General features: G+C 47.3%; 2 protein-coding genes and 1 long non-coding RNA gene across 8 annotated transcripts; 1 reads left to right on the top strand and 2 right to left on the bottom strand.

Annotated features, from left to right (window-relative positions):
- Window positions 1-12,093: 12,093 nt before the first annotated feature.
- Window positions 12,094-15,527, bottom strand: LOC138917800 (uncharacterized). Its single transcript, XR_011426232.1, has 3 exons — window positions 15,381-15,527; window positions 15,132-15,279; window positions 12,094-12,612 (listed from the first exon to the last, which is right to left on the bottom strand). It is a non-coding gene; the product is annotated as an uncharacterized lncRNA (long non-coding RNA).
- A 7,958-nt stretch (window positions 15,528-23,485) lies between these two features.
- Window positions 23,486-33,272, top strand: ECRG4 (ECRG4 augurin precursor). Its single transcript, NM_001242543.1, is given in 4 exon segments — window positions 23,486-23,614; window positions 27,706-27,753; window positions 29,704-29,861; window positions 32,894-33,272. Coding segments are annotated over 4 exon segments (444 nt in total). The 5' UTR covers window positions 23,486-23,535; the 3' UTR covers window positions 33,053-33,272.
- Window positions 33,273-47,050: 13,778 nt separating this feature from the next.
- UXS1 (UDP-glucuronate decarboxylase 1) lies at window positions 47,051-143,754 on the bottom strand. 6 transcript variants are annotated; one of them, XM_023618483.2, is made up of 15 exons: window positions 143,522-143,754; window positions 116,795-116,822; window positions 115,468-115,516; window positions 114,067-114,110; window positions 107,944-108,004; window positions 96,946-97,126; window positions 81,126-81,230; window positions 78,024-78,083; window positions 75,194-75,315; window positions 66,518-66,637; window positions 59,674-59,717; window positions 55,525-55,585; window positions 53,091-53,148; window positions 51,011-51,114; window positions 47,051-47,882 (listed from the first exon to the last, which is right to left on the bottom strand). In XM_023618483.2, the coding sequence occupies exons 1-15, from the start codon at window positions 143,613-143,615 to the stop codon at window positions 47,751-47,753; spliced, it is 1,263 nt and encodes a 420-aa protein (XP_023474251.1). In that variant the 5' UTR covers window positions 143,616-143,754; the 3' UTR covers window positions 47,051-47,750. The 6 variants fall into 6 exon arrangements, with proteins under 6 accessions (XP_023474251.1, XP_023474250.1, XP_070092087.1 ...); XM_023618482.2 differs by having other exon boundaries at window positions 115,468-115,531; window positions 143,522-143,718; XM_070235986.1 differs by lacking the exon at window positions 143,522-143,754 and adding an exon at window positions 142,591-142,769.
- Window positions 143,755-144,179: the final 425 nt, after the last annotated feature.

Genomic DNA, 144,179 nt, shown 5'->3' with positions numbered 1-144,179 from the left:
AGACTTGTCCAGCCCCAGGTGAGGGAGGCTTGTGGTTTCCAGAGGTGCCCATGACCGGGTGGGTAAGTTCCACTCAGGGGGTTAGTATTAGCAAGCCCATCGATGACCACATCTACACTCCTTCTCCAACCTAGCCTTGATCTATAGTGACAGCGATATTTTGATCTCCATGTGTCTCACTTCTGTGTCTCTCTCTCATTTGGTCCCATAACCAGACAAGGAAAAGGGCATTTTTTATTGGTTTCTCACAAATTCCAATGCCTTTTTTTTTTTAACCACGTCAAAGGCTTAAAAATATTAAGCTAAATCTTTGAATTAGCAAACATTGAATGATCATAACCTCAGGAAAGCACATTCTCTGGTATCTGTCTAGACCATTGGTGAACTCCTTTGGACAGCAGTTAGGGAATTAGTTTTCATATGAATATGAGGACAGTTTAAGAACAAGGTAGATTTGGTGAAAGGAGAGCAAAGACACAGCCTCCGGAGTCAGGAGGGGACAAGGACTATCCCCATCCTTGAGAACAAGGCACGTGACACCTGTATACACAGAGGAAGCCACGTGGAGGAGCTGAAATGCAAGTTCTCTGTTAGCTAGCATTCAGTCCTACCTTCTTGACTCGGACAGACTACCTGTCTTCCTTTTAAAATCCTAGACTGAAAAACTTCCTTCCCCGACCCCCTGTGAGGGTCGTCTCGTGTGTCCTTTTTTCTTTTTTTAATTTGTGATTCCTGAGACCACAGCAGCCACAGAAGCTGGAGAGGTGAGGCCCAGCCATCCAAACTTGGTCCAAGATGCTGACCTCAAGATAGCCTGTCCCTTGGATGCAGAGATAGAGGACAGATTCATGAATATTGGGCACTTTAAAAGCATGAACATTGTAAAATCAGCAGGTTGTCACTCAAGGTTAAAAAGGAAGAGCAAGAACAGAGGGTGTCCAGGGCAAGCCCTGTTGTACAAGCCAAGAGAGGAGGAAATGAGGAGATGACAGTAGTCATAGCAACGATAGTCACAACTACGTATTAGAGGTATGAACAGGAATCCCACTCTGCACCGTGAAATCTTATTTGTGGTTACCATTCAGGGGCCTCTGAATTAGGGGCGCTCATTTGTGAACTTCCTGCAGCTTGCACTCTGTCCTGACTCTCACTGATTTCCCAGAAGCCCTTGGTCAAGTTTCTTGTCATTGGCTGTCAAATTACAAAGAGCAAATGCAGCTGGAGGCGGGGTTCGGCACAAACTGCTACAGAAAGCTGGGACGTTTGAGAGGCGCAGGCCGGCTCCCCAGCAGTCTCAGGTGTCCTCCCCGCAAAGGTCCAGGCGAGAGTTACGGCAGGGGCAGGCATGTGCTGACACTTTCCTCGCACTGAATGGCAGAGCCACCGCGAGCTGACCTTTACGATGACCAAGCTCTGCCTGAGGAAGGCAGCCTCCTGGGACTCCACAGAGACGGGAATACAATTTATTATTGTGTGGAAAGTCATGTGTGCTGAGTAATAATTTATTAATCTCTCTCCATCTACACTCTCCTCCTCCTGTACAATTTCCTCCCAGGCTTCAGAGAGGTATTAAAAAGGTTTAATGTAATTCAGACTAGGTTCAAAAATATTTTAAAGTTTGGATGGAACTCTTTGAAAGCACAATTCTTTATGCAACAGTGGGAAAACGTGGGCTCAACATTGAAGACCTGACGGTAATCTACACGCGTCCACCTACTGCGGGGCTCCGCGCCTCAGGCCCGGCCTCGGTCAAACAGGGGTAATTGCCCACCGTCCGTACTCGCTGTAGAGGCAGTATTAAGAACATATTTTAAAATGCCTTGTACCGGGTGGGCACATAGACGATTTTCACTTCTTTTATTCTGCCTCTCTATTTTGTTCTTCTCTCTCCTCTGCCTTCTCCTTCTTTCTCGATTCTTCTTTTTCTAACCCTCCTCCTGTCTTCTTGCTGGTGATCAAAGGAATTATATAGCCAGACCACACTGACCTTGAATTTAGTCAAACAAATAGTTGGTATATGTGCTTTACCGGAAGAGTAGTAATAGCCATAACCGATATTTATATCGTGCTGCGTACTGTAGAATGTGCCTTCAAGTACATTATCTAATATTGGGAATTTTGTCAAAACTAAACAAGCTAAATCTTAGTGCCACCACATGTCAGACCCCATCTTGGGAACTCAGTCATGTACAGTGAAGCTGTGTCAGGAGAAGCCTACAGTTCTTTCCCCCTGTGTCTTTCCTTTACTTTTATGCAGGACACTTGAAACACTTCTGACACCAGATATATGGGGGTTTTCCCCACACCGAAGAATTCCCCATGACACTAGCTGGTGGTCCTCAATTCTGACACTGTCAACGTGGAAAGAGTGTCAGACCCCACAGGTGAAGGGCTCAGTCCCACAAGACTGGCCCCACTTCAGATGACAATCACAAGTAGCAGCTCCCCGGGTTACCCACAACTTCTGTCCGACTCAGCTACAAACCGGATGTTCCCATGACCTCCTCCCCTAGGATCCGATTATTTGGTAGGCCAGCTTAGAGAACCCAGGGAAATACTTACATTTGCCAACTTATTAAAAGATATGATAAAGGATGCAGGTGAAGAGATGCATAGGGTGAGGTCCTGAGCACAGGAGCTTCTGTCCTCATGGAGGTGGGGTGCGTCACCTCCTGGTCCGTGGATGTGTTCACCAACCTGGAAAGTCCTGAACCCCATACAATCGGGCTTCTATGACACTTCCTCATGTGGGCATGATCACTCATTAACTCCATTTCCAGTCACTCTCCTCCCTCTGGAGGATGGCGCTGGGACAGGGATGAAAGTTCCAAGCTTCTAATCGTGGCTTGGTGTTTCTGGTGACCAGCTCCCATCTAGGAGACATCCAGGGGCCCACAGAGTTCCTTCAACAGAACAAAAGATGCTCCCAGTGCTCTTATCTCTTACAAGGTTTTACAGGAATTTACAAGGATTTTAAGAGCCCTTTGTCAGGAACCAACATACACATTTCTTTTTATTTCTCAGAAGCCATCCCTACTTCTTGCCAGATCATCTTGTCAACATTTACTTAGGCAGTGTGAATGCTAAATATGCTAATAAATGAAGAGTGTGGCTTATCAGATAGTTAATTCACTTAACAACATGCTCTTTTCTTGGTACGATGTTGAATCCTAATTGCTGACTCTGGACAGAACAGTGGCATGGTTGAATTTGTCTCTGGTGTCCTCTCCATTCCACTCTTTCATTGATCTCTCTCTATTTAAATAATTAAGGCATTCACGCTTTTTCCTCTCAGGAAAAGAAACAGTTGGTACACTGTTTTATACTGAAGAGTTAGTAATTTAATGATCCGTTTTGGTTTTTTGGTTTTTGGGGGTTTTGGTGAAGAAGATTGGCTGTGAGCTAACATCTGTTGCCAATCTTCCTTTTTTTGCTTGAGGAAGAGTGTCCCTGAGCTAATGTCTATACCAGTCTTCCTCTATTTTGTATGTGGGATGCTGCCACAGCATGGCTTGATGAGTGGTGTGAGATGAATGTAGGTTTGGGTCCAGGATCCAAATCCACAAACCCAGGGCCGCTGAAGTGGCGCATGTGAACCCAACCACTATGCAACCAGGCTGACCCAAATGATTTGTCTTTTTCTAGGAGTATATAAATTTTTGAAAGGAACCAAATAGTCTCCATCTCCATCTCATTTCTAGGTTTCTTTTTGGAAATTTCCTTAAATGTAGGTTTTCCTCTAGGCTCTGTTCTAGGCACTCAACTTCTCGCTTGGTACCATCTCCCTGGGTGAATATCTCAGCTTCTGGAGAGTCAGAGATCCTATGCACCGACAGTTCCCCGAATCATCTGTAGCCCAGTCTCTCCCCTGACCTCCGCATCTACCAGTAGATAGCCGACGTCCGTGGAGCATTTCCACTAGAGCATGTCACCGGTCTTGCAAATTCAACATGTTCAAATCTTAGGTCATCTTCTCGGTCACATCTAGCTCTGCGTCTCTATCCCCCCTCTCTGTGAATGTGGCACCATTCACCCAGATGCTAAAGCCAAAAACCTAGAAACCATCTTGTTCCTCCCTCTATCTCTCCACAACCAATCACCAAGTCTTGTCCATTCTATGTCCTAAATGTCCTTTGAATTCTGTTCACATCTCTCTGTTCCTACTAACACCACCCTAGTCAACCTTCCTTCATCTCTCACCTGGAATATCACAGGGCCTCCCAATTAGACTCCTGCTTTCCTATTAGGCAATTCAGAACACTATAGCTAAAGTGATTTTTAAAAGTCACTTTCTTTTTCTTTATCCCTTTGTATGACATTTTGAGAGAATTCCTCAGCCTAATCATCTAGCTCATGAATTCTCTATGCAGCAATTTATTTCCAATATATCTAATCAGCTCTTGTTTGAAACCTTCTGCTATTACTCTGAGAATATAAATTATATTTATTTTAAAGCTATGTTCTATTTGTTCTATTAACTCAGTTTCCTAAGTCAGTTTTTTCTGTTAAGTGTATTATCTCTCATAGTGTTAATTCCTTTCAAATTTCTAGTAAATCTTGGCCGTAGGCTCAACTTTGCACTTGGGAATCCCTGCTGGATGGTTTATCACCTCCTTTCCTAGTAGGGAGGGGGCGGAATAATCTGCTAAAGTTGATGCTCTAGATTGTTTTCTGTGTAAGCAGAAGAAGCCCAGGCCAGGTCATTGGGCTGGGGTGACCCTTTCCTTGAAGGCCTTGCCAGATACTAGAGGATTGCCCTGTCTCTCTGATCCAGTCACTGCTAGACGTGGTAAAAGACACTCTTTTTGCTAAGGCCTAGCCTATGGCAGGTCTGTGCTATAAAGGAGTGGACCAAACCAGCAGGCAGAAAATCAGTAAGGACACCATTGAACTCAACAACACCATCAGTCAACTGAATATAACTGACATATGTAGACCACTTCATCCAATAATAGCAGAATACCCGTTCTTCTCAAACTCACATGGAACATTCACCAAGATAGAGCACTTTCTGGGCCATAAAATGTACCTTAGCAAATTTAAAAGAATAAAAATCATACAATGTCTACTCTCAGAACACAATGGAATTAAACTAGAAATCAAGAATACAAAGATAACTGGAGAATCCCAAAATATGTGATTAAACAACACGCTTCTATATAACACATGAGTCAAAGAAGAAAACTCAAGAGAAATTTAAAAATATTTTGAACTAAATGCAAATGCAAATGCAACTTATCAAAATTTGTGAGATGCAGTGAAAGCAATGCTTAGAGGGAAATTTGTAACGCTAAATACAAATATTAGAAAAGAAAAAAGATCTAAAATCAATAATCTAAATTTTCACCTTAGGAAACTAGAAAAATGAAAGCAAATAAAATCCAAAGTAAGCAGAAGAAAAGAAATAAGAAGAATTAGAGCAGAAATCAATAGAGAAAATCAACAAAACCAATGCTAGTTATTTTAAAAAATCAATAACATTAATAAGCTTCTAGCCAGGCTAACTAAGACAGAAAGAGAGAGGAGACAAATTACTATTATCAAAAATGAAAGAGGAGACATCACTACAGATCCCGTGGATGTTAAAAGGATAGTAAAGGAATACTGTGAACAACTCTATGCCCACAAATTCAACAGCCTACATGAATTGGACCAATTCCTTGAAAGACACAATCTGCCAAATCTCACACAAGAAGAAACAGACAATCTGAATAGGCCTATATTTCTTAAAAACATTGAATCAATAATTAGTAACCTTCCAAAACTAAAAGCACCAGGCCTAGATGGGTTCACTGATGAATTCTAGCAAACATTTAAGGAAGAAATTATACCAATTCTCTACACTCTCTTTCAGAGAAAGGAAGCAAAAGGAATACTTCCAAAGTCATTCTATGAGGCATTGTCTTAATACCAAAACCAGACAAAGACATTACAAGAAAACTATAGACCACTTATATCTCTCATGAACATAGATGAAAAATCCTCAACAAAATATTAGCAAACGATTCCAATAATGTATAAATAGAATTATACACTACAACCAAGTGAGATTTATCTGAGGTATGCAAGACTGGTTCAACATTTGAAAATCAATTAATATAATCCCTTACATCACAGGCTAAAAAAAGGGGTTGGACTGACCTGGCTATTAAGGCTGCAGCACCCCACCTAATCTCCCTGGGACCTCTTCCTTGCTTCTACCCCTCTGATGCTGGGGCACCATTGGTGTTGCTGTCATCTGTTGTGTTTGTGTTCTCCTGTGGTCTCCTGTCCTACACAGCCAGTTCTTTCTTTAATCCAACCTCCTTTGCTCCTAACTTTTGGCCTTTTACATCATCTTAATATCTTTTGAAGAACAGAAGTTTTTTATCTTGATAGAATCCACTTATTTTTTATAGTTAATGCTTTTTGTCCCCTGTCTACGAAGTCTTTTCTCTACCCAAAGGTCCTAAAAGTCTTCTCCTACTTTTTTTTCTAAAAATTTCACATTTTTTACTTTTCTTTTAGGACTGTTATCCATTTTTAGATAATTTTCTGTTGATTTTTCTTTCTATGTATAACTGATAATCATTGAACAATTTTTCAAGAAACTTATTCTTTCCCCCATTGAATTATCTTGGCGTCTTGGTCCGTGAATGTGTTCACCAACCTGGAAGTTCCCTGAACCCCATGTCCCTGAAAATCAACCAATATATGTTGTTGTTTTCCTATACACTCATTCTGTTCCATTGGTCTGTATGTCTTTCTTTACACCAATACCACGCTGACCTATCTACACAGCTTTGTACTACATCCTGAACTCAGATAATATAAGTCATCTAACTTCCTTCTTCCTTTTGAAAATTGTATTGGTTATTCTGGATCAGTTGCATTAGTTTATAAATTTTAGAATCAGCTTGTCAGTTTCCACATAAAAGTCCTCTGAGATTTTGATTGGGATGCCGTTGACTCTATGGATCACCCCCTTCACAAGGAGGGTGAGGACTTTTCAACAAGACACTTGCATTTTCCTCTCCCACTGTTTGGGACATGGTTGTCAAATATTTTACTTCTACATATGCTGTAAGCTCCGCAATATTGTTACTTTCATGTTAAACTGTCAATTTTCTTATGAGGAAATTTTTAAAAGAGAGGAAAATACTCTCTTCTGTTTATTCAAATATTTTACTGTTTCTAATCCTCTCCATTCTTTTTTAATGACCTGAGTTTCCCTCTGGTATCATTTCTGTGTAAATCTGAAGAACTTCTTTTAATATTTCTTAAAGTATAGGTCTACTGGCAATTAATTACCTCAGCTTTTTTCCTTTGTCTGAAGAAGTCCCGTTCTCCTCCATTTTTGAAAGACTTTTCTCTGGATAGAATCTAGGTTGACAGGTTGCTGTCTTTCTTTCTTCCAGCATTGTAAAGATCCCACTGTGTTTTGACTTGCATCAAAATATTTGGAGTCTTAGCCTGTGAAAAGCACTACAATAGGCCCATGGGACATTAAATACTTGTGGATTAGTTTTGATGTGCACAACTGAACACAAAAATGTGCAAAATAATTTCTCTGATACTTTCAATTGCTTTAAGCTCCTTAAAACACTTATGGGATGAGCATCTCTGTAACAGGGAGAGTCCGCTTCCCAACTCTCTCCTGTAGTTTTAATTTCCATCACATAAGAACTTCTCTCACTAAGGATTTTGTTGTTGTTGTTGCTGTTATGGGTGTGTGTGTGTGTTCTTTTGTAACAGAACTTTATTTGTGTGGCAGTGCACTGCAGTTTCTACACTCACTCCCTATTCTAACAAGCATTTGGCTGAAGCCTGCCATCCACCCTCACCACATTTGGGCTTTTGCCCACAGCAGCGAAGTTACAGTATTTGCAGGACTGTTTTGGCTCACTCCATAACAGGTTTTGACGACATGTATCTTGCCACCCAATGTTTATCTACTGATTATATTCCTGTCCCACATTTTCTTCTCCTTGAGTTTCTGCTTTGCTTATTTTTTCTTTTTTAGATGGTTGGTGTTTTGGTTTGTCTTCAGCTCCCAATGTTACTTCGTCCTGTTGTGCTTTCTCTAGTTTAAGTTGACAAGGTTTGGGGTCGGCTATATTTATTTATTCATTGACCTTCATTACGGGTCCTTTGGGCCCAGCGCCATCTCACCTAAGCTGGTCACGGAGAAAAGAGAAGAGTGTGTGGTGCCCTCCCATCCACATATTAAAGCTTTTCTCCTCACGTGACATTCTTGTTTCTTGACCCTCCGGATACCAGAAACAGCTCCCCAGTTCAACCCTGGGTTCACCCTCCCAACAGAGCTCCTCCCTGGGCCTGGCAATGTCCTTTCTTCACCACCTTTCCCATCTCCTCACCAGCACAGCTGAACTATTCTCCAGACCAGTTATTCCAAGCTGTGATCTCACCTCAGAAAGCCAGACTGATCGTACAGACAGACAGTGGCTTTTATGCATGGCCTCCCAGCAGACCTAGGGACTTAGGACAGGAGCAAAACCCCAAGGAAATGACTCCCGGTCAGCATTTCCGGCACAAGGGGACGTTAAAGGAATCATTGTGGAGACAGCTCTTCACGGGACCTTCTCTATTCGCTCCTTCATCCGTGCCTCTTTCATCTGATCCCAAATTCAGAGAACAACCAAACCTACAGTTTACCAGAAGACAAGTAGGTTCTATGAATGAGTGTAGTAACTAACAGTACGTTTGAAAGCCCAAAACAGTACTCTTGGACGTGACTATTTTACCATTCCAAAGATTTTGCCATTCTTGTTTGATATGAAGTTGGTTATATCAGTTAACAAGCTCTAAATTCCCCACAGACAGGGGGATGGGGTGAGGGGTTGATCTGGAAAGCATTGCCTGGATAACTTTAACGGTTGACGTTTAAATAACCTCCAAAGTGTTTGACTGTCCAGCGCATTCGGGGAAATTCCCAGGCTTTGTCTTGTTGGCAGGAATAATGGGATGGGCAGCCACAGAATACGAATGACTAAAGTCTTCTCTAGTGGGCTCTTTCCATTTTTGCCATCACCAGGAATTTTGATGAAAAAACAAAAGCTGATCCAGAAAAAAATAATTTGCATCTAACTAATTATTAGTTTCACTTAAATCCATTGTCAGTGGTATTTAATGAGTCTTTTTCATCAAGATGTTTGACAATCAATCTTGGGCCAACTAAACATTCAGTTGATTTAGATATTAAACTTCCATGGCATTGAAGCAGATTCTTCTTAAACAGAGCACATTTTGGCCAATGTATTTTTCTCTGAAATTCCACCAGAGATATATATTTTAACTCTCCCTCAATACCAGAGGCAGGAGTGACTAAGCTGGTTGGGGTTGTAAGGAAGCATTTATTTTCTGGAATTTTAAAAAATTCTTACAGAGTATCTGAATGCTTATAGCCCCTTTCATGCTGTGCAAAATATGACTTGCTCCATATAAAAAACAACTAGTACAAGAGACCAGAATGCTTGGTGCAATCAACACGAGCTGCTTATATGTGGGATCTTAGAAGACAGAACTGCTGGTTGGATTCAAGTCTGATCTTGAGCTTACGGCGCGGGTCCGGGTGTACGTGAGGTGAGGAGGGCGGTTGGTGGAAAGACTCCGCCTGACGTGTACAAAGGGCATTAATGTCAAAGTTATACAAAGGCCCCGGCCATTCGACGAGGAGCCTTGTTGCTTCTTGTTCATGGAAATGCATTCTCTTAGTTTTCCCCGTCAGATTCCAGCAGTGCTAGCTGTACGCTATTCAGAGGATCTGAACCCTCCCAGATGCCAGCCTCTGCGGGTGCAAGACAGGAAGTGCAAAGTGGTTTTGGCCCAAGTACAAAAATGTGAACTATGACAGAGCGTGCTCTGTGGGAAGGCCTCTATGATCTTTACACTCTTTCAGGCTCGGTGTGGAGTCATGAGTAGCCTATCTCTGCAGAAAGTTTGGTGCAGCTGGTCACTTTTGGTCTTAAGTGACAAAGTCCTATTGAACGAATTAAAGCAAGGACATGGATTTATGGGAAAGGTTGTGGCACATCTCACAGGCTCAGGAAGGTCGAGGACTCGGCAAGATCCACCCGACAAGATCTGTAGGACGCCTGCCTCTCCCCTCTGCTCTTTCTCATGACTCCACTCCTCTCCCTGCCTGCAGATAGATGCTTTCTCCGCATCACGGCTGACACAGCTATCAGCAGTCTCTGGACTTCTCCTGGCACAGCTTCGGCCACATTGAGCTATGCTGTCCCTGACACAAGTCCAAGGGTCCCAGGGAAGGGATTTGGATCAGCTATCCAACTCCGGGGTCAACCAAGTGAGGCCTGAGAGCAGATCACCTAAGAAGGGGACACACATGTTTGGAACAGGGGAAGGGCATTCTTGTTAGAAGCAGGTAGAAAGGGGATACCAGTAGGAGAGTGCTGTGCGGTTAAGACCACTCCTCACCACCCGGGCAAGAGGAGCATCTGTCCTAGACCGGTCCGTGAATCCAAATCTGGTTCGTCAAAGACTTTCTATGGTTTTCTACCCAATATCATTCTGATATGGTCATCATTTAATTGGTTTAAAACAAAACAACAGCAAGCAATGTTCTAACCCATCTACAGCTTTCTCCAGTCATGGAAAGAGAAACAGTGTTTTGTGGTCTTGGTTGTGTGGTTTCCCACCACCTTCCAAAGCAAAGAAGTGGCAAAACGCATAATGAAATTAGACAGCATGTCTGTTGAGGGCAGGGAGCGTGTCCTGTTCATCTTGGATGCCCTGATGTGTGGGAGAGCAGTGCCTTGCACACAGGTACTCTATAAGTGCTTGCTAAATTAAAGTTTTGGAAAAAAATGTTCTACCAAGATGGAGGGCAAGAGATAATAAACAGCCGCAACAGACCCAGTGTCGATGGTAGAAATGTGAACAAGTGGTTAAACACTGGAATAAAGATGTTCTTAATGAAGTACCACCATAGAGTAAAGGTCTGGAGTTCACTCCGCTGAGAGACCAGAGCGCCTCAGACAGGAGGGGCCTGTTAGCATCTCTGTGGGGTCTGGTCACTGAGAGACCAGTGGGCTGGGCGTCAGCAGGAGGCGGAATGAGTTTGTGGTTGACTTGCTGTGTGACTCTTGGAATTTTATTGCATTCCTTTGGTTTGGAGTTCTCACGGCTTTATATTAAACTGCATGTTGTCACAAAAAATAACTTTAAAATACACCAAGATTGCTACAGAGGTAAGATGTTACTCATGCCAAAATTTACCGTGTCCTGGAAACGACCCGTGCCTGTTGTGTGTGCTGTACAGTTTCACACGTGTGAGACATACCTCATCGTACTGAGCCGTGGAGTCTGCGCGTCCCTGAGTCAGACCTGGAGGTCCTCCCAGCACGTCCACCCCCCCGCCCTGTGGCCCCCCACAACCCGCGCAGGCCCCAGTCCTTCATTCGTTCCTCGAACACTTTTCCCTCTGCTGCTTTCTTTCCTCCTGGGTTTATTACTCCCTCTTTTCTCCACAGGTCTTCTTGAGCTTTCTCCTGCCTCTTTTCCCTGCTCCTCTTCTGTGTGTCTGCCCGTGGGACTCTGCCTCACGGGTGTCCCTCGGGCCCTGAGCTGAGGCACCGTTGAGCTCTGGGGTGATGCTCAGATCAGAAAAGGGTACTCTTTGGGCTAGACTGCCACATAACAAACCATCCAGACTCGGTGGTGCCAACGATGACGACGCCCAGTTACTTCTCACAACTCCGGCAAGCGGGCGCTAGGGCCCCCCGGCCTCGGCCACCGGGCCACACTCCATTGTGCCTGCCCTGGCCGCAGCGCCCACTCTGCCTCAAGCCACAGGAGCCCCCCGGCAGGGCAGCCAGACTTCTTCCACAGCAGCTGGCTTCCAAGAGAGGAGAGAGGGAAACCGCCGGTTCTCTTAAGGCCTGGGCGGAGAGGTCCCCAAACATCACCTCCACTATGTTCTTAGTGACAGGGGTGGGCAGACTTTTTCTGTAATGGACCGGCTAGTAAGCATTTTAGCCTTGAGGGCCAGACGTCTCTGTCACTACTCAAACCTTGCCACTGTAGCATGAAAGGAGCTGTAGATAGTACTGTAGATAAGTGAAGGAACTTGGCTGTGTTCCAGCAAAACTTTATTTACAGAAACAGGCAGGGGGCCGGACTTGACCTGCCAGAGCTTCTTGATCCAAGCTACTGGTCACAACAGTCCCAATGCCGGCCCAGATTTAAGGGGAGGAATGGCATGTGCATACAGGAAGGAGAGGACCCGATGGTGGCCGTCTGCGAGACCAGCCAGCATAATGCCAGGCCCAGGGTCTCATGGGCAAGTTGGTGAAGGGCAGAGAGGTCAGCGGAGCCCATCCTGATGCTGAAGGGCAAGCACACGCTCAGAAACTTGCCGCGCTCCTGAAGACAGTGCTGGGACGGAGGGAGGGAGGGCTGGCTTTTCGGCCTCTTGGTAGCTTAGCTCTGAGTATGGGAAAGGCACCCCACAGAGCAAACATCTGCAGGGGCAGCATCTGCCAGCGAGGCAGGGTCTGTGGGCTTCCCCCACTCACCCCACTCTTGAACCTCCAAGGAACGCCTCCACCTGCCCACGGTGTTCTGCTGGGGATGGTGCCGCTCTTTGTTTTCCTAAAGAAAGCGAAACCAAGAAGACTGAAATGCAAGTGTTCTCCTCTGATGTATTCGTTTATGAGTTTATATCAATATTGCTAATATTAGAGCCAGTCATACTGAAGGAGAAGGTGGAGGAAGGGGGGAGACAAAGAGGGAAGGCAAAAGGCAACCTTCGGTGGCTGCTCTGGGCCAGGAGCAGGGGTGCGTGGAAAGCTTGTAGTTGGGGGGCAAGGAAGATGGTGAGTCCTTGAAATACAGAATACGTTATGCCTGTCTCTCTGTCCAAGGCATGCAGTAAAGTAGACAGTAGTGAAGAAGTAAGGGTTGGCTCTATAAACTGTCATTAACAACTAAAGCACAGGGTTACTGGTTGGTGACGGAACAGTCATAGAGGGTGGGGACGGCCGCTCACCAGGGGACACAGGCACTCCATTAACAGGGTATCAGTTCAGCCTGACGACAAACCTGGAGTGAAATCAGGACCCTCCTGGGGCCAAGCCCAATAATCCTCAGAGGAAAATACCAGGAGGTAAGCTGGGAACGCCACAGAGAAGGGGAAGAGAGGAAGCCATCCTGAAAGGGTAGCCTCATATGGCCTCAGTGGTATCAGCCAGACTGGGACATGGCAAAGGAGAAGCTGGCTGACACAAATGAGAGCTGAGAAGGGTCTCTTAGGCTCAAGGGCTGTGGGAGAGGTGAGGCTGACCAAGAAAGCCCTGAGAGATAAGAGAAAATGGGCAGCAGCACAACAGGGAAGAACTTTCTAACGATTCCAAGACGGGAATGGCTTCTCCCTGGAGTGGTGAGTCCCCAAATCAGAAGATTCCCGCAGAGGCGTGGAGGGATTCCTGCTCTCAGCAGGCTTAGCGACAGGACTTACCAGAGCCCACTAAGCTCACTCACTTTCCTTCCAGGGGTTGAAGCTCTTTCCTGGGAAATGGCCCCCGTGGAGCTGTGGACCCCGTGAAGGCAGGGACTTCCTGGCTTTTGTGTTCCCTGTGCCCCTACACTTTTCACTATTCACTACACACCATTCACACTTGGTGAATGAACAGATGGCCTCACACACCCTTATCACCACTGTGGAGGTGACAACATGTAGCTAAAACACACTGCCATACGGCCCACCATTGCCCACCAGGGATTTACCAAAGAGAAACGAAAACACGTCCACACAAAGATGTGTATGCAAACGTTCACAGCAACTGTGTTTGTAATGGCCAAAACATGGAAACAACACAAATACACACCAACTGGTGACTAGATACATACCTATATTATGTTATATCCATACAAACATCAATAAAACTCATCAATAAAAAGGAACAGACTACTGATAACACACAACAGCATGGCTGAATAAAAAAACTTCATGCTAAGAGCAAGAAGCTGGACGCGCAAGAATGTGCACTGTATAACTCCATTTACATAAAATTCCAGAAAAGGCAAAGCTATAGTGGTAGAAAGCAGGTCAGTGGTTGCCAGGGTCCAGAGGGCGGGGGGGGGGGGGGGGGGAGACTGCAAAGGGGAGGAGGGAGCCTTTGGGTGGAAATACTGTGTCATGAGTGTGTGCTGGTTACACAGCTGCACGTATTTGTCAAACTCTTTGAATTACATATTTTAAATACGTGCAGTTTATTGTACTTCAGTTACACTTCAATAAAGTCAATAGAGAATATACATGTTTTAGACTCGTTTTCAGGCTCGTGACAGTTGGGAAAAGTTGGAAAAAGTTCTAGTTAAGTAACTCAGCAGATTGCACGACAGGGAGCGGGGCTCCAATAAATCCTTTACAGCTTGGGTCCCGGGGCTGTGTTTCCAGTGACGGTGCCCGGAGCCCGTCTGGACAGAGGAAAGAGGGCTAATGTGCTCACCCACCGTGGTCACAGGTGGCCATCATGTGGCTGTGCCCTGTGACCGCTGTTGCCCGGCCTGGGGCAGGAGCTCCCCTGGTCTCAGGACCCTCAAAGTAGAAGCACGACTAATGGAAAGGGCCACTGGGAGCAACCTCTGTGACAAATCCTCCACCGCCAGGCCTGGAGCCGCTCCAGCACTCAGGGCTGCTCCAGCCCTTCCCACCTCTCCAGGCAGTTCTCCAGGAGCGGTCACTGGGGAGGCTGTAAACAACGACTCAGGAGCCCGGGGGGTCTGACAAATGCCATACAAAAAATACACGCCATCCTCACCCCCTGCAACACACACACACAGGGGAGAAAACACAGGGCGAAGACGGAATCTCCCAGGAAAAACCAAACTGTTTCAAACTGATACGCCAGATGATGGGAACAGCATTGTAACCACCAAAGGGGAAAGGAAATTTCCTACCTAAATATCTTGAGTGAGACAAGATTCTTGAGCAGAATCTTAAGATGAAGAGCCGGGTTTTGGCAGAGGAATGACCTCACCCCTGAACCACGAGCCTGAAATAATGAGCTGTACGTGAACTTTACAAACCATCAATCAGGTACATGAACCTTCATCACGCTTGTTCTGACAGCTGCGAAATCTAATTGCAGTCTTCAGCGCCTTCTCACCTCAGTGCTTTTGTGCGGCCTCCACAGCCAGCCGGAGACACCCCGAGGACCAGAGCCGGGCTGCAACTTCCCCGTGGACGGCATCCAGCAGCGTCTTGTCTCTGGGGAGCCAAGGACGGAAGGCCCAGAGGAACGCGAGAGCACCGGCCTGAGTCGGAAAACAGAAGCTGGTGAAAACCGCCGAGTGGCAAGCACAGCCTCTGACCCCAGGTTCTTGGTCTGGAAAATGGAGGTTCTGTTCCTGCTCACCCTGCAGGACCCGGGAGGGTCAGACTGGAAATGGTCAAGCGCAGGTGAAGCGACAGGCTTTCCCTGACCTGGGCAGCCCTTTGTACCCAGCAGGCGCCCGTACCACTGGGGGGCGGTGGGAAGCTCGTGGGTGATGCCGCCGTTTTCCCCGCAGGAAACGAGGCTATTTTACCGTTGTTACCTTATCAAAATATTTTTATTTAAACAGAGCGTTTTGGAAGGCATGAGTCTCTGATGCAGGCGTGGGGGCGGAGGGGAGCTAGGTGGAACTACATTTCACTCTGTACTTACATGGCTGGCTTAAAATTCCATGCTCGGTAATGAACAGTGTAAACAAAAGGAAACAACACTAATAAAAGGAAATTAACAGCAACAGTCTGGGGGGCTCTGGATTGTGTGGGTGTCGGATGTACTTAACTGCTGACGCTCTAATTATTTGGCCCCAAATAGAACTCCGTCGGGCTCTGTCAATGATGCTCCAAGATGCAGAGAAACAACGCGGCCGCAGGACCGCTGCCCCGCCTCTTCGGGACCCGGATGCCTGTCAAAGCGGAAGGACTGTCCGAGTCATTCACAAAGCGAGAAATCAGTAGTGCCGCCGGCGCCCGTTAGCTTCTTCGGCCTCCCCTGCCGCATCTGTGCTGGCCGTAGCTTGGCCTGGCCCGGTCCTGGCTGATGAGAGTGCGGCCTGGTGTACCCCAGAACTGCCCGGACAGCGGGCCCCTGGTGCTGGTACCATCGCCGCAGGTCTGGAGCCGCAGGTCCCCACTAGAAAGCCATATTCTGTGTCCCGGTGGTTGAGCTGCTGGTCTGGGTTTTATGTTAAGAACCCACCGTGGTCCTCTGCCCCATGGGGCAAAGGAATTCAGGAAATGTGCGTGCGGAGTTGTTCTAACGTGGTGAGCTGTGTGGTCCTGCACCAGTGACAGTCCGGTCTGTCCTTGGGGGTCTTCTCAGCTTGCAGGATCTTTTTGGTTAAAATGCTGCAAATTGAAGGTATAAAAAGACCAGAAACTGTTCTCATTCAAGGTCTTAATCTGTTTTAGTAACATCATTATTTTACCAGAGGTCCCTTAGGGACACAAAGACCATTTCTTCAAAACTCTGGCAGTCTCCAGACCCCCTAGCTGGAGATTTATGCCCACCCCCAGTAAGGGCCACGTGTGTCTGCAGAGTCCTGGGAACTCCCACTAAAGGTCACGTCTGTCTGTGGATCCTGGGCACCTGCACTAAGGGCCACATCTGTCTGTGCATCCTGGGCACCTGCACTAAGGGTCACGTCTGTCTGTGCTTCCTGGGCACCTGCACTAAGGGTCACATCTGTCTCTGCATCCTGGGCACCTGCACTAAGGGTCACGTCTGTCTGTGGATCCTGGGCACCTGCACTAAGGGTCACGTCTGTCTGTGGATCCTGGGCATCTTCACTAAGGGTCACATCTGTGCATCCTGGGCACCTGCACTAAAGGTCTCGTGTCTGCAGAGCCCTGGGCACCTCTTGGGAGCCCTGCTCACAGAGCCTGTCAGGGAGCCAGAGCTGTGCATAATAAAGACTTTGTGCCTCTCAATGTTTTTTAGACCGAAAGGAAACTTTGCTGCTTTCTCCTCCTTTGGCTTCAGTGAGTTATTTGAAATGGCAAACGTTATTAAAATTCCAACATGGAAATATGCTTAATAAACAGGAAAGGAGCTTTGAGGACCCACCACTGAGCATGGAAATTAACCCAGTGGTTGCCAGTCCTGAGGTGCAGAGCATTTCTCTGGCTGGCATTTGGCAGGGCTCTCTGTGCAGCGTTCTTTCCTTATTCCTGTGACCGGGCTGCTGCTGGTCATTCGTCGTGTGTAACAGTATAGCTTTCTACTATCAAAGTTGAAATGAAAGACATGCAAAATAATCTCATTCATACAAGCCCTCTGTAACCACAGATTCACTTTAGATGGCAACGTTTATTCATTCATCAAATATTTACTGAGTATTCAGTTCTACGGGGTAATGACAAAAAGAGACCAAACAAATTGAGGAGCTCAAAAGCTTAAAATCCAATGGAGAAAAGAGAAATAAGTACACAAAAATTCAAGGCAAAATGGGGACACTTTCAGGGAGAACATAAGGGTGGCGGAATTTCAAAACAAAGTGCGCTCCTGACCCCAAAGGGGGAAGCGGGACAAGCCTTCCAGGGGAGGTGGTATCTGGTCCTGGCCTTGAAAGGTGCGTGTGGTGGGTTAGAGATGGTCACGAACTCTTTGACGTCCTCCCATTGAGAAGTGGGCTCTTTGTCCTTCCCCCTGACTGTGGTGGATTCTGGGACTGCATCGGTCAACAGAATATAGTGGTATCGATTTGTGTCCGTTTCTAGGGCAAGATTTAAGGTACTGGCAGCTTCCTCTCTTGTCTTTTGGAACAGCTGCTCTTGGAATCCTTTCTGGCAGCCTGAGCCCCCCTGTAGGCCCCACCCTGAGACCCGCATGCTGAAGAGGCCACATGTGGCTCTCCAGGGGACAGTCTCAGCTGAGCCCCGCCTTCCCAGCTCAGCCCACCAAGGCGACTGAGCAGACCCCTGTGGGCTGTTCAGCGCAGCACGTCTGCCAGCGCAGCACTGTTGAGTGAGCTCCGGAACGTCAGGTGAGCAGCACGACGCCCAGCGGAGCCCTGCGCTGATAGGCGCCTGGAAAAGCAGGGTCTGGTTAGCAAGGAGGAGCGCCCGCCGGCACCCCAGCGAGGGGCAATGGGGTGGGCAAAGCCGTGAAGCGCAGAGGAGATACTCAAGAATTGAGTTTTGAGGGAATTGGGGAGCCTACAGGATGTATATTTAAAGGCTAGAGAGTCTGAAGGTCATGGGTATGTTATATACTCTATGGTTGATAGAGCGCCACTAAGATTCTATATTTCTTTTAGCTTTTCCTTATGGAAATTTGTAAATATACACAGAGAAGAGTGTTATATCCTCTGACACGTCTCAGTTGGGGCTCAAGCAGTGTCTAGCAAAAGAATTATCAATATGTGCGAGTCTTTTTTCCTGAAATATTTTAAGGCAAATCCCCAACATCATATCATTTTACCCATAAATATTCCCGTATGCAGCTCTAACAGACGAGGCCTTAAAAAAGGAACTGTAAAACTATTTTTACTCCTAAAAAAAGAACAATCTTAATGTGGAACCAGTCCATGATCGGATTTCTCTCTTTGTTGTCTTATTCCTGGTTCGTCTGAGGCAGAGTCGAGCTGGGTCCAACACTGCATTCGGTCGGTGTGTCTCCAAGGCCTCTGGAATCAGTGGCCGTTCCGAGTCAGGCCCTGCGCTCTTTCTCACACTATTTGTGCCTTCGGCTCAGGGCACCCTCGCCGGGTCTGTCACTTCGTATGCTCTTCTAGCGCTGTATTTCCCGTGAACTACAAGTGAGAGAGAGGGCCACTTGGATCTGCAGTGTTTTGAGGTGGGGGCACCATGTCAGGGCTGTTGGGGAAGGTCCATCTGATAATGTATGATAGTGACGTGTGGGGTGGACCGGGACCCATCCAAAATGAAGGTTCCCAAGCACCTGACCTTGGCTGGAGGGTGAGGAGAGGGGAAGGCGCGTGAAGGCATCACACAGGTCAGAGCACTGTGAACGGAGGGAGTTTTGGTAACGATCACCACTCCTAACATTTGCTGGGTGCTTACTGCATCACTGGCTCTGTACATCCTGGGGTTCTTATCTCAACTTGCTGGATAATATCACCTCCATTTCACAGACCGGGCCTGGGCAGGACACGTGCCTGACTCACACGCTAGCACGTAACACAGAGAGAACTGGAAGCTGCAGTCTGCGTTCTGAGTTACTGTGCCACATCACAGAGGCAAAGTCCCTAGGCTGCCACGGTAAACGGGGAGCAAATGTACACTGCTGGGTGAGCAAGGCCAGGCGGAGGCCAAGGGAAGCCGGCGAGTTTGTTAGAGAGCTGAGGGCGCTGGTGGTCTCGGGGTGCAATCAGCTCAGCATCTCCTAGAAACCTCTTTGTTTAAAAATGCAGACTCCTGGGCCCCACACAATCAGAATCAGACTAGATCAGAATTCCAGGGAGTGTGGCCCAGGAATGCGCATTCCCAAGCACTTCAAGATTTTTAGACTAAGTTTAAGAAACTCTGGAATAAAGAGTGTGACCAGCTTTGGCAGAGGGAGAAAGAACAGCCATGTACTTGAGGGGATGATGGATTTCGGTAAACAGGACTTTCACAGCACCTCATGTGTCGTTAGTGTTTTATAAGGAAACACTGTTGAACAAATGGAAAGGAACTTCGACACCAAGGACTGACAGTGCCTGCAACTGGAGCATCTGAGTTTAGCAGCCCCTGTGAAGGCAGAGTGAGTGGCCCTTGCCACCTCCCACTCATTGGTTACTGCCTTGTGGGAACATGGGCTTGCATCACACCTTCAAACCTCTTACTGAAAGAAGTGGCAGGCCCATGGGGGCCTGATCAAAGCAGCCTTTCCTCCCCGGCCTCCTCCACAATGGGACCCTTCCATGTTTGGGTGGAGAGAAAGACACTATGGAAAACAGTATGGAGATTTCTAGGAAAATTAAAAATAGAAATACCATACGATCCAGCTATTCCACTTGTGGGTATTTATCCAAAGAACGTGACAACACTAATTCAAAAAGATACATGCACCCCTATGTTCATTGCAGCATAATTCACAACAGCCAAGACTTGGATGCGACCCAAGTGCCCATTGACTAATGACTGGATAAAGAACATGTGGTGCATATGTATATATAACGGAACACTACTCAGCCATAAAAAAGACAAAATTGTGCCATTTGTGACAACGTGGATGGACTTTGAGAGCGTTATGTTAAGTGAAATAACTCAGAGAAAGACAAACAGCATATGATTTCTCTCAAATGTGGAAGACAAACACATGAATAAAGAGAACAGATTAGTGGTCACCAGAGGGGAAGGAGGTGGGGGGCAGGCAAAGGGTAAAGGGGCACATATGTATGGTGATGGATAAAAACCAGAGTACTGGTGGGGCTGGCCCCATGGCATAGTGGTTAGTTTTGGCACGCTCTGCTTTGGTGGCCTGGGTTCACGGGTTTGGATCCCAGGCACAGACCTACACCACTCATCAGCCATGCTGTGGCAGTGACCCACATATAAAGTAGAGGAAGATTGGTACAGATGTTAGCTCAGAGCTAATCTTCCTCAGCATAAAGAAAAAAACACGAAAAACTAGACTGCTGGTGGTAAACATGATGCAGTCTATACAGCAGCTGAAATATAATGACGTACCCCTGAAATTACACAACGTTATAAACCAATGTGACCTCAATAAAATAATTTTTAAATAATCCCTGCTGAGTAAAAATCTGAGTAAGCCTAGACTCGGCATGGCGGGCAGTGGATGAAAGCGAGACGGGTGGATGAGCCTGTCTGTGCCGGTCTGTTAGTGCTGAGAAAGTATGACTCACAAGACGTGAGGCAGACAGGACCCCCAAGCCGACGGCATTTCAATACTGTCCAGGAGAGAATATCCAGTGAGCATTTTGAGAAACAGATATTGATACAGAATTGAACTGAACTGAACTGGATTGACATGGTCATGAATCTTACGCTTTTAACACTTCTTTTTATTAATCAGTGTTCCTATTGGTAACCATAAGTCTTTATGTTGTGAGGGTTTTTTTCTTTTTAAGAAAATGAAAATCAAGGACAAATGAAATGTTTTTAAAAGAAGCTTTCTTCAAACTAAACTATTATGTTCCATGACACATGGCAGGGAGGGACAGGGCCCCTGGAGTGATGCTAATGTGGTTTCTTCATCATTATGTTGCATATTGGATCTCCGCACTTTTCTGTATGATGTTATATCTTAATAAAAATTTTACGTGAAGAGGCCATCTCTATTAATGGCGGAGATGGCGCATTCCATCATTATTTACATTGTGTGATGTGCCACGCATCTGGGAACTGTAAATCTCCTGAAACCACTCTTGTTTGTAAAGCGGGTAAACATTCCAGCGAACATCGAAGCTGTGCAGCTACCAGACCGGTCCTTTCAGCAGACGGCGGCCACTTCCATCTTCTTGGTTAGAAAGTGCAGACTTCGCTTCAAAGAGAAGACTCGCCCTCAGGACACTCTTCCGGCCACGTCTTCTCATCTTCTCCGTCTTCTCCTCGCTGTCCCTCCTGTGGAGGGTGCTGCTGCTCCCCGACCCGGTGTGGACAGAGCAGTGCGGAGGCGGCAGGTGAGTGAGCTCACCTCCGACCCTTCCCTGGGGACAGGAAGCAGGGCCGAATCCTCAGGAAATGTTTTCTCACCGTATTGGCGATTATTTTAAAACAATTTTCTGTAGGACACTTGATTTGTCTTACCAATTCTACGTCAAAACAGTAATCAGGATTTTAAAAAAATAGAGGCTCATAGAAAATTAGGATTCAATATTTACTTTGTTTTCAAATCCTACAGCTGTATGAGCTGATTAAAGCAGACATTTTTCCCCTTGGGATCTTTGAATTAACAAAGTAGAATCGCCACTCTGCCTTTTCAGCTGCAAAGGGGAGGGCTGGGTGGGAGGGCGTGAAATGTCGGCCTCCTTCCAAAGGAAAGAGAAGGAAATGAGCCAGGGAGGGGCTCCCGCAGCCTCTCTCCGACCAGACCTGAGTGAGCAGAGGGAATGTAAGCGCACATTAAAAGCAAGCACTGTTGGAGATGCGGAGGGAGGGGACCATCCGCAAGAATAAAGGAGAGATTACCGTGAAGATCTTCAGGCTGTGTTCTAACCCATCCAAACAGAACACTGGTTTTCTACGTGCTTTGGTTTTCTTCCAAATAGTAAATTTCTCATCCTTGGGCAAAAGTAAATACATCGCTTTTCTTAGTTGCTTTTTTCCATCCTGCTCCCTATTCCACAGTTTCCTCAAGGTCCCTAATCATTTCCCCGCAACCACTGATGTGTAACCTCGTGTTTCAGCCTCTCTGTGTCTCCTGGGACCCTGTGCAGCTGGAGTCCTCGCGACTCTCTCAGATTCACGTCACATCGTTTCTTTAGCTGCCATCGTCTGCCTTTGCTTGCTAAGTAGAAACATACTTGTTCCATTGTCTGCCGGAGAAATCCAACTACATTTACTCGGGGAACTAATTATACGGTCAGACGCTAAGCATTTACCCCTGGAAGGTATAAAAAGTGAGAGATCAGAGGAAGAAAAGGTAATCAGCTGAGTTCAGAGCAGATCGGACAAGGAAGGGTCCCTACAGGCAACTTCAATCGCTCCGCCCTGTCCTAGACCACTGGGAGAGATGAATCAGGTGACCGGCTCAAGGTCAGTTGGGACAAGCCCGCCTCAATTTTCCTTCACCATACCACACGGCCCTTCATGAGTCCTCTAACTTGAATAGGCCTGGTACTGGGATGGGACCTGCGCGTTCTCACTGGGCCTCACTTTAGTGTCGCTGAAGCGGGCGCGGATAACATAGCGCAGCCTGCGACGCGTTTGTTCCGCGAACACTTACGGAGCTCACGGACCCCTGACATGAAAGGCTTTCCTGTTGGAGTAGTTTGGGGTGAGAGGTTTTCCTGGACTACAGCTCTGAACCCAGACTGTGGAGTCTTTCAAAATACCACAAAACACAGAGCTGCCAAGGGCATCTTTAAGCTCAGCCTTGGAAGCAAGGAAATTCCAGAGGCCACGTTATAACCCAAGGCAGGAGCAAGGCCCTGCGCCAGGAGTGGCGCGCTGCGGAGGAAGGGGAGGATTGAGAACAGCGGGGCAGTGGGCCAGCGGGGAGCGGGGCGGGGGAGAGGCGGCGAGACCCGATCTGGCACCGGGCGGTCCATCCCCATCTCTTCCCGGGGCCGGAAGGCCTTTTCTCTCCTGGTGCCTCCAGCCCCTCGGGACGGCCAGAACCCCGCTTGTCCCCGCCGGTCACCCTGCGCCCCGCCCCCGGCGGTCCTCGGTGGCCCCAGCAGCGCGAGCATCCCTGGCTTTGGAAGTTCGGAGCCCCGCTCAGCGCGGCCCCTTGGCCCGCGGCCCGTTGGCTCGGCGCCCGCCCGGCGGGTCCCGCCCAGGCAGGGATGCTGGGAGCTCCCTCCCGCAGGCCCCTCTCTCCCGCGCCTAGTCCTCCTGCGCAGCGGCTCACGGTGCGCGCGTTTCCCTCCTGCCCGCTGGGTGCAGCCATGGCCTCCTCCTCCGCGCGGCCCGCCGTCCTGGCCATGACCGCGCTGGCGCTGCTCCTGCTGCTGTGCCTGGGCCCAGGTAAGTGGGGAGATGCCAGGGGGCTGGGGAGGGAGATCGGTCACAGGGTGGGGACGTAGGGACTCATCCTGAGCCCGGGCAAGGGCCAAGGGGTGATAGGGGTCTTGGATTTTGCACTTGCACGAGCGGGCAGTAGCGCGCTTGGGCAGGCAGAGTACCCGGGTCAAGGGCAGGGTCTTAGAGGTGCGTGATAACCCAGGGAAAGAATGAGGGCTGAAGGTCCGCAGGGGGGGGAGAAGTGTTCCTGGACCAACGGAAGGGGCCCTGGGCTACTGGGAGCTTTACGCGGCGGCGCCCTCCGGGACTGAGGGAGCCAAAAGGCGGCATCGCCGAGATTCCCTTCGGGCGCTGCTCTTCCAGGCGCTTCCCAGCTGGGTCAAGTTCCAGGTCTGCAAAGCTGGAGCAGGCCTCACATCCCAGGTGGGGGAACACTCTTAAAGGAGAACCGCTCAGCCTCCTCTACTTCGTGGAGCCCTCAGTGAGTCCATTGGCAATCCCGGGTTTGTTCCCTATAAAATGTGCGCGTTCACACACCCGCCCCAAATGAAGCGGTTTGGTGAGTGTACAGACAGCTGAACCCCGACATTCGGCGGACCCGCCCTGAGAAGGGCCATCTGAAGGAGCTGTTTTGTTTTGTCCTGGCTGCCTCCTGCTTGCTCGGTCCTTGCTGGTTCCCTCGCGGCCTGCTGCACACATGAGCCCTCTGAGGCTCCCAGCTCTGAGAGGCAGGTGTGGGGACCCCAGATCCGCTGCTCAGAGCTCTGGGGTCGGAAGGCACGAGGTCACTTGCCCAAGTCCCTGAGACGGTGCTCTGCCTACTACAAAGGTGGACAGAGCCCAGCTGGGCGCTGTCTAACGCAGAGGGAGGACTCCCTCGCCGCCTCAGCATCTGTATTCTGCTTATTCAAACAGGTTGGACGACCTAGCTGTGGAGGGTAGGGGGGAGGCTGCAGCGGGAGCCCTGGGGTTGGAGCCCGGTGCCAGAACAGCAGGGGACCTGGTCCCTGAGGAGGATTACTGTTGTCCTAAATTACCACCACAGGGGCAGCTGATGAATACTTTCCCCTTAAACGATTTATCTGCCTCTCCCCTTCGTTCCTCCCATTCTAAGAAGCACATCCGAACAAAGCAAGTGAGCATTGGCTATAAGCCGTTCCTTTAAAGTAGACGACTTGTATTTTATTTCGTTCATACCAAGAATGTGGGGATAAGAGTCAGTTAAAATATTATTATCATTGAGCTGGAATGTGAAAGTCCTTATGATGTAAAAAAAAATCTTTATGTCTATAGAAAGTCCCAAAGGTGGTTCTTTATGGCACTCAAACACATTTAATGGAGAAAATGATCATTGCCCCCTCTTGATCAATTTATTACTAGTTAGCACCTTCAAAGGGGCCTCCTGCAATTCTGAGTCTGCTGGGAGATCTAATGTCAGGTAACTAGATTTGATAAATTCAGGAGTGCCTATTATTGCAGCTCAGAAATAGTGACTGATGATGTTGGGGTCAAAAAATCCATATTACAGGAAAAAATCTCAGCTATTCATTTGTCCTTTATTCCTTTCTTCAAACAAATTTAGCCTGGTGTCTGATTATGTGTATTAACATTTATAGTTCAATGTGTAGTAGTTGGCACAGTGGCAACATTAATAATTCATAATTGAGGACTTGTCCATACTTTTCAGTTGTATAGCTGAGTTTGGCGAGGTTTTCCTTTCTGGAGTCGCAGTGACATAGATTTGCTACAAGAAATTGCAGCTTCATCGCAAATGCCTAAACTCGATGTCTATTTCAACATCAGGCCACGTTTCACTTATTAATTATTAAGTGGTTTTCAGAAGGCACACAGATGGAGGAACAATACTTAATTCCGTAAGTGGGACCCTGTGAGTTATTGGAGATCGACAAATGTGAAGACATTAACGAATGCTAATGTTAGTGCCAAGGAAAGTATCCTTCCGCGTATCCTTCCGCTTTGGCAAACGTCGTAGATTTCCTCACTGACTCTTGAGGTTGGAACGGAAGTATAGCCTTCAAGAGTAGCCCCCCACCCCCATCTAATTAATACTCCCCTCCACTGCAGCCTCATCAGGAGCTTACCTCTGCTGACTCTGGCTCAGCTGCCTCCAGCAGCTGTTGATGTGGAACCCCTTGGAGCGACTTATTCCATCTTTGGGTGGTGGCCCAGGTGTTGGAAACCCTGATCTATGGCCCAGTGGCCCCTTAGAACCATAGCTCTCCTCCCAGAAGCTTCGTTTCTCTAGATTAAACGTCTAAATTCCCTTAATTTTTTCTCATATGACACATATTTGGGCCCTTTGCTCCCTGGACTTTTTCTCTGACCACAACTCCAGTTTTCTGTGACCTTCCGAAAGCGAGATGTGGTCTGCACCAAATAGTAGAGGGGTGGTCTGATCACAGGAATGACAGACAGGGACGAGACAATTAATTTCTTTCTGCAAGATGCTAGCCTTTTATTAATGCAGCCTAAAATTGCAATTGTTTTCTAAACAGCCGCATCGCTGTAGCCCTACATGAGCATAGACAGCGAGAACTGCTCACTCTCCCAAAGGCCGCTGCGCTGTGCTAATGCTGTAGCCCACTCTCCTGCAGACGCCCGGCCCTCCTGTGGAGGACGGGAGAGCAGCACTGCTTGTGCCCACCCCCAGCCCCCCACCCCCCACCCCCACCCCCCCACCCCCGTCCTTCAGGGCGGTCCCTAGCGATTCTTCTCAAACCAAGTTCCCTGGCTGGCACACCTGTTCTAAAGGCAGTTGCACTCCAATTCAAATGCCTATAGGGGGCCACTAGGTAAAGTGGCTGTTTGTGCACCATGGGGTGTGCTGAGTGGCTTGGCCCAGAGGCATTCAAACTCATGAATTGGGCATACTGATAAAATGCACTTGCAGGTAAAGTTCAGCTGTGGGCAACCAATTTGTGACCTTCACCTATGAATGTGGGTTTTTTTCTCCAACCGCGTAGTAAATTCTTTAAGCAGGGGTTTTTAGTCTTATTTGGGTCCCAGACACTTTTGAAAGTCTGCCAAAAGCCATGGCCCCTATTCCCAGAAAACTATCTTTGCAGATGTAGACACAGGCCTTGGGCCTGTCAGTGGATGGCGAGGTTAAGGCTCTGCCCGGGAAGGTGGGCACCACCACCACGTGAGCATCTCCATCCTGGGGCCAGCCTCCGGCTCCTTACACCTGAGGATGCTCTGCTCACTAGTTCTGAGGCTGGGCTTTTTCCCGGGGGCTTGGTTCTCCCTTCAGGGACAAGCCCACGTGTGGTACTTAAGCATCGGAGGCTTCGATGGGTCCTCAGACCAGCTCACCAGGCAGAGGCGTGTCCTTTCAGGCCAGTCATGTTATTTTCTATTAAAACAATGGGGCTGATTAGAAACACTTTTAGACCTGAATAAAAATAACAGCAAATGGTACTAATAATGCCTGCTTGTAAGGTGATCGGAGCAAGCTATAAAACTGGGCTGGGCTCACGTTTTAGAGGTATGTTCCTTGGCTGTGGCAGCATAGCTCTCATTTCTGCCTGCCTCTGTGCTCACGTGGCTGCCTTCTCTGCATCCTCTCCTCTTCTAATATGGACACCAATCACTGGATTTAGAGCCCACCCTAAATCCAGTATGATTATTACCTCGAGATCCTTAACTAGTTGTGTCTGTAGAGACCCTATTTCCAGCTATGTTCCCATTCAGAGTTTCCGGTGGATGTGAATTTTGAGGGGGCACTCTTCAATCCGCTATACCGTGAAAAGTGACAATCTGCAGGAAGGTGCTGATGGCAGATGGTGGACCCTCACACACAAGGGCTGAAAGAACTATGTCACTTTTCCTAGAGAATAGCTCAAATGGTATTGTCCTTGGTCAGCCGTGGTCATTGTCACCATTTTTGGCCAGGGACAGCCTGAATTCTTTTTGCTGCACAGCAGAGAATGCAAAGCATTAAACCCTGAAATACTACCAAGCTGCCAAATCAAGATGTGGGCATTCAGGGAGCCTTTCCAACTCTGATTTTTGCATTTGAGAAAGTAACGGGCACAGTGCAACTCTGAAACAGATTTCTGTTTTCATTCCTTTAGGTGGCATAAGTGGAAATAAACTCAAGCTGATGCTTCAAAAACGGGAAGGTAAATAAACCCCAACTGGATAAGGGTTGCATTCGTAACTGGGTTGAATGAAATGGCAGTGTTGACTCTGCTCACTGGAGGCTTGCATTTGGGAAATCAGAAGTATTTACTCCTTAAAAGGTAGCAGATCTGAAGAGCTTATTCTGTGGGTATGCGGTGTGCTATTTTATGAGATAAATATTATCGCCAGTAAATATCTGAAGGTTGTTTTTCTGAACGCTGCCAGTGTGGACTCAGACATAACAGAACAGTGCCACAGTGTGAATTGAACGCTGAGTCGTTCAGCAGGCAGTGCCCTTTGGAGCATGGGTCTACACTGAGAGCACATCCTTTAGGGCACAGACTTCACTTGGTGGGGTGCACACAGTATTGCTGGGGTGCTCTATACCCAGTTAACTACTGAGGGGAGGTTACACAGAACAACCTTTTTGTTACTGACACCTGTTGTGAAAAATAGTCCTAAGATAGCGTGGTGGACAGCAGCAAAACGTCATAGAAAGGGAACAGTGTGGGAGCCACACGGTGTGAGTTCTGGGCCCACTGCAGTCGGACCGGGGCACCAATTGTGTGGTCTTGTGAATGCCACTTTCCCTCTGGGAACATTCTCTTCACCTGGAAAATTAAGAAGTTACCTATCCCTTACGAGGAATTGTGGCCACGTTTCTGATGTGAACCTTTAACCACTTGTTCTTGCCCCTTGTTGGCGGGGTTCCAGAAGCCTCAAGTCTGCTCCCCGACATGCGCCCTCTGGCGCTTGCTCGCACACCTCCCAGTTGGCCCTCAGAAATCCCCCACAGCCGCTGAGCACCCAGAGCACCTCGAGGGGAATGGGGCTCCCGGGGGAGCTCCCAGCACCTTTCCAGCACGCCTGGCCTGGTCCATCCCTGAGCCCTGACGTGCCTCAGGGCCACCAGGGGCGACGGAAGCCTTCTCGGGGCCAACCTGTCAGAGGTGAGGGCAGAGAGCAAACCGCCGAGAAGATCTCAACTCCTGGGTATACGTCCTCAGCTTTTGCTCAAGTCAGGCCAAGAAACACATATTGAGTACCTACTGTGTACAAAACAGTGCTAACAGGCCCTGAGGGAAATACGCATGATCAAAAGTGAAAAAACAAATGCGGTGATATTTACCCATGCGACCAGCGCACACACAGGCACTTTCCTTCCATTATCCCATGCAGCCTCCCTAATGGCACTGAGCCAGGGTCTGTCAGTCCAGTGTTACAGATGAGGGGCAGAGGCTCAAAGCCAGACACCAGGGCCAAACGCAGTGGCACAACCGCTTCTCTGAGCACATCCTGCAAAGGTAGTGCCTTTTAAACAGTGGGGGCCACGTCCGAGGGAGCCGTGCTAAAGCAAGGGTAGGACCGGTCAAGACTCAGTCATATCTCCCGTGAGCAGACGGTGAGGCCCAGAGGTGGTGGCCCACGGTGGCACTGTGTGTTCCAGCAACCTGATGTGGGAACTGGCCAGAGTGCTAGGCTGGGCCTGGTCTCAGCCCACTCAGGCTGGTCATTCCAGTTCCTTTGTCTTCCTAGTTTGCAAAGCAAGCACAGCGCTCTCTGGTTTGCATATATAGTGAATACACACCAGCGTGGCACTAGACATCCCGTTGTTTGCTGAACGCAGAGCCCAAGCCCCTAGCGCCTGCACGAGGCCTGGCGTCTGGGCATGTGGCATGGCTGCAGAGGTTGAGCTGAGCCTCGTCTCTACCCTGCACCCTAGAAGTTGAAGGTGAGCCCAGGCCCCTTTACGTGGCTCTAACCAAACAGGAGAGCTTCCTGACAGGGAGCGTGGAGACTGATGATCACAGGCCATGCAAGGATGACCTTGAGAGTCAAAACCATCCTATGCATGGGGCGACTGGGGGAGTGGGATATCTAATAATGATTCACCCCAGGAGGAAACGAAATCATTCTTTGTACTTTGGGTGGGGAATTCATCATTTCAGCACCTGCTCCAACCAAGACTCCAGTGGCTGTGGATGAGAGCAAAGCCAAAGAATTCTTGCGCAGCCTGAAGCGCCAGCGGCGGCAGCTGTGGGACCGGAGCCGGCCGGAGGTGCAGCAGTGGTACCAGCAGTTTCTCTACATGGGCTTCGACGAGGCGGTGGGTGTGCGCTCCCGCTGACACCTGGCTCCGCGGGGCAGTGCGCTGGGGACGGAGGCGCGGCCGGGGACAGAGGGCTCCAGGAGTGTAGGTCCCCATTCCATGTCCAGTGCTACCCAGGCGCTGGATTACATTACCACTGGGATAAGGACACCAGCTGGAATTTTCTGTCACACTGCAGTCAAACGAGAGTCTCCCCCAACTTGTTTGGGAACCAGAATTCCAGAGAAGTCCCTGCCCCAGATGGCTGGGACTGAGAGCCATCGAGGATCTGATTTTCCTGGGAAGTCTTTTAGCTTATCTGTACAGTTTTGCCTGGGTGTCCTTAAAATAGCTCTCAACTTCCCAAAAACATTTTCAGCTTTACCTCAAAAAATGTCAGAAACAACAAGGTGGATGCAAAGACCCATGGGGATAATGGAAAGAGATGAAAAGTGACTGTTAAAGAGACATGAGTCTTTGCAGATGTTTTTGGGAAAATTTGTCAATGGATTTGCAGGAAATGTGGTTCCGTCACGTGTCCGGGTGGCGTGGGTGGACGCGTTCACTGTGTAAGGAAGGAGAATGTTCCCAATCACAGACATCCCACTGAGGAACAGGTGCAGGTGGGGCAGCCGCAGAGCTCGGGCGCTGAGTAAGTCTGCAGGGTGACGGCAGGGCTGGGACAGGTGCCGGATGCGAGCCTGGCCATTCGGACACTCAGCCTGCCACCCCAGCCAGGAGCAGGTGAACGGAGCATCTCCAAATGGGCAGCTGGGAGTGTTTTTCCAAGCAGGCCCTTGATTCATCCTGTGAGTAGAGGGGGTACACAGAGTACTGTACAGGTGAAAAAAAATGAAACTCTTCAGAGACATCATTTTTAACGGCTGCATAAAATGCAGTCAGGTCGCTGGATTATCATTTTCTTCCCATTCCAAACATTGGACTTATGGGTGGTTCCCTAATTATCTTTTTGCTACTCAAATATAATTTTTTTGCTGTGCAAATAGCTAAACACAGCCAAACTCTGTGCCAGGATGGTTCTAGTACTTACAGGAATTAACTTACTTAACACTCACAACAACCCAAAAGGCAGGGACGTACTATTATTTGCATCTTTGTGTGTGGTTTGTTCCTTACTTAATATTACATTCTGCCCAGTGGAATTACTGGGGCAAAAGGTAGAATCACATTTGAGGGTCTTTAAGTTTCGTCAAATTGCATATTCCCATAAGCCATGTATGAGAGCATCAATTTTCTCACATCTTCAGCAGCATCTGATATTCTCAATGAAAACTTTAAAAAAATAAGTTTACTTATTTGATAGATGAAAATGCGGTACCATCTTTTAGTAAGTTGCGTTTCTCTGATTACCAGTATTTGCAGTTCATGAAAATGGGGTATTAAGAGTTTAACATGGGGAAATGGCTAAAATAATGACTGATGACAGAACCAGAATAAAGGTGAGGATCAAATAAGATTATGATAACTAAATATGCATGGAAAAGACCAGAAGGAAATACATCACAATGTCATAGTGGTTGTCTTTGGCAATGGAAATATGATCCCCCCTTTTTTTTGTCTCCCACATACATAAATTTTTAAAATATGAGTGTGCTTTATTTCTGTAGTCATAAAACATTTAAAAAGATTATTTAAAAAATATATTTTAACCCAAAACCTCAAACAAGATTATAAAATGGGAAAAACCAAGGAACGAGATGACTTCATTATGAGAAGAATTGTTGTGCCCTCTTTTCCAAGGCAAGGCTGAGGGAGGGCTCAGAAGATGCGGAGGTGAGGCGTGGAGTTGTGCTCCTCAGCGTGGCACACTCGGGCCCCTGCTCACCCAGCGTGCAAGGCCACGGAGAAGACCACTGCGGGCGGGCCACGGCCTCTAGCCTCACGCAGGGCTCAGAACTCAGTGTCCCCTGGCAGTCGTGTTAAAATAAACATAGAGTCCTGAGACCCGACCACCAGAAAATTCGATCCAGGAGGCATGACGTGCCTGAGGGTCTGCATTTTACAGCATCCCTAGAGATTGGGGTGCAGGGGGGCACTGGCCACACTTTGAGGAAAATTGGTCCTCAAGCCCAAAGTTTTGGACATGCCGCCTCCCCAGGCCATCGTTCTCTGCTCCTGCCCTTTCGCCTTCACACAAATCTCTCACTAAGTCCTGAGCATCGACCCATGTGGGTCCCAATCAAATTCATCCTGCATCTTCACCACCACCAGTGCAAAGTTAGTCTCTCCTTTAAAAAATGGTAGCAAAGGCCAGTTGCCCAGGCTGTAAACTCGAATGTCTTTCTACGTTTCTCACTCACCTTCAGTGCTTCTCCCTCCCTTTGAGTTTTATTAACTGCAGTGTCTGTTTTCAGGTGTCTCAGGAGCTCTAGGCTTCTGGAGGGCAGGGACTCTGTCTTACTTGTTGTGGGTGGCCCTCCAGTGCCCAGCACAAGCCCGACATGTTATGCCCATTTAATAAGCGTTTGTGGAATGAATAAGTGCTCCTGGGCGTGCTGTCACCAACACCACAGGGATAAAGGAGTCACCGCCAGGAGGATCCAAAATGCCCTGCCCCGTGGCGGGAAGACACCAGCGCAGAGGCTGATTTAACTCAGCCAACATTTGTTAAGGATTGCTGTGTGCACCCGAGTGGGCCAGGCACAGGAATGGGATGGAAGACGAGGCTGTGTCTGCCTCAATAAGACATGTACGGTGCCTGGGGGTCAAGCCAAGTTGTGACTGAATTTGGCAGATTCTGTTTTATTTACCAAAACAGAGGAAAATTGTTTAAGTCTGGGGTGTATTTGGAACTCACATGACAGAAGTTTTCATGGGTATGCGTGTGTACTCCTGTGGGGAAAATCATTATATCGGTATTCGTTAGCTGGCTGTGTGACCCCTGAGCGCAGGAGTACCCTAACACGGAGTTATTCTTAGTGTCGGGGTGGTTAATCATTGAAGAACCACCCCAGAGAGAAGCCAGAGGTAAAATGTGGCCTGGGGGCTGTCCTTAAGTCCAGTCTCTCTTGTTTTCTCTTTTCCTTCAGAAATTTGAGGATGACATCACTTATTGGCTGAACAGAGATCGGAATGGACATGACTACGACGATTACCACCAGCGTCACTATGATGAGGATGCTGCAATCGGTCCCCGGAGCCCCGACAGCTTCAGGCACGGGGCCAGCGTCAACTACGACGACTATTAGCTGCCTGGCCGCCCGGCCCAGGGCCCAGAGGCCGGGCGAGCCTCTTTGCGGCCATGCCCCGTTTGGTTTCTGCTGCGCTTTATTTCAGCAGTTCTTTTCTACCCGCTTTCTGTGACCAGAAAGGAAGTTAAAACAAAGGATAAATGCCTTTTGATATTTCATGCGAGTGCCTTACACTGCATTTCATTTAAGAATAGAAATAAAAGCATTTTGTTAAAAAGAAAAGTCTCCGAGTTCACTAGGATGAAAATTAATCTGGTGGCAGTTTTCATTCCCTGGATGAAGCCTGAAGTCTGAGGCTGAAGCCTCATCTGGGAGGCACCTCTGCATTCTCAGCCCACGTGGGACCTTCTGGCAATCCTTGCCACCACTCCAGGCAGACCCTGGGCCTCAGCCAGGGGTCTTCAGTGGGTTAAAATCCAGCCCACACTAGATGCAAGATACAAAACCAGCAAGAAAATTTAGTTGAAAATTATTTAAGTTTACAGAACTAGGCTTTCTGGGTTCCAGGCCCAGAAGTGGGGCTGGACCTGTCTAATATTGCCATCCAGAAAATGAAGGATAATAGAGAAAACTATGACGTTTGGTAGATTTCAAGCCTCACTTATCTTAAAAAATTAAATCCTGTCCAATGAATTCCAGAAAGATTTAAGAATATACTTCACATCATATTTAACCCATCTGAGAGAACCAATGAAAGAGAAGAGCGGTGTTGGGGTGGGAGAGGGGGGAAGAGGACGGGAAGCAGATGGGGGGTGGTGAAGGATCCAGCTGCACTGACAGGAGGGGGTCTCAGCCTGGCGATGCTTGACTGCTACTGGGCTGTGTTAAAAATGCGGAGGGGGGGGCGGGGGGGAGGGTGGCGGAGAGGACATCTTAGCCTCATTCCTAACCTTAAAGGGAGTGCTTTCCATGTTTCTCCATAGACTGTTTGCTGGATTTTTTTTGGAGATGTCTGTTATCAAGTTAAGGAAATTTCTTTCCTTTCGAAAATATGCTAAGAATTTTTTTTAATGTCATATATGGATGTTGAATTCTATGTTCTTTTTCTGTTGAGATAATAGAACTTTTCCTTTTTAATCTGTTAACTAATGTGGTGAATTCTATCAAGAAAATTCTAATATTAATCAACTGAATGCCTGGAGTAAACCTAACTTGATCATGATTTTTTTACTCATTGTTTCTAGTTGGGTGATATTTTTCAGAAGTTTTGCATTCATGTTGATGACTGTTTTCTTTCCCATTCTCTGTGTAAGAATGGAGTTGTCTGTTTCCTGAATGTTCAGTTGCATTCAGAGAAAGCCCCGTGGGGGTGGTGTTTTCCTCGTGGTAACATGTTTGATTGTTGACTGCGCTTCTCTTACAGCTCAAGGATTATTCTGACTTTGCGTTTCTCCTTCATCTGTTTGGCTAAGTTCTGTCTTCCTGTGTAGTCATCCATTATTTCAATGTTTTGAAGTATGTTGCGGGTTGTTCTTAATATCCTCTTATCTGTTTTTCTCTCTAGCACCTGTGGTTATGTTCTTTTTTTCATTCATTTTATTTGTACCTTTAAAAAAAGTGAATCTTGTCTTTTCAAACATGCAGTTTTTGCTATGCTGGTCTCTTCTTTTGTATGTTTCTCTATTTCATGAATTTCTGTCCTTTTAATTTCCATCCTTCTGCATCTGTGGGTCTTTGATTTATATTAGATCTCAGCTCCATTTTGAGGCTTCTTATTTTTTTAAAAGCAAACACTAAATACTGTTTCCTTCCAAGTGTCATATCCCATGAGTTTGATGTGAAAAGTTGCATGATGAAATCTTCTAATTTCAATTATAATTTCTCCTTTGACCCATGAGTTGATTATGTATTGTTAAATTTCCAAGTGAATGGACTTTTCTAATTATCTTATTGACTTTGTTTTCTTACTTAATTGCATTGTGGTAAAAAAAAAAATGTGGTCTGTCAGATCACGATCCTTTGAAGTGTACTGAGGCCAGCTTTATGGCCAAGTGTGTCAGCCTCGGCAAGTGTTCCACACGTGCTTGAAAGGAATGACATTGGACGCAGTCAAGTCCATTAGGCTCAAGTTCCATAGTTATACTGTTCACATTTTCTATTTTCTTACTTTTTCGGGGGTCTATTTGATCTACTGATTACTGGTAAGTGTGTTAAAATCTATTATGATGGATTTGACAAACTGTTCCTTTAATTCTGCCGGTCTGGCTTTATGGGAGTCTGTACGCAAATTCACACGGCACATGCGACTTTAGAATCGACACATCCTCCCAGTGAATGGAATCATTTATCATTATGCAGCAAATTTTCTTATTTCTGGTAACGCTTTCTGCCTGAATTCTCCTCTGATATTAATGACCATCCTTGCCTCCTTCTGGTCACTGTTTGCCTGGGCTCTCTTTCCCATGGTTTGCCCTTTTATCTTCATGTGGCTTTAGCTGTGTCTTGTGAAGAGTACACAGCTGAAACTTGTTTTAAAATCTGGTATAACTGTGACGGCCTTAATGGGAGAAGTTAGCCCACTTACGCTCACCGTGATTAGTGATTAGGTTTTCTTTTAACACTACATTTTGAACCTTTGAGTTGTCCCATTTCACTGTCCCCTTCTCCTCCTCTTGGGCCATTTTGTTTTCCTTTGCTTATTGGTTCTTTTCCCTTTCCTTCCTTTGCAGTTGCACACTGGGCCTATTTTATTAGTGTTTGCCCCATTTAATACATATTTAACAACAGTTACCTGTAATCAATAGCCACAGCTTCTCCTGGACAATACAGGGACCTCGCAGTACTTCATTCTCTAATCTCTTCTCCCAATTTATAAGTTATCGTAACTTGGCATCTTAAATCTAGCATGCTCTGTTTTCCCCACAGATGATCTTCGTTGCATATACAGTCATTGGTTTGCTTAGATTGTCACATATTTATCCCGGCTCACTATTTCTCCTGCAAGTCAGACCATGCGTCAGAGGTCATTTTCCTTTGGTTTGAATCTCCTCCTTCAGAATACACTTAGTGAGGGTCACTTGGTGGTAAACTCTCAAGTTTGGCACTTTCCCTTGTTTTACTTGGTACAGAATTTTCGGTTGAGTTATTTAATCAGCACTTTGAAGATACTGTCATCTGGTCTTATGGATTCCACCGTCGATGTTAAGAATTTCATCATTCTTCGGTCATTCCTCTGTGGATGATATTGTCCTCTGCAACTGTCTCTTATAAACTACTCATCTTTGTTATCCCTACCCACATCCACATCAATATATATTTATACTGCTGGGGGTTGGTTGGGCTTCTCAATTTGAGGGTCAGTGTTTTTCACTAATTTGGAGAATTCTCACCATTACTTCTTTGAATGTTGCTTATTCTCCATTCTATTATTTCCTTCTGGAACTTTATTCAAAAGTAGAAATTTCATTCATATTTTCTCTTTTTCAAATATGCTTAGTTAAGTCTCATGTTATCTGCTCAGATTTTCGTTTTTCCTTTGTTTCTTTAAATGTACTAAACTTCTTTTATATTTGTTATTTCCAGTGTGTGAGGATGTCTTTGCAGATCTATTTCTGGCTGCCATCCATTGTTTCTCACTCATGGTGTCTTGTCTCCTTGATTTCATGTAATTTCTGACTGTTACCTGCGCATTTTCTTTGGAACTTTGCGTTGTTAAGATCTATTGAAGATTGAGTTAAGTTGAATTCTTCCAGGTGGCATTTGCATTTCCTTTTGCTGCTGGTCTCGGATGGAGGAGCGGGAGGGAGAGTTACCAAGCTGGAACCACTGGAGGTTAAATTCTCCACTGGGGGACTTACAGATCACACAGGGACACCTTGTGGTTCCTACTCTCATGGGTGCCATCTCCCCAGCCACCCATCTGCTACTACCCAACTCTTTGAAAGAAAGCGTCCTTTCTGCCCACTTCAGTGTGATGGGTTTGCTTGTCACTGGCCCCTCCGTGTGGTGCAGGGCAGTCTGCCCTGGGCTTTATCTCCTGTCCAAAGCCCTGGGCAGCCTTCAGAGAAGCTCAAGCTGGATGGATTCTACAGATGCCTTCCGGCAACAGTCGGCTTTCCCTTCATTTTGGGTTTGTGCAGATTCTTTACTTTTGTATCACCTAAGAGATGCATCTAAAAAGATATTTTAATATCATATGCAGCATTTCATTTGCTCTCATTGGGAGATTTACTCAGGTTATCTAATCTGCCATACTATTATTTGATCATTTATTTCAAATCAGATGTTATTCACCTTTTTTGTGCATCTAGGAATCTAAGAATAATGCTTTTAAACACATAAAATAAAATACGTAGGATTACAAATGAAACCAATTATATTGAACAAGTTACCAACATTTTAAAAGACAAATCTATGATATACTAATCAATGTGCCCTTCAAGCTATGAAAACCAAGATCTGGTGACAGGCCTACAATCACTGTAATTCCCAAGTAGTGAGAGTTAGTATTTTGATTGACAACAACTGTAATGTGATGACATACTGGGTTTGTACGCATGACAAAGTCCCAGATGAGACCTCATACTATTGCAGTTTGTTGTCCATACTTATAATTGAAAAGGCTCAATTTGATTTAAGGGTTAGTAAAAGCAAATAACATAATATTTTTTCCCCATTCAAGGTCTGGAACTCCTTATTTAAAGGGCTTTCCAGTTCAATTCCTGAACACATCCGGAGTGAAAGTTTCCATTATTCTCGGGATAAAGGTGAAGAGACGGGAAGAGTCTAGGAGGTCTGGCCCTGCCTGCTCTTCAGCCTCCACTTGTCCTCACTCCCCGTTGCTTTGTGCTTCAGCCACTGCAGCCTTTCAATCCCTTCAGCACGCCATTCTACTCCCTCCTTCTGGAAGATTCTCTCTCCCTTTTGCCTAGTTAACTCCCAGACTTCCTTCAGCGCCCAGTGTCCTCACTCCCCCTCCCCACTTCTAGGTCAGCTTCCTCTCATAGGCTCTGACATAGCACTGCGATATAGCACCTTCCTTGAGAAAAATTATGACATGGGTGATTATCTGACAAACATCTTTCTCTCGACTAGGCTGTAAACCCCCCAACAGGGATCCCAACTGTCTTTGCTCACTATTAAATCCTCAGAGCCTGGCACAGGGCCTGGCAGAGTAAGTGCTCTTTAACACATGCTGCACGGAGCCTGACCGCATACAGGAAGGGATCATTGACCCAGTCTACGTTCACATGGGAGGAACAGCCAGACAGGTTCAACGACAGACTTCTCCTGGGCTAGAAAGTGAGTAAGAACAAAACAGGAATTATAACTCAGATTTGGGGGTCCTTCCTGCACCACTTATTTGTCTCCCCCCTTCCCAGGACAAGAACCACCCTATGTGAGCTTATCTGCACCTGCCACACCACAATAGCAGAGTCCACCTTCTCCCTCCAAAGTATGCCTCATGGGCCTATAGTTTCCTGAGCCCGTGCTCAGCCTGGAAACAGCAAACTAACATTTTCTCCCATGTGACCACTGTACTGGCAGCTAGCTGCCTCTGAGCAGCTCACCATGACCAAGGGTGAGGATTCGAGGCCACGTCAGGTGGGAAGCTTGGTCAAGCTTGGTCAGAGGCCCTTGGCCAAGAGCTTTCCAAATGATATCACCTGATTCTCTGAGCGTCCCTTTTTAAAATTAAGATCCTCTGTGGATCAGAATTACTCTCTAGGATTTTACAAGCCAACCATTTTCATAGGTGATTCTTCAACAAAGGACAAAAAATCCCACTGTAAAGAGATCCTGACCAAGAGCTAAAGATTGCAAATGGGAGAGCCCAGACATTGCACCCCCCTCCTGCCCCTCAATCTTTTTAAAGATAAGACTGAGTCGAGGGCATCTGGGGGAGGGTAAGTAGGTCATCCAGGGGAGCCCAGGCTGGGGATGTCACGCCTGGAGTGACCTGATTGCTCAGCTTCAAACATCAGAAGGGCTGTCAAGAGAAAGAAGTCTTTGTCTCGCTCTTGGAGAGCCCCAAGGGCACAAGCAGAACCCGTGAGTGGCTGCTCAGTGAAGCTGAATTTGCTCAAAATTCTAGAAATGGAATGGGCTGCTTCACAAAGATAAGTGCTTCCAGCAGTGTGAGTGAACATTTGTCAAGATTGTTTATAGAAATTTCTGCATTTGAACATTAAAGTTTCTTAAATTTTGAGGTCACGAATACCCAGTGGTGATTTTCAGGTACAACAGCGACTCCCTTCTCCACCGCCGTGGAGCCTTTGTGAAGGGATCTAGCACAGGATTCCGCCGAAAGTTTGGCTAAACTTTTCTCTCTGATAAAACTCATAGTGTATTTATAGAAGGAGGGCAGGTGAGGCTAGATTCTGGAAGAAATGTTAGAGCCAAAAGGGATTCACCTCCTTACAATACAACCAATAAGCTGAAGTCAAGGAAGGCTTGGTTACGACCAGGCCAATACTTTCCTGTAGTTTAGTGTTTTACTCTGCTTCTCAAGTCACACTGTAGCCATCAGGGAAAAACAGGTAAGCACACCCAGGGAATTGGGATTTATACAGAGCTGTGTCTTTCCACTGGAAGTACATTTACTCTCTTGAAAACAGATGCCTAACACACCAAACGTAAGACAGCCTGGGGAGAGGGCAGAGAAAAACATCACATGATGCCACTGCTGACACTACCCGGGTTAAAACGAAACTGAGAAGCAGGCTGTGTAAGAGCCAGATGTAGTAGCTAGGAGAAAAGTGTGGAATAGACTCCATCACAAATGGCGTGGCGTACATCTGAGGTAATTCAGGGCTGTTTTTTTGGTGGGGTTGTTAATTGAGCTCTCTCCTATTCTTTTCTGATTTCCAAAATGTTTTGCTGAGAAATTTCGTGAAGATAAACCAGGAAATGTGAAATGGAACTTGGTAAGCGTTCGTTTTTGAAGAAGCCCGAGTGCCGATAGGAACACTGCTGCGCAGGTCCTGACCGCACTGATGACAGATGAACTCTACCTCCAGCTGTTTGATCGGTGAAGCTAGGAATGAAGACTCTGATTAATCGTCCATCCATGCATGGCCTTCCAGTTGGCCAGCTGAGTCAGACATGGTTCTGTTCTGGGAAGTGATAAAGAAACACCATCCTCATAGTTTCCTCCTCACATCTGTGAATCACATCACTGCAACCTCACTCTCACCTTTCAAAGTAGGAAAAACAGATGTCAGCACCTTTACTCATATCTCTTTTTTTCGTATTTTCAATGTTTTTATTTCATTAATATTTAATTAATGAAACTCCATCTTTAGTGATATTATAGATTCCTATTTAATCCTTTTCAAAGCCTAGTAAATTTTCCTCACTCTATTTAAAAATATCTTTCAAATTCAGGTTTTGTCAAAAAGATAGCATAGGGCATTAAGCACACACCATGACAAAGCTAGAATATTTAACATGATTTGATTTTTCAGCATCATTTGATATAATCATGAGGGTTTTTTAAAAACAGATTTCCTTTTTTCTTGCTGGAAAAGATTCACTCTGAGCTAACATCTGTTGCCAATCTTCCTTCTTTTTCATCCCCCAAACCCCAGTACATAGTTGTATATTCTAGTTGTAAGTCCTTCTAGTTCTTCTACGTGAGCTGCTGCCACAGCATGGCTACTGACAGACGAGCGGTGTGGTTTTGCACCCGGGAACTGAACTCAGGCCACCGAAGCAGTGAGTGCCAAACTTTAACCACTAGGCCATCAGGGCTGGCTTGAGGGGTTTTTTCTTTAGGTTGTTAAAATGGTGGATTATATTGACTAAGATTTTCAAATTCTGAACCAGCCTTGTAACCCCTGGAATAAACTCCACTTTATCATGGTATATAGTTCTTATAGTGTTGATTTCAATTTGCTAAAAATTTTATTTAAAAAATTTGCACATATATTCATGAGGGATATTGGTATGTAGTTCTTTTTTATACTGTTTTTGTGCGGTTTTGATGTCACAGTAATGTTGGCTTCATAAAATGAATTAGAAAGTGTTCCTTCCTCTTTCAGTTTCTGGAAGAGATTGTGTAGAACTCACGTGAATTCTTCTTTAAGTGTTTGGTAGAATTCTCCAGTGAATCCTTCTGGACCTGGAGATTTCTTTTTCTACAGGTTTTAAACTATAAATTCAATTTTTTTTTCTCCCCAAATCCCCCCAGTATATAGTTGTATATTTTAGTTGTGGGTCCTTCTAGTTGTGGCATGTTAAACTCAATTTCTTATACAGCTATTCAAATTATAGATTTCATATTGGGTAAATTGTGGTAGTTTCTACTTTTCCAGGAATTGGTCTGTTTCATCTAAATTGTCAAATTTATGTACAGAGTTGTACATAACATTCCCTTATAATCCTTTTCATGTCTGTAAGTGATATTCTTGGGTCATTCCTAATGTTATTTGCCTTCTCTGTTTTGTCAGTCTTGCTAGAAGCTTGTGAATTTTATTGATATTTTCAAAGTCTTGTAGACAGCAAATAGTTGGGCCATTAAAAAAAAGGCTACCCTGTCAATCTCTGTCTCTTAATTGGTATCATTAGACCATTTACATTTAATGTAATTATTATGTTAAGGCTTACATCTACCATTTTACTTTTTGTTTTCTGCTTGTTTTTTTCCCCCATGCTTTCCTATGGGTTAAATTCTTTTTTAGAATTCTATTTATGCATTTGAGTATATCTCTTTACATACCTTTTTTTAGTGGTTGCTCTAGGTATTACATTATATATACACATAACATATAAAAATCTACTAGTGTCAACTTCTACCAGTTTGAGTGAACAGTGGAAACCTTACCTCCTCTACCCTCCAACATTTATAATATGGTTGCCTTATTCATTTCCTTTACAAACATTGAAAACGACAAGTGTTCTAATTTTTGCCTCAACTATTAAATATAATTTAGAAAACTTAAGAGGAGAAAGAAAACCTATTACATTTACCCATATTTTTGCTTGTTTCATGTTTGTCCTTCCTTCCTAATGTCCCAAGTTTCCATCTTTTATTGTTTCCTTTTTGTTTAGAGAAATTTAATTTAGTCGTTCTTTTAGGGTAGGTCTGCTGGTGAAAACTTCTCATTGTTTCCCTTTATACGAGAATGTCTTGATTTCCCCTCCATTTCTGAACATTTTCACTGGATACAGAATTCTGCATTGACAGTTCTTTTCTTTCAGCACTCAAACGATGTTCCACCTATTTCTGACCTCCATGGTGTCTGATGAGAAACCTGCTGCCATTCTAATCATTTTGTCCCTGGAGGCAATGTGTCACATCCCCTGGCTGCTTTGTCCCTGGAGACAATGTGTCATGTCCCCTGGCTGCTTTGGAGACTTTTTCCTTTGGCTCTAGTCTTCAGTCCAACTGTGACGTGTCTTAGGCTTGGATTTCTTTGGGTTTATTCTATTTGGTGTTCACTCAGCATTTTGAATCTGTTGGTTTAGGTTGTCTTGCCAAATCTAGAAAACTGTCAACCCTTTTTTCTTGGAATAATTCTTCAGCCTCAACCTCTTTCTCCTTTCTTGGAACTTCAACGACATGACAGAGTTTTTCTTATACTTCCACATATCTCCAAAGCTCTGTTCATTTTATTTTTCAGTCTATTTTTCCTCTGTTGTTCAGACTGGGTGATTTCTATGATTTTATCTTCAAGTGCATGGGTTCTTTCCTTTGTCCTCCCCGCTTTATTGTTGAATTCATTCTGAGCCTTTTATTTCGGTTACTTTACTTTCCAGTTCTAAAAGTTCCATTCAGTTCTCTATATCTCTTCTTCTTTGCAGAGATCTTCTACTTTTTCATGTTTCAACAATGATTATAATTGCTCACTGAAGTATTTTTAGGATGCCTGCCTTAAAATATTTGTCAGATAATTCTAACATCTGTCATCTCAGTGTTGGCAGCTGTTGTCTTTTCTCTTTCAGTTTGAGATCTTCGTGGTTCTAGGTGTGATGAGTGACTTGTGATTGCAACCTGGTTGTTTGGAGTGTTCTACCACAGAACTCCGGGTCTTATTTAAATCTTGTGCTTTAGCAGGCCTCCCCTGACACCACTCCAGTGAGTGAAAGGAGGGGCACCGCCTCTTTACTGCAGGTGCAGGTGGAAGTCTAGGCTCTCCACATGGTCTCTTGATACCAGGAAGAGTGGGTCACTACTACCCACTGGAGATGCAAGTCCCAGCTCAGGCCTTCTAGTCCCTAGCTGCCACTAGGCCTTCTCTGATACCACAGGAGAGGGCTGGGAAAGAGGTCAAGGTGTTTCGTTACAGCCAGGCAAGGATGGAACTCCAGGCCCCACGTGATCTTTGCTGGTGGCAATGAGGGTGAGGCTGCAGCTTTTTCATGTGGTATTTGGCGGGAGTAGAGCCATTACTGTAAAAGTTGTGTTTTACTAGGCCGTCTCTTTCCTGGTATGTTGGCTACAGTGAACAGGTTTTTGTTGGGGCTTCTTATGACTGCCATTGGCATTTCTGGATTGCTGGCTTCTCCAGCTCCACGTGTCTAAGACAAAAAGAAAACCCAGGGAACTCACAGCTTGTATCAGTTTGCTAGGGCTGCCATAACGAAATACTAGAGACTGGGAGGTTTCAACAGAAACTTATTTCTCATAAGAGACGTTCTGGAGACGGGAAGTCCAAGGTCAATGTGCGGCAGGTTTGGTTTCTCCTGAGGCCCCTTCTCCTTGGCTTGCAGAAGACCACCTATTTGCCGCGTCCTCACGTGGGCTTTTCTCTGCACATGCACATCTATGTTGTCTAAATTTCCTCCTTATAAAAACACCAATCAGATTGGATAGGGCCCACCCTAACCACCTCATTTTTAACTTAATAACCTCTTTTAAAGACTTCATCTCCCAATATGGTTACATTCTGAGTGCTGGGGGTTACAAGTTCCAACATGTAAATTTTCGGGGGACAGAGTTCAGCCTATATCTTCAGGCCCTGAGGTCCCTAGTTGGTCTGCCTTTATCCACTTTTGGAGTCTTCTGTTTATTTTACATAATGTCTAGAACTGTAAATTGTACTTAGCAGGAAGAACAGGAAAGCATCTTTGCTTCATCTTCTTGGAAATGAAAGTCTCTTCTTGGCATTTTTTGCAAAAACTAACCTCTCATGGTTGGCAAATGGTAAAGCCAGCTATTTTGACTCCTGCATCCTGGGTATTTATACTACATCACATTAACTTTATTTCAAATAAAATGTATAAAAAAAATACAGAAACACAAAATTCAAAATGCACTAAAATACTAAGACTTTTGAAAAACATTAAGATTCTTGAACAAACCCTTTAACTGACATGCAAGGACCTTGGATGTCACCACTCTGCCCCAACTAAAAAGCAGAAGAAACCGAAAAATCAACAACTCTTCCTAGATCCATCAGACAAGTGAGGTCACAGGGCAAACTGCTGTCCCCCAATGGGAGAGGTTGATAGGCGAGTACAGAGAATCACAACTTACCAGGGCAGCAAGCTCCTGGAGAACAAGTGGGCAGGTGGGAAAGGTGGGAAAATCTGAAGTATAAATGATGAATTGCTGGAGGCTCAGTGTGGACAAATTTGAGTTAACAAATCCAGGAGGAGCCAGTCATGGGGAAGGGGGCCCACAATTTTGCGAGGTTTTTTTTTTTTGCTGGGGAAGATTCAACCCAAACTAACATCTGTGCCAATCTTCTTCTATTTTGTATGTGGGTCACCACCACAGTGTGGCCACTGACAAGTGATGTAGGTCCATGCCCAGAACCACACCCAGGCCACAGAAGCAGAGTGCACTGAACTTAATCACTAGGCCATGGGGTCAGCCCACAATTTTGTGAGTTTTATCTCCAGGAGCTCAACCTGGTTCTCATAGTGAAGAGCAGAGAAAAATCTTGTGCTTCTGGCATCAGGAGGGGAAAAGGAACCGTTCGGAAATGTGTCAGAACATTCTGTTGCTCCTCACAAGGCCTGTCCTCTGGAGAAACTAGTTAACCAGTCTAACCTGCTGGGTTACATCAGCGCCTAACCAACCTGGGAAGGGAACAATGCCAGCCCCCCTGGACACTGCCCCACCTAGAGGGAGATAAAAGAAATTAAGATTCTTGATAATAAGATGCCCCCTTTTTTCCCTCTCATAGCACAGCTGTCAATAGGAACGACTCTTGTTCCTCAGTGTGGCTAAGCTGAAGGTAAGGGACACAACAAAGAATTTCTAATACGGGGAAACCAGAGGTTCGCCTGGGTCATCAGAACCACAGAGGCCAGCTAAGGCCTTGGAAGCGCTGTGTGTCCCTACCCAGGGCACCAAGGCAACAGTTCTCAGGGCTGTGCAATTTTTCAATTCCCTATCAAAGGTAACAATCAACCACAGAAAAGTCTTAGGTAGGGCACACAAATCATTTTAATATGCAAATTGAAACATTAAAACTCACAGCTTCTCTGCCCCAGGAAATCCCTGAGGACTTGCCGGATTTCCCAGTCTCTCTTATGAGACCAAACTATAACTCACTGTCATGAACAGACCAGCATTTCAGGCAACACAACGTCAAGGTTGAGAATCAAGTCAAGTTCACACATAACTGAGAACCGTTAACAGAGTGGTAGCCTGTCCAGCACCAGGGCTGTGATCAAAGACTCCACCCAGGCTCGTGGAGTGGCCACGATACTCTGAGCTTCTACCTGGGGCCAGTGGACTGGGCTCAGCATCCAAGAGGGCATGGCTGCAATCCAGCCCATCCTGATTCTGTAACTTGCACCTTGCTGGAGCTCACTGTCACTGAAGGAAGAGAAGTCGTACCTATCTTATCCCTGCCAGCAGGAGCAGTGATGCCTGGGTCAGGAGCCAATGCCCAATGCAGGGGTGCTATCACCTAGCCACCCATCCACCCACCCCCAAGTTCCCTCAGCACTGCCATCCTCTCTCTGGGACATGCATATGCCTAACACAAGGCTCATGTTATTTTCCTGGACGTGTTGTATGTTTCCTTAGGGTGAATTAGACATAATCCCTCTTCCCCTTCTTCCTTGTTTCCTGAAAATATTTTATGAAAATCACGGGGAAGAAAGTCAAAAGAATGAATCCCACAGAAGAATTCCAGATATCTGCAAGTCACAAAGTAAGAGTTCTGGACCCTGGGGCTTTGGGGATCCCAAACTGCAATGTACAGCTAGCTCCACAAAACCCCCATGTCTATGCTCTTTCTTCACGTCTGCAGTCACCATTAGTAGTTCCCAAATGAGCTTCTCAGCTCTGTTCATCCCTGCTCAGTAAATGGTGCATGAGTTAGTTTTGGCCAAAATAACAACAACTAAAAATAAGAAACCATCCTGGAGTCTTCTCTCTCGCTCGCATCGCATCCAATCTAACACGACCCTTGGTTCCAGAATCTCTTGGAGAATTTAGCAGGATACATGAAACAAGACCACAGCTTCCTGGGCCTGGCCCAGAGACTCTGATTGGAACACCACGTCCAGTTAAAAAAATCCCAAGGTGACTTTGAAGGACAGGCAAGTCTACTTTACCCTGGTTAGCCGTGGAAGCAAGCATTTTGCCCAACTGCCTGATGGTTTACCCCCTTGGTGCTGGTTCAGGTTTGTCGCTATCAGGCAGAGCCAACTGACTTGGAAAATGTGTGGCTTGATTTTACTGCATTGTTCTTCCATTTGCTATAAAAGCAGTAAAAAACTCCTACCACTAAACCTGGAAAGAATTCTTAACAAAAGAGAAAGCTCTTAAAGCTTTCACTCAATGAGTCTAGTTGATAGATCATTATGACAAATGGCGCTTCTTTTTCTCCATTTGGTCTGTGCTGCCAGAGGAGACACAATGACTCCAACCCTGGGCAAGATCTGAAAATCTCTCCACATGGCAGTTAATACTATGTGCACTGATTCAGCTCAAGTAGCAGATAAATGTTTTCAACATCCACTCACCAAATTACGTATTATAATGACCTGGATGTTTTCAGAATTTTCTTTTAAATTAAGTTCTCCAACATTTTTCTTAGTAATCGAACAACGAACCATGCAAAGCAGAAAGCCAACATTTAACACTGAAAGTGAGTTTCAATATTTTATTAAAATAGCATATTTAACCACTGTTAACCAAGAATACGTTAACTTTGTCTCCCTCCCAACCCAGAATACGCAGCACAACACAGTAGTGATTTCAAATATCCTTGATCATGATAACCAACAGAAATACTTCAAAGTCAAGTTTGCAACTAAAAACTAGACCTTGGAAAAATTCTGAATTAAAAGAAACATAAAGCTCTCAAACAGAATTCTTTTATCCGCCCAAAGGATAAATGCCGGCACCCCACCCACCTGACAATCCTGCTGGGTTCTGTTTTGCTGTTTTCCTTTATGCATAGTATAACGTCTCCTTTATACGTACCCACTTTTATAAATAAAATCGGCATTTTTCACCCCATTTAATGTTCCTTTTCAGCTTCACAAAGAAACCAGTAAATAAAACTGTCAACGACAGTCACGACGTATGCTCTCACAGCAAGATAAAAAACTCGAAAATATGCAGAGATGCATCTATGCTATTTTACATAAAAAGACAGATTTAAAAAGTGCAAGGCAAAATCTGCAGTTTTTTGAGGGGAGTTTTTAGGCACATCCATTTCTTTAAAGCAAGCTTCAGAATGAAATTCCAGTTTGTTCTTCATGACACCTGTTTAAGTCTTTCTTTAAAAAAAAAGAAGAAAGAAAAAAAAATACATCCCATCAAGTGTGAACAGGAGGTGAGGTCTCAGTTATGGCGCGTCCGTCCTTTCTTTATTCTCGCGGGCTTTGGTTTGGGGATGTACTGATTGTTCGCCTGGTACTCGAGTTCTTTCCGGAAGTAGTGAATTGCTTTGTTTAGACCTTCTTCCAGCGGGACCTGTTGGAAGAGAGTGAGAATGAGAGACGGGGCCACTGCTGAGAAACAGCAGACTGTCCCAGGCTGCGTGGGAAGGAAGTGCGGACCTGTGGTCAGGGCTCTCTGGAGGGCCTCACAGCCCCACATGCGGGTCACTATGGCAACTCTGCCAACCTGGAGCCAGAGGTCCTTCCAAAGCTGCCTTCAAAACGCACTGTGCAATTTGACAAATTTCACCCCTAACTGACATAAAATGAGCTCTAACTCCCCAAGACCCCAAACCACCTCTGGCTGGTTTGGTGTCTGCTCCAGTCTGAATCAGTTGCTAAGACCACTTTAGAAACAACGCACACATGCACCTTCCTCTCAGAAGAAGTCCACCGTCGGGGGAAGGTGATTTGGGAGGCACCCGTGTCTGATCTAGAAGCTTCACTCACCCGTGAGACATCTGCCCTTTGCACTCTCACCCACAGTGACCCAAGAGGCTGAGTCTGAGAGGGATCCATACACCACAGAAGCAATCTCAATTTGGAGCTGCCCTGCGGCAAACAGGAAACAGATCAAACCAGCTGCCCGTGAGAAGAGGAGGAGGGTGGAGGAGGAACGGCCAAGGGCCCTGAGACCCCTGAGACCCCAGGAGAGACGGCTGTGCCTAGTGTCTTGACTGTGGCCACTACTTCACAGGTGTAAAAATAGATCAAAGCTTATCAAATGGTACATTTTACCCAGAGGCAGTTTGCTGGATGCCAACTGTACCTCAACAAAGCTGTTAAAAACACACACGCAGGAAAATGAAGATGTAAATAAAAGCTTTTTTGGACAAAATCCCTCAAAAACTTCTTAGGAATTAAAACTACTAGCAGAAAGATAAACTAGTGGTAGATGCCTCATATTCTAAAAATGTTAGAATATTCCACTTTTCTTTTTAAAACCATAATTAGGCACACACCTGTGCCAAATGCTCACCTTTGTTTTTTTGTTTTTTTTTCCTTTTTTGCTTTCTGGTGAGGAAGATTGGCCCTGGGATAAACATCTGTTGCCAATCTTTCTCTTTGTTCTCCCTCCTCAAAGCCCCAGCACATAGTTGTATATCCTGGTTGTAAGTCATTCTGAGTTCCTCTATGTGGGACACCACCACAACACAGCTTGATGAGCGGTAGTAGGTCCACACCCAGGATCCGAACTGGCAAACCCCAGGCCACGGAAGTGGAGTGTGTGAACCCAACCACTCAGCCATGGGGCTGGCCCTGAATATTATACATTTAAACTGCAGACAAATATTAATGCCCACTGTAGACACACCTCACCTAATGTAGAAGCAGGAGTTATTATGTGGTGAACACGTATTTAACTTTGTTCAAAACGCTTCACTTAAACCATAGGTTCTATTTACAAAGAGACCATGGCACGTGCCTTCTAAACATGAAGGCCTCTGCTTGCTGCAACCTGTTCTGCGCAGCTGGGATGATGACAAAAGTAGATTTCGTCACCTAATGATCGTGTTTCTATTTCATTCAACAACTTTCTGTGGCCCTCAGCAGCTAGCTTCGACCTGCAGATCACAGGATAGAAGAAGCCTTTTATCTTTAGACTGGAACCCTCATCCTCTAAGCATCGCCATTCTTGGTTTCCACTGACTCAGCTCTCGGAAGGGAGCAGTCGGGCACGCAACCACCATAGGCCGCTTTTGTTTACTGATTATCCTGAGTTGCAGGCACTTGACAAACAGCCAACACAGGGAGAGGCTCACCCTAAACTGTCCTCATCCACCCAAAGACAGATCCTCCAAAAGGAATCAGCCATCATCTCTCCCCTCCCAGAAGTGCCATCAACCAGGGGCACGACTGTCACCACAGAGGAGACTAGTTGACGCCACATAAAGCCTGTCACAAACCATCACAGCTCCGTCTTTTCTTCTAAGGGCCCATTCACCTTTCCCAATATCACCTCCTCCTCTCTCAGAGGCTCACGTGCCCCCTTTCCCTGTGCAGATGGTATTTGAGCCTGAGTTCTAAGCCACCGCTTTGAGGTACTTATTTTCCCTTGGGAAATTCCCATGTATACAAGAGGTACATGTTAATAACCTTCTGTTCACTCTTCTCTTGATCTGTTTTTTGTCACACAGGGGTCTCAGCTAAGAACTCAGAAGGGTAGAGGGAACATTACTTTTCCTCCCCACACTCAGTACTACACACATTTTTAAAAGGTGAACAGCTTGTGGCTGCGCCCTGCCTCTCTGTGCCTGTGACCCGACAGGGAGGCAGCCACAGCCCACGAAGGCACACCTGGGACGGCCCTACGTCTATCGAGCACCGACAGTGCGCCAGGCTCTGCGGCAGCCGCAGGGGCACTGCACACAAGCCCAACATGCCGCTGCCCTCAGGGAGGGCACATTCTGGCAGGGCCCCGGGGGAGCGGAGGAGCAAAGAGGGAAGGCGGAGGCGCTACAGAAGGTAAATGGGGTGAACTTGTGCCCACAGGTATGGCTGCCTAGGAAGGCCTCTCTAAACAGATGGCCTCTGAACTGAGGCCTGAAGGACAGAAGGCAGCAGCCACGCACAGCCCCAGCCACAGGCGGCCCTGGAACCTGGGCAGCTTGGAGGACACAGGACCTGAGAGACAAGCACTCCAGGCCAGGGGAGGAGAACATTCTTGCAGTCACAGCAAGGGCCTGACAGTCTGCGAGCAAAGGAAATGCATGGAGATCCCCTTGTTTCCTCGCCTGCAGCCTCTGTCTCTCCAACCTGGTGTCCTGCCTGCACCAGAGCCGGTGGACTAGCTCACCCCAGTTCACACGGCAGCCTCGCCCAACCCTGCACGTGCCAAGACGGGCTTGACTGAGCAGAGACAGGCAGGTCCACACAGGCCCAGAGCACATAGGGCCATCCCCCTCAATGCTGCTTCCACGTGAGTTTATGAAGGCAGAGCCCCCAGCAGGCCAAGCCACTTGCCCCATAACAGAGAATGAGACACATGACACAAGAAGCTACGTGATGACCTGGAAAAAACCCTCCCCTCCAGTCTGCCCAGATGCCTGAGCCCACCTCGCTCCACTGGGGGCTACCCAGCAATAGCTGGTGCCCACGAGGACACGGACGTGGCCTGTGGAGACCTTTTTCCGTGAGGCCACGTCACTCCCCGACACTTACCACAGGTTCCCAGCCCAGCATCAGCTTCGCTTTTTTGATGTCTGGTTTTCTTTTCTGTGGATCATCCTGAGCTTCGGAGAGAAACTGAATTTCACTTCCACTACCTGAGTTGTTAAAAAAAGGAAAAGGTAAGACAGAATCACAAACCAGTAGACCTCTGACTTCTACTGTACATGTCACAATAAAATCCCATCTGGGCAGACAAGGGCGCAGGCTGCACAACACCCCATCACAGAGTCGCCTTGCCGTGGGAGGGACTGTCCTTCTGGCCTCTCCAGAGCTCGGGGAGGAGCAGCTCCTCTGCCTCTACAGCCTGAGCTACCCCAAACGAAACAGGAGGGTGTGCCTCACACTGCCGGCTCCAAGGCAGACCACCTGCCACCAGCTGACACAGCAGGCATGCCCACCAAGACGACTCCAAAGTAAGTAAATACAGCAAATGTGGTGTGTGGTGGTCTGTGACACTGATGTCCCCAGTGAGCCACACCTGGGGTGTTCACGCCTTGGAGTAATCAGCAAGCTTCAACTTGTTTAACTAGTAGAGTAGGGGGAATGACCACAGGCCAGTAAGGGGCCGACGCCTTACAGAAACCTGGCCACTTATATGTGCCTGCAGCATCGAGTCCTGAGCCAACACCTAAAATGGCCAGTCATCCTGGAGAGACCATGTGCAGAAGGACAGAGAAGCCTGACTTGTCCAGCATCCTAGCTGCGTCCAGAGCCTGCTGACCAGTAGAATGAAGCCATGCCCGTGACCATCAGCCAGACGTGCAGAAGAAACTCCAAGGGGAGGCCAGCCCTGATGGAAAAATCTCGAGCAGATGAAACGGTGGTTGCTTCCAGCCACTGTGGTGTGGGGGTGGTGTCTGCACAGCCACTCACAGAAACACGTGGTTATACCGCAGCCCACTCAGGTTTTAGACTAATGCTTCTCAAACATCAAAGTGCACACACAATCACCTAGGATCTTGTCAAAATGCAGACTCTGGTCCAGGAGACGTGAGCAGGCTGTGCGATTTTGCATTTCTAACGAGTGCCTGGATGATGCTGAGGATGCTGTCCTCTGGGCCCCACTCTGGGCAGCGAGGTTTTCGATGGCCCAGGTGCCACATTAGCTGTTATCTGAGCATGCTCCTTCCTTACTTGGGTAGGGACAGACAGATTCAGAACAGAAAAGCTGGGGAATGGATCTGAATGGAGGCTGCTGGAGCCACGAGATGCTTCTGTTCCCATCTCCAGAAGAGCATCCCCTCTCCTGTCCAACTGTCCAGACTTGATGAGAACAATGCTGGTGGACGACAGCTCAACGCCAGGAAGGACAAGCCTGAAGAATCAATCCAGCCAAGAGTAGGGTCTGGAGAGCCAGTCCAGAACATCCTATATGACGTTCACCCTTAGTCCAGCCAACCACACTCCATCCAGGTTGTGTCTTCACTCAAATTTCTCAATCAATCCCATAAAACAGACACCCCCAAGCGCCAGACTCCCCAGAGCTCCATAAGCCTGATGATGTGACAGAGGGCTCACCCAATACGTCTGCAACCCAAGGGCTGGCTGGAAGTACACAAACTTCTTGTGGCTTAAGAGCAGACCCTTGACAGGGGCTACTCCCCGTGTCTACACTGCCCACAACGTTTCACAGCCAGGTTGGCCAGAACTGTAAACAGAACATAAAACTCGCCAACAGGTTCCATCAGAAACGCACAAGCTGGTGTCACTCTCCCTGCTCCCTGCAACTCCATGCTCCTCACTGCCAGGTCTGGAAACCAAACAACGGCCAGTGTGCAGAAGGACCCAACGCAAGCCCGTCCCGAGCACTGGGAACAATCTTCTTCCCACTCCACAGACCCGCAATTCCAACTGTGAACAACACCGGCCTCCTTCCCTATCCCCTTCGTCTATATCTTTCCACTACTTAATTAAGAATCAGAAAACAATTAAGTGTTCCTGATAAAGTTCTGCTTTTTATCTACCTGATTCAATTACCCTGCATTCATTACCCATTTCCTAGTCAAGGTGTGATTAACTGATAGGGTAAGTGCAGCCGGTTTTCCTTCAGGAAGGTGTTTGTCCTACTTACCAACAAGGGTTTTAATTAACTGAGCAAATTCTAGGATGGTGTGCTCTTCTGGGTTCCCCTGAGGAAGAAACGGTTTCTGGTTATGAGTATAATTGAGGCAGCGGCCCCTCCCCCCAAACCACACGCAGTCTTCAAGGACGTTCTGGGCACCTCAGGAATCTCCAGGCTCCTGCCTCTTGTCTCATGTCTCAAGATGCCGACTCCTCAACTTGGCCAAGCGCTACACTTACCTGTCTTCACCTCTGTCCTCTGGACTCACGGTTCACAAGGACACCCTCTAGCCCAGCTGAGAGTATCTAACGTGGGCACATGCGCTGGCCGAGTCACCAGGACAGACAACTGTTGTATCTAACGTCACTGCAAGTGCAGTGTCACTTTGTATAAGTTTGTTGTGCAAAATTAGCTCTCCTAAGACAACGTAGTTCCTTCTCGGTGTACTATGTCAACAACTTAAGTAATTAGGGACTTGCAAACTCACACACGAAAGCCCTAACAGGAATGAAATGACTCACGGAGGGAAAGACTCAATGTGGCTGACAAAGTATACTCAGCTTTTGGGGGGCTTTAAGAGAAACCATTTTCTCCTTTTTTCCCTCCCACCACACACCGCAGCAGCCACTGCCCCGTCCCTTCCCAATCCTGCTACTCCTACTTGCCACCCTACTCCCGATCCTAAGAGACCACCAGCAAGTTTGGCAATTTCATATCTTAAAGACACTTCATCCCCAATTTCCTAGTCTGCTCTGAAGCTAGAAGGTAAGCGAGGCAGGCAGGGACCCTGGCCCTCAATATGGGCACAAAAAAAGGTACAGCTAGCAATGTGGAGTGGTGGGAATCTGGGAGAAGGTGGCCCAGTTTTTATCAGGGCTACTGGCAGACACACTCTTCAGACTTTAGAAAAGACAGGTTTCTACAAGAGATGGGCATCTCCAAATGTCCCAGTGCAAAGGCCCCCAGCAGGAGGAAGGAAGCAACATGGTATCTAAAGAACGAGCGTGGATACTCAAGGAGATCCTGGACAACGTGCTCATTTTAAAGGGCACGTAGGGAAAACACAGGGAGCAGCTGGCAGGGCCTTTACAGCGTCAGGTCAGCAAATGCTCACAAGACACATCTATTCTGCTTTTAACCGCATGTTCCTTCAGCAGCTCACGAAGGTAGCACCGGCTGGGTGCTTGCAGCCACTTGTATCCCTGAGCCAACCAACGGCCCCACAGGGATCGGCCGCTCCAGGGGCCACTCTTGCCTGTTTGGGAAGGGCTCCCTCCCAACTCAGTGGACAAGGAACGCGATGGAACATGCTCGAGATTGCTGGTTACAGAAAAAAGTACAAGACAGGTTTTTGAGTGATATGGTTTCCAAGAAATAAGCAGACATGGCCACACCTGTTTGAGAGTCCCAAACATTATAGGAAGTAGGAGAGGGGGTCTGGGAGAAGCCCCTGAAATAGAGCCCACGGCACTGTCCAGGTGAGGCAGTGTTAGGTGGCTCCCTAATGAGCTAAGGGGCTCTCGTGTCAGTTGCCATCAACAGAAGCAGAACATCTTGAATGCTGGACAGTCTACACTGGACACTTCCCATTTAAACAAGATGGAGTGAAGCCATTCAGAAGACAGTGACGGAAAGGGAAGAGGACTCCAGCATGCCATGGCTCTGGCTGAAAGAGCTGGAGAGGAGAAGACTCCGGGGTATGACCGTGCCCTTAAATCCCTGGAAAGCGGTCACAATGCAGAGGCATCTGACTAGCTGTACATGGTCCCCCAGGCGGAGAAGTAAGGCCAGTGGGCAGGCGCACAGAGAATGAGATTCTAGTCCTTGACCTAAGGAAAAACTTCCCGTCAGCCAGAACTGGCCAAAGACAGAATGAACTGCTTTGAGGGGAAGCAAGTTCACCAGCACTGCCAATGTTTAAGGCTGGGAGGGAGACCGGGCAAACCAGCCTTATAGTCCCGGCAACAGAGAGACTCTGGAAGCGGTGGGGGAGGAAGCAACAAAGGTGGTCTGCACGGCTGAACCACAGAGTGCCCGGAAGACTTTCTGGACAACCTCCATCTTCTGAAAACTCATTCTACTAAGTCTTAGACAGACTATCTGCACACCGAATGATGGAGAAAGGAAGGCACACAAAATGCCCCTGTATACCACCAAGAGGATGTACAGATTTCTACGCGGGCCCTTCAGGTGGACGAAGCTAGTTTAGTGCTGCTAGTGCTGCTTACAGCCCGCATCCCCGTCGTGCGGATGCTGTACTTCTTTATAACTCTTACTTTACTGTGCTTTGTGTTTTCCTCTAGCGTCCACATTCAACAGGCAACACTCAAGCAAGTCCTCAGTGTGCTGATGGCAAGTAAAGCCAAGCCTGGTGCTTCTCACGGGTTCACGGAAGAATGAAACTGGGCTGTCCTGGAGACACGGAAGGGGAGGCTGGACTCACCAGGTTGACCGGGCTGCTGACGTTGCTGTTCATGAGAGCCACAAGGCCATTCACGAGGTCACTAGAAAAGAAGGGAAGGCCAGGTCAGGCGCCACCTGCTGAGGCACACTGGTGCCGAGTGTCGGACACGCCCCCTCCCAGAGGAAAGCCAAACCCAATGGAAAACTGAACGTCAAAATAAAATCCTGCACAGAAGAGGGAGCTGAGAATGCTCAAGTATTAATGGATGAAATGATATGACATCTGGGATTTGCTTTCAGTGGGTGGGGTAGAATGGTTAAACAGGATAGAAACTGAGCAATGGGCTTGAGTTCTCAACTTTGTATATTTCTGAAATCCTTTAACAATTAAAAAATAAAAATAAGTTAAAATAGGCACACACCCAAAAAAGATGGCGTTTACACAACTTTCTGATGAAAGTCCATGGTTAACGTGAACCCACGTAGTTGGCCCGTACAAAAGCAGATGATTTTTTAAAAAGTAAGATCCACTGAAATGAAAGGACTCCAGTATGTAACTCCCATACTGGCAAATCACAGATACAGCCAAACAATACCAAGTGCGGAAATAAACTGGAACGCCGCTCCCTACTCCCTTGCCCTTCAGTTCACCCTCCCCCCAAGAAAACAGCTCATATGAAACGTCAGGGGTGTCTGGATGCGGCAAATGGATCGTGATTGGCAGGGCCATGAAGGTGAAGATAAGTAAGCAAATTTTCGCTTACCAAGGTTTGGTTCTTATTTTCAGAAGCTTTAAAGTGTGGCTCTGTTAAAAAAAAGTTACTTCGTAAAAATGACACCTCACTGCTCTCCACAAGCCCCTCTCAGTCTATTTTCACCAGCTGTATTTCTGAGAAGACTTGAAACCCTGCTCTGGCGATCCAGTGAAGTCCATTTTGAAGCCTCTCCCTCCTCCTCCAGCATTACCAGCAAGGAGCAGGGCACTAGGGTGAACTTCCTAAAGAAAACCTCAGCTTTTGCTTTCCTTTTGGTTGAAATAAAGGTTTTGTTTGGTGGGATATTTAGTAAACCAACTGTTTTCTGGGTTTTTGTTTACGACAAATGGGTATTTTATATGAACGTGCCTAAAGTCGTTCTAGTTTCACAGATCAAGCACAGACGCAAATATCTGAGGACATCGGATGATTTACCTTTTCCGGAAACTGGCAAAAAGTCACTTCATCACTATGGCAGTAATTACTACATCGTAACATGTTCTCTCATGGCACACGTCTCTGCATAGTCAGGGGAAGACATTAAAAGCTGCCACTCAGGGGCATCCACAGCCATTTGTAATATTGAAATGGGGAGGGGTCCATATCAAGCTCGAGGACAACTGACTCTTATGCAATCATCCTCATTGGGAGACGTGACGGGGGTGGGCTGTGTACCTTTTATGTAATAAATCGGCAACTTTTAAGGTCAAAATGGCATAGATCACACTCATTTAACCTGTAGCTCTTTAAAAGTGTCATTTTGACAAAGTGACTTTTTAAAATAATATAGCATGCCTTTGTTATGTGGATGAGGACGTACCCTGACCATGAAAATACCAAACACGGTCATGCCAAGATGTCGATGCGCATGATCACCTAGACCTCAGAAACCAGGAAATGCTGCCTCAAGGCAATCATGGATTTTGTAACAGTTAATTTGGAAGAGTAACTATGGAGTCAGACATTGTGCTGTTTTTTTTTTTTTTTTTTTTTTTTTGGTGAGGAAGATTTACCCTGAGCTAATATCTGTTACTAATCCTCCTCTTTTTTTGTTTTTTGCTCAAGGAAGACTGTCCCTGAGCTAACATCTGTGCCAATCTCCCTCTACTTTGTATGTGGGATGCTGCCACAGCATGGCTTGATGAGTGGAGTAGGTCCACACCTGGGAGCCGAACCTACAAACCAGGGCCACTGAGGTGGAGCACATCAAACTTAACCACTATGCCACAGGGCCGTTCCTAGACACCACGCATTTTTAACCATGAAGTAAAAGATTATCAGTTTCTAAAAAATAGCTTATTAAAAACAGGAAGCTTTGGTAGTTAACTACCAGAGCTGAGTCTTGAACACGTCAAAGTGCATGAGGGGAACCCCGTGCCTGAGTCTGTAAAGTCACGGAGCCTCACCATCTCAGGCCCCATGACCCGAGAGAACATGGCTAGAGCTGGGGAGGCAATGATGACTGTGACAAAGAAAGGCTTTCTGAAAGGGATGTCCCAACGCTTCTGAAATGTCCCAGTGTTCCTGGTGACACGACATGAGTGCTCTTTCCCAGGTGTTGCTGGCATCTGGGACGATGACCGTGCGTGTGAGCCACACCTGGGCAGGCCGCACTCGAGGGGTGTGTTTGTCCTGAACTGGGATGGAATGTGGCACATGCACCACTGAATTCTTAAAATATTTTAATCGCTAGCAAAAAGAAGTATCTGAGGCTATTTTAAAATGAACTTTGTATCTGCTACCTTTGAAATAACGGGAACAGTAAGCAGAATGGGCTCTGATTTCCCTTCACTGGCTCACTACTCTTTCCTGTGGTGTTACAGCTGGAGAAGTTCAGGGACCACTGATGCGGCTGAAGGAAACTGAGTGTAACTGAAGACCGCAAGACTCCCTCCAGAAGGGGCACGGCGTCAGGGAAGGGGGAGGGTGGGGGGGGACACAGTATTCTGAAAAGATGGCAATCAACACAGCCTGATAGAGAAACGTGCCACCGCAGTTTCCTCGGAGCACGTGGTGCCTGGGTCAAGTGCTCTGACATGAAAACGATCCTGAAGGGGGTAGCTGCCACTTCCTGGTTAAGTCCCTTCTTAGGGTGTTTGGGGAACAAAGTGGGCCAGTCATTTTATACTCCCAGGCTTTCTGCCCTGCTTGGCAAGATGCTAATGGGTGGAGAGAAAAAAACACTGACCACTATAAATGTTTATTCACGGCTTTCTTTTGGACTAAATGTGGAAATTCACAAACACTTCCAGGAAAAATCTACAGCGGTTGTTTTGCTTTCTTTTTACTAGCAGTTCCATTTCTCAAAGCAATGTCCACCTGGGACCCTCACATAATCAGACGGTCTCTGTGACTGCTCCAGCTGAGGTGGGGGCTGCCCAGACCCTCACCCCATTGCCACTACGTGGCCCCTACAGTACCCCCGGGACAAGCTCAAGACACCAGGAATAGCATTTTCCAACTGCCTGGCATTACAGGGTATTTGTATGGAAAAATGAAAATATATCGTGCCAAAATACAGGCTGGATTCTACAGTGATGTAGGATACCAGAAACTTACACAGAATTCACAGTAACAGTGTGCTGTGAGAAAATATTCTGGTATATGTAACTGCCTATATGGTAACTCTTCTCTCAGAACACAAACTCCATTTTAAAATTTGTCATCAACTGAACTGACCAAAAAAAATTAGATTTACGAAGATTACCAAGAAAACAATAAAAATTACCATGTGAGACTACTCAACAAAGTTCTTAAACACATTCTTATCTGCCTTTAGTTTCAGCACAAAATTGAATATTGGGACACTCTCATTTTTCTCTGAGGACCACCTCATCCACTCAAAAATGGGTCAGACTTTGGAATCCGTAGGTTTGCTGGGCGACTAAGGCCAAACCTTACCAGGCCTGAACTGAGGCGACGGCCCTCAGCGCCGGGCAGTGCACCTGTGCACCACTAGGTGGCAGTAAAGGAGCAGCACTTGAGTCCTGAGTCATGGATGGCCACATGACATTCCAACTTTTAAAAAGAGAATGGCAGGAGCTTTCCCATCTGAAAATTAAAATGAACTTTTTTGGGAAGATTAGGCCTGAGCTAACATCTGCCACTAATCCTCCTCTTTTTTGCTGAGGAAGACTGGCCCTGAGCTAACATCCGTGCCCATCCTATTCTACTTTATATGTGGGACGCCTACCACAGCATGGCTGGCCAAGCGGTGCCATGTCTGCACGCAGGATCTGAACCGGCGAACCCTGGACCGCTGAAGCAGAACGTGCACACTTAAGGGCTGCGCCACCAGGCCAGCCCCTTAAAATGAACTTTTAACCAAGACACGCTGTTAGAGTTGTGAAAACAGTTAACGTGTAAGACAGACGCGACTGTTGGGTCTGCACGGCGCCTGCTGGGCCGCCGCTCGTGCAGGGCCGGCGTCTTACCTGACATACTGGAAGGCCCTTGTCTGCGACCCGGATCCATACACCTGGGAGGAAACCGACAGTTAGGCCTCCTGGGAAAACCACACCCCAGACAGCGGGGTTCCCGAAAACGCCAGGGGCACAGACCGACCCCAAACTGATGCTGCAGGCAGGCACGCTCCCACCCACGCTTCATACTTCAAAGTAGAGTCCCGACCGTGGGAGGGCGCGGAACACTTGACGCGTGCACTCGGATGTGTCTAAGTCTGTCCTCAAGACAGTATCGGAAGGACTCCGCTTCTATGAGAGTCTTATGATGTGTCAGGTTCTGGGGACTGACATCTCCGAGTCCAGCAAGGTGATAGACCCACACGCAAACAGTAATCAGCACATCTAACGGGGTCCCCCACCCTGGCTCCCCGCCAGGCCAGTCCACAGACTCTGTGCGGAGGAGGCCGGCGGACAGCTCGGTATTTTGACAGCCAGTTCCCGGGGAGATGCTAACGTGCAACCGAGGCTGAGAAGCACCGGGAGACTCGGGACAGGAGACAGAGTTAGCAGGCGGGGCCTGCACTTGCACGTGAGTCCCCTGCACACATGTCCCCTGTCCGTTTCCACATCTCACCGTCCATGCTGGCACACCTTCACCCGCTACCAAGCCTCTCGTCTACTTCCCACCTGGCGATTACTACTGCTCGTCTCTCAGGGACCAGCTCTGATGCTGCCTCCTTGTGATGCTTCCTCTGGCTCATTCCAAGAACAGAATGGACTGCTCTGCCCTTTGTGCTCGCTGGTCCTCCCCTAATCTTCTAGACTCCGCTGCTCCTACCAGCTTCCCCCCGTGGGCGCCCCCTGGGACAGGAGTCTGACTCATCTTTGCCTCCTGCAGCCAGTACTGGATGAACATGTGCTCAGCAACAACCTGTGACTTCTGCAGTTTATGCCACTTAACTGGAATGAAGAGACTCCCTAACCCCACAGTCACAGAGAACAGAGAGCCACGGACTGTCTGCTTGCTTGTTGGCTTGTGGCGGAAAGAAGGCAGCTGGGAGGAGGGACTGCCTTCTGGAACAGCCTGATTTCCAAGCCGGATTATAACCATGCTGGCACCGCCACACAAAGAGGAGCCGGGAGGCCGAGCGCTCTGCAGACAGCAGCCCCACTGGCCCCACTCCCCCATCAGCCTCCCAGGGCTCAGTCCACTGGCTCTGAGAAGGAGAGAGGGGAAGGGGCAGCCCCATCCATCCCCAGTGCCTTCTCTGCTTTTGTTAAGCAGGGTGAAAGGGCAGTGTTGTCTTGGTAAGTGTTTACATGCGCCAGTGTCATGGGTCCTAGCTGGAAGGCCTCACGTGAGGAAAGGCTGGGCCAATACCGATTCATGCAGATTTCTGTCTGCAGACGTAACAATGGCAGCAGCACGTGTCAGTGAACGAAAACTGAGGAAAGATGGGGTGGGCCTCTGACTTGTGCTTCGCTGGCAGTTCTGTCTGACCCCAATTCTCTGGCCTCGCTGACCCCCAGGATATATCTGGGCGAGTCAGAAAGGAAGCAATGGGCCTGGTTAAGTAGGAGAGAGGGTCCACCCATTACTGCATGGCCGGCCTGTCATGCTGGAAATCCACCCTCCAGCCTAGTCCTGTCGGTGTAACACTTATATATATCTACACACATATTTTTCCACAACTTTATTTTGAAGACGGGGTCATGGAAGCTCCGAGCGCTACAGTGACCTGCATCCAGCAGAGTAGACCCTGCCCTGCCTGCAAGTCCAGGATTCTTTCTCCTCCCCCGCTGCATCGACAGCTTCGGAGCTGCCTGCAGTCTCAGCTGTACACTATGACTCGCAGGCTGGCCCCAGGCCATTCTCCAATCTCACTGCCATGTGAGGCCCAGATTTAGGCCAGACTCGTCAATCCAAGCCACAGCGCCCCTTAAGGGGCAGGTCTGCGTGGGCAGCTACACCCTTGTGCGTCTGCACCCACCCACCCTTCTCGGGTTTGCCCGGTCACAGCGGAGGGCACAGACACACCTCTGTCTGCTCTCTGTGCATCGCCCCAGCGCACTCACTCAGGGTTACTGTGATGGTGGGTCTGCTGTTGGGTTCCGGCACATTCGTGAAGAGCCCACTGCATGAGCAGAGCAGCAACAAGCCCAGAAGAAGGCTCAGTCTTCAGTCCGATCAGCCCTCGGAGCTGATGCAGCACCACGCACAAAGGAACACGCGGGGCAGCTTCTCGTCTCACCCAGGCATGTGGGCGGGCATGCGCCTGAGGGCCCCCAGGCTGCCTGAGCCAGGGACGGCACAGGTTGGAAGGGGCCGCCAGGGTGAGGAGCCTAAAGAATCGTGCAAAACCCTTTTTCAGTAACAGGAACAAGGGAACTGCGATGGAGACGCTTAGCAGCTGGAACATCATCTAATCCCAGAGGAAGGTTCAGAGCGACAGACTGGGAAGTCCACAACAGCTCCCGAAGACTGAAATAAACTGCGTCTGCTGTGCCTTCCCACAGCCGCCTTGAGAAAGTGCCCTCTGGGAGGGGCAGGCATGACCAGGAGGCCAGGGTGTCTTCAGGCACACTTCTTCCCTGACTCCATCGCCATAGGGCTCTGGTGGCCTGGGGTCAACTGTAGGCACCACAGTCGTCAGGGGGAGCTCAGCCTGCTCCCCAAGGTCCAGTGGCAAAAGTCCCTCAGCAGCACCCCTTCCACTGAGGCCTCACTTGATATCAGTGTGGCAACCGGGCCTCAGGGTCAAGTCCTCAATACGGGAGGAGGCACTGGAAGGGCCATTGTGCCTGGCTGCGGCAGGAATGCTTGGATCCTGGGGACCCCCAGGGTACAACTCTCCTGGCTCCTGTCGATGATGCAGCCTTGAAGATGTGCTCCAGTGTGCGCGTGAGCTAAGATGCAACATGGGCGGCATCCTGGACCCCTCCCCCCGGCATCCTTCTAAAGTCCTGATGGATGTAAGTTTCTATAGTATATCATACTGTCCCATCCATATTTTGGTTTAAATCAGCCGCGCTATATCATCAACACAGTATTTTGCAATATGAAGACTTATAATTCACGTGTGTCATATTTACTCTGTGTGGCTCAATGTGAAAAAGTAAAAAGGGGGCTGTGTGTGTGTGTGAGAAAATGCTATGCCCTGCTCCCAGTACCCCTCCCTGACCTCTGGAATGCACCTGGAACCCCCGTGCACAGCCCTCTCCCATGACAGGGCACACAGGGCAGAGACAATACCCCGTCTACACAGGTGGCCCAAAGCAGGTGTGTAACAGAAGCCAGAACATGAATAACGCAGGGACCGTGCTGACAGCAAGTGCTCTGCACGGCCCCCCAGAGACCTTGTTTTCCTCTGAGAGAAGACAGGGGCACTTCTAGCAGCTCTGGTTTCACTTCACAGAATGGGAGAGACACAAGGGGGCTCCAGGCCCTCTTCAGGTCTACGTAACACAGGGCGGTGTGCAGGTCAAAGCCGCATGGGATTCAGGAAGTACCAGAAGGGAGAGGCAGGCCAGCGGGCGGACAGGCAGCTGGGAGCAGAGGGAGTACGACTGAGGGGCAAAGTGAAGGGAGCACCATGGGGGAGCACCACATCACGTCCAAGGCTGTGCCTCACGCGCCTGAGATGCACGAACACAGGCTCAAAGTGAGGAACTGCCTATCACACTTCGTGTGGGTACGGAGGGTGAGTAAACTGACTGTGGCCTGGTCTTAGAAGGATGGTTTCTCCAAAATTGCCCTTTGGAAAAACAGCAAAACTTTTACAGTGATATAGACCCAGATTCAAACCCAGTTCTGCCGCATCCTGGCTGTCCTGGAAAAATTCATCTCAATAAAGTTTTCTCATCTGCAAACTGAGATAATCACAGTAAGGTGGCAAAACGGATGTTGACCCTGCTGCAAACACGTGTATGCATGCGTGTGTGTGCACGTGTGCTGTAAGTGAATTGTGAGCTAAAGTCTCTTCAAAATAAACTTACTACGCCAGCTCCAGCTGAACCATACTCATCTACCTTCTCAACTTTCTAACCTGGAACAGTATTTCCTGAGTTTCTATGTGATTCAGCTTCGAATACAGCTCCTGCGCATGACTCACAGAGCCGAGCAGGGCAGTCCCTGAGCCACCCTAACAGGCATCGGATGGGGCAGTGACTCAGAACGCTAAGACGTGCCCCAAGAATGAAATTGCCGAGGGATAAGATAACAGAAGGTTTCAGAGAAGAGCAGCCAGAAGCTAAGTGATTTCATGAACCCAGCTTGGAAAACGGAGGACAAGATACTGAGCTGTTCCCAACCACCACTACGGAGGTCTTTAGTCTCAGAAATGACTTGGAAATATAGCAGAAAGGGAAAAAGATGGACACACCTCCTTATTCTCCTTCCCGAATAAACCCAGTGTTCCCAAAGACTGGCTGGAGTGAGAGAATCAGGATGTGTGACCCCTCCCCCAAGAATTCTCCAGAGAACCATGCGACAAAAGCAAGACATGCTATCTCAACTGGACAGAAAGGGATGAAAAGTTATCAACTTCATCAAATCACTGAACGGAAGGACAACTCTGCGTGACAGGAGGAAACAGACGCATTCGGAAAGGCCTCCCCGAGGACACTGCCTCCTGCCCCCAGCGGCGTCTGGAGAAGACTAAACCCGAGGGCCTGGACCAACTACAGTCCTGGACGGCACCAGCCTTCTTTCTCCTTCTGTCGCTGGCACAGAAGCTTGTGCGGCATGAAGACAACACATGAGTTATGACCGTCTGTCCATAATAGGTGCATTCTGGGGAGGGCTAGGGACTTGCTCTTGGGCTGGGGACACTTGGGGCCTGGCTGCTGCCCAGGAGGCAATAAATCCAGAAGTTGCTTCTCGGAAGGCTCTTGCCATTTACTCTGCAAACAAAGCAGCTCTGATCTTGCGGTGTGAGCAGAGGGACCAAGAGTGGTGGCTAAAAGGCCCGAGTGTCCCTGAAGGCGAGGAGCTCTCCACAGAGCAGCCAGGGGAGGCCCAGGCACAAGAGGCTCAGAACCAAACAGCAGGCAGAGGGGACCAGGGACAGAGAGTCAGCTCCGCCTCCCAGTGACATAAAACTGCCAGCTTCCAGGACAGGGCACTGGGCCACCTGTGCTCATCACAGAGGGAAGCAGCCACCATAAACCCAATCATTAATTCCACCAGCATTTGTCACATGTCACCAGGAGCCGGGGACACCGCCTGAATAAAGCAAAGTTCCAACTTCTAAGAGCTTACACTCTAGGTGGGACTGGGGCTGGAAAATTAACATTTCAGCTGGTAAGGAGCGCAACAGAGACAAAAAACGTTAGGAAGGAGAGAGTAACAGGTGGGTGCCATCATACATGGAACAGTCCAGAAGGCTCCCCTAGTGAGCTGATGACTGAACAGGGAGATGCCCGGAAGAAAAATGCCCCTGGGGCAGACAGGAACACAGGACTCAGCCTGTGGAGGCAGGGGTGAGGCCCACGTGTGCAGGCAGGAGAGGACCGCGTGTTATGCTCTCAAGAGATGAAAAGCCCTTGGAGCTTCTGACTTCTCTTGAAAGGCTGCCTCTGGCTGCTGGGTGGAGAGCGCCCAACAGGGAGAATGAGAGTGGTTAGGAGCGACAGGGAGTGGGCGGCAGCAAGGACGGGAGCAGCAGGAGAGGGAGTGAGAAGGGGCTGGAGTCTGGATCTACTCGGGCGAGGCCACCAGATACGCTGGTGGATCTGACATATGGTGTGCGGGGAAGAGGACCGAGTGTGACCCCTGCACCCATCCGCAGGCACCGAGGCAGGGAGCCAGCACTTGGTGAGCCTGGAGGCGGGAGAGCAGGCTGGTGGCGTCCGGTACCTCGGGCTGGCGTTTGGAGTCACCACTCCCCTGTCATGTGTCAAGCAAAACTCACCTATAAAATATGTCTTGCCCTGGGGGAGCCACGTCATTTTGCAACCGGCTAAACTTTTGTTCTAAATTGGGAGTGGTGTAGCTAACACACCCAAGAGATGAACACCACGGAGACCAGCGATTAAGAGCGGAGGCTCGGGTGCAAACAGTGGCTGCCATGGTTGGGCCACATAAACTTGGGCAATTTATCTAAGATCTGTGCTTCAGTCCCCCATCGGACTTTCGGGGTAATAATATAACCTGCACCCCACAGTTGTGCTGTGAGCATTAAATGAGTGAAGAGACATAAAGATCAGAGAACAGAAGCAGTAAACTCACTCCACGGACAGATAGCTAGGGAGAGACGGACAGACGGTTAGACAGACATGCGTGCACATAATTTTTTCCCTGGGAATACACTCAGCTGATAAGCAAACCGTCCTGCAGGATTTTCAGAGTAACAGGACACTCCTCCACTCTGGACATCCACCAAATGCTGAGCTGTGAAGGGGCAGAGAGGCAGAGGCGGACAGGCAGGAAGACCACGGGAGAGCCAGAGAAGCAGGACGAGGAGGGAGGGGGAGAGTGCTGGGGACTCCGCAGAACCGAAGAGAACCAACGGAACTTCATCAGCAACCCGAGTGGCGCTGGGCGCAGACACACGACTGGGCACAGCCAGCGGCCAAGACAACGTCTGGGAAAGTCTCTGCAGGCAGGCCGGGCAGAGAGGCAGGCCGAGGAGAGGGCAGCGTAGACGAGGCCTGCAGGACGCTGTGCACTCGGGGAGCGTGGGGCCCTGCCTCCCGTCACACTCATTCCTCCTGGACTCACGCCCAGCACCCCTCCCCTTCGAGGCGGGCAGCAGCTCCTACTTAACACCAAGTGGCACCTCAGGAATGTTACTCCCTGAGTCCCGACGCGCTCCGCCTTCGTCACCTGTTGGCCGAGCCCCCACTGCTTCGTGCCTGCTGAGGCTGCACATACCGTGAGCGGCTCGCCCTGCAGTGCCTGCAGGATGAAGTTGCTGACAACTCGCCCGTCGTTCATGTGCATGCGCGGCCCAAAGGTATTGAAGATCCTCGCCACCCGAACTTCAACGCCTTCCTGGAACAGAGAAAAGGGAAGAAAATGTGCTTCACCCTGAAGCCTGCATTTCCACTTACCCACTTCAGGGCCCTGCACAGCAAGCGGGTCAGAAAACGTCTGCTTTTCCTTCCAAGATGGAAGTGGCTTTTTTGTTCGGATTATATAATGTGTTAACTGTAAACAAATCTGGAGACTACACAGAATTAGACCAAACTCAGATGTGCCCCAGATCTCACCCCCATGAAGCACCAGCACTAACATCCTGGTAGGAAACCTATGAGACAGTTAAATAGCACAAGAGGAAAAAACGCATTTATATCAAATTTTTTCCCAGTACATAAATAGCTATTTTCCCAACTAGGACCATGCTATGCATATTCTCTTATAATCTTTCCCACATAATGTTTTGTGCAAATTTATCACTCAATAGAGATTTAAATGTCAATGAATGTTTAATATTGGATTTGAAGAAAAACAAGAGAGCACTTTATCTTGGGAAGGAAGGACAGACAAGCATTCTTAGAGAGCACAGTGTCCCTTCACCCCAATCTGCTCCAGTGAAAGCTGAAGACAAGCCAGCACCCAGCGTGGGCTACGTGGCCTGGATGATGCGTACGAACGTCATGTGAAACAGCTATCTTTATGGGGGGATTACACATGTTCATTTACTTCTATGTATTTTTTTAATGTTTCTATTTTTATTACAATAAACATGTATTACTTTTAAAATCCAGAAAAAGCATATTTTCAAATACATAATCAGGAAAGTATATTTCTTAAACCCCAAAAGCCTTCTCCAAACTACGTGGTTTAATTATTAATTTCAGACTGCTTCTTTGTGGATAAAGAAGTTAAACATTGTATCACACTCTGAATTAGTGGACTTTCGCAGGGTATGTTTCTTGTTTGTTTGGTCCACTAGACTACAGACGTGTGTGTTCTGGGCGTCCGAGGGCAGGCAGGACGGTGGAGCAAAGACCTGGGGCTCACTAAGCAGGCCTGCCGCTGAGCTCTCAGCCACAGGAACCTGGGAGAGAACAGTGCCTCCCTTATGGGGCTTTTGTACGAATTAAGCCAACCCCGTGCAGCCCTCAGCACAGGCCCAGCAGCCAGGAGCATTAGAGGCTATTGTTGCCAAGACCAGTCCAAACAGCTCCTCTCTAGTTCTACCACTCAGATCTGGCACAGGCTGGGAACCTAATGGGCCCTCGGCTAACGGGGCTTATTCAGCACAGAATTTCCCCACCAGCCGAGTGAGCGAAAGGCGATGAGCTGCATGCCCAAGGGCATGCCTCCCAGCGGGGCTGGAGCCACCCTGCGGCCCCCTCTGCCCACAGTGGCCTCACCTCCGGGCCCAGCGTGCCAGGCAAGCACGGGCGGTCTCTAACTGTGCTGAGATAGGAAATGGTTGGGAAGCAGGGAACCAGCACACAGTCAATGTCCAGAAACCAGGGCGCTATACTTCTGCTAACCCCTCCAGCATTACATTATGATGCTTCCACACGAGCTATTCTCAGGACTAAGATATGAGCTACTATTCTAGGCCCGGGAATCAACCTTTTTCTCTACCAAACTAATGGCAGAATAGTTTCTAAAAAGGGGAGGAGCAGAGATGTTGTTCCTAATAGAAAACAACTCAAAAATATCCACTTGCATTTAATTGTTAAGATGAGGAAAGACTCACACATGGATAAACATGGCTTTATTCTAGGAAGCGACTGCAAAGACCTCAGCAAATTCACAGCAGTCAAACCACGTGTCCAGCAGGGCAGCTCAGTGGGCTGTGCGAAGGCTGCAGGGAATTGACACTTTTATCCTCCTGAACTCCCCGTTCCTCAGGAACAACGTTCTAGAACACGACCTCAGGAAAGGCCGGCTTCTGCAAACATCACTGGCCAGCACATGCACAGGCCTTCTTGTTCTGCTTGCCCATCTGGAGAGCAACCCTAGGCGACACGGCACGAGCCTCCTCAGGTGCAGATGCCGGACAGCCATGGCGCTGGTCCAAGAACTGCAGCCCCCCAGCCTGTCCTACACCAGCAAGGCCCGCCCAGGCTCGGCGCATGGAGGAGACACACATGCAGGCGCACTCGCTGAGGACCGCTCTTCTCCAGCACACGGCGCTTCTGGAGTCCCCATGCCGCCTCGTCTCTCTGGGCAGTGTCAGGACACAGAGGCCGCCCCGTTCAGCATGCACAGTCCCTCACCACCTGACACCCATCCCCTGCAGCCCTGTGGGGGCCCCGGGCAGGAGAGCGGATGGGCACCCATGCACACAGCTTGGAGGAAGAGTCCTTACTTCCCAGCTCAGACATGAGGAAAGGGCCAGTGTCTGCCCAAAGACCGCTTCCTAGGGTGAAAACCCAGGACGCCTCGCCAGGACGAGACGGCTCTTGGAAGGGAGACGTTCCTCGAGAGGACCAATGAGCAAACACTCGCACAAACTCCTGTCTCACATTCAATGCTCTGGCTGCCAAGGACAGCAGCCTGCTGACTCCCACACGGGCACACCTGAGCGTCCACCATGGCGAGGTACAGGGCCTGCATGCACACACACAGCAGTGATTCAAAAAGGAACCACATCATTCTTAAGCATGGTGGGGTTTCACTTTGTGTCCACGGCTTTGTCCAGTGTGGGAACCATGACTCATTCACTTATGACTCCAAGATTCCAAGAAGTTTTTATCAAGGATCAGGACAACTCCTGCAAGTCTGCGTCATATCAGCATCAAACCAGCAGAAACTTAAGGGAGGACGATGCTCAGGGTGCCATGCAGGCGAGCGCATGCGAGCACACAAAAGCAAGCAGCACACAGACTGCGGTAGTACCAGGGCTCTGGAAACAGTGACCAGCCTGCAAGAAGCACCACCCCAGATGGGAAGGCTGCCATTGGAAGGCTCTTCCCCCACTTCTGGTAGCCAAGAGGCAGGAGGAGCTGGGGAGGCAGGCTTGGATGATTGGTGAGTGGTGAGTCAGGCAGCACAATGAAGGAACAGGGATGTCCCCTCCCCAAGCATCTCCCAGAAAGTCACCAGCAGGAATTAAATGGGCCCTTCCTCTAAAGTTCTCTTTTCAACTGCATCCTTCAGTGGAGAGCACTGTCTCAAGCCACTGAACACCAATTATGATCACTGTCTTTACTGATGGAAGGTGCCGGAGGGTGGAACAGACAGGCGATGCAGAGGGAGCGGATGCTGACCAGGAGCTGACCATCACCTCTCCACTGCACGGACAGCCAGTCCTGAAGGAGGCTCCCAGAGCTCATTTATCTGTAGGGAACAGTACAGAGAAATAACAGGAAGCGCTCCAGCTATGGTAGCCCAACTCTGTGAGGCCTCCTTAGTGTTCCTCATGCCCCTGAGACAAGGACATGCACGGCCCTAAAGCAATAGGTCAGAGGCCCTGGAGGTGAACCAGGTAACCCCCAGCAGCAGCCTCTCCTAACTACATCCTGATGGGGCCTGCTCTTACCTGAGAATCAGACCGAGGCCGCTACAGAACAGAGAGCTCACTTGCTGAGCAAGATTCTCGAAGGAGCTAGAATGCTGCAGTTCACACTCAGGGCTGGCAGAGCGACAAGGCCATGCAAGCTCAGGGGACGGGCGTACATGTCTGCCTGCAATCTCCCTCAGCAGCCCTGCTGTAGTCTTGACAACTGGTCCTAAGGCCTCTCTGCAGCAGGCTACGCCAGCGCTCACCACCAGGCCAGGAGGAGCAAGTGTTACCCTGACGGTTTCTAGGTGGGGCAAATGGGGATGGAGAGCAGGCCAGCGAGGGGGCGGCAGAGCCAGGACACAAGGCCTGCGGGAGGGCCCAGGCCACAGGGTCTTGACCCCTAGGGTGTGAATCCTACCCGTCCAACATGTGACTTATTTTAGTTGCTTGCTGAATGTTTGCGAACTGAAGTATACTGTACATACCAACTATTTAACTATTTAAAAGTATTGTGATGCCAGAAAATAAAATAAAACCATACCCTTGAGCCCTCTGGACCAGAGGATTTCTGAATTTCCTTTCTGCCTGCCAGTCTATGGTTTTATGACTTGTGGCAGACCCAGCCCAGTGGGGGGGCCACAGACCGTGGAGGGTCCGACTTACGCGGGGCCGTGAGCTCAAATGCACACTGACTAAGCACTGACTACAGCACACTGGACAGGTGTCCACACTGAAACAACCACCATGTCCAAGTGCACGTGGAGATGCAACTTAATTCCTCTCTGACAAGTCCAAAGTATCCATGAAAGACGCGAGGCCCTTTGATCCCAACTTCCATCTCCTTTCATCGCCCAGAAGAAAGCTCAAGGGAGCTGCTCTTTACGTAAGGGATGTGTTCTGAAATGTGCCTGTGTGGCAGGTTTTTTATGGGAAAATCAAGTTCTACTGTGAATACATTAGGATATTTCATTCATTAAAATTAAGAAACTCAGAAGAAGATCCTCTGGAAAAGGGAAAATCTGTAAAAAGATTATTACTAATTCTATTTATCTTGTTTATATTTTCAATCCTTATGTAGTAGGATTATTCAGAACAAGATACATCCACATCCATATGAGGTCTTGACAATAAAAATGATGGTTTATACTGAAGACTGTCACTATGTATTTTAAAAAATAAGAATTTAGGTTATTAAAATAATTAATTAAAAATACACGAGAGGCATACTGTTCCACCTTGTTCATCCTTCCTTCTGGTCATTATTTTTTTCATTTGTCTCCAAATAGCATAAATTGTTAACACCTAAAGTTCTGAATCTTCTCCTGAAAGTTGCCATCTTGAAAGGCCGCACACTTAGAACTATAAACCTACAACATCACGATGCAGCTGCTTGTTGGTGACATGCTGCTCTGAAGAACAGCGGGTAGTTCTGGAGCCCTGCTGCGTGCGCTCCCCGTCCCAGGCATTGTCACCTGACTGCACGTGTCCGAGCCCAGATGCCCTTGCACCTGGAGCCACAGCTTCTCTCACTCAGCCAGGCTTTCCACCAGCCGTGGCCTGCCAGGACGGCAGGGAGAGGGGAGCAGCACACACTGCAGGCAGCCAGCTGTGGGTTCAAGCTCCACTTACTGGCCAGGAGCTGAGAGCAAGTTCTCCCATCTGTACGATGGGCTGCACACCAGCCCGCCCCCCACCTTAAAGGGGCTGCAGGAATGAGGTGAGATGGAACAGACCGAGCCCTCACACAGGCTGAGCCCCAACAGAGGCGAGGCCACTGCAGGCCGCCAGCACGCAGCTCCTGCAACACCCACTGCAGGAGAGAGCAGCACATCTGGGCCTGGAACATTTATATGGCGCCCGGAGGGCACCGCGCTGAGCACTCAGGGTCTGGAAAGGCTACCTCCACAGACGGATGAGGAGTGAGAAGCGGCAGAGCTGGAGTCTCGAAAATGTCACGTTGGAGTCTGAGCCCCAAAGAGGTTCTGACTTGTCCCAGACTAGGCCACATCCCGAGGGGCCAACCCTCAATCCCCCAGACCAGGCCACAGCTCACAGGGCCAACCCTGAACCCCCAGACCAGGCCACACCTCACAGGGCCAACGCTGAACCCCCAGACCAGGCCACACCTTGAGAGGCCTACCCTGATCCCCCCAGATCAGGCAGCCCCCGAGGCCAACCCAAGGAAGGCAGGCAGTGCCGACCCACCCTTGCTGGCAGCTAATATAAATTCCTGAGTAAAAGAATCGTCCTAACGTCTTAAACATTTACACCCTTCACAATCTTTACAGGGTGGTTTTTATTTTGTTTTCCCCTATGTTTATCTCTGGATTGGACTGGGGTAACACTTCTTTTTCCTTCTCGCTTTTCTCTGTTTTCTTACTTTCTATTTGTGGCCAAGCATCCTGCCGTCACAGGAACACAAATCTCCTTCAGCTGTTCCCATGAGCTGACAGGAAAGGCGCCCCCGTTTCCTCCTCTTCAGCACTGATCCCAACACACCAGGGACAGAGGGCTCGGGGACAAGTTTTAGAGCCCAGCAGGGTCACAGGCTTGGACCCATGGCTCTCCCCACAAGGGAGCACAGTACTTATAACACGAATAACGGGGGATGGAAGGTACAAAGCTCATGCGTGACTGCTTCACAGGCCTCTTAGAACTTGCGCAAGGCTACAGGCCCTCCGACCAGGTCCACTGCTCTCGGCCACACTGACCCTGCATCAGGAGGCCATGACTCCCACAGCTGCAGAGCCACCAGAACCAGACGGGACTCTGCCACCTGTAGGGCCAGAGGCACCGCCACTCCCTGAGCTAAAGGCCACCCAGTGGGAGCAGACGAGGGGCTCTGGGGAAAGGCAGCTAGGTCATACTGCTCACAAGTCCCGACGTGCCACGAGGAACAGGCCTTCCTCTGGGCTATTTGCAGACAACACGTGACGGCAATGGTCCCCGGGGCAGACACGAGTCCTTACGCAGGTAGGCTAAGCAATGTGACGAGCTTTGACGAATCTACAGACTACTCCATGCTGTCGGCCGGCTAAGACCCCAAGCTTCGCACAAAGCGCTGAGCCCATCTTCCACAAGGCAATTCTAAAACCCGACATCACGATGGAAGGTAACCCATGCACCGTTCCCTCGAGGAGAAGCCACGGTGCCCCAGCAAGCAGCACACTGTCGACGTGACCACGGACATCACTGCTCCATCTGCATGGCACCCGTCGGTGGGGCCTCCCATGTGTGCAGCACACACCAGACATTCCATGGTGCAGGCCTCGTTGGAGCAAGTGCCAGTCCTTCACAAGGATGGCCCCGCTGGGCACAGACACATCCTGACGGGGCTCGTAGGGGACGCTCAGCACAGACCAGCTGCACACACAAGAGGAGATTCTAACATTGCAGGTCTTGGGGCAATGCCACCTGTGCCGTTAAATTGAGACCCATGCGAGCAGAAACGTCATGCTGACAGGTCCAGAGTCACCCAGGGGCCACACGCCTGGGCTCAGCCGGATGACACGCCCGGGTCCCGTGACAGCGTGTGTGTGAACGCGTACGCTGGCTAGTGTCCAGGTGCGGACTACAGTTCCTGGCATACAGTCAGTGTTTAATCAATGCTGGCTACATTATTACTAAACACTGTAATTATTGTGAGCTCATACCTCAAGGTAATACGTATACTTATACTCATTTAACAAAAACTAAAAAGTTTCACAAAATGTCCTATTTGGCCACCAGCTTTACCTACATAAAAACTTCATAAGAAATTCTACCACAGACTGAAAGCAAAAGGAAACAGCTGAGACTCACCAGGCCCCTCAGACTTACTGAGCAACGAAATGCACTTACACGCCCCTCATGCCTGCAGGTTAGTTTTCTTAGGTACCAACCACATGCCGGTGCTGCTGTGTATCCGGGGACCATCTGAAATTTTGGGGTCAAGATATTCTGGGCTCAAAAATGATAAACGTATGTCTCTAAAACTGTTTCATGTTCGTAAAATAAATGGATGATATAAGCCAACTGCCCAAGGCAGCTCAGAAAGCAGTTAGTTCTGCTTCTGGCCGAGAAATGAGGCAGAAAGGGGTAAACACCTACATCAGCACAAGGTTGTTTTGTGGGTCTTTAATGTTGGTATTTCATTAAAAACATGACGACTCTCATCCAAAAAAACCAAAAACGCTCAGGGACAGCCTGGCCCAGCCCCTAGCACCTCCATGCGTGCCCCCAGGCCTCCAGCCTCACGTGAAGCCACAGCTGTCAGTCCTGGGCTTGCCTGCAGGCGGGGCCTCCGCCTGAGAACCTGCTCCCAAGGAGAGCCGTCCACGTCCCAGGTGCTGAGAGTACGGCCCGCACCACCACCCGTCAGCAGCCTGTCCTGGGACAACACTCCTGTCCACACCGGTTTACCCACGCGTCCCTCCCCTAGAGGCACATCCCTGAGGATCTCCGAGAGCTGGTCCAAGCACAACAGGACAGTCACCGAGAAATGAAGGACCCGCTGGGCCCTGGCCTGGCCCCTTGGGGCCTGTGTGGACATCTCATGGGCTCCTGCACAGCCTTCAGGGGTCAGGACAGTGCGCTGTGACCAAGAGATTACGTCTCTGAGGTCTCTGGGAATGAGAGCCTCGCTCCCCAGGCTGTGGGCTCCTGCTACAGGAGGGCAAACCTGTAACACGAAACCACTGCAGGAAGAGCCCTCAGCACTGCAGTGAATGGTGCGGACAGCAGGAACCAGCAGCAGTAAACACAAATAATAATCCCAGAGAGGCTCAGATTAAAGCACTGAATGCACTTTTATGCCCGTCAGATAACTGAAAAGCAGGACAAACAGTCCACTGATTTGCAGGCTTCAGGAAATCTGAGCCGCTCATCAAACAACTGCCGTGGGCAATGAGGCAACTGAGAAGCCTCCTCTCAAAGCCACCAACACTAGTCCAAACCGAGGAGTGCATCCCCCAGAAATCTTTCTTTAAAAAAGGAGAAACACAGGGAAAGCCGCTGACAGCACCATTCGTTTACAACAGTGGGCACCTGGGCTTGCCCGACGCCCAGCCCCAGGCAGTTATTCACGCATTTCAGTCCTTACGGTTGAGGGAGTGGGTGCTGGTGCGCCTACACCGCAAGCCCAGAGCTTGGTTCAGTACCTGCTTCATGTAGGCATAGCACATGGTCTCTGCAACACGCTTGCCTTCATCGTAGCAGGCGCGGGGTCCCACCGGATTCACGTGGCCCCAGTAACTCTCACTCTGAGGGTGGACTTCGGGATCTACGGGGGGAAATGAGACCATGTTGTCATCCTTCCTTTTTTCAAGATCTTGTGCATTACGAACAACGAATACTGACGACACAAGGGGAGCTTGGAAAGCCCAACAAGAACACTTACAAACAGAGAGACACGTGTCAAGAGAGGGACTCAGGGTTCCAGAGGCCATTCTGTGGGCTCCAGCAGGGTGGGTGTTCTCCCCTCTCACATTACGTAGTGAGAGTACTTCACAGGCAAAATACACACATTTGAAGACCGAAGTCTCTCAACTTTAAGTCTCCCCTCTTTCCTATAAATTGTTCTCAACTTTCAGATCATCATACAAACTGTAATTAAATATAATCTACGTGAAGAGATATGCAGTTCAGTTTTATACTCATGAAACATGTAATTATAGTAAAGCATGTATTTCCTGAAAACACTGTAAGAGCATCTCTGTGGAACATGATGACTTTCACATGTGCTGCCCCAGAGTGAACCTGAGACCCTCGACGACATGCCCGGAGCCTGGTCGAGCGGAGGTGGAAGGACAACAGCACGTCCAACAGCAAGTGGCCACTGGTGCTGTGAACAGGCATTCCTATTTCCCAATTCGTGTGTTTCTGGTCTGTAAGTAAATCACACTTTAAGACTGTACCAGGGGGACAGACTATTTAAAGAAACCTAGGAACGAATTCTTTTTTAACACAGTATATTGTTGGAATGTGAATTAACACCTAATTAATCTGGTACACCAGGAATTTTATACAACCACAGTATGAAATGTATGAGTCTTTGCAAGAAATCTGGACAAGGTACAGGAACTCTATGTTACAAATTCATTTCTTGCTTATTTTGCAGCCCAAGTCTGACTTCAGCTCATGGGTACAATGGGACCTGCGTAGGGACAGGGCCACGAACACACATGCCTGAGCCTGCCATCCCCCTTCAGGAGGCTGACACCCCTCCGGGGCGAAGCCAGGGCATGCACAGATTCAGACCTATCTGCTCCTGTGGTTTAAAATTCCTATGAGAAGGTGCACATTTTTACTGCACGACAAGAAAAAAGGTCGAAGGCAAATACTCCGAGAGAAGAGAACCAATGCCTTAAATTCACACTGATGTAAGAGATGACTGACATCAGGCCTCTCTGGGGGTTTCTGATAAGGGCTGGGCAAGCCGGACGTGCCAGAGAAGGGTGGGCACACCCACCACCCCCTCGACTGGCCCCGTCCAGGCTGAGATGCCCAGGACACCCAAGGGCCATGACACAGCTTTGAACAGTTACCTCACAAAATCACTTTGAAAAAACAAGTGAAAAAAAATCACTGTTATGACAAAAGTGAAGGTCGAGAGTGAAAACTGACTTCAAACTTGTCCCCACCTCAGCATTCTGTGAGGCTGACGGACCCCACACGCACTCCACAATGTCACTGGACAGCAGTTAGCAGACGTCAGGGCAGAGCAGCTGGTGAGCTCGGTGAGGGACGCCCTGATGTTATCTCAGAACTCTGAAGAACGAGCTATTGTCAAACACAGCAGATAGGAACCGAGGTAGAAGGAGGGAGGGTGGGCGTGGAGAAGTGCACGGTGCGATCCTGGCCAGACAGCACGAGCCCCTTCACCTTAGACACTTGAGGGTTCCGCCCGTTGGACTACACCAACACCGCTCCTTCTGTGTGAGGTGCAGCCCCTCCAGGCAGCCCCAGCAAGCATCTGATGTCTACAGAGGGGCTTGCTGGCCCGTTGTAGCATCTTGACATGGAAAGACAGGGAGGGGACACAAAAGTCTGCTCAGCAGCCTATTCCAAAGGAGCGGGGCGAATGGTGAAGTGGCCACTCCTGCCCTTTCAGCCACCTAGGATTCAAAGACGCAGATGGTGCCCCGCCTTACCACGGGGATTACAAAGAACATAACTGCATTTGGGAGAATTCCTGTTTCTGTGATTTTTTTCCCTTTGGTTCCCATCTTGCTCTCTCACTTCCTCATTTCTTCTGTCTATAACAAGAAGGTGAGACAGAAAATTCTATGATGTCAGAGTCTGGCTTCTGCTGCATAAGTGAGCAGTTCTCTGAAGCCTTACACAGCTCATCTGGGACCAAAGGGAAAGCCACCTGAACTGAAAATGAAGCCCTCAGCCCACTCCTGCCGTTCCCTCCCGGACGGGCCTGGGGAGGGATGTGAAGAGCTCCTTGTTGGCAAAACAGGCTCCCGAGTTTGCCGGCACTGCCTACTTAAGATTCTTCCAGAAATCGTTACGCAGCAGCTGAGGCAATCAGTGCAAGTCTGCACCAAGCAAGCTCTCACGGCCAACCCCGGAGTCCTGGCGGGTCGGGCAGATGGCATGTGCTGCCCACACTGCAGAACAACATGTGCCAGCTCAACCCGCAAAGATTCCCTAACGAAGGACCTCTAGGGTACTTTCTGAACAGAATGGCCAAGGCATGTCTATGGACTTGTAAACGGTGCGACCTTCTTGGGAAGGTGACATGACAGTCTTGGGGCGCTCTAGCAGGAGAAAAATGGGTTTGTCCCACGCAGAGGAGGGAGCCTGGAGACCACAACAGCTGCGACAGGCAGCCTCTTTGCTGTCATGCCTGGAACGGGACAGGCTGGCCTTCTCAGAAACGGAACCTGGGACTCATTGTTTATTCCTTCTTCACGTCAGACAGGATGCAAACAGTTCATGGGGCCTGAGCAAGCGTCCCCCGTGGGAGCCCCACCCACTCACCTCCATACACCTCCGAGGTGGAGGCCAGGAGCAGACGCGCGCCGACTCGCTTGGCCAGGCCTGTGAAAAGCAAAGATGTGATAAGAAAAACTGTCAACTTCAGGGAAACCGGAAAACACAGATGCACACGCACATTTTTGTAGCCAATTTAAGGAATTTTTGTATTAATGATATCTGATAATCCATGCATCTTCAATTATCCACTCTTATTGCATCTACTTTGGAAGGAAATGAAAACAAAAACAGTAAGAAAAACATAAATGAACCCTCAGAAGCACAGTATTTCGTTGGATACTTACAGTGTAAGCAGGGCCAACACAGAATCTGTCGATTCGAGAAGGTGCGGTTTGAGGAGTTTCATAAAGACTCCTTCGCCCCAGCGTATCACCCAGTATTTATCAGGGGCTTCGCTCTGGGAGGCAGAAGGCAGGGCCCTTCGCACCTTAACTTCCACTATTACCCCAAATGGTCCGCCTGCCACTTCCTCAACGTGCACCCTGCCATCTTCTGCTGTGCCCGAGCCAGACCCCAGGGCTGGACATCTCTGCCCCACCCCCTGCTTCCCTCCAGGTTCAACAGCACCTTCTCCAAAGCAAGTTGCCACATTCCTCCGTCCTGCTCTGAACCCTCTCCTGCACTGACCCCTCGCACGTGGAATGGGCCAGAACACCATTACCTATGGTGGTCACGTAAGCATGGAAAGTCTCCAATCTGTCTCCTGCAGAGCCCCAGTGTACAGGCTCTGAGAAGCCCTGCACGGAAGCCACCAACTACCCGTCACTTAGCCCAGTGCTTCCTCCCCAAACAGCTCCGCCACGGAGCTTCGTGCACAGGCAGCATCGGGTGAAGGGCCAGCTGTGCCACAACACAGCCCTCAGCGCCCAGCACGGCACACGGGGCAGAGGTCCAGCACGGTGCCTGTGGGGTGCTGCTAGGAGGGAGAGGTAAGGCGGGCACTGCCAGGGGAGGTGGGCGAGATGGAAGGGCAGGAGTGCATAGGAACACCCAGGAGAGGCATGAAGACACTCTTCAAGAAGAGAATGGGGTTGCTAAAAGGCAAGGATGTGGAGATAACCTGTGCAAACGCCATGCCACCACTGCTTGAGGAAGAAGATGCTAAAAGGGATGTAGTATGACATGGAATTTACAGGCTACCAACATCTCAGGCCTGTCTCCCTTACTCCAGTTTCACCCGCAGAAGTCTGCAAGGTGGGTCAGCATACATATTATGGCATACGGACAATGGAAGTAATGAAGAATCCCAGAGTCTTTTTTTTAACTAAACTTGTAATTTGAGATGATTGTAGATTCAAATGCAGTTGTAAGAAGTCATACAGAGAAATCCCATGAACCGTTTACCCAGTTTCCCCTAATACAGTAACAACTTACAAAACTACAGTACAATATCACAACCAGGATAGTGACAACAGATGCCGTCAAGACACGGAACATCCCATCACCACAAGGATCCCTCCTGCGTGAGGCCAGGCGAGTGCACCTGTGCCACTGTAGCGCCCAGGGGCTTATGCTGAGCTGGACAAAGAGGTTCTATCATGAGGAAGCCAAGCACAGAACTGGGGAGGTGGGGAGGCACAGAGAGGGGAGGGCCCTACCGGGAAGAAGCCAGGTGAAGTCCAGCGCATCTTGCCTCAAGTGCAAAATCACGACAGCTCCTTTCAGTTCGGAACACAAAGTCCTATCTGGGTCTCCTTCTGGCCTACCAACTGTCTCCCTTTAGCTTTTGTCCAGGGTCATTGCTGGAAGACCCTGACGACTCCTTCAGGACCTCCAGGTCCAATGTCACTTGTGCCTCAGGCCTTGCTCAGAAGTCACTTCCGTCCTGAACTCTAACAGCACGGCACTGGCACCTCCCTTCTGGAAACTCTCCCTGCCTATGCGGTGTCGCTGATGCCTGTGCCCTTCTTTCCGCTCTCCTATGAGACACAAGTTCCCTGGCAGAAGGCCTGAGTCCAGCCTTGTCTGAATGCCCTCCACAGTGGACAGGATGGTGCCTTGGGCTCAGTGACTGCATCGCCTAAACAGGCAGAAGGAATGATACCCCCTTAAACATCACGTGGTTGGTGGCCCTTCCCCTATGGGACCCAGTGCTGGACAGGAGGAGGGGCTGGGGAGGCAGAGATGGTGCATGGAGGGGCAGAGCCTGCAGTGGCAAGGTTGGGGAGCGGCCTCAACCATGCCAACCCTCTAAGCAGAGGCGGGGGACTGGTTCTGTCTGGAACAAAGAGGAGGACAAATGCCCGTTCTGGTTTAGAATGGACTTAACTCCATGCAGAGCTTGATCCTCCAAAACGTCTGGTCTTCGAAACCTGAAAACTGATCTCTGCTACCCTTCCCATCCCTTGTCTCCACGCTTCCCTCAAATTAAAACGCAGTGCTGTATTTCCCAAATCCACTTAGAGAACCTGTTTCAAATGTTCCTGTAATTAAATTCATTTTTTACTTCACATTTCAAACAGTGGCCCCTTTCTTCCACTTTGCAATTAATCAAAGCCCCTAGCTTTTAAGCCTGTGCTGAAGTTAAGCACGCCTCTAATTTCAAGCATTAACTCAAGCTTATTGTCCACAGCTCTAAATCTCAGGCCTGCTGTCTGGAGTATACACGCGTGCTCACTCTTTCATCTCACATCTGAGGTGAGCTCTGAAGTTCCGACAGCCCCATAAGGACAGCTCTCCTCCCGTTCCTTCTAGGAGCGCTACCGAAAGGCCGCGTGAGTGTGTGTACGTGCGGTCCACCGCAACCCCTGCTCACACAAGAGTCGCCAGCGCCTCCTCCCAGCCCAGAGGCAGCGCACCGTGTCTCAGTGGGGAGAGTGGAGGAAGGCTGGGCCGTGGCTGGAAAGCACAGGTGCTCACTCGCGGGGGATTTAACTGAGGCGACACAGACTGGTTACTACAAAGACTGTCCCCGCCAAAGCAAATTCGTGGCAAATAAAGTCACACTGAAATAGCACAGGCTGCGGGCAGGGGCGGGGTGTAACGACCAAGATCACACTCTAAGAGGACAGTCAACCACCCACGCTGGAGTCGTCTAAAATACTCCTGCTCCCACCAGCAGCTGCAAATCCGCAAGGGGCGGCTCACCCAGCATGTTCAACGTCCCAATCGTGTTGGTCTTCAGCGTCTTGATGGGGTTGTACATGTAGTTTGGAGGGGAGGCTGGAGAGGCCAGGTGGTATATCTGGTCAACTAAAGGAGACAAACGGACATACGTTATTTCCAAGAAAAAGTGAAATCATTCTGAACTCCCAGGAACCAGACTGTGTAATAAAGGTGTTCGTGTATCTTTCACTGAAATTCTAGTTGTTGCATTATTCTTCATAGAAACTAATTGACATTCGCAATTAGAAGAACTTTAAACAAAAATAGAAATCTAATTATCTGGAACAAAAACCTGTGCTGGGCCGGTGATTTGGGCCTGTTCTCCTCTAATTGGAGTCAATCCGATTACTGAGTTGATTGTTTTCCAAGAAGATCCGTCCCAGATAAAGCATTCAAATCAGAAGGAAGACCGATTTTTCAGACACAGAATTAAACATGAATATCTAAAGTAAACAAGATTTTTAATTTGTAGAACAAATCTGACATAAATCAAAGGCACAAACGTACGGGAGAAGATAAAATAGCATTTTGCTGTGTTCGTACACATCCTGTAGACGCCAAACCAGATCTCGCGGAGATGACGGTCAGGCAGGGCGGTTTTTAAAGCCAGAATGGCAAAATGATTTAGACTCCACACCTCCCCTGGTGCGCAGGCCCTCACGTCAACATGCCCACCCACAGCCCTCGCTGTCAGGGTCAGGTCACACCTGTCACATGGCAAAGGCCCTTGGGAACCAGGGTCTCCCTGTGAAACGGCCATGATGGGTGAGCACGCAGGAGGAACCCATCCCCGCAGACGGACAGCGTCTGTGCCACGCCATCCCACTCGAGCTACAGGGGAAGGAAACACAACCGCCACAGCAGAGCCGTGGAACGGGGGCTCTGAAACGAATCTTCCTTGCACAGGGCTTTGGCCCTCATGCCAGAGCACCTGCAGGCTCCCCCAGCCTCCCACCCTATCCCAAACTGGCACATCAGGTAACAGCACAACAGGACGTGGTTTCACAGATGACGGGCAAAACAGGCAAACTCGCAACAATAGTCCTCGTAACAAACACCTCTGCCAAAAAGTGCCCGACCTCCCCACCCACCCCCTGAAAATCTCCTGTCACCTCCAGGAGAGCGAGGGAAGCACACAGTGCCTTCTGGGAGCAGGGCTGTTTCCTGACATGCTCTCCGACCCAGGGCAAGGCTGGGTGACAGCTCCACATCCTCACACAAGGACAGAAGTGGCAGCTGCACACAAGAGCGCTGGAGTCCAGGCTGTGAGCTGGGGCTCCACTTCATTCATGCTAACCACCACAGCGCTTCAAGCCCAGAAGCATCTGGGAGACGGGAGTCAGAGGAGCCCCCAAGACCAGGAAAACAGGAAGCGGATGGTTCTACAGAGACTGAATCTTTGGGAAGGGTTCTAGGTATTGCCCAGGCTCACAGAATAGCCTGGTAACTTTATTTTCCCCACAATGGGACCACACGCCAAGGGAGGCAAGAACGACATGTGACAGACAGAGGGTCTCATCGTTGGGATATTTGTGAGGCCTCTTCACCAAGACCATTCCAGAAAACTCCTGATGTGACTACAAAAAGCCTTCCTGTTTCAAAAATGATACTTATGCAATACCAGCCCTATGTTTTGCAAAAATAGAAAAAATTCATTCTAGAATTCATATAGAATCTCAAGGGACCTTGAATAGCAAAAAAATTTTGAAAAAGAGGAACAAAGTTGGAAAACTCACATATCCTGAGTTCAAAACATATTACAAAGCTACAGTAGTCAAAATAGTGTGGTACTGGCATAAAGACAGACATATAGATCAACGGAATAGAACAGAAAGCACAGAAATAAGGCTTCAGATCCATGGTCACGTGATCTTCGACCAGGGTGTGAAACAACTTAATCCAGAAAGAACACTCTCTTTAACAAGCGGTTACCAGGAAAACTGGATATCCACATGCAAAAAAGAATGATGCTGGACCCTTATCTCACACCATATTCAAAATTAACTCAAAATGGATTAAACACCTAAATGTAAGACCCAAAACTAAAAAGCTCCTAGAAGAAAACGTAGGGGAAAGGCTGCATGACACTGGATTTGGCAAAGATTTCTTGGACATAAAACCAAAACACAGGCAAGAACAGCAAAACAGACAAATGGAGCCACACAGAATGTGGAAACTCGTGCTAGTCTCAAAGGACACAAGCAACAGAGCAAAAAGGCAACATACGAAACAGGAGAAAATTCTGCAAACCATACACGTGATGAGGGGTTAATATCCACAATATATAAAGAACTCCCACACATCAACAAAAAAATCAAATAACCCAATTAAAAATGGCAAAGCACTTGACTGGACATTTCTCCAAAGACAATTTACAAATGGCCAACAGGAATATGAAAAGATGCTCAACATCACTAATCATTAGAGAAATGCAAATCAAAACCTCAATGAGATATCACCTCATACACATTAGGACAGCTACTATGAAAAAGAAACTAAAAAGAAAAAACTAGAAAACAACGAGTGTTGGGGAGGACATGGAGAAACTGGAACCCTTGTGTACTATTGGTAGGAATGCAAAATGGTGCAGCCACTATGGAAAACAATATGACAGTTTCTCAAAATATTAAAAATATTATTACCATATAGTCTAAGAATCCCACTTCTGGGTATGTACCCAAAAGAAGTGACAGCAGGGTCTGGAAGAGGTATTTGCACACCCATTGCCATGACAGCACTATACCTGACAGCCAAAAGGGGAAAACAACCCAAGTGCCCATCAACAGAGGAACAGATTAACAAAATATGGTATACACACACAATGGAATATTACTCACCCTTAAAAAGGAAGAAAATCCTGTCACATGCTACAACATGGATGAACTCTGAGGACATTATTCTAAGTAAAATAAGTCAGACACAAAAAGAGAAATACTGTATGATTCCACTTACACGAGGTCCCTAGAGTAGTCAAATTCATAAAGACAGAAGGTAGAATGGTGGGCGCCAGGGACTGGGGAACGGGGCGTTAGTGTTCAATGAGTACAGAGTTTCAGTTTTGCAGGATGAAAAAGTTCTGGAGATCTATTTTACAACAATGTGATTACACTTGACACCACTGAACCATACTACTTGAAAATGGTTACGATGGTAAAAAAACAAAAGAAAGGTGCTGATGAGAGGAGAAAGCAGATGAAAAAGAGTATTAGTGAAAGAGAGTTCAAACCCTTTATCAAAGCTGAAGTCAGAATGAATGGTGTTGGTTTCTATATTTTTTCTCCTCCTCTTCTCAACCCTGGGAATATAAGGGCTAAAAATTAGGCTCCTGAGCCACTGAAGACCATTCAAGATTCTCAATCAATCCTTGCTCTACATCAGAGTTACCCAGTAAAGCTATGAATCAAAGATGCCTGGGCCCCTGGCATCCTGAGACTCTGGACCTCTGTATATATACATATGTATGTATGCATATGTTTTTAAAAGCCACATTGGAAAACTATTGGGTCAATTTAAAAGTGGAACCGAAGCTATTGAAAGAATAATCTTTCTTCAAGAAAACTAAGAAAACACAAAACCTTTTAAAATTGTTTACAGTCGTCAATATGCGAATTCATTGAAGGGATCTATCTACATAAACGGAAAATCCTGTGACTGCTTTCAGACAACCATGTTTTGCTGAACTGATAAATAGGTAAAAATAAACAGCAATGAAAAATTCAATTGTGCTAATTGTAAGTCATAAGATAGTTCTCACAAAATCCTGTCAGTCTTAGTCTGCTCCATCTTTTCCAGCTTACAGATGTGACCAGGAAGAGCGTGGCTCACCCCGCACATCTACTTAAAGGCTCAAGAGGCAGGTGTAAGCAGCAGACCATGGGCTCCATTCACGGTACCGCGTGCCCTCGTTTTACAGCGCCTTGCACACACCTGCAGCTCTCCTAAGGATGCGCCAATCAACGCAGCAGAACTCTGGACAGCCCTGCAGGGCTGCGCGCCGCCTGGGGGGCACACTCAGGCAGGCCTGGCACCCCAGCCAGCTTCCTCCTGACTCTCTGGCATCTCTGCTCACACAGATGGGGCCGCCACATGCTCCCCAAAGACAGCGGAAACCACGGTGTACGGGCCGTGGTCCTACAGAACAAATCATTCAGCACGATTTTTACTCCCGAGGTGACAGCATATGCAGGGAAAGAAAGCAACAGCTGCACTGAAGACTAAGGAAATCAAGCATCTTGAGAGTGCGTGATTCCCCGACACCAAAGCCGGAGAGGTGGACACTTACATCCTGTACCCCTGCCTCCTCCGCCCGGCCCCCGCCAGGCCCCCTCTGCCAGGCTCGGGCCAGACGCCGGTTCGTGGGGAGCCTTCCCGCTGCCCGGGCCGAGGACTCATCTCACTCGGCTGCGGGGACCGCGGCTGCATGGCTACTTCACGCCACCTGCCTGCACGTCCTCCTTGTCCTCTTCACTGGATGACAAGCTCACTGAGCACAAGAAGGATCCTTTCCTTCCTTAAGATCTCCATCCACACAGCTCTGCTCTCTGCAGGGAGGGCAGCCCCCACCCTCTTCGCCACACATGCCGTCTCTGTCACGCTGTCCAGGCAGGCCAGGAAACCCATGACGGAAAACCAATATCCCTGGGCTGGTGTGCGAACGGTGCTCACCCAAAGTCAGCTGAGTGAAGAGGTGAGCCACAGACCGGGGCCTCCTTATCCAAAAGGCCATTCCATCAGTTGTTGCTTTTTCATCATTTGACAGTTCAGCCCAACTGCTGCTCTCCATTCATCCAACCTGGAGAGGCTGAGCTGTGCCCTGTAAAGCTATCATTTCAGGATGTTTATTTAAGGAGCAACACTGCTGCGTCCTTTTTAAGAACAACGCTATGAAAATCAGTGTTTTCAATGGGCCCTCTTTCCTATGAGAACGTGTTGTCTCTAACATTAACCACGACTCCATTTCCTGTCCTAAAAAGGACATAAGCACCAGAGTCTGTGGACTAACTAATCTGGCATGGAATTAAGAGGAGGAGAGCAGGGCGGAACTTCAGAACAAGCAAAGCTCATCAGCAATGAGAGCTGCCACGCAAATACTAAGTAATACTAATAACAGAGCAGCAAAGTGAGCCCCACAGCCCAGGAACAGGGCCCCTCAACCCGTCAACCAGGGTTCAAAGTTCACCAAAAGTGAGCATGATACGCAAAAATCTGAGTCGGGGGTGGAGAGAGGAAGAGGAAAGAAGGAAGGAAGGCACTTCCGTTCTTTTGCTGGATACACACCTCTGGACGTTGCCACCAAGGGACCCCAGTGACCCTGTCACCTCTACGAGGGCCATGTGCCATAATCACAGCTGGAAAAATAGGACCCTTGAGAAATGAGCCTAAAAGAGCTCAAATTAATGATCAAGGGCGAAACAGTAAAAGATTAAACAGTAAAGCAAACTAGGTGTTTTCCTTTTTCCATATAATTTCCTAAAATAGGTTCAAAGCAGCATTCAGCAGAACGCAGACACATCACTTTCACGTTGGGAAGAACATTGGTAAGGGGTGGGCAGCTGAGGCGAGCTCGGCCCTGCTGCGAATCCTGAACCCAACTGGCCCAACCACAAATGAACTTCCTACAGTCTGTCAGGAATTTCACCGTGCCTGAAATCCACAAAAATGATACATAAATGTAGAAGAAAAAGACTGTCGAAATTGAACTCTTGGGATAATCCAAATTACTGCTGAGACTCCATCAAAGAAATCACGTCTTACCTCCTACCAAAGGGGAAATCCACATAAAAACCAAATGAGTGTTTACATCTCCCCCTGATTTTTTCCCAAAGGTCCTAGCATAGGCTGTGACAGACGTCCTCTAGGAGCCAGGGACAGCCTTACCAGACTGATGGGACCACCAGTTAAAGACTTGCACCCTGAAACTTTGGAAAAACTAAAACAATAAAACAAAGGGCTGGTTCTTGCTGTGAACGTGTGTGACTATTTAGTAAACGGTAAAAGCCCATCACGAAGACGCTTGCTACACGTTTCCCTTTTGCTACAGTTCAAGACAGGGGCCTGGCATAAGGATTGCATAAGATGTGACTGCGGCATGGAGCACACAGCCCACCCCCACCTCCATCCCCAACACCAGTACCAGGATGGAAAACAGGACTGAACAAGGCACAGAACTTTTCCCAGAGTAAAGACCAAATTTCTCTTGGCACAAGGAACTAAAAAGAGTGGGATTTTGCCTGGATTTCCTCTCAAATAATATTGACTTACTGCAAAGGGAAGAGTGCACGTGCCAGAGGTCTGGCTCAGCCCAGGATCAAAAGCTCCACTCAGTGCGGCTGCTTGTCAATTTCCTGCGGGCTGGCAGCCCCCTCCCCTCCAGAGTCTACCCCACCACAGCGGGAGAGCACCACGACAACACCACGGCCAGAGCACCGACAGTGCCTGAGCTTCGCTGGAGGAATTCCCCACAGCTCCAAGGTAAACAGACTGAGATAGGCAGCCTCTGCATGTTATGCTTACATTTGTAACATAAACTGAAGGTGAGAAATTCCTAAATTATAATTCAACAAGAATATTCTAATCAGGGTGGCACTCCTCAAATGTCTACATAAACATGAACCCAATGCGCTTGGCAAACACCGTTTCCATCCCACCTTTTACTGTCGACTCCAGAGTGTCTGGGTGCTAACGGCCCAGCCTCTCCTATTCTCCTCTCCTGGCGTCACCCTCCTGGCCTCGCACAGGATTTCTGCACCTGGTAAAAGGCCGGTAACAGGGAGGGCTCCGTGCACTGGTTTCCTCACCCATAAAACAAAGATAATAACTGCCTACTTCACATGAGTGCTGAAAGAACGGAATTTGTTAATCACACACAGTCACGAGAACAGGGCCTAGAACACAGCAGGGGTTAGCTACTGCCACGTTCTGCTTTCGCTTTCCTGGACTCTTCTACACAGGTACGACAGGTTCCAGGAGCGGCTCCCATGACACAATGCGCACGTCTGCTTTTTTCTGTCCTCTACAGAAAGGCTGGTCTCAAGATTCCTTTTTATGCAGATGGTGGACAAGTAAACTGGGACAGCTTTTTGGGGAAGCACAGGCTGTATGCACCAAGAGCCTGGACATGTGTGCATGATAATGACAACATGACTTAGATGTGTACACAGGGCGGCCTTCTCAAGCAAGGTTTACGAAGGCCCCATGCTGCAAACGCCCTGAATACCTAACACAGGAATAACGAAACTATATTATAATCATACGATACGGAAATGCTAATCAAATAATGTTGAGGGAAAAAATGTGTCTTTGGAAAGAGATCGGGTATAGCCACGTAAAAGAATACTAAGCAGCTGCCAAAAATATTAATAATAAAATAGCTCTCTATGCATAATATAGAAAGACCACCAAAGATCATCAAAAAGCAGAAAAAATAAGATGAAGAGCAATGTAGAATATGCTGCTTTCTCTGCAATAAGGGAAAATTATGAATATCTATTTATATTAAATATATGTGCATTTATAATAAAGAAACTACAGATGAACACAAAGAAATTGTTAACAGCAGTTTCCTGAGGAGAGTTAGGAACTGAGAAGATAGGAGACAGAGGCAAGAGGAAGACTTTTTACAGTCTTTTAAATTCTTTTTTAAAAAGTTTGAACCATATAACTATATTGCCTATTAAGCATGTTTTTAAGTTAAAAATCACATTTAGAGAAATGATTGGATGTTAACATGAACAGACTATTTTTGGATGACAGGATTAAGGATAATTTTTTTTTATACTTTTCCAAATTTTCTTTAAAATGTATATATTTGTTTTATCATCAGGAAACAAGTCTTTTGAAAAGAGAGAAAATCAAGATTCTCTTCCATCTCATTCTTGATCAAATACATAAACAAGAAACCTAATTCTTTCATTTGGTTCAAAATATTTTTTAATTTCTCTTGAGATTTATTCTTTGACCCATGTGGTAATTAGAAGTACACTGTTTACTCTCCAAATATTCTCTGGTTTCCCAGCTATCTTTGTTACTGATTTCTAGTTTTAATTCCACTGCGGTCTGGAAGTATACTCTATGTAATTTCCATTCAACTTTTTTTATGTTCTAGTAACAAACTTCAAAGTTTGCTAAGGCGTATTTTATGGCCCAGAATATGGTCTATCTTGGTGAATGTTCTATGTGAGCTTGAGAAGAATGTGTCCTGCTATTCTTGGATGAAGGAGTCCACAGATGTCAATCATATCCCATTGATCAGTGGTATTGTTGAGTTCAACTACGTCCTCACTGATTTTCTGCCTGCTGGATCTGTCCATTTCTGACAGAGGGGTGTTGAAGTCCCCAACTATAATAGTGGATGTATCTATTCCTCCTTTCAGTTCTGTCAGTTTTTGCCTCATGTATTTTTGACACTGTTCTTAGAAGCATACACATTAAGGGCTGTTATGTGCTCTTGGAGAACGGACCCTTCACCAGTTTGCAATGTCACTCTTTGTCCCTGACAACTTTCCTTGCTCTGAAGTCTAGATCGTCTGAAATTAATACATCTACTCCAGCTTTCTCTTGATTACTATTAACATGGTATATCTTCCTCCACCCCTTTACTTTTAATCAATCTGTATTTTTATATATAAAGTATGAGTTTCTTGTAGAAAATAAATAGTTGGGTCTTGTCTTTTTTAACTACTAGGACAGTCTGTTTTTTAATTAGTGTATTTAGACCATTCATATTTAAAGTGATTATCAAGATACTTGGATTAATAACTACCATATTCGTAACTATTTTCTATTCATTTCTCTTGTTCTATTTGTCTCCACTCTTTTTCTGCCTTCTCTCATTTTAATTGGGCATTGTATATGAACCCATTTTCTCGTCTCTTTTAGCATACGAACTGTTTCTAAAAATCCTTAGTGGTTGTCTTAGAATTTGTAATACTCATTTATAACAAATCTACATCCACTTTCAAATAACACTACGCCACTTCACAGGTAGTGAGGTACCTTATATCAGAGCATTCTCAATTCTTCCTCTTGTCTAACACTGTCATTCATTTCACTCATTCATAAGAAGTAATACCCAATATTGTTGCTATTATTATTTTGAACTGTTATCTGTTAGACTAAGAATAAGAAAAACATGTTTTTATTTTACTGTCACATTCCTTCTCTAACATTCTTCTTTTCTTTACGTAGATCTGAGTTTCTGACCGACGTCATTTTCCTACTCTCTAAAGAATTTTTAACACTTCTTGCAAGGCACGTCTTACAGGGGCAAATTCCTTGACTTTTGTTTGTCTGAGAAAGTCTTTCTTTCTCCTTCACTTTTGAAGGATAATTTTACCAGATAGAGAATTCTAGGTTGGTGTGTTTTTTCTTTCACTTTAAACATTTCACTCTACTCTCTTCTTGTTTGCATGGTTTCTGAGGAGAAGTCAATGGAATCCTTATCCTTGTTCCTCTATTGATAAAGTGTGTTTTTCCCCCTCTCAGCTTCTTTCAAGGTTTAAATTTATCTTTTATCTTTATCTGTTTATCTTTAGTTTTCTGCAATTTGAATACAACAGTACGATAAGCCTGCGTGTAGATTTTGGGGGTACTGATCCTGCTCAGTGTTCTGAGCTTCCTTGATCTGTGGTTTGGTGCCTGTCATTAATTTCCCAAAGTTCTCAGTTGTAATTACTTTATATATTTCTTCAGTCCCTCTCTCTCTTTCTTCTCCTTCTGGTATTCTCATTATGCATATGTTACATCTTTTGTCACTGTCCCACAGTTCTTGGATATTCTGTTTTATTCTTTTCCTGTTTATGAAGTTTTCACTGATGGTACCTCCAAGCATACTGATCCCTTCCTAAGCTTTGTCCACTGCACTGATGAGCCAGCCCATCAAAGGCATCCTTCATTTCTCATAATGTTTTTTATTTTGGGCATTCCCTTTTGAACCTTTCTTAGAGTGTCCATCTCTGCTTTCCTTGCCCATCTATTCTTGCATAGAGTCCACTTTTTCCAGTAGAGTCCTTAGCATATTAATTATAGCCATTTTACATTGCCAGTCTGGTAATTCCAACAACTCTGCCATATCTGGTCTGGTTCTGATGTTTGCTTTGTCTCTTTAGACTGTGTTCTCTGTCTTCAGCATGCCTGGTGATTTTTTGTTGAAAGGCAGACATGATGTATCAGGTAAAGTAATCGCGGTAAACAGGCCTTTAGTGTGACGTTTACGCTTATATGCTTACCCGGCTAGGAGTTAGGCTGTGTTTATCGTCTGCTGTAGCTGCAGGTGTCAGGGGCTAACATTTCCTCTAGTGTCTTTGCTTTTGTCTGCCTCCCCTGTAGTCTGCAGGCTTCCCTAGAGGCTCCTTCGTAGGTGGAGCCTGAGCCCTGCAGGTCTTCCAGCTGTAACTGCTACCGCACAGGATCTCTACGGGTGCGGTACAGCGGGGGGAGAGGAAGCATTCTGTAGTCCCATGATTAGGTCTCAGTCTTTTAGTGAGCCTGAATCAGGTATTTCCCTCCCTCCTGTCACTTAGGCTCTGGGAAAACAGTTTCCCTCAAGGACAGGCCTTTGTAGGGAGAACAGAATGCTCTGGGCATATTTCAGAATGGTTTCTTCACCCTCCCCCTGCTGGAAACACGAAGAGACTTTTCTCTGAACTTCACTGTGAGAACCTAGTGGGGCTTCTGGAAGTGAAACTCACAAAAGCATGCCCCAAACCCCCCAAAGCTGGAACCCTGGAGCTTTTAACTCTCAAGCATGTCCACACTGCCTCCAGCAGTGAGTCAATCACCTGCTACGAGTTCCTACCAGGCTCCAGCAGTTGCTTCTGCCCCTTAAGTTGTTACTGTCTGTGCACATCTGTATCTCTAGTTTTCAGGGTGGCAATTTGCTCTGTGCCCTCAATTCTCTGATGGAGCTAAGAAGAATTGTTGATTTTCAGTTTGTTCAGCTTTTTCCTTCTTGTGAGGACGGGAATGATGCTTTCCAAGTTCCTTACATGACAAACCAGAAAGCTTAAGTCCACACTCCCACTGTGAGGTCACTCCTTCCTCTTGTGCTTGTCCTGTGTGTGGACCTCCCACTGAAGGAGTACTCCCATCTCCCTTCAGCAGCACCTCATCACTTCTGACAAGCCCTCCACAGTCACTGGTGTCCTGTGCTTCCCCAATCCTCACCTCCAAGAGCACTTGGGCTCTCTTTAGACATCATTGCTTCCGGCAGAGCAGTCCCAGGGCCGAGCACTCGCCCTCCAGGCTGGACACGGAGCTACTCCCACTACAGCTCCATCTTCACCATTGTGATGACCCGGCATGTCCCTTACAAACCCAAACGCACTCTGCTAACCCTGAACCCTGGCTTCTCAGAACTTTCTAGTGTCCTGAATAGATGACTTGGAAGGATAATTAACTTTACTCCTTCCAGAGCTAAATATTTTGCAGGGTAGATTCAACATCTGAAACTTAAATGTCTTGGTTGGTAAAATGCAGACTTCTTTTAAAGCAATATAAAATTAGATTAAGTTATTCCAATGAGTACTTACAACTCCTTCCAAAGCAATGATACTCTTTCTCTACAGTCTAACCCAGACAATGCAGAGGCCTCTCTCGTAACCCCTATGACAAAGCTCCTCTTGTCTTAATCATTTGTATAACTCACTAACACGTGGCAGTCCCTGAATTCTCCAGATCTCAGTCCTCATCCTGAGGACAGTGCCATCACTTTCTCCTTTTCCATTTCCACCACATTCTTATTCCAGACAATAATTTCCCACTGGAAATGTGAAATTAGAATAAATAGCCAATGTCTTTGCTTCTCAAACCAAATGGCTCTACTTTGAAAATAATAAGAGGAGGAAATTTGTGCTGAGGAAAAATGAATGAAGCTCTGCTGTGACACTGCCATTTTAAGTGACGCAATCGTTACCTCACGAAAATCCATACAACGTGTCAGCCCCAGAAAAACAAACAAACCAAAATAAACCCCACAAAATGCTTTTCAAAACTGAAGAACATTCCTGCTATGGGTGTAAATATCAGATCAACTAAAGTTTCTTTTATTAGGAAAAAGGTACTAAAAAGTAGTTACGGATCAAACGTTGGGTATCCTCTTACCAGACAAAGGAGGAAAATAAGTTACCACATCAACAGGACATACAAACTTGCTCATTGCTGCAGACCACACACCACACCACATGGGAACCCACTGAGGGCAGGCACGGGCTGGAGCCTTCAATCAGAGGAAAGACCAAAATGAAGTGTAAGTGAAATGTGACAGGCCCTGCAAGTGCAAGGCAAGGATGCATCCCTCAGGGGGCCCTAAATCATGTCCCTCTTTGGGTGACAATGCAACACCGAGGAAAGGAGAGGGGCACACCAGAATAAGTGCATCTGGTTAAATTCACGCTGTGTCTGATTTAAGGGGGAAAGAGAGATGACTACCTCTGAGAAGAACAGCTGTACCCACACAGGGGATCAAAGGACGCTTCTTCACACCAGGAGCGCCGAGTCAGGCGGGCATTGTAGGGGCAGAAAGAGTGCAGAGATGCGGGACAGGAAGCAGGCGGGGCATTAACAAGTACGTGGAAGACCCGGTGCTACTGCTAAGAACGGCCCAGAAGACGACGTGAAAAACAGACTTCAAACTATCGAGGTGGAGAAACGCCTCATGCTCTCCCAGCACAAGCACCACTTGAGGGAACTAACGACTCTGGGCAAAAGACAAGTCTAAAGCATCAATCCTGTATTGTGTGACCCCATTCAGTGTGTGTGTCTTCTGCAGAGTCTACCGCCAGAAGCAAGGGAAATGGCCCAGAATAGCTTTGGGGTCAAAGCTCAGAGCCAAAGCAGATAATTTTCTTACCGACCCTGTTTTCACCAAGCTTTGGTTTCTCAGCAGTACTGAAATTATGTAAGCAATGGTTTCATTCAGTTGCTTATTGCCATGTGCAAAAAAGAGGAAAGAGTAATAATAGTAATAGCTATTATTGGGGAGCACTTACTGTGGGCCAGCCACTGTGGTAAGCCTCTGTAGAAGTTTTCTACTGATGCTCTAACAAATTCAGAGACTTAAAAAATATCCACTTATAATCTCACAGGTCTGCAGGCCAGAGGGCCGGGCACGTCGTGGCTCAGTTGGTTCTCTGCTCTCTCTCACAGGCTGAAATCAAGGTCTCAGCAGGGCTGCCTTCCTGCCCTCAGAGGATGGTTCCGGTTGTTGGTAGAATTCAGTTCCACGACGCGGTAGCACTAAGGTCCCTGTCTCTTTGTTGGCTGCTGGCTGGGAGCTTTTAGCGGCCGCAGGCATGCTCTGGCTCACAGCCCCCTTCAAAGGCAGCAGTCGGGGAGCAAGTCCTTCTCACGCTTCGAATCTGACTTCCCTGCTGCCTGTCTCCTCGAAGCATCTTTTCTACCAAATCTGACTGGCTCTTCTACTTTCTGCTGCTGCTTTTAAGGGCTCAAGCGGTGAGGTGGGCCCCCCACATAATACAAGGTAACCTCCCTGTCTTACAGCCAGCTGATTCATAACCTTGATTCCAGCCGCAGAGCCCTTTCACAGCAGGACCTGGATTCGCACACCTTGTGGCTCTGCCTACGAGAGCCCCACCACACGCATCACCTCAATAACCTCACAGCAACCCGTGATGAAGCACGAGCGGAAAGGTAACCAATTTATCTACTCTCCAGAGCATGTGTTTCACCTTACGAAAACTACGGCCTAACCCCAAAATAAATCCCAGACAGATTAAATAATTAAATGCTTAAAAGTGAAGCAAAAAATAAAAACACCATGGCTGAATATTCATCTACTCCTGTGATGGTTATAGCATAAAAGAAACAATAGCAACGGCAAAGTGAACAGATAAAGGATATTGTAAAATTTCAACGAAATTAAAAAGCAAAAGCCAGATTGAGGGGGGAATGCTAAATACATGCCAGATGACTACCATCCCTATTATGAAGAACTCATACTAAAAGCAAATTTTTAAAAAAAGTAAAAGAAACTATTTAGATTTCTTTTGTGAACTAACATGTTAGAAAGTCTAACCTTTTTAGTAACCAAAGAAATGTACATTGCACCATGGGTTTTCTATCAAATTAGCAAAATATTTTTGTTCGTTAAGATAACGCTCAATGTTACTAATGTATTAGTGAAATAGACACCACCAAACAATGAAGGAGACATATTACTATTTGGCACAATTCATATCTGGACTCTCTACTGAGGAAATAAAATTCAGAAAAAGATATTTGCAATAAAACACTGGGGCCAGCCTGGTGGCACAGCGGTTAAGTGCTCACATTCTGCTGTGGTGGCCCAGGGTTCACTGGTTCAGATCCCAGGTGTGGACATGGCACCGCTGGGCAAGCCATGCTGTGGCAGGCGTCCCACATATACAGTAGAGGAAGATGGGCACGGATGTTAGCTCAGGGCCAGTCTTCCTCAGAAAAAAGAGGAGGGTTGGCAGCAGATGTTAGCTCAGGGCCAATCTTCCTCAAAAAAAACAAAAACAAAAACAAAAAAACCACTGGAGATCTTTAAATAAGGATAACATTTAAAAAGCCATAGTATATCTACATTATAATATGCTAAGCAACTATCCTGGCTTCCAGACACTTTTCACTGACATGGGAAAATGTTCATGATTTGATAATAAGGGAAAAGCAGATACTAATACTCCCGCAGGCAGAGGGGTGGATGATCAAACAAGCTTTGAGTCAACTACTTGAGGCTAAATTCTGGCTCAGCCACTTAACAGCCCAACATAACTGTAGGCAGGCCACAACCTGATTCTAGTGTGCCATACTTACACATGGGGATGATACCACTTACCTCTCAGGTACGATCGGATTTAAATGAGAACGAACGTGAGGCCTGTGGGATGCTAACCTGCCCACTAATCCAGCACCTGGGGGCAGCTGTCAGCACACCCTGGACAATCTGGGGAAAGTCTACCTAAGTTTCCTCTGGCTGCTGTAACTACAGTACCACAAACTAAGTAGACTAGACAACAGAAATTTATCCTCCCACAGTTCTAGAAACCAAAAGTCAGAAAACAAGGTGTTGGCCAGGCCACACTGTCCCCAAAGGCTCTAGAGGAGAATACTTCTTTGCCTCTATTAGGCATTCCTGGGCGTGGGGCTGCATCACTCCAGTCTCTGACTCGGTCTTCACACGGCCTTCTCCTCTCTCCCCACGCGTCTCGTTTTCTCCAGTCTCTCTTAGAAAGACACTTGCCATTGGAATTACGACCCACCCAGCTCATCCAGAGGGATCTCATCTGGAGATCCTTAACTTAATTACATCTGCAAAGACACTCTTTCCACAGAAGGTCACATTCGCAGGTCCCAGGGGTTAAGATGTGGACAGATCTTTTTGGGGGAGCACCCAAACCCTAATTGCTTTCAAGTGGCAAAGTTACTGGCGGGCTTTAACCTCCCATCTGCGGAAGTTCATTACTCAATCAGCATTCTGCATCAGCTAACGTCCTACAGGAGGCGGGAAGTCACCTCACACAGCGGGGCGGGCGGCAGAGCTGTTAGGAAGAGGGATGGTGTGTCCCACACAGGCCCTGCTTCAACAGGACCCAAAGTTCAAGACCAGGTGCCACGTAATAGGAAGCCAAACACTCACCACTTCATAGCCATTCTCCATCACAGAAACTAGGACAGTGGCTTTTGCAAGCAAGGCAAGACCATTTCAGAAACAAGACATCACAAATTCCGTGTGGCCAAGCGAGGGGGCTGGCCCTGGGGGCCGGCTGCTCAGAGAGCCGGGCCAGCAGCTCTAACGGTAACAAGGCGCGGTCTCACTCACCTTCAATGTATAGGGGCTCCACCACGTCATGGTTGATGAGCTCGAAGTTCTCATGGCCGATCCAGTGCTCCACATTTCTCTTCCTGCCCGTGAAGAAGTTGTCCACCACGGTCACCTCATGGCCATCCATCATGAGCTTGTCGGTGAGATGGGAACCTACGAACCCCGCTCCTCCAGTTATCTGCATCAGGACAGTGCGTAAAACAGCCCCAGAGGAAACACAAGAGAACAGTGATGACCGACTTCAGGGAGCTGTGTGTTTGGTGCAGCCACAACTTAGAACTTAGGAATAGGGCAGGGCAGGAAGACAGTAAAGGTTTTAAAGCTTAAAGCAGCATCTTTACTCTTACTCCTAAGCAAGAAGTCACACTATTTGTTCACTTGTAAGCAGCCTAAAAATTTAAACTACCACCCAGTAAATAATACAGGGAAATAGCAGTTACAAGTTTCAAATGTCTTCTTTGATAGAGAATTTCATATTATTAAAAGGTTCTTGTTTTAGAATGCATGGGATATTGAACATCACTTATACAGTTCTAATACCACTCCTGCAAAGTTTTAGAATTACCTTTTTAAAAAAAGTGATTAGCAACATGCAGAGATTTTGTGAACTACCAAAAGAATTACATGATATTGAAATTGGTCTCAAAAACCTCATGAAAAATTTGTATCTTTCAAATCGTTTATAAGAACAAATTAATAAGCAATAGATACTGTCTGCAGATCAACGCCCCAAGTGATGAAGCCCCACTGCCAGTTTACCCCTGAGCAGGAGTGCGCAGACCATGCAGTGTGGCCGACCCAGCCAAACTGCAGAAGGATAGGGCCACGAGGAGCCTCTGAGGGCCAGCAGCTCAGCAATAGCGAGCTTCCAAGACTTGAATCACAACAAAGGTGAAACGACAATTATGACTGAAAAAATTTTTTTAACTAATAAGAAGACTTTATTCAAATTAAATGGTGTACATGGAGGGGGCTAGTTAAAGTGTATTTCATTTTGGGGAGGTAGGAGTGAAAACAACAAACTCAGAAAACAGACATGTGATGTGAAACTATATTCTCGGTCCTACTCTGTTCTGTTCTCCACTCTGCCTTCTCCTCCACCAAATTCTCACTCCCCTTGCCCTCCTGTTCCAAACTGAAAGAAGCAACAGGAGAAAAACACCAATTCTTTTTACCTACAATGAAAAGCACATAAACCCCTAGGTGTATGGTTTTAAAACACTTTACCATGAAGTCCTCTGTTCAAATAAAACCCAAGACATAATTCCAGGGTTTATCAGAGTGAGAGCCAGGCAGCCCCAGGTGAAGAGGGCAGACGTGGGGCAGCAGGAGGGTCAAGGCCAGCCCCATCAACCACCAACTGCGTACGCACACACGCTCTGACGAAACACACACTGGTTTAAAATGTGAATGGCTCAAAGACTCATACTCAGCAACCTTCAGTCACGTTCCCTCTTCATTGAGAGCACCATCTTCTAAATCCCTTCGCTTTAGAGATAAGAAACTGACACCGAGAGGAACTGAGTTTTTGACCAAGATCCCCAGATCACAAGTAGCGGCAGAACAAGCCCGCAGTCTTCCTAATCGCATATTCTCTGCACTACCTGTCGATTTGTCTGGCTTGTGTTTTATCTTTAGCACTCCTACATTCTACCTGCAGACCTGAACAATGATTTGAAAAAAGAATTTTCTGGGAAAATAACTGAACTTCAAATCTGGCTCACCACTAGTGCTTAACTCGTGGGGTGAGACTTCATTTGATTTTATCTTCTTTTTATTGCATTTTCCCAAGTTTTCCATAGTTTTTAAATCAGAAAAAATTACGTTTTTAAAAGAAATTTAACCCCTTTTAATGTAACTCTATATCTATATGCAAATGTTTCTTAAAATAAGATGTTCTGTGGCATGCTACCTTTATGTCTGCACCTAAAATAACTGAGTGACAGCTCAGAGCTCGCAGAAATGCAGTGTGAATGACACATGATTGCCTCCAACATTTCACTAGTTTTAGTGACATAAAATTGTTGGAAGCACCTGAGCCTTGTTTAAAATGGATTTGAATTGTTTTTCTTGAATAATTCCTTTCTATATAAATACTTATGGATTTATGTAACATAGCTAGGTGGTTATAAAATGTTGCTCCTGACCAATTTCAGTCCATTAAGCAACTATTTCAAAGAAAAACAAAACTGGCAGAAGCTTACCACTTATGAAGCTTCCTCAGAAAAACTAATCACCAAACCCAAGCAGACCCCTAGAACAACAAGGAGCTAACACCCAAAGGATAGTGGGAAGAAAAGACGTAAGACCCCTCACGCTGAAATGGACTAGACCTTACACAGCTCTGCAGTTTATGAGCTCATCTCAGCGTATTCGTACTTCTTGCTCTTGTAGGAGCTACCAGGCAGCCAAAGTGGTCTAGTTCAAGGTCAGCCTTCAAGCTCATGCTGCTCAGCAAATCAGCAAAAAGAAGGTCTTTTCAAACAAACCTCTTCTTTGTGCTAAGGCTTTGACAATTACTGAAAATGCTTTAAATTTTAGCAACAATATGCCAGACTTGAGCACCAAGTGATTTGGAAACGTGGCTTAATCTATGAGACGGCAGATGGGTGAAAAACAGTAAGTCCATTTGTTGTGGTTATGTGTAAAATGATAGAAATTCTGTAACACTCAGCATCGACAGGAAGATCATCCCATATGGAAACAGTCATAACGCTTACAGACTGTGTGGGACTCATATATTCATGTAGAACATCAGATTTTCTGATCACTCTGACATGTGGCAGCAGAAAGATTAGAAAAATTAGCTTTTCTCTGCTGCTGAGGACACTGATATATTTCTCAATTCATGCTTAAATGCTTACACATTTTTTTTTTTGAGGAAGATTAGCCCTGAGCTAACTACTGCCAATCCTCCTCTTTTTGCTGAGGAAGACTGGCCCTGAGCTAACATCCGTGCCCATCTTCCTCTACTTTATACGTGGGACGCCTACTACAGCATGGCTTGCCAAGCGGTACCATGTCCGCACCCGGGATCCGAACTGGCGAACCCCGGGCCACAGAGAAGCGGAACGTGCGAACTTAACCGCTATGCCACCAGGCCAGCCCCTGCTTACACATTTTTGATGTAATAGAAGTAACCCAAAAAGACGGGTGTACAAGTATAACAGACTTTAGAGTCTGCTCAGGGTGAGAGTTATGTAAAGTATGAAGAAAGGCAAGAGATCTTCATAGCTTCTAGAAGAAAAGGGGATTATGTGGGGGTAAGTTTAATACTGATCCAAGAATATTTGGATGCATGGTCCTACAACCTGGATGATAAGTAAAATTAAAAACCACCTTGTGTACTAACCATTTATATATCAAGGTCACAGATAAAAAATTTCTTATAGAATGGCAGTGTGAAGTGCTCCACAGACCTGTTCCCCAGCAAAACCACCATAACTGCTAAGAATTAATTTTAAAAAACCCAACCATGTAAAGTCTCTGGAAATTGTCCTAAGCATATACAGCAAATGAAGAAACATTTATTCAAGAAAATCCACTAAAATTCAGTAAGAACAGTGAGAGTCTGTGACATCTGAGCCACGGCCCACTCCCTCCTTCCGCCCTCCACTCTCACAGCTCAGAGTGGGTGAGACTGGTAAGCGTGGACTCCCAGTCAAAAGATATGGTATCGCCCCAGGAGGGCAGGCCCTGCGTTTCTCATTCCCTCCAGCTGCGAGTTTGAGAGGCTAAATCGCTGACACGTGAGCTCTTTCCTCCACCCAGTTCCCACTCAGAGGGCAGAAGCTCTACCCCAGCCTGGCAGGCTGTGGATAACGGGACCCTGGTCACCATTACCCTAGCTCGCTCAGAGGGTGGAGGCTCGCAGCTGAGAGAGACCAGGCAAGCAGATCAGGGGCTCCTGTTCCTGCCCAGCTCGCTGCGTGTAAGCAGGAATGTCATTCCCTGCTCCAGCTCCAGGGCCATGGTGCAAAGATTTTCCCTGGGAACAGAGACAGTCAAAAACACAGAGCTCCAAAGCTCTCCCCGAAGGAAGTGATTTTATTTGAAAAAGCAAGTGGGCAAGTTCAAGAATAAGGGTTACCTCGAAAACAATGGAGATTTAGGTGGTAGGAAATAAAAAGGAGGCTGGGGTCTAAACAAACTGCAAAGACTGGCCTCAAAATCGACCTCTGCAAAAGGGCCAGAATTTAACTGGATCAGACTGAGAAGCAACTTAGAGCACAAAGCACTGACGAAGGAATAGTTCACTCAACTGGCAATTACTGGGGCCTACCAGTTGGTGTGATACCAGATAAGGCAGACAGCGTAACAGAGAAATCAGGGAAAGAGACGGTCAACAAGAGGCCCTCCCAGAAGCCGTCATCCCAGGTGACTGTGCCCATGCCCAAGGCAGCAGCCTCTGAGAAGCAACCACTCGAGCTCCACACTCCAGGGGAAACATGTCACTAAACAAATAATAAGCAAACAAAAATAAACAAGTCTTGGGGGAAGGGAGAACAGTAACCAGAGTAGCTACAATATACTACCTAAAATGTCCAATTTTCTACAAAAAATTTTGAGATATGCAAAGAAGCAGGAATGTGTCCGTATACAGAATAACCAAGCAACAAACTCTGCCTGTGTGAGGGCCCAGATGTCAGATCTAACAGTCTTCAAAGCAGCCATCACAAATATGTTCAAAGAACTGGAGGAAACCATGCTTAAAGAAGTAAACAGAGAATAGAAAGAGAAAAATTATAAAATTCTGGGGTTGACAAGTATAGTAACCAAAAAGAAAACTTCACTAGAGATTCACAACTCATTGGATCTGACAGAAGAAAGAGTCAGAAAACTTGAGGACAGATTGAGAGGGCTTGGACAATCTGAAGACCAGAGAGAAAAATACAGGAACAGAGCCTCAGACAAATAGGAGACACTAATAAACACACCAGCGTACATGTAACGGGAGAACCAGAAAAGAGAAAAAATAGTCAAAGAAATAATGAAAAACTCCCCAAAACCGATGAAACACATTAATCTGCACATTCAAGAAGCTCAACAAACTCCAAGCAGGACAAACGTCAACAAGAATAGCTGCACACAGATGCATCATGCTAAACACGCTGAACATCAGAGACGAAGGGAAAGCTCTGAAAGCAGCTGCACTGGGTCGAAAACTGTCCTGCAAAACTTCCGTCCTCCTTGGAACCTCAGAACATGAGCTTATTTGGAAACAGGGCCATTGCAGATGTAATTAGTTAAGATCAGGCCATACTGCGGTAGGCTGGACCCTGAGTCCAGTGGGACAGACACACGTGGAGAACACCACGTGATGATGGAGGGAAAGACTGGAGTGACGTGGCTACAAGGCAAGCAACTCGAGGATTACTGGCAACACCAGAAACACAGGGAACAGATTTGCCCTTGGAGCCTTCAGAGACAGCACGGCCCTGTGGACACCTTGATTTCAGACTCCTAGCTCCCCAAACTGGGAGACATTCAATTTCTATTGTCTTAAGCCACTGAGTTGGTGATAATTGTTACTGCAGCTCTAGGAAACTAAACAGGAAAAGAATAAAATGACTTCTCAGGTCCAAGAGAACCCCAATGTGATTAACAGCTAACTTCTTGTCACAAATAATGAAGAAAGCAGTGGGAGAACACATTCAAAGTGCAGAAAGAAACCGTCAGCAAAGAATCTTATATACAAGCAAAAATAACTTTTCAAAATAAAAAGCAAAAATAGACAAAAAATGAGAGAATTCATTGCTGGCAGACCAGCCATACAAGAAATACTAAAGGAAAAACCTCACACTGACAGCAAATGATCCTGGACAGTAACTTAATCCAGAGATGAAAAAAGGGGGGGAATAAATAAAGTAATTAGGTAATTATAAAAGCCAATATAATCACATTTTCTCCTTTCTACTATTAAGTGATTTAAAGACCAAATTGTACAGCACAATGTGAACATACTTAAAGCCACAGAACTATGCACTTAAAAATGGTCAAAATAAATTTTTTATGCATATTTTACCATACAGCAAAAAAGTCAACTGTATAAAATAATACATATATAATTGTATTATTGGTCCTGTAAAATACACAAATATAATATATTTGACAATAATAGTACAAAGAAGGTAGGCAGGGGCAAAGTTCTTTTGCAGTAAGAAAATTACACCAAAAGTTAACTGAAACCCACAGGAACAAATGGAGGAAACCAGACATTGCAATAAAAAGATTAATGTACAAATTCTATAAATAGATCCTTGTTCTCCTTTATTTGCTTAGCTTATTTAAAAGACATAAAATTAGGGGCTGGCCCCGTGGCTGAGTGGTTAAGTTTGCGCGCTCCGCTACAGGCGGCCCAGTGTTTTGTTGGTTCGAATCCTGGGCGCGGACATGGCACTGCTCGTCAAACCACGCTGAGGCAGCGTCCCACATGCCACAACTAGAAGGACCCACAACGAAGAATATACAGCTATGTGCTAGGGGGCTTTGGGGAGAAAAAGGAAAAAATAACATCTTTAAAAGACATAAAATTATAGAAAGTAATAATTGTAACAATGGATTGTTGAGTTTGTAATATATATGAAGTGATACATAAAATGGACAGAAATAATATCACAAGAAGAGGGAAAGGTAACAGAACCATACAGGAGTGCCACTGCCACATCTCACCAGAACACAGTATAAATCTGAAGTAGGACATCACAAGTCAAGATGTCATGGTAAGCACTAGAGCAATCAGAAACAAAATAAACTTTTCAAATACAGAAAAAATTGTTAAAGAAATTCTAATGCTAGACAAGGAAAGATGTACTTACTGCAAAAGAAAAGGGTAATGGAGGAATAAGGGAATGAAGAAGATACGAGGCATACAGACAACACAAAGTAAAATGACACATATAAAGCCAACTGTGTTGGGTAACAACATCAAATGTGAATGGATTAAACAATTTCTCAAAAGGCAGACTGTGAAACTGGAAAAAAAGCAAAACAAAATCCAACTGTACAATGTCTAAAAGGGACACGCTGTAGACTCAGAGATACTACGTGTTCAATGTAAAAAGATATAAAATACAGCACAGAACCAACAGTAAGAAAGCTGGAGTGGCTATAATGATATCAGACAAAATAAACTTTAACACAAAAAATGTTAATAGATAAAGAGGGGCATTTTATAACGATAAAAGGGTCAATCCATCAAGCGGATAACAATTATAAATATTTATGCACCTAACAACAGAGATCCATAATACACAAAGCAAAAGTTAAAAGAATTGAAGGGAGAAAAAGAGAATTCAGCAACACTAATTGGACATACCAATACTCCACTCTCAATAATGGATAGAACTCTGCAGAAGGTTAACAAGGAAACAGAAGACTTGAAAAATTCTGTAAACCAGCTACAACTAACACAGAACACGCCACTCAGCAACAGCATGCTACGCATTCCTTTCGAGAGCACGTGAAACCTTCTCCAGGACAGACTATAACCTAGGCCCTAAAACGAGCCTCAACAGACTCAGGATCTGAAGCATACAAAGTATGTTCTCTGACTACAATGGGATGAAATTAGGCATTAATAACAAAGAAATCTGAGAAATTCACAAGTATGTAGAAATTAAACAACACACTCCCAAATAACTAATGAATAAAATAATAAATTACAAGAGAAATTAGAAAACACTTTGACAAGAATGACAATGAAGAAATAGCATACCAAAATTTAGGGTGTGCAGCCAAAGCAGTGCCATTCCTAGGAGGATACAAACTACCAAAATCAACTAAGAAAACAAAGATTGAGTGAGTAATTAAAAAAAATTTTAATGAAGAAAAGCCTAAGCCCAGATGGCTTCTGTGGTGAATTTCACCAAACATTTAAAGAATTAATACCAAATCTTCACAAATTCTTCCCCAAAAATAGAATAGGAGGGAACACTTCCCCACTTATCCTATGAGGCCAGTATTACCCTGATACCAAAACCAGAAAAAGACATCATAAGAAAGGAAAGTTACAGACCAATATCTCTCATGAATATAGACATGAAAATCCTCAACAAAATACTAGAAAATCAAATCCAGCAATAAATAAAAAAGAATTCTGCACAGTAACCAACTGGGATTTATCCCAGGTAAGCAAGGTTGGTTGCAAACTGAGCACACCAGGGTTAGAAGAGAACTTTCTCAACCTGACAAAAGGCAGCAATGAAAACCCACAGCAACCAGTACACGTAACAGTGAAAGACTGAAAAGTTTCTCCTAAGGCCAGGGACAGGACCAGGATGTCCGCTCTTCCCACTTCCATTCAACACTGTAGTAGAGTTCCAGCCAGGACAATTATGCAAGGGAGTGAAATACAAGGTATCCATATTGAAAAGGCAGAAGTTAAATCACCTATAATTGCAGATAACATGATCATAGTATATAAAAAATCCTAGGAATCCACGTAAAACGATCAGAACTAACCAATGAGTTCAGCAAGTTTGCAGGACATAAGAAAATACAAAAATCACTTGTATTTCTACTTACTTGCAATACACAATATTAAAATGAAACTAACAAAACATTTCCATTTATGCGAGCATCAAAAAGGATAAAACACTTTAGAATAAACTTAACAAAAGAAGTGCAAAACTTATATTCTGAAAAGTACAAAAAGAAACTAATAAAGACCTAAATAAATGGAAAGACACCCAGTGTTCAAGGATTGGAAAATAACATTGTTGAGATGGCAATACTGTCCAAACCAATCTACAGATTCAATGCCATCTCTACCAAAAGCTCAGCTGGCTTCTTTGGAGAAACTGACAAGCTGATCCTAAAATTCACAAGGAACTGTAAGGGATCCAGAATAGTCTAAGCTATCTGGAAAAAGAAGAACAAAGTTTGAGTACTCACACTTCCCAATTCCAAAACTTCCTACAAAGCTACAGTAATCAAGACAGTGTGGTACTGGCACATGGATAAACATATAGAACAGAAATGCAAGTCTAGAAATAAATCATAAATACTTACATTTATGGTCAGTCGATTTTCAACAAGGGTCCCAAGACAACTGAACGGGGCATGATTAGTCTTTTCAACCAATGGTGCTGGACAACTGGATAGCCACATGTATAAAATGAAAGCCCCTTATCTAACACCACATACAAAAATTAACTCAAAATGAACCAGAGACCTAAATATAAGAACTAAAACTATAAAACTCTCAGGAAAAAACATGGTAAATCTTTGTGACCTTGGATTAATCAATGATTTCTTAAATAAGATAGCAAAGTATAAGGAATTAAAGAAAAAAAATAGACCAACGTTAAAAACTTTCATGTTTCAAACACCACCAAGAAAGTGAAAAGACAAACCACAGAATGGGAGAAAACATTTGCAAATCATATATCTGACAGGAAACTTGTATCTAGAATAGGCAAAGAGCTCATATAACACAATAATGAAAAGAAAGATAACCCAATTAAAAATGGGCTTAGCGTCTGAATATACATTTCTCCACAGAAGATAAAGAAATGGGAAATAAGCACATGAAAAGATGCTCAACATCATTAGCCATCACGGAAACTCGAATCAAAACCACACTGAGATACCATTTCACACCTACCAGGGGAGCTACAAACAAAAAGACAGATGACAACAAGTGTTGGTGAGGATGTGGAGAAACTAGAACCCTCACACACCACCAATGGGGACGGTTGCTATGACAAACAGTCTGGCGTTTCCTCAAAAGGTTAAACAGAGAGCTGCCATATGACCCACATGATAAACAGATAAATAAAATGTGGTCTATCCACACAACAGACTATCACTTGGCAATAAAAAGTAAGAAGTACAGACACATGCCACAAGGTGAATGAACCTTGCAAACACGCTAAGGGAAAGAAGCCAGTCACAAAAGGGCAAATATGGCATTATTCCACCTATATGAAACATCCAGAACTGTCAACTCTCTACAGACAGAAAGCAGGTTAGTGGCAGCCTAGGGCTTGGGATGTGGAAGGGCTTGGGGGAAAATGGAGAGTGACCTCTAATAGGTATGGGGTTTCTTTGTGGGGTGATGAAAATGTTCAAAAATTGGTGATGGTTGTGCAACTTTGTGAATGTACTAAACACTACTGAATTGTACACTTTAAAGGGTGAATTGTATGGTACGTAAATTATATCTCAATAAAGTTGTTACTTTTAAATGCAACAGTGCCAATCTCTTTGGACACGCTTTGCTGTGCAATGGTTGAATGGGATTCTTTCACTGGTGAACACGTGCTTATGTTTAACAAGGAGAACATTAGCCAAAGAAGCCCCCAGTGTCTTCATCAAAGTGGTCCGTGAACCAGAAGAGGTTTTAAAAATCACTGCTCTGGGAAAGTTGCACACTTCCTCAAAAAGTTATACACACTACCACACGGCCCAGTAATTCCTCTCCTAGGTATATACCCAAAGGAACCGAAAACCTGAGTCCACACAAAAACTTGTACACGTATGTTCACAGCAGCGTTAACAACAATAGCCTCAAAGAAGAAACAACCCCATTGTCCGTCAACTGAGAAACGGATAAACAAAATGTGGTACATCCATACAACGGAGTACTATTCATGAAAGAATGAAGTACTGATTCATGCTACGGCATGGATGAACCTTGGAAACATTACTCTATGTCTAAGAAATCAAAATACTATAGTCTACATATTGTGTCATCTCATTCATATGAAATGTTCAAAACAGGCAAATCCAGAGACGGAAAGTGGTTTTAGTGATTGCCAGGACCCGGCGGAGGGGGAATGGGCAATGACTGCTAAGGGGTGTGGAGCTTTTCCGGGGGTGATGAAAACATTCTGGAATTAGAATGTAGCGCTGTTGCATAACTTTGTAAACATACCATAAACCAGTGAAGTGTATATTCTATAAGGGTGATATTAATGGTAGATGAATTATACCCTATTTAAAAAGCAAGTTTCTTGATACTACAAATATTAATCAGATGTGCAAACTTACCAAAATTCTTTTACGGTCCTTTTCTGATAAAAATTTTACTGGCGGGTATTTCTGGGTGAGGCTGTATAACAGGAAGAGATTAGGAAAGAAAAAGTCAAATATCTCATGTGAGCATTTCCTTCACCCACCACCAAGACAAAGGCCAGACTTCGAACTGCTCTCGCTTGCTTCTTCTCTCCATTCCACAGGAGAGCTGCAGGAGCCAGGCCAGCACTGGCTGACGAGAATTCAAGAAACACCCTACCGCTCCTGGTTCAGAATCAAGCTAGGGACATCACTTAAGACTCCATCCCTGAGAAGGAAAAACTGAAAGATGTATAGGTGACCAGCAGGCAAAGCCAAACGCAAATAAGGGAGGGGGAGCATCCTCAAGATGCTACATTGGGGCCTGGAAGCAAGAAAGCAACTGCTTGAAGTCACTGGCCCAACGTAGAGACAGTGCCTTGCAAAAACAAGAAAAGAAGATATGAACTAAGCCCATTCCCCTGTTCAGGGCAATTTCACAATTCCCACATCCCCTTCCCAACCGGCGCCCCCGGGCAAAATGACTGGGCATCAGCACTCTGCCTCTCCGGGTCTGCTCTGAACCGATCTTAAGTCTCACTTCATCTTTCAAGGCCTCTTGCCCCCGCTGAAGGTGCCATGCGCCCCCAACCCACACTGACGTTTCAGGAGCAGGGCAGCATAAACGGCATATGGAACATCAAATGAGAGTTGATAAAGGCAGATTTAAAAGATCCATTCTTAAAGTGATTCACTTAGGAACAAAGTGCTTTAAATAAATTTGGAGAAATCAGCTTTACAGGTTTTATTTTAATTGGAGAGACGCTGGTCCAGGGACACTGTCTCCATCCCCTCCATGTCCCTGGCTGGGATACAGAAAGCACTTCCTTAATGGTTGCCGAACTGAACAGAGTATGACAGGTCATCAGACAGAAGCCCTGAAGCAGGTGTTTCTCCTCTCGTGAAAGAGCGGAAGCACACTTAAACTGGAGCTTGAGCAGGAAGGCCTGCTTTCACAACGCACACCAATTCCTCTCCTGAGAGCTTCCAGATTCTCAAAAGGCCAAGACCCCCTCACAGACTACAAAACAGAGGCAGGCAGGTGGGAGAGGCTGAGCGGATGGCTGAGCATCCTGGCCTTCCCCCATGTTAGTTCTGTGATCCCGGAGTAAGACCCCCAAGAGCTCTGTGCACCTCAGAGCCTCCTGCTCTGTTAGGGGTACCAACAGCACCTCCCCCAGGGGCTACCTCCCCCAGGGGCTGCCCTGGCAGGGACTGTCTTTAGCACAGGCCACCATGGTAAGTGCTTATGTGGCTGTGAAGCAGGGGAGGTTCCGTCTTCAGTCAGAGCAAGACTGGAGGCCTCGAGGGAGCCTGGCAGATGCCCTGTTTGCAAGGTGACACTTTGTGTCACTCTGAGTACTTCCTCGATTACTCAGCTGGAGGACGGCAAAGTAAATCTGAGCTCTGGCCGCACACACCCTACACAGATGCCCTATTTCCTCCGCCCCCGAGCGCCCACCTCCACCCTCCAGCCTCAATCCCGAGTCCGCATCCAGCCCCAATCCCGAGCCGCATCCAGCCCCAGGGCACAACTGAAACGTCTCTCCCTTGCAGCCCGACCCTCTCTACCCTCCCAGTGGCGCCCACGAGCCCCCTTCTCTTCCAGGCTGTAGCAGAAAACGTCGCCGCCAACCCTGACTCGTCCCCTTCCTTCACTCACGGTGGAGGTTCACCCTCTCCCGTCCGTGAGGTTTCTGACAGAGTGTCATAGGGAGACGGGATCACAGCTGAGCACTGGGAAAGAAGTGGAGGGAGAGGGAGCAGCAAGGAGCAGCGGCACAGGACCAAGGCGTGTGCATCCCGAGGGAGCGCAATGCAGCCACCGAGACAAACTCTAGTCCACGTCATTAGCTTAGAACAGCACCTGTCTGAAAGGTTAATGAAATCTGATATGCTGTTTACACCACGAGGAACACAGCAAACGGTTTGCTTACAATAAATATAGTTACAAAGAAATAAAACTGAAGGAAAAACATAATTGCCCAACACACAGTTACATGTGTAGGATGGACTAAAAAAGCCACTTCCGACACTGAGCACCAAAACGAGTAATGTAAGAACAAAACACTGGCTGGACTTCTTGCTCTGTTTCTCTTCAATATGCAGCAACCGAGTTTCAGATTTCATATGTATGATCAAGTTATTAGATGTTAAAAAAATGATCCGATAGGCGGCTGGGCCCGTGGCCTAGTGGTTAACTTTAGGGTGCTCTGCGTCGGCGGCCTGGGTTCAGATCCCAGGCACAGACCTACACCACTCATCAGCAGCCATGCTGTGGGGGCATCCCACATACCAAAAAGAGGAAGACTGGCACAGATGTTAGCTCAGGGCCAATCGTCCTTACCAAAAAAAAAAAGCAAAAAAATGATGTTATAACCCTCATTCCTTCCTTTGAGACCTCAGGCACACAAAGCTGTAAGTGTGAGCAGAGGTAAAGTTCCTTCAGGGTCCTCCTCAGCAGGCACTTCTCCCTGTTTGCCATCCTGGATGACAGCTCGGGCACTGTGAGGTGACCGTGTGAGGTGGTGCTGGCTGGGCCACACCTTCAGCAGGCTGCTCAACCCTCCCAAGCCCTCCTGGGCTGACACAGCACTGGGCAAAGTGGGCAAGGGAGAGGCACAGGCTTCTTTTAAGGCCTGAAGGGGATTAAAATCCTACCCGGCACATAGGCTCATCCACGTATTCATTTATTCAGCAACATGACTGAGCAGCTATTCGATGCCCTGCCCTGAGGACACAGCAGCACACAGGGCAGAGGGAGGTCCCTGCCCGTAGCAAGCCTGCATTTGGCATTTCTGAGTGTGAGAGAGAAGCAAGCCTGGGAGGCAGAATGAGTATGAACCGAACAATGGGTCTTTTCTTACCCCCCAAATTAATCCTTTAGTAATTACCTTATGCCATCCCAGACTCTAACCTTAGTGTTTAACAAAATAGCCAGAAAGAAGTACTTTTACTTAGAATTTAAATGACCACTATAACTTGCTATCTATTCAAAGAACATTTAAAGATATGAAGATGAAATTAAACAAATGGCATGTAATCAAACTATTAAGAAATGGGGATGTGATAAGGAAGAGAAAAGGCCCACATAGTCCACTTACTCAGGCTTCTGGAATGGCACCGTGCCCATTTCTTTCCCTCTATAAATACTATCTTTACCTTTGCAAAATACCAGTACTTCTTTTGGGCATCTCTTTGCCCCCAAGTGACAAGCACATGAAGACAGCACATTTCCAGTTACGTGCTTATCTTGCCAGTGTCAAGATGGCTGCTTGATCATTCTCATCACACAGTCAGTCAGGAAAAGTAAAACCAGACAGAGCTCCATCGATTTCCACTACAAAGTCACGTCTACACTTGACTTTCTAACTAAAACAGTAACTCGAGCTCCTCTGTCCCCTGATTTGCTCCCCAACCTGAAGAACAGAACCATTTTAGAATGACTAACTAGCAAAGCCGCCCTAGGAGGCAAATGCTTAACCTCCACCCGTTTCAAAGGTAATTCTCAGTTTGACAAGACCGAGCTACCGCTAAATTCTAACATTATATTCATACCTGTGCTTCTCCTTCTCATCTAAGAAGCACAAAGAACATCACACAAGTATCAAAGAGAATCAGATAATTCTCATATTTCGATAGATCTTGTGTGTGAGCCACTGCCCTACAGGGAATTATCTAATTGATTCACTTTTCACAACTAAATGAATCTTAGTACTTTCTAAAGAAAGTGATCGCCAGTGGACAGACTTTTTTTTTTATAAACTCTGTGGTGAGTTATTTCCTATCATAGGCATTTTTTTTAAGACTCAGTTAAAACCTCTCAAATTATGCCAGTCATATTGAAGGCAGAATTTCTGGCTGCCATCCAATGAAATGTTACAAGCAGTATAATTTCAGTGCCAAATCATGGGAAGAATAATTTAAAGCACAAATAACAACCTTATGTTACTAACTGAATCTATTAAAAGTACTAACAACTTCTACTCTAGTAAGAGTTAAAATTAATAGTTTGCCTGACTACATATAAACTATTGAGGACAGGAAGAAAGTGAATGAACACATTTTGATCAATTTTCTCCATCCTTATTTCTCTTTGATCATTTAATGAAAACATTAAAATCAAAAAAGAAAACTGCTCTTCATTTCTTCCCTTTTACTCTGGACTTGATAAAAAACTCATACAACACTAATGTACATCACTCAAACTCATCCCAATAAAAACATTACATAAACGTTAAGGAGGGCCGGCCCCGCGGCGGAGTGGTTGAGTTCGAGCACTCTGCTTCGGTGGCCCAGGGTTCGGATCCTGGGCGAGGACATGGCACTGCTCGTTAGGCCATGTTGAGGCGGCGTCCCACATGCCACAACTAGAAGGACCCACAAATGAAAATATACAAGTATGTACTGGGGGCATTTGAGGAGAAAAAAAAAAAGCAGAAAAAAAAAAAAAAGATTGGCAACAGTTGTTAGCTCAGGTGCCAATCTGAAAAAAAAAAACTTTAATGAATGTTTTCATTTTTCTTTTTCAAACTTCTAAAGACCTAATTTTTACTCTAGACACAACGCTTTCCAAATACACTCAAGGAAACATTCCAGTGCCTAACACTCAATTTCGAGAGAGAACGTGTGGAACAGAGCCAACAGAGCCACAGCCGGGGCGGGTGGGGGTGGGGCCACCAAGACAGAGGCTGAGGAGGAATCTTCTTCTGATTCAAATGCAAGTTTCCACCATATTATACAATTCTTCCCTTGCAGCCACTTTACCTGGACTCAATTCTGAAAACTTCCTGATGCAGTTTGGTGCAAAGGCAAATAAATGACCAAACATGGCGTCTCACAGGCTCCATGTCCTTAACTTCTTATGGTACTTACATACATTTGACAAGAACGAGCTACCGCTAAATTCTTTAACATTATATTCATATTTGTGCTTCCCTGTCTCATTTAAAAAGCACAAAGAACATCTCAAAAGTATCAAAGAGAATCACATAATTCTCATATTTCAAGAGATCCTGTGTGTGAGCCATTGCCTTATAGGGAAGTTATCTAATGATTCACTTTTCTTTTCACAAATAAATGAATATTATTATTCTCTAAAGAAAACAATTGCCAGTGGACAGATTTTTTTTTTTTTTTTTTTGACTAAAATAAAGTCTAGGTTTTAGGCCCTCCAAACTGCTTTCTCATTTTGGAAACAATTCTCCTAAACTAATCAACAGATGCTGGAAACCACCTGGCTGCGCGTGCAGACGTGAGAGGGAGGAGGGCTCGGCCTCCAGGTGTATGCAATGAATTCTCGGAACTGAGAAACTCACGGGGTGGAGAGAAGGAAGACTCCAACAGACCTAGATCCTCTTGCAATGTTCTCACCAGGGGGCTATTAAACTCAAATGGGGGAAAACAAAAACATTTATGTGGACATTTATTTAGATCCTTGTAGTCTGTAGAAATCAAACTGGCAGAGGATGTAAGAGGAAGGACTTTTAACATAGGATCTGTGGCTGGGCTTCAGGAAGGCCCTTGAAAAAATAAATTGATTAAAATAAATATTTTTTTCTGGAGCAAATCTGTAGCCTTCATCAAAAGTAGTTCTTAATGGCAAAAGACCAACCAAAGTGGGGCTGGCCCCGTGGCCGAGTGGTTAAGTTCGCGCGCTCCGCTGCAGGCAGCCCAGTGTTTCGTTGGTTCAAATCCTGGGCGCGGACATGACACTGCTCATCAAACCACGCTGAGGCAGCGTCCCACATGCCACAACTAGAAGGACCCACAACGAAGAATATACAACTATGTACTGGGGAGCTTTGGGGAGAAAAAGGAAAAAAATAAAATCTTTAAAAAAAAGACCAACCAAAGTAAGGTTTAAAAACACTGAATCCAAATTTTAGTGTAAAAATTTACCTTCTCAAGGAAAAGTTCTTATCTCAAGCACACCCTATATATTTCACATTATGGAATTAATTACTCAATTGTGATGAACTTATATCCTAGTCACTGACCTTAGAAGGTCAATATCTTATATAAGTATCTTCCTAAACTCAAAACAAAAAGTATACATACCTTTTTTCTAAATCTCTGATTTTCTCTCTTAGTGGTTCAACCATCTAAAAAAAATAACCAAAATCAGTTTTAAAGCAAAACACAGTCTCCTGCCACTTTCACCCCGCTCTGATATTCCAAATAGGCATGAAATAATGCAACACACATTTTAATTACTTCTACAGTTCACTTCCAATTTGAAATTACGTTATAACACTTCAATCACAATTCTAGAACAGAGAATGATAAACAGCATGTTATAACTCTTACTCCACAGGTGCCTAGATCCTTGAGAAAATTAACCTTTTTACTTTCCCATCTTACTATGAGCAAGGTTAAAGGTGGTTCAGGCTCATAAAAACAGGCAGAGGAACAGCACTGGTTTTTTTCCAGGAACTAAAGAATCTCCTAAACGCTGTCCACAAAGTTGATCCCCAGGTTTCTCCCTGTTGTCAGCTCCAGCACATGACTGCACACATCCAGCTGTGCTGACCCCCTGAGCTTGGACAGAAGGACAAGAGCAATCCAAGGGCCTCCCCATGACTCTAGCATGTGCCTTCAAATCGAAATGCGTACCTCCCCATCCCCCTCCACAGCCCATGTGACAACAGTCTATCTACAGCTATATTTCTTTAACGAAAACCTAAGCAATTGTTTTAAAATAGGAGGAGTAGCATCACTCAGAGGAGCTGGCTTTTGGTGAGGTGTGCGGCTCCCCATCCGGGCACACACTCTCTTTAGGCTCCTCCAGTCCCACCATCCGAGTGAGGCCCTCTTCCCTCTTCACTTTCAGCATCTACTCAGGTGAGTGGATGTTGGCACTTGCCTCCATCCCTGGTAAAGGTAATCACTTCCCTTTCTCTAAGAAATTCTGGAAAGGCTCATTAGAAAAGTCACATAAAAGTTTAAATCCAGGGGCTGGCCCGTGGCCCAATGGCTGGGTTGGTGCGCTCCGCTCTGGCGGCCCAACGATTCACCGGTCGGATCCTGGGCGCGGACATGGCCCCGCTGGTCAGGCCATGCTGAGGCAGCGTCCACAAAGCACAACCAGAAGGACCTACAACTAGAATCTACAGCTATGTACTGGGGGGCTTTGGAAAGAAGAAAAACAAAAGAAGATCGAAAACAGTCGTTAGCTCAGGTGTCGATCTCTCAAAACAAAAGTTTAAATTCGTTTTGCTTTTAGGTCAGAATTTGTTTTGACCCCTCACATCTTTACAAAACGGACAAATGCTGACACAGAGATGCATCAACAGTGTAACAAATGGAAAGTCTCCTTTAATTAAGGGAATAATTTTTCAAGACACGCTTTCAAAATCACAGAGCAGCACAAAGCTGCCACAATAAAGACACCAGCAGAAGCAAAGGAACTGACGTTGACAAACAGAAGAAACAGAAGCAGAATATGGAAAAGAGACTCACCTCTTCAATCTTGCTTTCAATTTTCAGTTCATCATGTTCCTGGATAGACCTGTTGAGAAGAAAGCTACAAAACTGAGACCAGGCGAAAGGCTTTGGGACTTCAAGATTCAGCTCTGACAAATCCCCACACAAACCGAAGGCTCCAGGCCAGGCCCTCTCCTTCCCAAGTGCCAGTTCCCTCCAGAAGGGGGTGCTCCGGAGGCCCCGCAGACAACTGGGCAGAGGAGGGCTCCTGGAACCCGCCTCACAGGTTCCCTGCCCCCTGAGGTTGCTTCTAGTAAACTAAAACAATCTCACTTTCACGTTACACCCAACCCGGGGTTTTAAATTAGAGGCAGGAAGTGTGTCTATAGGAGTTCAAGCCTGTCTGCTGGGCTTTCCTGGGGATTTAATGCAAAATGCAGTTTTTCCAAGTAAAAAACAGAGCTCCTTTAAAAGGGATGTGAGCACCGCACGGAGCCAGACACAGAAGCCTTTGTCAGGAGGCGGCAGGAATCAGATCCCCACGCCCCACCCGCCTTGCAAGACCAACCCCGAGGGAAGAGCCTGCTGGGGCCCAGCACCCTCTCCCCTGTGGCTCGTGTAGCATTGAACTTCCCACCCAACCCAAGCACCACAGTCCTGATCGTTCTTATTTTATTCCCACTACCAAGAAATATAAAGTGGAACAAACTTTTCTTTAAAGGTAAAACTGGACTAACTCAACCAAATTTGTTTCTTCAATGGAATGCTTGTTACTTTCTGATTGTTTTTTCTTAGAACATTAACACAAGGATTTTACTTTTACAAGTGTCTCTCCTGCCCTGTCAAGCAGCATGAATAATGCACACTCAGGCCAGACGGGTCCTCGAGCCCCCCTCAGAGTTAGACCACTGGTCTGAGCATCCACTGGTCTGCTCCCCGGGGCCGGCCACCACGGCCTCCCTAACACAGTGCCCTTCTCAAGGCTTTGGAAACCCCCTACTTTGTGCCTGCTCAAGCCACCCAGAAGGCCATTTACATCTTAGTGGTGAGAAAGCTAGGGTCACCCCTCTACTGTCCACAAAAGGAGGGAAGGGCCCCTGAGGTGGGCAACGCAGAGCAGTCAGCCACTGCTGCATCGAGACTTATCTTTACACCTGGGCTTTACTTGGGTAAATGTTAAAGTCAGCTCATTCTTCAAGAATATTCCTAGGAGAAAAGACACAGCCCAGATGTGTGAATAGCAAAAAGCTCAGTTTCCTTTTTAAAATATTCTTATTAACCCACAAAATCAATGGTGCACATCTAACTACTGAAATGTATCGATAAATTCAAACACAATATTCAAGTTATCAAAAACAATTACCTCATATTAACGAAGTTGCCCCAAACGGCTGTAAGGGAAAGAACAAAAAAAGTCACTATGTAAGCTCATGACATTCAAGGGTTCCAACCAACACAATTTTAATTTTTAGCCAACATTTTAAAGTTCATTAGGAAAACTAAATTATAGGGGGTCTGGCTCCGTGGCTGTGGTTAAGTTTGCGCGCTCTGCTGTGGCAGCCCAGGGTTCGGATCCTGGGCGCAGACATGGCACCACTTGTCAGGCCATGTTGAGGTGGTGTCCCACATCCCACAACTATAAAGACCTGCAATTAGGATATACAACTGTGTACAGGGGGCGGGGTTTGAGAAGATAAAGCAGGAAAAAAAAAAAGAAGATTGGCAAGAGTTGTTAGCTCAGGTGCCAATCTTTAGGGAAAAAAAAGAAAACTAAATTATAGCTCATGAAGACAATAAACGGCACACTTTTAAAGTATTAAGTCTTACAAAAAGTAAGGGAGACACGATCCTATATATCCCTCTAACTTTGGAAGATCTCTTTGGAGGTTTGGAGTTCAACTGTGTGTGTGTTGAGAAAGCTATGTCCCCAACTTTTGTTTGAGGAAGAGCCAGTCACAGAATCAAAGAACTCGTGCCTGAAAGAGAGCCTAGGGTTCAGCTCAACCTTTCCCTTTAAATCTTGACGAAATCAAAACCCAGACAAGTCCAGTCAGGGCCTGACATCGTGGCTTAACTTCAACTGGAGTCCACGCTTTCTCAGTACAGTCAGATTGCCCTGGTCTTGCACTTCTTGTCTGCTGTCGGCCTCCTTGATCGCAGACATCTGGACGGTGGGTTATCCTGCATACAGCTGGTGTTCAATAAATCAGCCCAGCTGCGACAGTGAAACTGCACCATGGATGACTTTAAAAACCTAAGACTGGAGCATGAGTAGCCACTTAAAGTGACCGAACGGAGGGTTACTTCACAAAGAAGCCTTTGCTGTGAGCAAGGGTCCTCATGTTTGGTTTGGTGCACATTCCTCTTTGGCCCTGAGGTACTCAGTCTCCAAATGCTAAACACCTCCTAAGGGCCAGGTGCTCCTGCAGGTGACTGCAAATATTAAACAAGAACCTGACTACCCCTCAACCTTGTTCCAACACAGACACAGACGAAAAGAAGTTAATCTTGTTAATTTGCTGTTTTCTTGTTTAACCTAAGGAGCGACTAAGGGTCACAAGGATTTATCAGTTTCTTTTGCAGAAAAAAAAGAATGCCTTCAAGGAAGTTACGACCACCAAGTAACCAGCCCCCAGCTGCCATGACGCCCAGAAGTCCAACTGCCCAAGGGCTTATCTGGAGTGAAAGAAACATGGATTTCCCCCTTGTTTCTCCAAAACTCCTCCTCCCAAGCCCCTTAGCTCTATAAAGGCCCCTGCTTTCTTCTCTTGTTAAGGTGAATTTGAGAGAACCTATCCTCCTGCCTTCTCGTTTTGGCCAATTCTAGCAAACCTTTCTCCATCTGCAAGCACCATGTTTCAGTGATGGGCTTACTGCACACCAGACACGTGACCTTGAGATTAAGAGGTTCATATCACTCTTAGGTGCTTCCAGGTGCTGGGGAAAGACAGGGAACAAACACAAACGCCCTCTTGTCCCAGGCTGGCGATTTTGTGAGCTTGGGAAGTCCCGACATTAAGATCTGCTCCCAGGCACCTTGTCACTGTGATCCTCAGGTACACAGGAGGGGTTTCATTAATGTTTAGTGACTAAGACTCAGTGTCCAAAATCTCGCCCCAGCAAGAAATTCCCATCGTTAAGAAGGGAGACGTTGTTGATTCCATAAAAGCCTATCCCTCTTCAAATAGAGGAGGAAACTATGATAGAAAAGATAGCAGTAACTGACTAAACAAAAGTGGCAAGAAATGGGAGAAATTAAAATAAAGCCTTACTATACTCATTATTCATTAAAGAAACAAAGAATGTTTATACCTTTGGACCATGAGATCTTACTTTTGAGTACTATCGTCAGGAAATAAGCATATATACAGGAAAGCTGCCTTCACAAATCAGGGTCTTATTTATAATTAAAGAAAAAAAGACGGGAATAAACCAAAATCTCCAACAATTGGGAGCTGCTATATAAATTACGATGCAGCCATTCAATGAAATCAGAAGGCCATAAATACGACTATGGAACTACGCTGTATCATGATAATGCAGTGACCACAGCTCCAGATGAACACGCGTATATGCAGTATGACTCCTGCTGCTAAAAATACACAAAAAAGACAAGACTGTGTGAAAATGCCAAAACATTGAGTTTAAATGGCGACCAAGGTAATTGTTTATTTGTCCTTGTATTTATGTGCATAGCTTGCTTTTCACAAAGGAGAACAAAGATGTTTAAACCCTTGCTAAACTCCTGCTCTCGGCCTCTTTCTAGACAATATGTGAACATCTGGGTCAGTCCTTAGCTCACACACCAGGCGTTGTAGCCACTAAAACAGAGCCCCCCAAAGATGGGTGATGAACCAGGAGCTCCCAGACCCCACGGGCACTTTCCTTTACTGTGGTCTCAAATGAACACACTGTCTCATTTTGGCTTTAGGAGGCTGTGCCTGTTAAAATGCACCAGGAAGCGTCCTTCTCTTTCTATACTATGGAACAGCACGGAGAGAACTATCCACTCCTTCAGGTGCTTTCTGGGTGGTTAGCGCCTTCTGACAACCTTTTCAAATCATTCCATGGTTATCATTTTATTCAGCTTTTTCCTTTTTAACTTCTTGAGTCAGTTTAGGGTGTCTATTTTGGAGAGATTCCTCGATCCTTCTACCATCACTTAGACCACTTCAGAGCACGGAGGGCTGCCGCCTCCCCTCCTGGACACTGTGTCTTTCTTGGAAGTAAAGACACCACGGTCTCCTGAGTCATCGCTCCTCTCCCACTGGCCCTGCTTAAGCATCTCTCCCTTGGGAAGTGGGTGAGGGCCCTGGGACCTGCCCCGGGGAATGAAGCCCCGAGTCACAGCTTCACCAGCCCTTACAAAGGGACAAAATGGTTATAGGCGGATAATGCCCAAACCTACTTGTGTGGCTCAGACCTCTTCGACTGCCCTCCACAGCTGGAAATGCACCCTCCTCCCCAACTGGCTGCTCTTTCCGGTTCACCCCAGAGCTTCAGGAGCCCCTCCTCCTCATCAATCAGCCCCCCACAGCAGCCCCTCCACGGACTCTCCACGCTCCCAATCCTTCAGCACCTGCTGCAGAGGGTCACCTGGCCAGAAGCGCACTCACACCGCCCCTGAGCACCCCATCCCCAGGAGAGCCCCCTCAACACCCTTGCCCCGGGGACACTGTGGCTCCGTGCTGCCATGGCGCCCGCGACACACTACTGTTTCTCGGCGGCCGCAGGCAGGCTGCCCTGCAAGACCAGGGGTTTTCTCGTTCACACCTACAGCACCAAACACAGGGGGCCCAGTGACCAACATTAGCTGAATGGAGGTCAAGGAACGGCTTCACTTTCTTACATTTATCCCGTGCTTAGTAGTTTTTATCTTCAGAAGTGTTAACAACAGTTAATCTTTAAAATGTTTTTATGTCAAGTGTTTTGGGCTTTCTTTTAAATTCTCAAAAGCTCCACCTGCTTTACTTTGGGGAGTGACAAGGACTCAGCACCTGGCACAGACCAGACACTCCGGCAGCAGGAAGGCCCGGCAACACCGCAGACTCAACAGGGGAGAACGCGGCGATTTCCAGCAGGTGCGGAGCCCTGCTCCTGGTGCTCTGTGGAGGGAAGCCCGGACTGCTGCGGGGCATGGTGTTTAAAAGCCCAACGGGATTTAAAATCAACGTTGCTTTTAGAATTTTGCAACCTGCTTGTTAATTTGACCCACCTTACTCAAAAGGATAGCTAGGAATTATTAATAGATGTACTCTATAAATAAAGGAACAAACAAAACTAAATTAAATCTATTACCTATAATACAAGGAATCAATATTAAGAAAAGCAAGAATAAAAGAAAAAACATAGTCAATCACTGTTACTGACAAAGGGCGTAAAACCAAATTCCCTCACACAGCTCTCAAGACAATTTATTCTAATTTTTAACATAAATTTTAAAAATACTTTGTATGCAAACTGAGGCACACCGATTTTACGATTCTCATTATGTCTGTGTCTACACTTCATGCTATGCAGGGAAACCCAGTTCAAGAAAATCACAGAGAAGGGCCAGCCCTGTGGCCTAGCAGTTAAGCTTGCCATGCTCCACTTCAGCGGTCTGGGTGTGGTTCCTGGGCACAGACCCACACTGCTCTGTTAGCGGCCATGCTGTGCCAGTGGCCCACATACTAAAAAACAGGGGAAGATTGGCATGGATGTTAGCCAGGATGAACCTTCCTCACACACACACACATAAAATCACAGAGAAATTTTCACTTAGGGCAAAAAATGGAGTCATTTTAAAGAGTATGATTTAAAATGACTGTCCTTTTCCAATGAAGAAAATATTAAAATGCTAACCACTCTGTCATAGTCTCTACTAGGCTAACTTGGTTTCATAAATATTAATCAGCTATTACTTGAGGGAAATCTTTTTAGAACACAATTTCTCAATCTGAAGTCTGTGGGTCTCCATGGAGTCACGAACAAGTTTCAGGAAGTCCAGAGGGGGAAAAATCCTTGAAAGTCCACATAAAATTGTATGTCCATAGCTTTCAAAAATCCTCCAAAGAATTCAAGACCCCAAACAGGTGAAGAACCACCATTCACAATCCTTAAAAGCGTGGAGTTGTAAGAGGCGCATTTGTTTTAGAATAGGGATAAATTCAGTCCCGGAATGCTGGGCACAGAGAAAGTGCAGATCCTTCACCAGGAGCCCTGTTACCCTATTCCATGCACTGTTATCATCCTGGATCAGAGAGAACTACCATTTCCACCTCACACCTGTACACTTTATTAAATGGCTGCAATACAGTTTAGGAGGTTTTTATCAGACATTCTGATGAGCATTTTAACATGAAAGCACATGGACTTTCATCCTCAGTCCTGGGAAGAAGCATGAAGTAACCCTGCCCTCCATGTGGGCACACGCCTGTGTAACATGCTATAACAGGAAAGCCTGCAGGCAAGCATGGACAACAAGACAGCCCACAGGCCGGTGTGCCGTGGGCTCACCAACGTGGCTTAACGAGATCAGACAGTGTCAACTGCCAGGTAGGATTTGCATCCTTTTTTCCGTGTTTCCTAAAATCCTTCCTCACTCATCCACCAGCCATGCATCCAGCAAAGCTGGTGTCTACAGATGCATGGAGAGGTAAGACTGTGCAGAAAACTTCATGCCTCTGGTAGGCAACGTGTGCATGACATACAGGGAGGACCAAGAGAAGAGGGCCAGAGACGGAGTCCCAAAGGAGGCAAGACCCAGCTGACAAGAAGCAGGAGGGGTCCACCTGGGACCAGAGGGCAAACAGCCTGACCCCACTCGTGCAGAAAGTGGAGCACCAGGCACCTGCAAGACCCTGGGAACTTACCCAGATCACAAAGACTCAGTCCCGCAGGACAGGGCAGAGGGAGAAGTGGCATGCCCGCAGAGCACAGTCACCAGAGTAAAGGCAGGTCTCTTTTCTAAAATGCAGACATCTATTTACTGAGCCTCTGCCACAGCCAAGCAACACGTGAGGCAGGGTAGCAAAGGCTCCTATGCCTGGTGCCCTGTAGACTGAAGGCTCTGCAGGACCTAACAGTGACTGAAAATGGGGTTGGGGTGAGTGGGGTGTGAGGGATATCTGCATTCTCCAGTCTCCACGGATAAAATCCAGCTTCCCAGGGCCTGCAAGCCCCCAAACGGTCTGCACTTCAGACCTCCTGAAGCCGAACCTCTGTGCAGGGATGGGGCATCACACTTGTCAAGTGCCCCAGGTGAACCTGGCCGCTGGGGAAGGTGGAGAGCCTCCACGCTAAGGGACCTCAAGACTGTCACAGCCACATCTCACCTATTGCCCACCTCTCTGTCCTTATAGTCCAGGATCAAGACATACCTGTCCCATGTAATTTCTCCAATTTGCCAAGCCTGTTCCTGCCTCAGGGCCTTTGCACTTCCTCCAAACAACCTCTTCATCTGCCTCCCTCTCTCTGTTCATCCAGGTCTCAAAAGACCAGGTAGCTACCTCAAAAGCTACCTTTCAAAGAGATCTTCTAACCAATCTCTCTGGAACAGCACCCCCACCCCCAGTCCTCTTCCTTCCCCCCCACACTCAGCCTGCTTTCTTTGTCTGAAAACAGCATTTATCACTAGCTAATATATCTACTTATCTACGAGTCTGTTTTCTGTCTAATTCCCTCCAAGAAAACGTAAGCTCCAAGCGGACAAAGATTTTCTGTTTGGTTCACTGCTGTCATTTATGGCATTGAGATACACGCACGTAACATGTGCTCACAGACACCTGCTGAAAGAATGCACAATGGAATCTCTCCCAAATGACTGGGAGTCGCCGCTCTCAGGCAGGAGTCGGCACCTCTTCTCTGCAACGGGACACAGAGGACACAGTTCAGGCCTTGTAGGCCATTCAACCTCTGGAGCAGCTACTCGACGCCGCCACTGCAGGCTGACATGGTCATAGGTGACCTGTAAGAGCACAGCTGTGCTCCCACACAACTCTGTTCAAGGACGCTGAGAGCTGAACTTCGTGTCATGAAATTCCATTCTTTTTTTTACTTTTTTCAACTATTTAAAAATAATTAAAACTTCCTTAGCTCAAGAGTGGGCTGGATTTGGCCTCTGGGTCATAGTTTGCCATCCCAGCTCTAAGAGACAGCAGAATGAGGCGGCGCAATCGCAGCCCAGGGAGTTCTTGTCCTCAAGTGCCAGAGAGCCAACAGCCACCCACATATAACACACAGCAGAGAAGCAAAGGCTGCAGCCGCCCCAGCCCTCGGCGCGGAGAGGAAGAGGCAGGACAGTGAGCCCCGTGGATGGGCGGGGAATGTCTGCCAGGCTCTGAGGGAGAGGCCCCTGGAGGGTAGGGGAGGGGGCAAGGCCAGCAGAGGCCCCTGGACCGCAAGTGAGGCTGAAAGGGAGGGATGGGCCAGGACCGCTGTGTTCTTAACAAGCTCCCAGGGGATTCTGTTAATGAGCCAAATACGGACGCCACTGTTTCACCTTTTGTAGTATCCCAAGACAGCCGGGTTCTGGCTGCTAGGGAATCAGCCACCACTCAGTGTGATGAAGGGCAGCTTGTGTTTCAGCATCGCAGGAAGCAGGCAGGTGAGCAGCACATGGGCAAGGGAGAAGGTGGGGAGAGAGAAGAAGGCAGAGGCAGGCCTCGGGAGGGTCTCAGGCCAGGTGGTGTATCAGGGTGAGGTGGGAGAGGCCAGGCGGGGTTGTGACACAGGTGAAGTCACAAGACAAGAACACCAGAGATGGAGGGCAGCTGGCAGAGGGGATAATGGTCTGGGATATGCACACGCTCACTTCGAGGCATCCTCCGGTGACCCAGGAAAAAGACGTCTAACAGGAGAGTAGAAACGGAGGCCAGAAGCCTCTGTGCACCCTGGCTGTGCACGCTGGAGGTGCAGGTGGGGACCCGTGAGGCTAGCAGGGCGAAGGCTCATTAAACCAGCGCTGACCTCTGCATCCAGCCAGGTGGAGGCCAAGCCCTGGGGGATCTCAGGATAGGGAGTGCAGCAACATCAGTGCTCTAACATTTACCCCACGCGGGCCTTCCAGGCTCTGCTGTTCTAACCACAAGGTCATGTTACTACCTCCCCTTCACAGCCCAAGACCAGAGCCAAAAGGAGTAGCATGTGACTTGCTCAAGGTCACACAGCCACACCTGGGCCAAGACTTCCAAGTGTGAGCCTCATTCCAAGGCGTGTGCGGCCTGCCCAGGGCTCCAGAGTCATGCCCATCTCCATGCAAAAAAGGCATCTTGTTTTTCCCAATCTTGTCCTCTAAGGGAATCCCCTACCCTCAGAGGCTGTGTGTGACATGAGCTCAGACCAGAACTGAGCAACATTAACCTCAGAACACCCTTGGGGGCGGGGCGGACAAAGCCCTCAGAATGCTGAAGACACTCCGCATTTCGGAGTGAAGGGCAATTCCGCCTTCCACTTCTGAGGTCAAGAACACTTTAATTTAGAGAGGTATTCAAAACAGAAACCCTGTACAAACACAGGCACCCTGAGCTCATCTAAAATGACTATTATTTGCAGAGAAAGTTCCAGGAATGCTAAAGTATGACGCAGCTGCACGCGTTCTGCTGTGACTCTGTTTACTGTTCTTCTCGAGATTTTCTAAGCGTTAATCGCAACAAAACGCCTCCACTGAGCTATGACTCGGTTTTCCTGCCAAGTGCTCGCTGAGAAGCTGTACAGTGTCATTGTGCGTTTTACAGAAAGGGGACCCTCCCTGGGAGCACTTTTAAACCTGGTCAGAAAATTCTTTGGCCTCCCATCAGGAGGCGGGGTGTCTGTGTCCTTCCCTCGAATCTGAATCCAGCGGACTTGTGACTGCTGTGAACACAGGGAAGAGCAGAAGTGACACTGTGACTGTGGAGCTGGTCATTAACAGGGTGCATTTCCACCTCGTTTGCTGGGACGCTGGCTACTGGAGCCCTGGGCCTGTGGAAGAAGTGTGGCCACCCCGAGCCTAAACAGGCCACCACAGGGCCTCTGACAGCCGGTCCTGGCCGAGCCTTCCTCAGGGGACAGACTTGCCCATGAGGAAACTATCTGGAAGTGGATCCACCAGCCTCAGCTGTGACTCATCCAACTGAAGTCCCAGACGCCACGAAACAGAGAACAGCCATCCCCATTCAAACTGCCGACCCACAGAACCCGTAAGCATAATAAACGGTTGCTGCTCTATACCAGAGTCTTGAAGCAGTTGGTTAAGCAGAAAACAGAACCCGAACCAGAGAATACAGACGGGTATGGCCCCACCCCTTTATCTCCCGATGTCCCCATATTCCCAGGGCAGCCTGAATCGCCCAGGATACGGAGCCAGAGGCAACTCCTTCCCACCCAGCACGTTCCCTGCAAGTGTAGAGCACCCTTCCTCTGTCAAGGACAGCTTTGCACAGAATGTCACCTGGGGGAAAGTGGGGATCAAGGCTGAAGTCCTGGGGAAATCCCACCACCCCGGTCACCCATGCTGCCTCCCTCCATCTGAACAAAATACGAAACGCACCTGGGAAAAGTGCCCCATGCTCACCACCCACGACCCGACAATTCTAGGCCTGGAAGAGAGCAAATATTTGACTCACCTTGGGTAAAGTCTGAGAGTATATAACTGAAATGTTTTCAAAGCAGGTAAGAATATGAATGATTCTTGTGACAAGAAAAGCACCAAAAGATTTGTTTAAATGGATCAGAAGGTTCAAGTTAGCAGATATTACTATTTTTAATTCTTCAAATAAGAAAGGGGATGCACAGAAGTGAGGGAGCACCCCAGCCTCCAGTTCCCACTAAAGAATGAGCTGCTAAGGGCCAGGCAGCAATAACACACCAGAGAGCAGCGGGCCCTGAAAGGGGCCCCCTGGCACCCCCTAACCCGAAGGAGCGAACCCCAAACCCCAAATCCTGCCCAGCCTCCTGGCCTGCGTCCACCCTGAGTGGTTGAACAGGATGAAAATCGTCCCAGATCAAAGGGCTACCTGGGGCCCCGAGCAGCCTCAGCAGACGCCCTGCCCTGCCACGCCGCCCTGCTCCGGGCCCTCCCCGAGGAGAGAAGTAGAAGCAGGCGCGACAGCCGTGCTTTCAGCTCCCTGTGTCCCAGTGGCCGTCCCCAGCTTCAGCCATGAAGCACGGGCCAAGTGACTCATACCTCCCCACAGGCTTACCTCATAAAACCGCACCACATTCCCTGGCAAACATTTTTGCCCCAAGACGTTCCTTTTTATAAAGAATGGTTAAAAATCCAAGAAACTGTGGGCTTTGCAGACCACATCTGGTCCTTTAAAGAGTCTACCTGTAAAAATGTCACTACTAAGCAAGAAGGGCAACTTTGAAAACATGTAGGAGAATCAATTTTTTGCTTTTTAAAACTATACACATTGCAAACTACACGCACGTATATTTATTCACAGAAGCAAGGCTGGGGACACGAGGTAAGAGCTTTCTATAATTTTGTGTTATTTTCATTTCTACGACTCACAGGAAGCCGGTTGGAAATACCTCATTTTGACACAGTCTGTGAGACGCTGGTGCGTTCTGCCCAGTGCAGGCAGGGCAGCGCCACGGCTGCACGGTTTAGGGCGGCCTATTAAAATCCCCCTAGCTGGGGAGGCAGAAAAGCCTGGGATCCAAACCACCGACTCAGCCACGACCTCAAGGATATCTGCCATTCTGCTTCCAAAGCCTGGAGGGGAGAGACTCCTTCCACAGGGACCCTCTGGAGGCTGTGCAGACCAGAGCTACAGGAAGTGTCTCCCCAGGGCAGGGGTGGCTCCGGCACCCGGGAGCTGACCGGAAATGCAGATCCTCAGGCCCGACCAGGCTCCCCAGTCAGAAACTCTGGGGTGTGGCCCAGCCACGTGGTTTTAACAAGTGCTCCCGGTGACGTGGATCCAGCCACAGCCCGGGGACCTCTGCAGCAGACAGCACACCTTTGTCCTCCCAAGCTCAGAGCCCTAAGACACGTGTTTTGTGAAGATACCAGTGAAACGATGTGGAGGTGAGCCCTCTCCAGACACCCCCGCTACTCCGGGCACCATTCCAGATGTCCCCCTCCCTTCCTTCCCAGGCAGCTGGCAGACCCTTACGATTCTTCCTTCAGTGTCCCCTCCATCCCTGGGCCAGCCCCCTGTCAGGCTCTGCCACTGCATTGACTGGACAACCTCTGTCACTGTCCTCCTGTTTCTGCCATCTCCACGTGGCGCTTCTCCCTTCTCACCAGGTGACTTATCCTGAAAGCTGTTGTTCCTGTCATTTTCCTGCTTAAGATTTCCAACCTCTCCAAACTATTTTGACGGCCCACTGTAATTATCAAAAAGTCTTGAGGGACTGACCCTGTGGTCTAGTGGTTATGTTCGGCACTCTCCACTTCGGCGGCCCTGGTTGGTTCCTGGGCACAGACCTACACCACTCATCAGCAGCTACACTGTGATGGCGACCCACAGACAAAACAGAGGAAGACTGACAAAAGCGTTAGCTCAGGGAGAATCTTCCCCAGCAAAAAAAAAAAAAAAAATCTTGAGCATATACCCCACATGTATGTATATGTAGCACTGCATTATGTTCATTATAACACAGAAGCAGAAAATTTAAAAGGATGAGGTAAAAAAGCATATATAAATATACATATGGAAGTCCTTGAATGTCTTTCCACAATGCTCCATGTAGGGGGTTCCATGGGCCCACCTCCCCCACCCTAAATGCCAGTCCCACAGGATGTGTTCTGCTGGCCCTCACCCCCAGCCCACCCCCAATCTACCTGTTTCCATTCCTCCAGCAGCCACAGCAAGCCGGGCAGCATAGTCCTGAGCACACCCAGCCCTCCCCAGCCTTGCTAACTCCTGGAATGACTTTGGGTTTCTGATATCATCTGTGTGGCTCCCGATTATAGAATCACCAGCGCCTGATCAGAGATCTCGTCTCTCATGCAAAGCGCAGTAGCGCTGAGATAACACTTGTTCAGCACTGGGTCCCCATGAGCTTGACCGGACACACTTAGGAGCAGCAACTCTGCAGGACATTTGCTCTGCACAGCAAAGCCCTGGCATAACCACGGCATCCGACTCTCCCTCCTCCTACGGGTATCCAGCGCTCCCTCCTCGGCTCCCCCAGGCACCAGGCGCAGGAGTGCACCAGGCTCTCTCCAAACACAGGCCAATCCCCCTGCCATGCTGCTGGGCAGGACACCTGAGGGACCACAGCCGACAGCCCCCAGCCTCATCTCCCACTACTCACAGTCTCCCACACTGCAACACTAAACCCCTCTGTCCGAGTCCACTGCACTTGCTCGGACTTCAACCCCTGGCCCTGCTCTTCCCCTTTTCACAAAGGCCCTGCCCCTCCACCTCCCCCAGTGGCAGGCTCTGTTCTGTCATCTTTCCAAACCCCGCGTGTGCCTTGCCATCTCTCAGATGCCCTCTCCGACCCCTTCCTGGTACCCCTGCAGAGCCTTACACTGCTTCTGTGTCTGCCTCCACACTGAGGTCAGGGTCCCTGTCCTATTTATCCTGGACATTACTGTGCCAGATAAATACTGTACCAGAATGAAGATGAAAATAAAACTAACACAACTGACCTTGAGAACCCAAGACAGTCTTTAAGGTAAAGCTTTAAAATTCCACCCTTGTGCACTGTTGGTGGGAATGTAAATTGGTGCAGCCACTATGGAAGACAGCATGGAGGATCCTCAGAAAATTAAAATAGAACTATTATGCAATCCAGCAATTCCACTTCTGGTATATATCCAAAGCGAACAAAAACACTAACTCAAAAGATGTCTGCACCCCCATGGTCACTGCAGCATCATGTACGATAAATAGCCAAGATATGGGAACAAGCTGATGTCCATCGATGGACAAATGGATAAAGAACATGTGGTATATATACATATACAATGGAATACTCTTCAGCCATAAAAAAATGAGCAAATCTTGCCATTTGCGATAACATGGACGGACCTTGAGAGCATTATGCTAAGTGAAATGTCAGAGAGAGGAAAGACAAATACTGTATGATCCCTCTTACATATGGAATCTAAAAAAATCCCAGAAAAAGAGATCCAGCCTGTGGTTACCCAAGGCAAGAGGGGGTGGGGGGATTGGCGGAAGGTGGTTGAAAGTTACAAACATCCAGTTACACGATAAATAAGTCCTAAGGATGTGGTGTACAGCACTGCGACTGTACTAACGCTGCTCTGTGACATACATGAAGGTTGTTAAGAGTAAATCCTAAGAATTCTCATCACAAGGAAAAAAACTTTCTTTTTCTTTTTTTGCTTTCTCTTTCTATTGTATCTATATGAGATGACGGATGGTAACTAAACTTATTGTAGTAATCATTTCACAATGTATCTAAGTCAAACCATTATGCTGTATACCTCAAACTTATACAGTGATGCATGTCAATTATATCTCAATAAAACTGGAAAAAATTCTAAATATTGAGTTACATCCTTAAGGTGCTTCACTCAGTCAAGAAAGCTGTAAGAACAACAGTTTGAAGGAACAGAATTCTCCCATTGGAAGCCCTCAGCCATGCAAAGCCTTCCTTTGACTTAAGTGAGGACATCCTAGGATATCCACCTGCCACGAGTGCTAAGCAGGCATTTAGATGAACTCAGTAGACATCTGCACTGAGAGACTATCTCCATATATTAGGCAAAAAAGCGAATCACAGAAAAATCAACGGTATAAAACCGCTTACGTTTTAAAAGCACCTAAATATATTTTATGAACACAGAATGCAAAGGAAACTATCTAGATGATTCATACAGTACTAAAGTGTCAACCAGTAACCCAGGGGAAGCCATAGAGGGTTAGCTGGAAGCGCAGAGCGGGGAGAGGGTCTTCCAATCCTTCCACGTTGTTTGGATGTTAAAATTAGGAATTGAGACCAAGCCTCAGAAAGAGAGGGAAATATCAATACCCCTTGCACCTTACTGTCCAAACTGTAAGCTACTCTTAACCACCAAATACCTTAGGTTCCAGGTTCTTCAACTCAACTCAGGACTCAGAGGCAACAACGTATCGAAAGAAAGCTATTTGTAGAACTTCCCTTACCCGTAACAATGATGTGACTACTTCTTACAATGGAAACTAAGATATATTCTGTCAGCAAACCTTGACCTAAGAAAGTCACTCCCGCCTCTTCACAGCAGGACGCCAATAAATTTGTAAACATGTTCCACTCAAACATACTCTCAAGGATGTGGTGCACAGTATTACTATTCAATAAGTAAACATTCAAAAACCCCTTATCTGAAATACTAGACAACAGCATCAATTTGGAGAACCAGGTAGAAAGAGAGAAAGCAAGCTGTCGACCACTCCTGATCTGCAGAAAGCAAAAGTGCATTTTACTCTTCGAATGACTAGACACAAACACAAACGACAAGAAGCTGGCTCTCCTTGCTCCCCTCCAACTTCACAAACACGGTAGATGGTTGGCGTGATACAGAGAAAAAGCAGCCACATTATTTCTTTTGTTTTTTTCCACTTAAACAGATGGAGGCTCAACCTAAGGAAAGTGGCAATATTTTCTCTCAAACAACAGGAAATGAAATAGACCTCCGCCAGGCTACCAAACAAATGCATCTCCTTAGTTTTCTGATGGAAAGAAGGTACAGATTCATTAAAGAAAAGGAGAGCAACACGGGGGACTCCTTCCCAGAGACCCCAGCCTCAGCCGGGAGGGCTGCCTGGAGAGAGGGCTAGGAGCCGCCCAGCCCTGCCTCCTCAGGATGCACACCGAAACTGACCCTGTGCTCTGCCCCTGGACCAACCACTTCCCGGCGGAAGCACAAGTCAGGAGAAGGAGGCACATCTCCAGCCCCACGCACGGAGCAGGCCACTCGATACACATCTGCTGCCAAGTCGACGATGAATCTGCTGAAAACTGCTGACAGCGACAGCTCTGCTGCAAACACTTCCTTTCCAACCAGCTTCGAATGAACACCACTGATGATAACGGTTGATGGATCTATTTTTAGAATGCTTACGGCAAAGAAAGCCAGGAAAAAAAAGGGCTAAAAGAAAACTAGCTAGGAAGAAAAAGCAAATTCAGACTCCCCACTACAACTTCCAGAGGAGGGAGGAGCTATCGTGTAACCAAACCCAGAATGCGAGGATAAGACACATGTCAAGTTATACTAACTTCTTTTAGAACGTAGAACATTATGATTAAGAACAAGATGGGGAAAAAATGTGTACATATAAGGATTAGGGCAAAAGGCAAAGGGAAAATTTTTCAAAAATGGAGCACAGCTTTGGGGTTAATTTTGCGGCTTGCTGTTGTAAAGTTGTTTTGTTATAATATACTTACTATTGGATCTTTACTTAGAATGCTAAAGAGAAACTTGATAGAAATAAAATTTACAAAAAATGTACGAAACCTACATCAGAGAAATTATAAAACTTACTGAGGGGCAAAACAAAAGATCCCACTAAATGAAGACATATCACTATTTTTGTACAAGAAGACATTTTAATATGCTAAAATTATGAGGATTCTGATTTTATCTTCTTTGCACTTCATTCTCTACTTTTTCCACATTGAGCACATTTTCCTGTTTCCAAATTCTTTTGTAATTTTAATAATGATGGTTTTAAGCTGGCCTTTTCACCTTGCTTTTAAAGGGGTGGAGAGGGAAAGGAGGAGACGATCCAGGAGGGCCACCTCCAAACCACAGGGCCAGCTGGCAGGGACAGTGCGCTCACCGAGACAGAAGGACCCCGTCCACTGGCATGCCACAGCCAATGTGCAGGAAGGTGTGACACCCCACGTGACAAGGGCCACTGGGCGCTTTGCGCTGATGTCCCACCAGTGGCGTGGCCATCCACAGACACGGAACCATGGGGAATGGCTGTGTCTGTAGGTCACCCTAACACACTGCCAAAACATCAGCCTTCTACCCACAGCGTTTATCAGTGATGGCAAAGTCCAGGACAGCGGAAGGAAAGGGGACGTGGGGGGGACTGGGAGTGAGGGTGGCAGTGCAGAGGGGGTATGTGCTGGGGGGAAGTGGAGGGGCCTGGGGCTATGGAGGCTTCAGTGCAGACAAGCTGACAACCAGCCACCCGGGCCCAGCCCACTGTCTCCTCATTAGCCATGCTGGAGTCTAGGGAAAGGGGAGAGGGCCCCTACTACAGGGCCAAATGGGAGGACCGAAGGCAGCCTGACCACCCACCAAGAAGACAAGGGCGATGCCCCGATACCTCCGGTCCCGCCACCGTGCAGCACCCCATCAAGCCTGCCTCAAAGGGTGCCCTTTCTTTCAGGACACGTTTCACGAAAAGCCTACACCCAAGCTAAACAATGGGTTGGTGCAGCCTTGGGGTTCCTCCAGGCTCCTCTACACCACCACCGAATACCACTGTAGCCACACTAAGAGCTGGGGCAGGTCGTGTAATCACTCTGTGCCTCAGTTTCCCCATCTATAAAATGGAGAGACCATCTCCCCCTCACGCTTTGCTGCAAGACAGTAGGATGATCCAAGTAGGTCACTCTTGGTGGGGGAGGGGGGCCGGGGCGCAAGTGGAAGCCTAAGGAGGACCCAGAAAGCCTGGGTGGTGGGAGGTAGGGGGGTGGGAAGGCTTTCATTATATTAAGCACCCAGGATAGAAATTTTTTCTTTAAATAATTAAGATGTACTGGGACTAAGAGGAGCAGGGCATTTAAAATTAAATTCGATACTACATCATCAAAAGAAACTAAGAGGAGGAACAGAACTAAGACCCTGATTTGGCTACACACAAGTTTTGCGGCAAACCACTGCTGATGAGGACCCCATATCACTCACAGCTGATGACCATTTCCACAAGAACTGTCGCTGGCCCCATGACGAGTGTCAGATTAATAGGATTCTCTCACTTGATTACAACTGAGCTGTCCCACACCTTCAGTGTTCTGTTGCTGATACAACACACTGTCTGCTCATATCTTTAAAAACAAATAAATAAACAAAAGCCAGGTCACCTACGTTATGTATGCCAACTGAATTCCAACTTAGAAACAGTGTGTTTTGTTTTCAATTTCTGAAAATACCATAAAAAAGTTCAAAGATACTAAGAATAAATTGCAAAATCTCATCACTCTAACAAAATTGTGTTCATTTTCCAGAACACTCAGACTCCTGAAAATGACTACTATGAAGGGGTTCAGGTGTTCCCTGTGTCACTTTACTTCACTTATTTTGGTTAGAGCAATAAAAAGCTTAACCAGAAAGTAAAAGAAACTGATGGGTTAACTTGAAATTCACTCCTTGCCCTTCTAAATGAAAGGCAGAGAGGGAAAACCTTGGCCCACCCTGGGAGAAGCACCCGCTTACCCGCTGTCACTGCCCCTCCCACCTGAGGACCGTCCCTCCATCAGGTTACACTATGACACCCACACCTGGAAATAGTATTTTTTTCCCAGGTGTCTCCTCAACTATAGCTATATTCCTTTAAAGAAACTGTTTCAATTCCTCATAGTATCCTTTAAAAAGGATTATCTACAAGGCATATCCATTCTCTAAGTGGAAAAAGATGAAACAGCAAGGTGAGACAACTTGACCCAAGTTATGGGATGAGTGGAACGAGGGCAAGTGAAACCACCCCTTCCAGAAGAGAGGCAACCCTGAATCACCCGGCCCTCGTCTATCCCTCAGAAACTCTGAACAGCTACAAGAAAAGCACTTGAAGCAGGCATTAACGTGGGTTCAGCACAAGTGGGGAAGCTGGAAACTGGCCTTGCCTATGAGATTCATCAAAGTCCTTCAACTTCACAACAGACACGCTCCTGATCTCTTGGCCTACACAGCGGTCACACACACCAGGGCTAAAATCCACCAGCATTATCTCCAAAAGGTAGGGAGATGCACAGAGCAGAGTGTAATATTCAGTGTAGAGAGGACACCCCAAAACGCAAAACTGATTCTATCTGGCCCTGCCCTAAGGTTTGACTGTTTAGGGCATGTTCACCAGAATCCCTACCACCTCATGAACTCTCATCAAATGTTCACTCATCTCACTGAACAAAGTCCGTGTCGGGTCAGACGTCAGGTTCTGCCCTCATGGACCCAAAGGACTTCCGCTCCTTGAGCCCTGTCCCCTCCATGCCTAAGGTCAGGGCGGGCCCCTGCCTCCAATTCCACTGGCCATCCTCTAAACACCACTGCCCGGGCCCTGAGGGCGTCCGCATTCCTTCACAGCCCCTGGTCTCATGTCTCACTGAACACCTTGACCAGTTCCTTAAGAACTACATGGGGAAACAGGAAAACTGTTGAAAATAAAGATCCGCAGGTCTTATAACTTGTTTCTACCCTCAGAACAATTCTGACACCAAATGCGTGGGGTTTTTCCACACAAACAACCAATTCTCCCACTCTCTGGACACAACTAGGTGTCCAATAATCCAATCCTGACACTAACGACCTGGTGTTAGCATCAGACCCCACAGGTTAAGAGCAGGGTCCCACAAGACTGCTCCCCACCTCAGACGCTGATGTCAAGTCCCAGAGGCCACCCAGATTTGTGACAAACTGGCTCTAAATTAGGGGTTCCCAGGATCCCCTCCTTGGGTTCAATAATCTGCTAGACTGGCTCACAGAACTCAGGAAAACAGTTTACTTACAATTACCAGTTGGTCATAAAGGATACAATTCAGGAAGAGAGAAATGGAATAGATGCACAGGGCAACACACGGGGGAGGGACTGGAGCTTCCACACCTCTTCGGGTGCACCACTCTCCCAGCACCCCCTCATGTTCACCAACTGGGAAGCTCACATCTCATTTTCAAGAGTTTTCAGAGAGCTCAGTCCTCCTCCTGGAGGTTGGTGGGAGGGGCTGAAGTGCCAACCCTCTAAGCACATGGCTGGTCTTTCTGGTGACGAGTGCCATCCTGAGCTACCTACGGGTCCCTCCCTGAGTCACGGTATTGGCATAAACTCAGGTGTGCTCAAAAGGGGCGCATTAGGAAAAATAAAAGACTCCTATCACTCAGGAAGAGCTCGGTGCCAGGAACAGGGACAAACAGCAGATATATTTTTTCCTATACCACACCAGGCATGAGAAAACAGTTGCAGTTTACTTCATAAAGACCAGGTAACATCCCCAATATATAAGGAGTTCTTAAAAATGAGGGGAAAAGACAACTGAAAACTCAACAGAAAAATAGCCAAAAACCTGAACAGTTCTCAGGAAAAGATAGGTTAATAGGCCTTAAACACTGGAAAAGATGCTTAATGACACTCATAATTCGAGAAATGCAAATTAAAACAAGGAGATACCATTTTTCAGATTGGTGAAAAATTCAAACATTTGTCAGCACACTCTTGGGGAGGCTGAGAGGAAACAGCTGCTCCCCCATCGCTGACGGGAGCATGTGCACAGGCCCACACCCTGCCGAGTATTCGTAACAGCAAAATATCTGAAATCACTTAAATGCCGCCCATAGGAGATGGATCAGATCAGCCGCAGAGCGCACACACAGGAGTACCACGCAGCTGAGAAACAGAATGAAGGTGATCTGCTCCCTGACACGGAGGGCTTTCCGGGAAATGCTGAGCAGGAAAGAAAAAAAGAGGCAAAGAGTCTATACCGTACGTTACCTTTTCGGTAAAAATGAATAACTGTGCATGTATACACACAGACTAATGCCTGTACCTGCAAAAAGAAATGTAGGATGGATAAAACAGGCTAATAAAAATGGGAACACGGTGGAGAGGCTGGAAACTTGTTGCAGTTTCCAGCCTCTGAATATAACTTTTTATATAATTTGACTTTCAACCATGTAAATGGTTTACATACTCTAACAATCAGAAAGAAAAAAGCAAATCCTAAAATTGAACACAAAAAGAAGAACATGAACCTACCTTGTAGGAGGCATAGGAAAAAAATTCCTTTAAGCGGCTTTTGAACACAACACTCGAAGTGCACATTCTTAGTGGGCTATAGTCTCAGGACCAAAAGAGCTACGAAGAAATTCTGAGTCTTCTTAAGTTTGTTGGTGGTGGCAGTGACGTAGTAATTCTGAAACTGTTTGTATGGTAGCAGTACAGAGCAAATGGGGTTTTTACTGATGTTAGAAACAAGATTTTCATTGTGGGGAAATAGGAATCAGGACTATGGAATGGGGAAAGGTATGCAAGAAACCAGTTAAGATTCAACTTGGGGGTATCGGTCGGCATAAACTCATGACTGGAAAAAATACGTACATTTCCAGGTTCTGTCTGGTGAAAGAGGCAGAAGCAGTGACACTTCAACAGCAACGGGCAGGCCAGTGCTCAGACCCTCACTCCTAAACGTGCTCCACCGAAAAGAAGCAGGGCTCCGAGGAGAAACAGCCGATTGCAGGTTTGGGGCAGGGAAAGAACAAGATGACCTGGAGCACCTGGGGATCAAGAAAGTGCTCGAAGACTAAAAGAATCTGTGAGTCCACAGCGATTTAAACAAAGGGGTGGGGCGTGTGAGTTGGTTGGTGGTCCCCCAAAAATATGTCCACATCCTAATTCCTAGAAAGCAAATATGACCTTACTTGGAAAAAGGGTCTTTGCAGATGTAATTAAGGACCTTGAGAGCAAAAGATCATCTGAGATTATCCACTTGGACCCTAAAACCAGTGATAAGTGTCCTTACAAGGGACACAGGGGAGATCTGACAGACAGAAGAGAAGGATGCAACGTGACCAGGTGTTGTACCAGAAAACGCATCTGTGAGAGGAGGGATGCACGGCAGGCCTCCAGGCTTCAACCCAACACCAGCGACAGTGGGACACCCCCGGTGCAAGGCAAACCAACAAGCATTAGTGTAAGAAATGCTTGACCGAGTTTAATCATAAGGAAACAATCAGATAAACCCAGAATGTGAGACATGTGACAGGACAAGAGGCCTGGGCTTTGTTAAAAGGTAAATGTCATGAGAAACGAAAACAAGTTAGAGACATAACAGGCAAATGCAACATGTAACCTCTGACTGGATCCCAGATTAAAAAAAAAACCCACAAAAGGCTGTAAAACACATTTATGGTACAACTGGGGCAAATTCAAATGCGGACTGCACAATAAATGGTATTTATGTTCATTTTTAGAGTATGATAATGGTGATGAGATTATTAGAAGAATGCCTTCACTCTTGAGACGCATTTAAAGTTTAAATATTATGTCTGCAACTTTCAAATATTTCAACATAAACAAGATATTAAAAACACAGAGAAAGAGCAAATGTGGAGAAAAAGAACTGGTGACTGCAGGTGGAGGGTTATTTGGGTGTTCACTGAGTGATTCTTTCAACAGGAAGAACAGAAAATAGGTGTGAAATTCCTAACACTTTTTTGAGGGTTCAGCACAATTTCCAGGTTGCCTCCCAACTCCAGGGAGGGAGGGAGGAAGAGGCGGGCTCCTATCCCCGACGCCCAGGCAGGGGCCTGGGGGCCTGCACCCACCCTGCGCCCTCTGATTCCCAGCTCAGGCTCATCTGGAAACACCACCCATGCTATCGGATCTTCCCTATCTTTTCTCCCCGGAGGCAACTGGCATCGGGAGGGCATCTGAGTCGCTGTGTCCCCTCCCCGGCCGCAGGCCAGCGAATGTTTAATGAGTGAATTTATGAGGCCATCATCAGTCATGTGGGGCTGATTAGATTCAGGACAATGCTACCCCAACCCAAGGCCCAAATCAGAGAAGTCTGTTATCAAACAGGCAAAGCTAACACTTATAAAACATGCTTTTATATGGTTTTCAGGGTTTAATTTAGTCTCTTCTCAGTGGAATAATGGGGACAAGAAAGAAAGGTACCACACAAAAAATTTTTTGTAACTATATATGGTGACATTTATTGTGGTGATCATTCACAATATATACAAACATAGAATCACTATGTTGGACACCTGAAACTAATAACAGGTTACTTGTCCACCATATCAATAAAGAAAGGTACCAGAAATAAAATGTCATTAAAACAAATCCATCATGCACCAAAAATTAAATAAACATTACTAGATGTCACAACTCTGGTCTCCGAGAGCTGAAGGTGAAAACATATGGCTCCTAAACTCCACTAGAATGTCTGAAAAGAGATTTCTTTTTCGCTCTTAAGGTATAACCCTAGGTGGACAGGGAAAAGGGAAATCAAACGCTGCTGGAAGGTGAAAAGAAGATGGACGAGGACAGAGGAACTAAGCGAACCTGAGGAGAGCACTGGGAAAGGCCGGGCTGAAGCCGGGCAGGGTGGACAATGGTCATGCTGGAGCACCTGGAAATGAAGGGACAAGGGAGGAGGTTTGCCTTTCCAATCTGTCCAAACAGCAGCACGACTGCCAGCTGCACTCCCCGCCAGGGCACAAGACGGGCAGCTCCATCTCTGCAGAGGGTAGGACAGGGGTCTGGGACTGGGGAGTCCCCGGCCAAGTGGGACGACGCGCAAGGTACTGCTCAGCCCGGCAGCCCTGTCCCCACTGGGTCCCAGACCTCAGGCAGCGGGGCTCCCCGCCAGCAGGGTCCTGGGAGAGCCGCAGCACCCCAGCTGGGGACTGATAGTGCTGCGGGCGGGCGGGGGTCCAGGCCACTGTGGCGAGCAGTGCACCCAGCGCAGGCCCGGCCCCAGTGGCCACCCTCACCCACCTGCACAGAGCACTGGGGCGCAGCGACCGGGGAAAGGAACACCGGACAGATAGCACCGCCAAGAGAAGAGGCCTGCACCAGGACCACATTTTCTCAGTTTAAAACGCCAAGAGCAAAAGAGAACTCTTAAAAATGAAAAATGATAGCAAAAATTTAAAAATTTTTAAAAATCACTAGAAGAGTCAGAATACAAAGATGAAGAAGTTTCTAAGTTTTCAATAGGTACAGCAAAACCTTAAAATGTCAGAATAGGAAATAAAAGGACTGGACAAGGCAATTCTATTTCAGCATAATAGTAATTCCAGAAGGAGAAAATGGAGGGGAGGAAATAACCAAAGAATAATTCAAGAATATTCCCAGAACCAAAGAATAAGAGTTTCTGGATCACACAGCTCAAAAGTGGCCAGCACGCGGCTACAGACGCGCCACGGCAGTGGTGGGCTCCTGAACACTGGGGACAGTCAGGGCAGGCTTTGTCAAGCTGCGGCCCCAAGCCACCCGAGACCCTCAGAGGCTTAACCCAAAGATGCCTCTTTAAGCTCATGCCACTCTGCGGCCTGGGGCAGGGGCTCTGCACTGAGCGCCACCATCGTGAATGCTGCTGGTCATCAAACCAGAGGGGAAAAATGTGTTCACAACCAAACCCTGGGACCCGAAGTGAGCCGGGCACCCCACGCAGCTCCCAGGCACAGTGATCACACAAGGCCACCAAGAGTGAGGCGAGGCCAGGGGCAGAGAGCTAGAAATGTGTGGGGAACGATGATTACCATGGGCAAAAAGATCTGCAAGCTTTCAGAAGGAGAACCCCAGCCCCACAGAAAGAGACTGGCCGGCCACTCCCATCAACACTAGATGCCAGAAGGGAATGGAACAATGCCTGAAAATTCTGAAGGAAGCTTTTTCTAGAATTCTCCATTATCAATCTATCAATTAAGCGTGAAGACAGAAAGACACTTATGGACAAAGTCTCACAATTCTCCCGTGCACATCCAAGTGAAGTTACGAGGAAGTCATGGGAACAGATCTGTGATGGGCAGCTCCAGGCCAATGGCGGGGGAGGGGGCGCGGCGGTGCTGAGGCTGGAGGCACAAGGTCCAAAGGCTCTGGGGGCCCTTCTTCCTCTGTGTCCCAACAAAGGTCCTGATGCTTCCCAGAATCTCAGCAGGAAGACACAGACAATGACAAAGCGTCTGGAGTTGAATCAGTAACAGTACATAGCAAAGTATATTAAAAAAGAAAACAAGCCAATTAGTTCCAGGGAAAACAAAAAGTAACATCCAGCATGGCTCACTACGGAGAGCACTTTACTCACACACATAAATACTAAATGTTGAGCTCCTCAAAATGACACCACATCTACACGGGGGTGGGGAGCATGGGTTCAGAGGAGAGGAAAGAGAATAAACAATCTTTTCTCAAAGAAAAAGGTCACTAGCTAATATCCATAAATGAACAACCGAGAAGCATACGATTCTACGGCACAAAAACAAATATACCCAAATACTGAAATAATCAGCTAAGAGAAGTTAAGCACTTGCCTCTGGGCAGCGGAAAGAGAGGCGGGGGATTCTATTCTGCCTAACAAACCCTGCAGAGGCTATTTGACTTTTTAAACTTTGTGCATATTAAAAAACACTAAAGGTAATTGGAGCTGCATCTCTGCCTAGGGAACCGCCTAGTAGGTTGGCATGATTTTCAAACAATCAGACCTCTGAGCTGTTCCAATGAACTAATAGAACTGATCTAAGCAAGTGCTACAAGCGCTGAAACACCACAGACACAGTCCCTGTCTTCAAGGATTGTGAATTTTATTGAGATGAAAACATATGCATGGAAAAGAAATCAAGTGCAATGCAAGCCGGCATATGCTCACTCCCCTAGGCGGGGTACAGAAGGCTTATGTGACAGCAAAAAGGGAGACTCTCGGCCAGGGAGGCAAAAAAGACTGAGAAAGGTGTACGAGGTGGAATGAGAAAGACTAGAGGAACCTGAGAGGAACACGGAGAGCATTTCTAGAAGGTGGTTGGCTAACAGTGAGGGTGTGTAATCTGGCAGCATGGACAGTTTCTGCAAACAGAGGTGAGATTTTACTCATAGGGAGGACAAGACTATTAATAAAGAAGAGCAGAGACTAGAAATCATAGGCATCACTGTTGACTTACACTTTCAGAGTCCTTGCACACCGTCAGTCAGGAGCCCTGTAACGTTTTTCCTGCAAAGTGTCTCTGATTTACCATCCCTGCTCATTAGGAACACTGCTTCCACCCTAGTCTTAGACTCCCCCCAGCTGAAATCTCCACTTCAGAAGATGGCCCAAGGCCACTCCCAGGCCTGCCTGCTCGCCCCTAAGTACCCCGGCAGCCTCATCACTGTACTTCGTTTTCCCACTCCAACACTACCCTCCTTTGCATTCCTAGAATACTCCGTGCTCTGGGCTGCCACAGGACCTCTGCACGTGCTGTTCCTTCTGCAACACATTCCCTCCTATGTCTCCCTATTAACTCCTTTATATCCCTCAATTCCTCGTGGAAACAAACGTCCCTGATTGCTCTAACCCAGGAGTCCCTGTCATAAGCTCTCACACATTCCTTTCCTTTATAACAGCCTGTAACGTAACCTGCCTTTGAGTGATTAATCCAATTCATGGCCACCTCCCCTTGTGGGCCAGTGGTGTCCCCATACCGCAGCCACACTTCCCAGGTGAAGCTATCAGAAATACAAATTGTCAGGCACACCCAGACCTGCGGATCTGAAACCTGAGGTGGGAGGCAGCACTGTGCCGAAAACCCTCCGGGTGAGGCGGATGCACACTCCAGCTCCAGAACCGCTGCCTGACTCCATGGGGCACAGCACAGGCGTCTGCACTCCCTGGTGTCCCCTGGCACCAAAAACAGCGATAGACAACAGTAAGGACTCCATAGGATTTCCTGATTGAATGAATGGTGAAAAACTTTCCATGGCTCCCTAGATCCCCTACCTTATTAAGTCAAAGCCCCTCTGTCTACCTGTAGAAGCCCCCATAATCAACACTGAACCTGCTGCAGACCTGGCTTCTAGCCCCCAGCACCCTGGCCTTTTCTGGGTTCAAAACATGGCTCTCTATAGCTTATAATCTGTGTGAACATCTGTACATTTTCCTAATTTCTCTTGGCCTTAATTTCCTCACCTCAAAAAATGGGAATAATCATATTTCCTATTTCCTAGGATTGCTGAGATGATAAAATGAGAAAGGCTCATGCCTACCCATATATGTTAAGCTCTCAACAAATTCAGGTATAATTATTATCATTGTCATAACAATAATTATGCAATTTTAAGTGGTCTTTCCTCGGGTCTCAGCTTTCTTGCTCCAGACTGACCACACACACTTCAGACTAGCTCTTCCTCCAGGCAAAGGACTCACATCTAACACCCATTCTGGCCTGAAAGCTCGCCTAGCAACCAGCAGCCCTGCTGGAGCTTCCTCGTTCCACCTCCTGGAAGAGCTGGGCTGGACCAGACAGGCTGGCTCTTAACCACACGTCTTCCTAAAACTCCGCTGAAGTCACTTTCCTGAGTCCACGCTCACCTCGGGAAGCAGATCTTGGTAACTCAACTCGTGAGCAGGTGGTTTCATCTCAGTTCAGTATGTGTCTGTCTGGTGGCTAGGATTCAAACGGAACTCACACTGGGAGCTATTTCTGGTCCACTTTGGTACTTGGTAAGGTATTAATAGCAGCAATTAAAATACATTCCCATCGAATGGATCTTAAAAAGAAAAAGGACGGTTTCTGCCTCTAAGAAGACCCAGGGACCACCACCCGCCTGCAAATCGCCCCTCCTGCCCCGTCTCGGGCAGCAGCGGTGAGGAATGACAGAAACGAGAACGGCACGCGCCAGCGCCGCCCGGGTCTCCGCGCTGCGCCTCGGGGCTGGGCCGGGCCGCCCGGCCGGGAGCGCCCACCCGCCGCGCCCCGGGGACCCCGCGCAGGACGCCCGGGCGCGGTGGCGGGCCGGCAGCACTCGGCTCCCCAGGAGTTAAACGCTGAGTAATTTTCCCGCGGAGCACACAGTGGGAGCCGGGCTCTGCCAAGGACAACAGTATTTTTATCCTACTTAACCAACGCGGCGCGCGGCCCGGCTGTCCCCAGGGTGTCCCCGCGCCGCACGCTCCGAATAGCCGGCCGGACCCTCTCCGGCTCCCGGGCGACGTGGACAGCAGTGCCGGCGTCGGGGCGGGGGACCGGGCAGCGGGCGGGGGCCGTGGCGCGGGGTCGGCCGAGGACGGCGGTCACCGCTCACGGGCCTAAGCGGGCGAGGGGCTGCCACCAAGTTGGCCGGCTGCTCTGCCGCGAGAGTGGAAGCGGGAGAGGGGTCCGCAACCCGGAAGAGGGTGGGAGCGGGCAGCGCAGGTCCCGCCGGGGAGGGAGGGAGACCGGGCCGCACACCGCCCGCCGCCCCCGGCCCGCGCGGCGCCCGGAATGAATGGGGCTCGCCCACCGGCCGCGGCGCGCACTCACAGGCGACGTAGGCGAGCAGCGCGACGCTCAGCAGCAGCTTCATCCTCCTGCGGCTGACGGCAGACACGAGGCGCAGCAGCGCCTTGCTCACCATCCCCGGGGGCCGCGCCGGTCCAGGGCCCTGCCGCGCGGGGGCCAGCCTGCTGCACAAAGCGCGGCGGCGGCGGCGGCCCCGGAGAGCCCCGCCCCCGCCGCACGCCCCGCCCCGCCCCCGCCGCCGGTTTCCTGCCGGCCGGACTACCGCGCACGCGCGGTCCCGCCCCTGCCCCGCCTCCTCCCTCGCCTCCCCACGCCCCGCCCCCCGCCTCCTCTCCCCGCAGGCGCAATTGCCGCTGCTCGCCCCTAGGTTTTCGAAGAATGTGGCTGGGAGGGCGGCGGCGCGGCGCATGCGCTCCCCGCGTGTTTTGCCGGAGCCGTCGGGGCTGCAGGCGGAGGAGCGTGGCCGGCCTGAGGGCGGGGCGGCGGGCGCCGATCTCCGGAGCCTGCCCGGCGGGTGGCGTGGTGGGCGCCAGCGCGCTGCGGTGGGAAGAAATGTTTATGCTAAATTGGGCCCTGTGTTTGAAGTTCTTTGAACTCGTCCCTCACAAAGTTGGCTGGTCTCTGCGCTGTTTTGTTGGCTTCTTTAGTTACAGTAGGCAGCGAAGAGGATTAATCCCCT

This window comes from Equus caballus, chromosome 15 (genome assembly GCF_041296265.1).
Source record: "Equus caballus isolate H_3958 breed thoroughbred chromosome 15, TB-T2T, whole genome shotgun sequence".
In the NCBI taxonomy this organism is placed as follows: domain Eukaryota; kingdom Metazoa; phylum Chordata; class Mammalia; order Perissodactyla; family Equidae; genus Equus; species Equus caballus.
This window is presented reverse-complemented; position numbering and strand designations above follow the sequence as displayed.

Excerpts from the sequence above, each read along its gene's own strand:
- UXS1 (XM_023618482.2), bottom strand. The coding sequence starts at position 143,615 with ATGGTGAGCAAGGCGCTGCTGCGCCTCGTGTCTGCCGTCAGCCGCAGG. Across the intron at positions 97,127-107,943 it reads AGGACCGTAAAAGAATTTTG|ATAACTGGAGGAGCGGGGTT; the intron begins GTAAGTTTGCAC and ends GTCCTGATGCAG. Across the intron at positions 59,718-66,517 it reads TGCAGGGCGAGCCGCTCACG|GTGTATGGATCCGGGTCGCA; the intron begins GTATGTGCAGCC and ends GTTTCCTCCCAG.